The sequence below is a fragment of the Aulonocara sp. 'chitande type north' Nkhata Bay genome, linkage group LG12, assembly GCF_057382095.1.
Source record: "Aulonocara sp. 'chitande type north' Nkhata Bay isolate Kocher_YH1m ecotype deep benthic linkage group LG12, A_spYH_male_GT1.1, whole genome shotgun sequence".
Lineage (NCBI taxonomy): Eukaryota > Metazoa > Chordata > Actinopteri > Cichliformes > Cichlidae > Aulonocara > Aulonocara sp. 'chitande type north' Nkhata Bay.
The window spans coordinates 14,489,034-14,633,212 of NC_141355.1; the positions used below are offsets into that span (position 1 = coordinate 14,489,034).

General features: G+C 40.1%; 1 protein-coding gene and 1 long non-coding RNA gene across 9 annotated transcripts; one reads left to right on the forward strand and one right to left on the reverse strand.

The window, feature by feature from the left end:
* Window positions 1-19,379: 19,379 nt before the first annotated feature.
* pbx3b (pre-B-cell leukemia homeobox 3b) lies at window positions 19,380-75,876 on the reverse strand. Of its 7 annotated transcripts, none has more exons than XM_086313687.1 (11): window positions 74,285-75,876; window positions 73,616-73,695; window positions 31,314-31,555; window positions 30,191-30,381; window positions 29,045-29,180; window positions 28,193-28,222; window positions 24,454-24,619; window positions 23,789-23,866; window positions 23,243-23,355; window positions 22,253-22,342; window positions 19,380-20,643 (listed from the first exon to the last, which is right to left on the reverse strand). In XM_086313687.1, the coding sequence occupies exons 1-11, from the start codon at window positions 74,530-74,532 to the stop codon at window positions 20,551-20,553; spliced, it is 1,467 nt and encodes a 488-aa protein (XP_086169813.1). In that variant the 5' UTR covers window positions 74,533-75,876; the 3' UTR covers window positions 19,380-20,550. The 7 variants fall into 7 exon arrangements, with proteins under 7 accessions (XP_086169813.1, XP_086169814.1, XP_086169815.1 ...); XM_086313688.1 differs by having other exon boundaries at window positions 73,616-73,689; window positions 74,285-75,874; XM_086313689.1 differs by lacking the exon at window positions 28,193-28,222 and having other exon boundaries at window positions 74,285-75,875.
* Window positions 75,877-107,204: 31,328 nt separating this feature from the next.
* LOC147317068 (uncharacterized) lies at window positions 107,205-130,136 on the forward strand. 2 transcript variants are annotated; one of them, XR_015131663.1, is made up of 5 exons: window positions 107,205-107,572; window positions 108,253-108,356; window positions 124,591-124,637; window positions 127,442-127,458; window positions 127,547-130,136. It is a non-coding gene; the product is annotated as an uncharacterized LOC147317068 (long non-coding RNA). The 2 variants fall into 2 exon arrangements; XR_015131662.1 differs by having other exon boundaries at window positions 127,442-130,136.
* Window positions 130,137-144,179: the final 14,043 nt, after the last annotated feature.

Here is a 144,179-nt window from a genome sequence, read left to right on the forward strand (position 1 = left end):
GCCAATATAGTTTAGGGCCTCTCGTGATGGGGCACACACCCAATGACAGAAGCAGGTCATTTCCGCTCGCTAGCATCATAAATCCACCGTCTGGCCCCTGTCCGGCTGCTGATGCTGCAGAACACCACACACAGTGGACCTGTCGGAGCACCGTGAGCTACTGCGCTGTCCCCATGGCACACAAAAATACACACACATACACAACAAAAACTCGCGGTGGCCAACACACTGTCCCATCTACTCTTGTATGGCATCTTAGGTGAGTAAAGAAAGAAAAATATAAGTGTATCTTTTTGTTATAGCTTACAGAGCATCTTTGAGGATTTTTTTTCTCCCTTGTCAAGGAAGAAAGCAAAGCTGCTACACTGTGGTTCACCTGTCCTTTGTGTGGACCCTGACAGTTCATATTCTTGTCTGCAGTAAAGACTGCACTTAATATACAGAGGCATTGCAAGAATACAGTGCGAGCACGTCAGCTGGGAGATGAGGGATACTGCACCTAATATATTCATGTTTGCTTAAATCAGGCTCAAGGTTAAAACAACATCTATTTTTCTTGGCGTCACATCTCTTTGGCAGAACACAGAGTTTCGATGTGCCAAACATGACACCTCCACTCACTAATACAAGAGAAATAAAGGATGAATGATAAATAAGTCTGCGTTTTCACAACCTTCCACTATATACCCCACCCTCGTTTTCTTTTCAGCTCCTAGACAGAAATGCAAATAGGTCATCGAGCTTCATCCCCTATTGCCCTAACGTGCAATGACAGTCCTTAAATTCACATTTGAAGCAGGAAGCTGAAAAAAAAAGAAGAAAAGAAATATGGGAAACTTTCCTATTTAGCTTGAAGAGGTAGTAATATTTCCCTTTGTAAGGCTGAGGATCAAAATATGTGCTTTAGGGAAATCATGACCGCTTTCAGGAAGCCATGACCGAGGTTGAGTGGAATGCTAAATGCCATACATCCTCAAGGTTATCTCTGAAGACAGAGCCCTTTTGGAATCTGCTTCTGCTTTATTTTCTTGAATGCATGCATCAAGTCGGCTGAAAAGAAAAAGATGAAGGTGACTCCTGGAACGAGTCAAACGCTCTCTCTTTGTGCACCCTGCCTGGCGGTTGTAGGGTGTACACCTTGCTGTGTTTGCAATGAATGGTTGCAATTCAGGAAGCCAGCTCCCAGTCGCTCTCTGTGCATTTCTGTCTGCGAACTGGGATTAGGCAGAGGTACAGTAAGCCAGGGGCTAATACAAAGCATTTAAATGTGAAAAGTGTCATTTCCATCCCCAAGTCCCTGAATATTGAAATTAGGTCATCAGTGCAGTAGAGGCCAATTTTCACCCTCATATATCATGGCTGCCCCTGCACCCAAGGTCTCATTACACCATACATGGTCAATAAGCCATTAACATGCAGCAGACAATGTGTAATGTTCATACAAAGACAATGTATCTACTGTACAGTAAGACTAGTGAATCACTGTTTGTGCCGTAAAATAACTGAAGGGAGGGGAAATAAAATACATTTAAGATACGGAGAGATAGAACTAGCGAGCATCTTTTGAAGTATTTTGGAGGGTTTGGATGCTATTGGTCGTTCGGCATGGGAGAAGCTTTTTGTATGCAGTCCTTTTTTTCCCCCCAACATCAGTTTGCCAGAGTGATATTCATTTGTTGGAAGCTGTGCTGCATAAACAAACAACGCCCAAGGCTACCACTGGCTGGTTAAACAACCAGGGGCTGTTTTCTCTTTTCTCTACCATAGCACATTGTAAATTCCTTGTTGGACCACAACACGCTCATCTATGTTTATTTAACAAATAGCCGACATGTACTGACAATTTCACCTCGGAATATTTACGCCTTGCATCTCAAAAACCACCTTGTTTACAGTTTCTGTTCCGGGTTTGAGTAATTAATTAATTAAAGACGGTTAGCACAAAAATAACAGCTCGCCATGACAGCTGAATTGTTTTAGGAATGATCGAACGGTCTGCACCGCACATCCTCCCCAAGTTGCAATGATACAAACATTCTTTCGTTTGTCGGCATCCCTACATTTCTTCTTGCCATTACCCTGCAATAAACCGAGAGCATCAACATTCTTCTAACTAACCAAAGGCAGATTGAAGCTCCTGGCTGCCACTGCTGTAACAAATGGGGCAAATCATTGTCACAACCCATGTTTCTTTCTCCTTTAACGTGGTTACATGACTGTGCTGGGACATTTATGGACTGCCTGATCCAGTGCTGGCAGATTAAAGCAAAATCAACCCAAACCAGTTTAAACCTCTTCCCTGACGAGTCTCGCTGCATATTGTACAGCAAAAAACAAACATTTTATTAACAATAAAACATTGTTTTATTTCATTTTCTCGCTCTGATTCAATCTATTTCCCTCGACGTTTTTTTCAGGAGTACCTTCTTCCTGCTTGTGAAAATGGGGTTTGTATTGATGAGCTGGGCCCGATATTGATTTCCCATCATTCCTGGTGTGGACATTTTCTGGTCTATTATACTACAGTCGCAGCATATTCCCCTAGCAGCCGTAAAGTGGATATATGGGCAACCTGACCTTGGCAATATGGAGATAATGAAATATCCTTAATGACCCTTCCTGAAAGATTTTACAGGCTGGACTATAGACTGCCAACCCATGTACAATAATAGTTAGCAGAGGAGGATTTTAGAGGCCCAACTAAATCTAGAGCTCACTACACATATTAGTAGGCGTGTTGACTTGTTTATTTTACTAGGTTAATGTAACCATTAGGAGCACACATTTATATGATAGTAGCTAATATGAATGAAAGGTTTATATTCAAGGGCATTGTCAGCCATTACTCTATGACTCCCAGCATCATGGAGGGAAAAAAGGAAAACAGTATGTGTACAAATGATACAGATCTCTCTCTATATATATATAAATATAAATATTTGGACAGTGACACTTTTTGATCATTCTGATTTTAAGCCACCAAACAATAGAGATGACTGAATTTAACTCTAGGGGGTTTAACAATAATGAATCACACCACTATTTATTATTATATCATAATAAGAAGAAAATACTTCAACCTTGAGCATATTTCTTTACTCGTACCCTATTGATAATTGGAAAAAGAGTATGAAGGAAATGATTTAATTCTTTAGTGCTCACAAGAGCAAAGTGGGAGGGTGTGCTAAAACAATGTGCTCCTAATAATTTCCTCGAATTGTGTGAAACTGTAGCCAAAGACAGAAAGAAGAAAGGAAATGAATGCCTGAACTCAAGTAGTACTGTAGGTATTTAGGTGTCAGAGTTGGTTTGGCATCAGCAGGTAAAAAAGGGAGATCATTATTCACATGTCATGCTGACAGTTGTTTCAGAGATTCGTGCCGATAGCAGCTGATAATCATCCCCAGAGCGAAGCAACAATGAACTTGCCCTACCACTCCACTGTCTTCTGAACACTTCAAACATGCTCCACTTCAAACACAAAAGCAGCCATCTCCTTTGATGTCATTGTCAAAAAATGAGTTTTGTTCCATCGCATTTAAACTCCACCCCCTCCGCTGAAACCTTGACGGAGACGTGCGAGAAACAGATTTTGAACATGAAAAGAGCAGCTGTGTTGACTGATACAGCCCTCTATCCTCGGGCTGCCATACTTCTCCCTTTGCCTCACCAGAATAGGAAATAGTAAGAGCTGGGGAGTACATAACCTTTAAGGTTTTAGACGCCGCTGCTCGCGTTAATGTGATGTTTACAGAATATATGGCGCAGAATGTGTAATTATTTATAATTTCCTCTCCAGTTAAGTGACGACTACAACAATCCACGGAAGGCCAAGTAGTAGCTGAAATATCTAGTATTACATCTGCAGTTAGCTCTTTGTACAGCTCCTTTACTAAACGGGACCTGGTTGCAGAGGCAGCTGGCAGAGTATGTCTGCCCCTGATGAAATCGCACTACAGACACGGCTGCTTCATAATGACTATAATCACAGCAGATAAGCAACTAGTGCATGGGAAGGGTGGAGATCAGAGGGTGAAAGAAATAGAAGGAGAGAAAAAGTAATTGAATCTTTTGGAGGCACATTCAGATGAAAGCCATTGGCTGTGTGGGAGATGCTTTTCAGTGAATGACATTTAGATTACAGAGGTGCCCTGTTCACCATCACGGTCAATACCTCCTTCTTCACAATAGCACTCCTAAGTCTCAGCAACACTGCTCTCAGAATAAAGAACACATTTCAGCAGTGATGTGGATTTTGGGGATGCAGAGTTTTCTGTATGGATATTCTCCAGATTTAGGAGGCAAACACTGACGCTGCATTAAAGCATAAGAGACAGCATATTATCTGTTTAGACTGCAGTGTTCAAACATCGTTATCATCCCTGCTAGATAAATAAATTATAAGATTGAGATTTAATAATCTGATACATGGGCTGATATTTTTTTTTCTTTCTGATATCAAATAACAGATTTCCCTGTCATCTGTATAGTTACTCATGAATTTATTTCATTTCATTTATTCATTTATAAAGCACATTTAATAACAACAGGGCGTTGACCAAAGTGCTGTACAACATAACAATTAAACAGTGACATTAACAACAACAACTGATAAAAATTAAAAACAGATTAGGATAAAAGAATTGGTAACTCTCCTACAGTTTCGAAAGCCAGAGTAAAAAAATATGTTTTAAGATGCGATTTAAAATTTATACAAAGATACGACAGTCCGTGTTAAAAATAACTTCCTTTACTTCTTTATTCAGTTCTGTTCTTTTTGGTTTTATTTATGTAGCACCAAATCACAACAACAGTCACTTCAAGGCGCTTTTTATTTGAAACTAAAGACTCTACAGGAATGGAGAGTAAACCCCGACCTTCTGTGAGGAATCACTTGACGACAGTGGGAAGAAAAAACTCCCTTTTAAGAAGAAGAAACCTCCAGCAGCAGAGAGGGGCAGCCATCTGCTGTGAGCGACTGGGGTTGAGAGGACAGAGACGGGTCACTTGGTCTCTCCCAAACTCTGTTTGTATCTGCTGGTTGTTGTGTTTCAAACAGGGATGTTTCACTGTGCAATGTAACATGTTCAGGAGTATTTTCCATCTTTTTTGCCTTTAAATAAAAAGTATTTGTAGACACTAATTCGTCGACAAATAGCTAAACGGCTGGGCCGTAATACTGGCCAGTTAGCTATATGCTTATAATAATATCGTCCGGCCAGTATATCAGTCAGGCTCTAATAACTTCCACAACCAGAATAAGTGTTACATTCAAATATAAGGGTATTCAGTTTCTGCTGTGTATGGTCATTTTAAATATTCATTGAACCACCTTATCAAAATGTAACCGCTGGGGAAGTTTCTCCCCCAGCACCTCCACCTGCTTTTATCCCTTCTATCTCCAGTATTGACACGGACCAGCATATTCCTAATATTAGAGGAATGCCATATTCCCCCGGTGACACACTTCAAATGTATCTCAGATTAATGATATATCACGGTAAGGGATCTACAAAAACCATTAGTAAGCCTGACACTTTGACGTCAGATTTTAAAAAATTTCCAAGTAATCTTTTTGATTTATGAAAGTGTGTCCAGGTTCATCGGGAGTGATTCCAGATTTATCACATCCTGGTTAGAATTATTAATGATTTTCAATTTGTAAATCTGATGCTGCCATGTTCGCAGGAGCTTCGCAGAATCACCAACGGCTGATATCAGAGTCCGAGGTTTGCTCCTGAAGCATGATTACTTTATCAAAATATTGCTACCTATGACTTACATTTCACTTATTTTCCACTCTCGCAGTTCCTTTCCCATCGCCTTCATTTCTCTCTCCTCACGTACGAGTGCCACACACATTTTTCAAAAACGCCTTCTAAACACCAGAGCAGCCACAGCTTATGTCATTGCTTGGCTAATCTTCTGAAGTTAGACATTGCACTATTAGTTCCGAGCTCCTGACACATGCACTTTTAAGGACCCGCTGTGTCAACATGTCAAATGGGATGTAGCGCGCTGACGGCTGTACATTGCAATCTGCATCTGTTGATGAGAAGTACAGAGAAGATCATCATCACTTTCCAAAGATAGCCAGCTATGTGTAATGTTGAGGTTTGCTTTGATGTCATGTCAATGCATCAGTACAACTACTTTACCTCTACTTAGTCTGTATGCTCACAATGACTTGAATCCATTCTCTGTGAGGTGTCCTTTGTGCGGCATATGCCCACTCAGAGATGAATAAGAATGTCACTTTGCAAGTAAGCACTATGGAGACATAACAAGATGCACGGGTGTGACACCTTTTGCTGACATGTGCTTTTCAATTGAAGCCAGAACAAACACGATAATGATTTTAAAAAAGTTTAACATCCTCTCAGTCGGTCTTGTTTTCTAAGAGCACCTCAGTAATTATTTGAAATGCTTTATTCCAGAAATAATTAGGCCACAGGCAGCTGATATTGCCAACATTTCTTGCTATCGCTGTTCCCGTTCTTACACCTATATGGTGCATCTCACTTCAGAGGGAATCGGTGGATGTGTGAAACTGTTGATAACCCTCCCCTGTCCCTGTCCTGTTCTCAGATAAATACAGTCCTTCACCACATCCATGAGTCATTGCTGATAGTGCCAGCAGGAACGTGTTTGCAGTGCTGCCTCTTTACCTATTCAAAACTCTGCTGCATTGACTCCTGTTTTGAATATCACCGATATCGTGGGAAGTTGATACTTACAAGTCAACTTCAGTTAAGTTGTAACGTGTAAAAAAATCTTTGGTGAAGCATAAGAAAATTCCAGATCAAATATAACATTAGAGGAATATTATTGGAAAACTGTCATGTCTGCAAGGCAGCTAAATATAAATCCATACCCAGTAACTCATTATGACAAAGACTGGAACAGGAAACAGGCTGGCTCTGTCTAAAAATATGAAGAAATATGCCCACTCCAGCACCTTCCTCAAACTCATTTCGAGGTTCTTGGAGTTTCATAATCAACGTAAGGTCGGCAGGTCAAAAAGAGAAACTTCCTCAAGGCCAAGACCCTTCTTCCTTAACTTCACTTGACCTACAGTGTTCTTGTGCTGGGGCACCACCTTTGTCTGCTCTGCTACTTCTGATATGGATAATATCCCAGTAAGCATGATGCTGGCAGCTGGGCAACAAATGATAATACGTGCTTTTTAGCATCATCTTCTATCTCCCTTTAGTGCAGTTGTTGGTCCACCGATGTATGCCCCGATAAGCAACAATCTTCCACTCTGTCCTCCAGCAACCAACTAAGATGCTCTATTGATCACCTCAGTGGCTGAGGTAAAGGCCGACGGGAAGACGGGACAAGTGGATGTGATTCCTACTTCCAGATGTTGCCAGAATGCAGGTTGGTACAAGCCTGTTCTGGCACAGGAGAAATTTGCTCTTCTTCTGGTTTTGTTCAGTTTGTGCACTGAATTTTTTCAGGATAATCTAAACAAAATAAAGTTATAACTAAAAATGTTCTTCAGGAAAACACAGACTAATATTTTAAATGAATTTAACAATTGAAATTGCACAATGGAGCTAAAATTTCCTTCACCATGTGAACTAGTAAACAAAAAGCTTTAAATTTAGATGCCATAAGTATACAGTGTTTTCCCTGTGAGTACAACTAGGCCTCTGGTAATATTTAGTGTAAATCTGCCATTTACCTGCTGCCATCATTCAGCCTACTGTCTTGTCATTTCACAACAAGTCTTCTCAAACAGTTTTGTGAAATAAAGAAATTACCAAACGATGCGCTATTTATCAAATAATGTAAAACAATAATGTCACCACTGAACCAAGTTACTACATGTAACACTGAATTTATTGCTCCACAAATTATTTTACCCAAAGTAATAAATGTTTTTGTAAGATTTTGCAGATTGAGAGTGCCAAAATGTGTAGTGCTCTGTAAAAAATGAATCTCATTTCTCATTCTCTATTGTCTCTGCACTCAATTACCTAAATATAATAAAAGCAACCACAAAGAAACTGTATAAACTTGAAAAAAGAAACCAAAAAGGAGAAAAAAAACAGAGGTTGAGAGGTTGAAGTCTTTACAGAAATCCTGATTAATTGTCCTCTACACAATTTAGATTTGGTTTCATGCTTTAAGTAAGAAGCTTCAGATTACAAAGCTCTTGTGCAAAGAGAACACAGACGTTGTAAGAAAAGAGAGCACTGTTATATACTGTTACACCACTGCGTTTTGCAACTAATGAATTTAAAAATTCAAGCGTTACGCTCGCCATGAAGAAATACTTAAAACTCCACGGGAAATCTGCTTATTTGCTTTCTTGAGATTAAAGGTTAGATGACACCACTGATACTATTAATATGCCTCATGCAAGGCAGCTACGCTCACCACAAAGAGAGGAAACAGAGAAAAACATCTAGCCTGGTTTTGTTCAAAGTGGGAATTCATTTCTTCTACTGGTAGATATTTAATAAACATGCTCTAACGTTGTAATAAGAACACATTACTTGTTATAAATGACATCAACCAGTCAGGCACAACAGATGAAAATCAGCTTTAATCTGGCATATTAACATGATGGATTTCAGTTAATGAATTTTAATTAACGTGCATGAAGTTTAAAAACATTACAAAACTGAAAAACTTCTGTAATGCTGGAAGATTTCACAGCTGATTAGGTCAATTGTAAATTAGTAAATGTAAATGGGTGTAAAAAGAGCGTCCCAGGGAAGCTCAGGGAGCGTTTGCTGCTCCCTGAAAGACTGCAGCAAAGAGTTCAGCAATTTAAGAATAATGCATCTCTCTGTAAAATTGTTAAAATATTGAGGATTTCATCCTGTATGGTATATGATATAATTAAAACGTTTTGCAGTCTGGGGAAATCGCCACTTACAAGGGACAGGGCTGGAATCCAATATTAAGAGGCTGCGATCTGCAGGGCCTCGGGTGGCACTGCTTTAAAAACAGATGTGATTCTGTGCTGGATGTCACTGCACAGCCTCGGAAACATTTACAAAAACCATTGTCAGTGAACATAGTTTGCTTCTGCATCCACCAAGTTTAAATTCAACCTTGCAAAGAAGAAACCTTTATAAAGCAGAACCAGAAACACTGCTCCATTCTGCACTGAGCACGCCTCCTCGACTCTCCTCTGTTTCACTCCACACTACCGCATGTCATTAACTTTGTATCTTCCCTCTGCTGTGTTTTGTACTTTCGCCTCTCTCTCCCTGTACCTTACTGCAAATGCCTCCTCTTTCAGAGCCATATGTTCCTGATGCTCAGGTACCAACACCACCAACCTGCTGAGCATTTGATGTGATGTTGTTTGCTGTGTCTCTGTGCTGCTGCTGTTTCTCTCTTTGCTCTCCTCTCTCTTCAACCAGTCAAGATAGATAACTGCACCTCTGTCACCAAGAATCTTAAGGTTCTAATATTTAGAATAGTTTACCATACATTGTTAAATGGCAATGTTTTCAGCTGATGTTGTGTTGATAAAAGCAAAATAAGTGGGACATAATCCACTTACTTCATCTACTAATGGAGTGAGGCTGAAAACAGTAAGCCTGTTTGCTTAGCTGGCCTGCCTGCAGTGCAGACCTATCACACATTGAACACATTTGAGGCAATATGAAATTTTTTAAAAAGTCCTTATTTGTTGAGGAGCTGATGATGCAACATCTTAATAAACATGCTGATGTCCTAACTTTATTAACCATTTTGGTGCTGAAAGATTAAGAGTATTTCTTTTTCATCAAAAAGAAAATAAAAACAGTTTGTAAACTTTAACAGATTTGCAACAATTTTCACATGTTCCTTTCTTTGGGTTAGGTTTGCTTTTGGAAATGCGGTAGTGTCCGACTTCTCGTGAAAATGGGAAGGAAAATTGACTGAAACTGAACATTTATTTAACTGGAGGTTGAAAGTTATCAGAAAATAAAAACAAACAAACAAAAAAAATGTTACCAATAATGGCAAATGGATTTTCTGTTGAACTGGTTACTTTTATACTCGTTTCTTTTGCAATTGTTTACCAGTGGGTGAGTCGGTGTGAAACGATGTTTATTGCTTTTCGGTTAAGAGCCCAGGGGAATTTATGCATTGCTGTGGAAGTAATTAACAGAGATGGAGGGGTACAGCAAAGGAATTCCAAATGAAATGACAGCTCACTCCTCACTATCATACATTTACATTTTTCTTCTCTATTGCTCATTTTTGTGGCTCCTGCTAAATGTTGTCCTGGGGAGACGAGTATTTTATGGTCAATGCAACTCTTTTATTTCTATTACCTACAGCACCGACTGACACTTTCCCTAAAGGCTTGCCAAAAGAAAAGCCATCGTATGTGCTACCGTATGCTAATCTAAACATTCTTGAGACTTCTTAGGACTTTATATGTGCTCATTATTGCCCTGGGAAAGTCAGACACATAAGTCACTCTCAAACCTGTGTCTTTCTGTGACTAATATGTCCGGAGCCGTGTCCCGTTTGTAGTCTGCTTGTAGTCGAGTCCTACTAATTAATGGCTTTTGATCGCATGGCAATTAACAGTCCCTATGGAAACTTTTTAAAAAATGCTGGAATTTGCTGAAATCTATCCCAAGACTGTTAGCTATCGTCACTTTAGCTTTAACATTTATTTGCGTTCATAAATAAAAGTGCAAATTGAAAGTTTCACCCAGATACCTGCTGGCTACACCGATAGCACCAAATAAAAGGCTGAGTCAACAGAGTAGCTGAATTACTAATCACAATTCTTATACTGTGGTATCATTTTACGTCTGCAGCCCTTATTCAATTTTACTTGGCAGCGTCAAAATGAAATTTAATTTGAACTAAGATGCGTTGTAAAAGCCAGATGCTCTGAGATGAAACAGAGACACGTTGTTTCCTCCTGGGAACGAGAGATGGAAAAATTAAATGTCTTTTCACCACCGGTACATTTGTGTTTTTAATTTTTTTTTCTAAACAGAAACAGCATCATCTTGCAGTCTGGTATAGCATTTTATCTCTTGTTGTATAATATATAGTATGATGTCAGCCCCCTGTAAAAAGGCAGTCAGACAATCAGCACTCAAGAGGACCATAACTTACTTTCTAGTTCAAAAGCAAACATCGTTTTTTGTTTTTCGTTTTTTGTTTTTTGTTTTTTAAAGACATTCTAGGTAGGATCAGAGTCTGGAAATTGCCATGCTTTCTCCTTGCCAGTCTGTGCAGTCCTGACAGGCTTTGACAAAGGGAGCTGCAAGTTAACAGACTTGACAACAAGAGCCTGTGACAACCATACAAATTAAGGATGACTTATGATGAAGTATTGTGGTCTGAGAGGCAAGACAGAAAGTACCAGGACTTAATTTGTGTCAGACTAGCAATGATTGTAATGAATTCCTGTGGTTGGGTTGGACTCAGTGCCAAGGTCTTGAAAATTCATGCAGTGAAGATCTTGCATGTAGATTCCAAATATGCGGTGCAATCATTTATTGTTGAACCGCATCTTAAATGTATTCCTGTTGTTCTTTTAATGTGAATCATTTCTTCGATTATGTGTCCTTGTCAATTTGGTGGATAACTTGCTATTTTTGGTCATAGCTCTGACCACAATTTTCAAGTTCATTTTATGCTATAGGGCTCTCAGACAAGGCGGGCTGATCATTTTATCCATACAGTAAATGACCTTTTATTGAGGATGTCAATAGGAGGATCTGGTTACCTATGTTGAGGGAGAGGGAGGAACTTAATTGCTCCCAGTGAGTGCAGTCTGAGGACTTGATTAGACCTTGAACCCCTTCTCATGTTTTTCATTTGTGTGGTGACGACCTTCCTCCTGCCTGAAATCAGCCCGGGCTCATTGCATGTCCACCGCTCTCTGGAGATTCATGCCCCAGTGGCTCCAACTGACTGCTGGCTTCATTCTAGTAACTCTGAAAGAAAATCTGTTAACTATTTTTTTTTTAAAAAAGCATAGAGCTCATTATATTAATCCAGAAAACTGTCCTTCACAATTCATCTCATGACAATAATCTAAATGTAGCAACATAGGCCGGTGAAAAAGGAGTGATTATTTGCTCCTTCTTTTTTTAAAATCAATTATATTGTATATAAAACACCAGTTATAGTGTATCGCTTCCTTGACAATGGAAAGTAAATCTACTATTCTATACTATAAAATAACTACTGCGACCAAATCAGATGAAAGCGGGGAGAAAAAACAGAAATCACAATTACGGCGCTCAACTGACCCACCTGCCATTAGCAAGATGAATTAGCTGGGTCCATGCTAGTGACAACAGCTACAGAGGGAAAATGATCCTGGTGCCTCATAGACCTGGGCTCCCAGACACTACCAGGAAACAGACAGGGGCCACTTTGAGCCCAGAGACCCAGAGAGAGAGAGAGAGCGGGAGATAAACAAGATAAACACATTCACTAAAGCAGCAGCGGTGTAAAAGACTGATGGGGGTTTACATGTCCAGTAAAATGCTACACCATGCTACAACCATTGTGAGTAAAATCAGCAACTTTGTTTCCTATTAGAAATTGGAAACAGGGCCAGAATGGAGAGGACAATATTTGTATGGCTGACATCACTTTTTTAAGGGGTAAAAAAAAATTGTGATTCACGAGTAACAGTTCTTCAAGACAATCTTCCATGTCTATTGAATCCGATTTGACTGCCAGGGGTAACGGGATGACTGATTGCATGTTAAATATGACATCATGCCAATGGGCAACTTTTTCTGTGCGTTGCACCAGTGAGGTCACTGGTCTCCTAATGATTTCCTCGGGGTTCAGAACCAGCCTACTCGGCTACAGCCGCTCCTCTCGTGCTTTTTAATCAATAGTCGAAGATAGTTGCAGAATGTAAAGTATGTTGCAATTCAGAGTCAAAAGAACTGGAAAGTGCCCTTAGATGTGATCACATTATGAAGCAACAAGATGACAAACACATTATTTCATTTAGTCAAATGACTGCATGGCAGGCTGTGAATTTTAAAGAGAATTAAAATGATCAGCTATGAATATTTTTTCATGTTAACCTGTAACGAAGGTGGTGTAAAGGTTTCGAAAATCCCACTGAAGTGTCTGTGAGAGAAAACTGTGCGATGGTGTTTGCCACGGTTTCTGGACAAATATGTCCTCGGTATAACCGCCTCGCATCTGTATTTGTTCTGCTCTGAATCATAGGTGGCCCAAAGCTGTCTTGATAAATAGCTACTCCAGGCAAGTATGGTGTATGCTCTCTGACACTATAGGTCACATAACCTTGTTGTCGGGACTAAGACTAATGCAATGTGAAGTGTCAAGTTATTATACTTAAACTAGACTGTGGAGCAGAACCTGAGCCACTGTGGTGATAGCAAGTAGGTGAAACAAGGCAAGGTGAATGTAAAAAGGTCATAAAAGGAGAAGATACTGAGCAAATGAGAGGGGATGGAAGGGAAAAATATTCGACACTGAGCGGGTCTTGTCGGAGGTGAAAAGGGGCACCGAGGTTCTCGCTACTCAACGTACATCATAATTGGCTGCTCAGAGCTGGAGCGATGCAAAACACAATGCTGACTCGCTAGTCGTGCACGATGCCAGGAAGGGAATCTGTTTGTTTATTTCAGGAGAACTAAATAATGCAGTAATAATCCTCCTCACCATGTCTCCCGAGCAAATGCCTCAGCACCTGTCAAGAATTTGCAGTATGTTGTCTATTGAGAGAGTTGCAAGAAGAAAACATGCTATTATTACAAAGCCAAGTAAACTAAAGTAATTGTCTGCAGATGGCAAAAACAAGCCACAGCTGTTAATACAGTGTGAAACATAAGATATGAAATATAAATGTAGCAGCGAGGGACTGAGAACAAACTGCATCAGACCAAAAGCTAATGACTTCCCATTACACAATGTAGCCTATAGCCACACTGCAATACATAGCGAATGGAGGATGGAAAATGTGCTGTAAAGACTAGCTGTTATTCCAAGTAATTACCAGAATCAAAGTCGCTAGCTGGAGGATTTTAGGTTTGAATCGATTTCACTAAAATGAACATTTTGCCAGTTTATTATAAAATGCAATATGGTGTATGTATTTTTTTTTTTTTTTATAGAGTAGCGGCGCATTCTCTAAATGATTATAATTAACACAAATACATCTCATTAAAGCGTTGACACACAAAGTAGAATAATAAAGTCAGCAGGCAGCTTAGCATAGCTTAGCATTAAGACTGAAAATTGAGGGAACTTCAGCACATGAGCATTAAACCACAACTTTGTTTCAGAAATAGCCAGGATAGCTGTTTCTCTCTCTGTGTCTAATCCTTATGCCAAGTTTAACTAACTAACTAGTAGTCATTGGTGTAAAAAAAAACCTTGCAAAGAAAAAAAATAAAAGATTTTCCAAAATGCATCTATTATAAAACATGGCTTCCCAAAGCATCTCCAAGTGAACCAGCAGGTGGTTCACTTGGTTCACACAGGAAGCAATCACATGCATCTAATGAAGCAGTTTTTTTAATATGTGCAGGTGAGAAGAAGTGCAAAAAGTGATTTTGGTGCAGATGATTTCAGTCTTATTGCACTTAAATGGGTGCCACTCTGTCTTTGTAGATAAACATGTTGCCGGGACGGGGGGTTAACGGCTGTTTTTGCAGGAACAAAGGGCGAACACAATAAGGTTCATCCAGGTTGGAAACCTCACACGTAACCCTGACTGCAGAGCTTCTTTAGCAGCGTGACGGCATTCTGAATATTTGAAGAAGCTTTTGATAATCTTTCTCAGAATGGTGCCATCCTTCTTTTAAATCGTCTCACCTCCACCACATGAAAACGTAGCGAACGATATTTAACAGACCATTTAATGTATTAGGAGAAAAACATCAAAGGAATCTATCACAAACACCTTGTCACTTTAGGTAGACTTGTCACTTCTTACCTTTTTTAAAGCTTGCAAATGAATTTAGTCTGTTGTCTGGTATATTTATTCAGTGACCCACTTTCCTAATCTTAAATTAAAAAATAATAAAATAAAAAGAAATTGGTTCAGTTGCGTTATCTTTTTTTCAGAAGTTGACAACAGGCTTGTTTGTTTTTGCATGTCAGGGTATATGTTGAAGCAAAGAAGGCAAACAGAGACAAGAAAGGAGACAAAGCCTGAAAATATGGAATATTTACATGCTATAACTCTGAGCCCCTTGATGCCCAAAAATTATGAAGTTACTAGATACGATTAAAATATGTCTTTAATGTAATTTTGTTTTTGTTTCCAAGTCTTCAAGTGTCCCATGATCTAAGCCAAGCTGACAGCAGACAGGAGTGACACCCAGTGGGGTCTTCTGCTGCCTAAAAGTTCGATCCGTGCATTCAGAGATGCTCTTCTGCATACTTTGGTTGAGGTTATTTGAGTTAGTTTTGCCATCCTATCAGGTCAAAGCACTCTCCTCTGCCATCAACAAGATATTTTTTGCTTAGAGATCTGTGGCAAACTCGATTTTCTTTGTAAACCCTACACGTGGCTGTGTGGGAAATTCCTAGTAAATCATCAGTTTCTGAAATACACATATCAAATCAGCATTTTTCCCCCCATGCATTGAGTTTCTGGCCTGTGATTGGATGATTAGATATTTGCATTAAGGAAGGTGTGAACAGGTGCACCTACAGTAACAAAGTAGCCACTGAGCCTTTATACAGATGGAAACATCTGTACCGCTCTTACAGAACATAAAATTGAAATATGAACAGACTACTGTGGGATGTTTTCAAGCAGCATTGTTTTTTTATATAATATAATATAATATTTATACCTCTAAAACATTCTTTGTGCTTTTAATGCAATACATTTATTTCTTACTTGTAAGTATGAGGGAGTCAAAAATAAATAAATAAAAATAAAAATAAATATGAATCTCTTTTGTTTGTTTTTTTCTTGTTTGTATGATTGTTTGGGGGGTTTTTGTGACATGGTGTGAGTGTATTTGAGCAGCACGGAGGCAGCACTTTGTTACTCACACGCGTCTGCTAAGAGGCAGGGCAAACATCTGTCTCCTGTCATAGCCTTCACATATATGCTTTTGTCCAAGCAGCTATGATAAGCCACCTTCAGTTCAGAGGAGAGATTACGTGCCATCTTAAAGTAATCTTTCAGCACCAAAATGGCTGAATGGGTTGAAATGAAACTGAAAATGAACTTCTAAAGATGTAAAGAGAAGCCAGATCAAATGTTAATTAACTCCACTGTTTTAAGCTCAAAGGCCACTCAGGACTCATCTCTTAATATAAGTCACTGCGGCTGAAGAGATCAGTGCAGGCAGGCTATGGTCCATTATACATCTGCTCAGTGAATCAAACTCCTGCACACTACTCTCAGGCTACACTGCTCTCTTTATGAGCATCTTCCAAAGCAAAGTCTATCAAAATTATTGTCCAAGGGTGGCGATTAGCGAGTTAGCCAGACCCTTCTCATCCAAACATTCTGTGCTAAATAAGAGCTACGGCACCATGTCTTCAGTGTTTACATGTAGGTTACTGGACCGTGTGTGCTTTTAAAAGAAAGAAAGAAAGAAATATAGTTTAATTACATATTTAAATATCCTATTAAAATAACTAAAACGTGATTTCTTAATTATGGCTCTATGTTCAGAATAACAAATACATTTTTCCATGAAAAACAGATGTTCAAAGAGACACACGACTACTCTAATTTGCACTCTTCAGTCACTGTTAGGCTGAGGAGAATTGTTACGCTCGCATAGAAGTGTACACTTCTCAATATGATGATTTAGTAAAACACGGCTTTAATAGTCAAAAGAGAGATTTTATAATTGTGGATAAATGCAAAAAATGGAAATGTCCTTATGATTACATCACTATGATAGTGTCATAAAGCACTGATTAAAACTAAAAAAGCTAAAACAACAGAATATAAGTAAGAACTGAAGCCAGTCTTTCAGAGGACTTTTTTTGTCTTTGTTTTTGCCACTCTGCTGAACATATTAAACAATATAATGGCTGTAAGCTTCTTCCTCTTAAAATCTCTTCATTGGGTATTGGTATCATTTGCACTTGACACCACAGATGCTTTTAGATTTGAATGCTTTTGGAGTTTAACTGTTGATTATATTTTTTAATAGGATTTCCAAATTTTTTAAAAATGCATACACTGTTGTTTATTAACTCAGATTATCTTACACAGTGCTGTTCAAATCTTCAAATACAAATTCAGAAGATTTACATATACTTTCTGTTTTTTATCATATTGCTGCAATCTTTGATCGGCGATCAAAGCACCAACGTACACTTGTAATTATTCTCTGAAATCAGAAAGCATTGATTCCAGCATTATAGCGTTAATAAGGTTAACAACATAATGCTGTTTATGTTTTAGGGTGTTTGTGTGTACATTTTGAATATCAAGTCATATTGAAGAGAGGAACAATACGTTTGGCAGCTCATAAATTTCAGTTTGAACTTCCTACCAATTAAATCGAGCAAAAGTGTGATGCAATTACTTTTTTTTTTTTTTACATTTTAATATTAACAATCACTCTGTTGAAACACAGTATAACATGGGTCCATGAACCAAGCATTGCAAGGCATAAATCATAACGTGACAAAATTACATTTTATATTTAATCTAATACGAACTCTACCTTAATAATACAAATGATATCTTTCTCTAATTTAATTGGCGCTAGCTTGGTGCATATTGCTAATATAATTCAGGATTTCCATATTTAATGATGCATGCCTTTCATGGTGAGTTTTACTTAGAAAATGTCGTCTTTAATGAACCTTAGAAAAACCTCTAATAGGCATAATCTTAGAAAATGTAACTTCTTTATTTAAAAGGTTCTGAGAGCAATTTTGCTGAGTGCAGTACTTAAAATGTAATAGTTGAAGAATTGAGGAAGCAAATGCATTTGTAAAGCTAGAATAAGCAAATAGATTGCACTCTGAATGGCTGAGAAACACTGAACTGACCTCTGCATGCTTTCAAGGATCCTTAGAGGGGATCAGAAAAGGATCAGATGTAAAAAAGGGTAAAACTGGGATTTTAATTTAATCTTCTAAGAAAATGTGTGCATGTGCACAGAAATCTGTGACATGGGTGTGTAGTATTAGGACAAAGGCACGGTTTCCAGAGAAAGGTGTTCAGTGTTTTTGCCTGGATGAGTGGACAAATATGTTCTCCTAGAAATTGCCTGTGCATTGCACTTGAATCACTCTTGTGCTGTTACTTTTTTTTTTTTTTAACTGTGTGTATCAAAGAAAAAAAACAAACTTGTACATGTGCTTTGAACTTGCTGCTTGCTGGGGATGCTGGGAGTGTTTGTTGCAGCACTTTGTTGAAAATCTAGAGGGATCCATGACTGAAAGGGACAAACTCTGGACACGAGCTTAGTAGAAAGACAAGAATGAAGAACTATGCTAAGAAAATGAGAATAAATGGATGTCAATTTCCATGTGGAATTGGTAACCAATGATCCATTAAGCCAGCCTTTCCACAACAGACAGACAAAACAGCCTGAATAAGAAGTGCCTGACATTTCAGTTAATTGCACTTTGTCAGCTCTACAGTAGCTACAACCCAGGTCAAGTCCTCAGCGTCTACCCACAATATGTAAAGCTGGCAAATTCATACGTGATGAATAAATAACATGATTTTATCTCTAATTTGTATTTAATCTATCTAAAAACTAAACAGGAAATGTGTTTAAAAAATGAGAAGAAATGGCTTTTAATGACTCTGAAGTTTCGATTAATGAGCAGGAGCAGTCAGCTACCATTAAGTTGCATCCCTCGTTGAGAGTTTACAGAGATGGAGAAGAGAGCCGAGGTTCTACTTACCAGACAAGCGTTAAGGGAAAAACTAGAGACAACAAACACACCCCCTTGCTGTCATGAAAGCAAAAGGTTTATTCATGTTTGAAATTACACAACTACCACAAGGAAGACTTTTCAGTCCAGGGTGTAGTCTGGTTAGAAAGTAACACTAAACATCTTTAATACATTAGAATCACTGCCACAAATCATTTGTCATGACTTTTCAGTTTCAGAATCACATACAATAGAAAAAAGAGAAAAGAAGTCTTGAACCCTGTTGAACAGAGCTGGAAATGTACAGTTCTGAATACTGAAACCTCTATGCATTACACTTTTTATAGTGATTTTTTTTGTCTTTTTTCTCCGCATGATTTAGTAACAAGATGAGCAACATTCAAAATGTTCTTTTTTTTTTCCTCCCTTCATTATTTACAACAGTTTTAACTGTTTGGTGTTAATTTAACAACAATATTCGCCACACGTCCCCGCCCCTCCCGCGCGCCCACACCCCCCAGCCATATAAGCCACAGAGCAACAACATCTTCAGCCACCCAACCCCACCCCCTCCCATCCTCTCCCCGTCTATTTTCCATGGTATTAATATTGTTATTTCGTTGTTTTGTTTTGTTTTTATTTGTTATTTTAAGTTGCACAGCTGCAACATCATTTTATTAAAAGATTAAAATATACATTAGATTACATAGAGAATGAAGAGTTTACAGTGTTACAAGATGTGATCAAAATAACTACATAAAAACATTAAATAAGGGCCAAAGAAACTGTGGTGGTGATATGGTTTAGAGGTAGTAGGTGAGCGCTCTAAGCTACAGAAATGTTGGAAATTATTGGTTTCTATGAATGAGGTAATAAAGCTGGGTATTGATTGGTGGGGTGTATAATTACTCTTAAGCTATATTATGTACAACTTTTCCTGTGTAATGGGGGCCTGCTCCTGTGTGCCATGTTGTAATGATCTACTGTCCGTGTGTGTGTGTGTGCTGTCGAGGGGGGCTTCCATAAGCAGTACAAAAAAAAAGGTTTACATATGTACATACTAAACATCAAATTATAAAATATGCAGTGGTGTCATGTTATAGTCAAGCAATCAATTATGCTTCTTTATGTTCCAGAGTTTGAATAGTCATTTCCTTGTACTAATGTATACAGCTGTAAGGCAAAAATAAATCTTGAAAGTAACTACAAAGCTGCCATTGAGCTGTCAACAACAGCATTGTTGAGTTGCCGGACAAGACTGCGAGCACATTACAGTCAAAGAAACAGCTGCTTTAATCTCTATGTTGTAAGGACTCAATTATCAAAATGGAGAGTGGCAATTAAATCAAGAATCGAACAAATGGGCCTTTAAGGTGTCATAAAATGTCACGGAAAACACACAAGTGTCATCCCGTACTTTTGAGTGGAGATAATTATCCTGAAAGCTTACTCTTATTTTTGTTTGGAAATGTGCATGTGTTTACCTCTACAGTGAACCAACAAATTAAAAAGAAGAAGAAAAGCATGGTGTGTACACTTGATTGATTTATGAAGAAAGAACAAAACAGCTACCGGGAAACACTTGGTGTTCATAATGGAGGATGGAGTTTCAATGCGTGCAACACGGTCGTGATACATTTTAAGATACGTGAAAACCAATCTGCTGTGAAAGTTTATGTTTCAATATCCTCTTCAGGTGGTCAGCCAGTTAAAAAGTCCTGCTAGAGGCGAAGATGCATTAATAGCGGATCAATTCGAGGTATCGGAGTGCACACTTCCAGGTCCTTCTGTTGGAGATATTACAGAAGATGGAGTCGTTGCATCTTGCCATCCCCCATTAGCCTTGGACACAAATGGAAAAGGTTGAGATTACAATCAAACACTCAATGCAATATGAACCTGGTAAATTCTAGACACTCCAAAAACAGAATATGTAGATATATAGACTGATTGCCCTAATGTGTCAGTTGATATTAAAATGTTGCAGACGCAGTTAGTCTAGTCTCTGTGTTACAGTAGCATCAGCAAAGAGACTCTCAAAAACAAATTTGTCCTGTGTCCCGACCAATGGGAGCGATCCCTGAAATCAGTGTCTAAGCAGATTTCAGAAGCGACCGACAGCTTGTCGCTACATATTCTCCTGTCAGTCAAGAAGAGGGAGGGCTAGGGCTGCGTGAGGTGGGGAGAGCTGAGGGAAAGTGACAGGGCAGGGCCTCTCCAAGAGAGCCAGTCTTAGCCAGCCTGACTTTGCTTTGCTCCAGGCGTGACCTAGCCTTTACTGGATCCCTCTACGTCACCACCAACACAGCTAAAGGTCTATGTGAATATATCAATAGTGCATTTTCTGGGCTATGGCTAAAAATGGCTGCTTTTCCACAGCTTTCTGTTCAGAATATGTTTTTTACTTTATTACTCTTTGTGCTCCGATCCTCTCTTTTCATGTGTTAAGGTTATTCGACTATTAATATTTTAGTAGGGATCACACTGAGCTCTGCTGAGCCAGTAGGCACAGGTCTACACTGCACATGGAAGTGAGAAACCTTGTGAGAAAGAAAGAAACACTTGATCCTACAAGGAGTTGACATGTCTAAAGAGCTTATAGCAATAAGGCTACAGCAAAGCCAAAATGACACCAACAGCACAGAATTGTTGGCAACAGCCGCCACCGTTTGTTTATATTTAAAAAAAAAAAAGAAAAAGAAATAGATTTTTTAAAAACTAATTTAATACCTTATTTTCATGCTTAACTCTTACATACTATTAAGACTGTGAATATCTGTGCATTTCACCCAACAGGAATGCTAACACAAAGAGAGCAAATGCTGCAGTGTTGATACAGTGCCGAGAGAACGAGCTGTCTCCTCCTATTTCTCTCTCTTTCTCTCCTTCACTCTCCATCCTCCCTCATCAACGAAATTAATCTTTACTCTGATAGCTTCAGATTATGTGCTGCTTTACAAAAAGGCGCCATATCAAACCTCATCAGGGAAGAAGAAATTCATGTCTGGAAAAAGGCTGCGGGCGATCACGTGATCATATTTTATCATGAAGATAAGTCTACGGAAAATGCTGTGAAGCATTTCAAAGCAGCTGAAATGCAACAGATAGGGTGTGTTTTCCCCCCCCTCCAAATCTCATTCTTGGTTTGAGTCAAACAAAGTATTAAAAGCCGTTTATTAAAGTAAATCTGATTTTATTCACCTGCTGTGTAGCATATTTTTTTATTAAAAGCAGCTTTTATTTAGATCAGGTGACACAGTGATGTGACACACTGGCTAATATTTTATTGTGCAGGTTGTAAAGCAATGTAATGCACTGTAATTTCATTGAATAAAATTAAAGGATAACCATGCAGCACTTTTATTGAAAAAAAAAAAAAAAGTATCAATGAATTTCACACTCCCTTTGCCTCAACAAGCTCCACGTGTAAGCCAATAAAACCTTCACTTACATTTAGGCCATGTGGACTATACATCGTGTTTCCCCCCAGAGCATCATTGTATCCTGCCGTCTGACTGATAACATGGCGCAGGGTATCCACCTGAAGGGACAGACAAGGTGGACAAGCTGGTCAGCCGAGTGTCTCGCAGACTTCCAACACTAACTGTAAACATGCTTAGTAAAGCAAAAGATATTAACTGAAGTGAAATTAACAAAAAGGGACTTCTGAGACAGCAAATGTACTAACCAGAAAAAAACAGGGCAAAAAGATTTTCAAAATAAAATTAAAAACAAAGGATAGTGATGTTACGAGCATGCTCAGGTATACTACTTCATCTAAAGCAGTTGTGGATTGATACCAAATAAAAGCATAAGTAAAAGTAATGGAACACATAGACTTTAAAAAAAATCTTAAATTAGCTTTGATTTTTCTTTACCTTTATTATGAATGAGCATATATTTTTTCTGGTGTGGTAGTGAGTGTGTGCAGTGTGTCGGCTGTGTAGCTGCGTTAAACTCACAAAATGGAAGACATCAACAACAAACAATAACAAGATGAGACAGGAAGATAGCGATACAGAAGTACAGAAAAAAAGGGGATAACATTGTACCAAAAAACCCAAATACCAACCCAAGAGCTCAAGTCAAAGCCAAATGCATTCAGACAATGTTTTGAATAGTAACCAGGAAACTGCTTTGCGGCATGATTGCAGTGGGGTGGGATCATATTTTGGCGGCCAAAGCATTCCATCCAAAGCGAAATAGTCAGTAAACACTTCAGTCAATGGGCTGTTATTGGAGGCCTCACTTGGTAATTTGAACTGCCCGTGGATAGGCAGCATGTTTTTCTTATTTATGTTTTTTGGATTTTTTTTTTTTTTTTGCTTTTTTCAGTTTGTTGTGCTTCTTAGACTGCACTGTGGATGGCTCAGTACACAGGCAAGACAAGGACAGCTCTCTGCACTAGTCGTCAGGAACTGTCCCTGATTGTTGCTCCTACCTGTGACTGTACATTGGCTCCGACTTGTGCCCCTTGGTAAGAATCCCCATTCAGACTCTGCATGCTCATGAACATGTCCCCAGAGTTTGGGAGGTTAAAAGAACCTGAAGAACCTGGAAAGGGAAGATGTAAGTAGCTGAATACATGAGAGGGCTATAAAGGGAAAGCACAGGCACACACACAGACACGCACGCACACACGCGCACACACATTTATCTGTAAAAAACACACCCAGCTCAAGCAGACAAACACACAGAAGAAAGACTCCCATAAAGCAGGCAACTACAGGGGTGACGGAAGAAAAGGCAAGGAACCAAAACAGAGGAGGAGAAGGATGATGTGCAGAAGAACTGAAGATCTTTTTTTACAAATGCAGTGAGCACAAATTAAATGAAAATCACATGACAACAAGGGGACCGGTTCTATATGTGGTTGGTCGCTTAAGCTCCCAATTGTTCCACATCACCTACTTCCAGTCTAAATTAGCAGGGAGGTATCACATGGTAAATGACAAGGACAATAAGAAGCTTATGAAAAGACCAGTACCAGTAAACATGTTGCTTAAAAGAGTGTTTTTGCTCTCTGCAGAATCCAGCTGAAACTCTTCATCTTTCATCTGGAATCCTGGGTGCAAGAAAAAGGGACCACTTCATAAGCTTACCACATCCCGACGAAGCTCAAGCTAGTCCAAACTCAGCATTACATTACTCATCAAACTTGACTAAATATGCCCTTTCAGGCTCTTTGCTTTTATCTCTATTTTTATTCAGCATCAACTGCACATAATACCATTTTGATACTACTACTGCAGGTAAAATGCTCCCAGCAATTATGTTTCACTTTTTTGCAAAATGCCTTTACCATTCAGTGGGAATACATACCATTACATTAGAAATGACAAGAAGTTGACAGAAAGTCAAGGGAAAACAAATCCCACGGCATTATTTTGAAAAAATTTTTCTTATTTTGCCAAAAATACATGTGTTCTCGGTTCACAAGTCAGGAACGCTCTCTTTATGCATGAGTTTGCTTGGCATCAACTGTCTTATAGACAGGAGACACTGTGATCCCCAAGCTGGGAGCAGAGCCTGTCACTCTAGCCTGTGTGAATGGTGCATGAGAGAGTGAGGCAGGCAGGCAGCAGGTTAAGGACTGAGGTAGAAGGTAGATCTTTTCGTTTGTTTTATTTGTCTATATGCAGGAATGCCTACCGGAGTTGGGTGTGGTAGGGGAGTTGGCCTGGCTGTTCTGCACTGCAGCGGCTGCAGCGTGTGCCGCATTTACAGCAGTCTTGGCGGCATACAGGTTGGCTTCTTCCTGAAACTTGCCGATATTTTTCTTGTACCGGATCCTTTTGTTGCCAAACCAGTTGGATACCTGCGTGGGAGAGCAGAAGGAGGAGGAGCAGAGGAGTCAGATGTCAAGCAGGCACAGCACCATGCACTGAGCAGTGCGATTGTTTCAAGATGTCATGTTTGGGTCCATCAAGTACCCAATTCCCAGCCCCTGTGCTAATGTCCGCCGGGTACACAAGCTAATTAAGCCGTAATCAGGAGCCACTTGTGTCTTCTCATGGATGGGAGCATGACATGCTCTCAGATCTGTCTCCTGACAAAACTAAAACACAAGGGGCTCCTATTGCACAGACACTGAAGTCGGTACATATTTCTCATATGAGGACTGGTTGTTAAGGATACAAATTTTGACATTTCCCTCAGTGCAACATATGAATGTTCATATTTTATCCTCCACAGAATTCTCACTGGTTCCAGACGAGTGGGTCCAGGTGATTGACATTTTATAGAAATACAGTTGCTTAACGTATTGTAATAATTCATCATATGACGAGTACGTCCAATTTAGCATAACCACTGGAAAACATTACACAGCTTTTTGGGATTACTGGGTCTGGGTTGCTTTACTTTGGAAGATCATAAAACACTAAGGCAATGAAACATTTGTGCACGCTCAGTGATTTAGAGCGCCGTAGACATGAGAAGCAGTACAGGGATTATTGGGGCAGGCCTAGAGCTCTTAAGGCTCGAGAAAGACTCGAGATCAAACATGCACTAGAAACTGGGTACGTTCAGATTTAGAGCAGTCGGATATGTTAATTTTGTTGGACCGAAACGATGCCATTCAACATCAGACACTGAAAAGTTGTATGGTGTGAACCTTATGTGTGAATGCTGGCTCTGCAATAACAGTGGAATAATAATGAGATGATGCTTGTTTTTAATGGTCCTATAAATTAGAGTGTCTTGTCGCTGTGCTGCAGCCCCCCTCTCAGGCCCTGCAGCCCACGGCTGGACCAGCCAAAGAGCAGCTGCCCCTAATGACGCTTTATTTAATTTCCACCCATGTGCTTAAATTTTAATATCCCCAGCAGCCCGCCGATGCTGTGGCGTAAAAACTGACTGGATTTGCAGGACATCAGATCATTTCTATCCTCCACGTCTCTGTGCTCTAAATCTTTAATATCTAGGCAATTAAAATTAATGACCATTCGGGCGAGGCCCACTGTTGGCAGGGTTTCCTTGACATCAATTGTTTGATGGGTTTACCTAGAGGTTAAACTAACAAGCAAGGCTTAATTGGAAGCAATGAAAGCCCTGGCCATCATCCTTTTTACTTAACCTGCTTAGAGTGGATTGTAGAGCCTAAGACGATGCAATATTGTTGCTCTTTTGGACAGCTCGCAATGTGCCCACAAACCCCTGAAAAATCATATAAAATGTTTTGTAAAGCTCATCAGTCTGTTTAATTTAACAAAATGTTCATAAAAACAGTGCATTAAACAGATCTGCATTTATTAAAATGTCAGTTGTGGCCAGTTGTGGTGTTTGCACGTTCAGACCTATTTTTATCATTAAATTTGACTTAATGGATACAGACTATACACTAGTTTACTTTCATCGCATATTACTTTCATCAGAAAGGAGGCAAATCCTGCAATAAAATATGACTGATTACTTCATAAAATTAATAGATTTTTTTTTTTGAGTGTGTTATGACTGTAGTGCACACATTTATTGTGTTACAAGCCTCAGCAGTCTGGACAGACTCAGCCGCGGTGGCGTCACATCTTGTAGATGTTATACCACCCTTTTTTCTGCACACACATTTCTCTCCTGCCCGATGAACTCTGGCTTCAGTGATTCTCGGGTTCAGCTAAAATATTGAATAGATGCACAGCACAGCATCGTAGCAGACCATGCATTCAATTGACTCCTATGTTTGGTAAGAATTACCTGACACCACCCGCACTCAAAGGCAGCGATTGTGTCATGACAATGCAGACTTCCTGTGCAAAGCTATAATACAACTGGCTTCATTGTTGCACACTGTAGTTAAGAGTTTGGACTATTTCATTGTGTCTCAGACTGCTTTCTGATCAATATATGACCAATGCATGAGCCAAAAGTGAGCTTGCAATGCCCTACTGTAAGATCAAATACAAAAAATAAAGCATTCGCTGCTTTGAAATTATTATTATTTTTAAATAGCTGAAATATTGGAAAGGGTGTCATACATTTTGCATTATAACAGAACATATTAACCCTGTGGTGGAATCAGGTTTAACAGTTAACCAGTGTTATATTGACACATATTACATCAAAGGTGGCCTCTGAAGCATCCACACACCTCAACACAAACTACATCCATCATATCCCATGCCCTTAGCCCTTTCTGCAATGCACATGCAAATTAAATAATAATAATAATAATAATAATAAAATGAATAAAAAAGGAAATAAGACCTGGTATCGCACTAGGTAATATTACCACCTTAAATACATCATTGTGCATCAGTTCTGTGCTCAAGCAGTAATTGGACATGAAACAGACATCTGCAATTTTGTTAATTCAAGGGTATTTTAAGGGCATTAAAAGTAATAATAGAAAGGAAATGTGGCGTTTGGACTGCTGGAATCTGAGTGTGCGCTTGACTTGAAGATGACTTCATTTTCAATGATCCCTGTTAAAATGATGCAGGGTGTTTCATCAGCAAAGATGTATTGAGCAAAGCTGCAAAGCGATATTGGCATACCATTCACAACTGATGGTGTTTAGTTAATGAACTACTTGTGCAATCAAGAAAGCACCAAAAAAAAGGGGGTGTTAGTCCAGCCTGCAGCGTGACCACAGTAAGCCATATATGAATCTGAAAGGCTGGGCCACAGTGAGGGATAACATACTTATAGTGAACCCAGCATTATGTCAAGCCTCTCACTCTGTTACCCTCCTAAAATGAGCCAAAGCACTAAGAATAAGTCAATAATGATGTCTGCCATGGCCTCCGCTTATCGAGGAGTACACCACTAATGGGGCCCGGGATGAGTTCAGGTGAATTTTTAAAAGCCCTCTAATTTCTGCAAAGACTTATTTGTTCTCATGGGAACTGGTTCAGCGGACTGCTTTAGGAGACACTCAGACAACAATGCCCATTTCTTTAACTGCTGTAAATCACACAGTGATCATGAGGTGGGAGGGATATAAATAAACTCTAAGTGCAATTTTTTTTGTTCAAGATTTAAAAAGATCACACAATTATTCAATCTTCTACAAGAAAACAAAACAACAATAAAAGAAAAGAAAAAGAAAACAAATAAATCATGTCATAAACCATAGCCAGAAAGTAAAAATTACATGTGACACATTTGTACACACATAGTATGGTGATAATATGGGTGTAGTGTAAAGATGTCAAACATTAAAAATAGGCTGCAATCTCTTGTTAAAAGTGGGATGTAAATGCTGATATAGCTTAGCCACGCTTTTTTTTAAATGTAAATTTAAACTTTAAATTTGATATTATAGCATTAGCATGGATCCAATAGTGTAAGAGAGGGAGGGTCTGTGCACTGGACAACTGTGAGGCCATTACATACATGAACAAAGGAGGTACAAAAAAATGAAAACAGTGGATCAGGAGAAGTTATGACATACCTGTGATACTGTGATGGTGCTTCCCACCCCCTGAAGGCAAAAAAGAATGGGCTTTTACAGTATCTGACTCTTCATGACTACACTCAATATACCCCTCATCACCCCCTCCCCACACAGACAAAACACTGCAGATTATTGTATAGATTCATGTTTCTCTGATATTGTGTCTCAAGAGGACAACCATAGAACAATGGAGAATAAAAAAATCTAGATAGTAGTCACAATCATAGCAAAGGGGGGAGGAAAAAAAAGAGAAGACAGGGTAATAATACTTTGGATGTGGGGGTTAGGTGTGAGAGATATTGCCTTCAGGTTTACCCAATGAGGAGGCTATGATAGATATCAAATTGGAAAGTTGACTTTTTAAGTGTGAAATATAACAGAATTAGCAGACTCCTGCAAGGTCACTTGAAGAGCAAACATATGAGTAAATACCCAGGATCATCCAGTGTTTTTGAAGCACCGGAGTGACCGCTTTTCTTAAAGTAATGGATGATGCCTTTTTTTTTCTTTCCATATGACCTGAGCGACTGACCAGGCAAGAGAGAGAGAGCGCACATGGTGGATGGGAATGAGGGGGAAAAATGGCAGGGGACCCAGCGCTGGGGCGACTAAGGAAGGACAGCATAGTGCTTTGATTGAGGCTAAGATGATACAGGCCTCCCTTCCCTGTGGCCCTGCTCTGACTGACTGGGACCAGCCTTGACTGAAGGATCATTAGGAAGTCACAATGTCAAGGTTAGCAAAGGACATTGCGCCTTGGTGGTGCGACCTACGGTAACTATCCCTCAAGGCTTTTAGCCTTTCCCAACCTGATTACCCACCAGCTACTGTTAGACGAGCACTACCCACCTGGGAAACTGTGATGCTGCACTTCTTGGCCAGCTCCTCTTTTGCCTCCTCGCTCGGATACGGGTTGCTGAGGTGCGAGTAGAAATATTCGTTCAAAATTTCTGTTGCCTGCTTGCTGAAGTTTCTCCTTTTCCGCCTGAGTGGGGAGCAAAACGAGAGAAACACCGAGCAAGCCTATTAGTGAGACCAGCATTAACTCATCCACTTGGATTGCACAAATTGCACAATCAATCTCACACATAAATGGTGAAAATAATGAGGAATGGGCTCTAAGGGCCCTCAGGAGCAGGATATCGTGTCCTGCTCCAAGAGCCTCATCAACACACAAAAGACTACAACCAATAAACTGACAAGCACACAGAAAGACACACATACACATACCGTTGCAAAATACATACAATGTTTAATTTGGTGTGTTGGTCTCCAATCTCTAGTCCAAGCGTGTAATGTGTAGAGTTTAGTGCAGCGGATGGGTGGGCTTCATGATGGAGCGCAAAGCCCAGTCGGAGTGCATCTCGGTACATTATAGAAATCATGGCATGCACAGTTGAGCATTGTTCCTGAAGTGCCACAGCCCCAGGGATCTCAGTAGAAACAAGCAAACTCTAACTAGATCTGGGTCCCCTTCCCTCCCAGGGCACTACTTATCATGTTGTTGAGCATTTGCTTATTTTGCCTTGTTTACTGTGCTTCACACAGGCAGTGGGCAGCAAATGTGCTTCCACTTGGCTTGTTTGGCCCAAACTTGTGCTTCTCTCCGCAGAGCTTCTACAATGCACCATACTGTTAGTGATTAGAGTAATCCACAACACCTGCTGATGACCTCCCCTCCATCCATTACACATGACTCGGCCCCCATTTCATTTGGGTCCTAACTGCTCTCAGGTGTGAGGGCATGATTGTCTTGGAAATGGATAACGCATGGAACATGGGCATAATTAAAATCATGCATCTCTGCAGTGCTCACACTGTGTGCTGTGCCAGAAAAGTGAAAAGAAACTTCAGACCTGCGCACCGTCTAAAAATGACCTCGCCCACTGGATTTACTTATGTGGGTCACGCAGAAGCAATAAAAAAGTCGAAACTTTATACCTACACACACACACGCGCGCGCGCATTCGCACTAAGCACACACGATCAACTGACCTGGCATCAAGGAATCTGGAGCGCAGGATCATGACAGCCTCACAGGTGCTCTGCTTCAGTTGCATCTGGATGGAACTGAACTTACGGTGGATGATTCCCACCATGCGCTCAATCTCTTTGGGAGAAATGGGCCGCGTACGAGACTGTTCCCTCAGCAGGTTCATCACGTGGGTAGTGAATTCGTTACATGCCTGCCAAGCGAAAGAGTGACAAAAACAACCAACGTGAGGCGGGGTTTTTGTTGTTTGTTTGTTTTAGAACTTTAAAAAGCTCTTGACTGATGTTTTAAAGTTATATCCATTTTTCATGTATTAAATGAGTTAATATGCACGCTGTTCTTGATAAAAGCCTCCACGGAGTGCGGTGTTTGCATATAACTCTGACATAATAGGTGAAGTCATCTCAGAATAAATGCAGATCTGCAATTTGGCCTGGCCTTAATGCACTGAAGTTAAGCAGCTTTTCGTTAACACGGTAGTTCATACATGATTAATTAGAATAACTCATTTACGTAGTGCACACTTTAGCTCATTACTCTGAGTAAAATTTGTTAAGTATTTACATTTAGATAATTAAAACCTGGAAACACCCTTAAGAAAGATGCATTTACTCCAGGCGAAGTGTTGTGTGCCCCCGCATACCCACCTCCTCTCTCGGAGAGAGCACAAAGTAAATTACTCTAATTTACCTCACTGGCTTGCTGAGGCATCACAGTTTCACCTTCTATTTTCACCCATAATGCCCGTGTTTAATGGCAGGCTCAAAGTGCTGGGTGAAAGAGCTGATCATACTTTCATTTAACACAGATGACTGGGGCACTCCTTTGGATCTCTATAATCAACTACAACACAGTGAATAATACGGCAATTTCGCTTTTTCCCGAGCTGCTTTTTTCCCCACATCCTCCTCTATCGTACATATTCGCCACAGTTTGCAGTTGTGAAAGTACAACTCAGTGGCTTTTAAACATTTAAACACAAAGTGAAAATTTGAAAGCTGGTTGCCACATGGAATAATGCATAAAGAACATTTTGGAGGGTGTGTGCTATTTCCAATAAAAACTCATTCGGGAGGCATTTCTTGGGAGGATCTTAACCTTGGGGTTGTAAAGCTCCCTCCTTACCTGTTCGTATTTCTCCAGCTCTGTGTGGTAAATCTGTCTGATCTGGGTGAGTTTGGCTCTGTAGTCGGAATGTTCGATTGAGTTGTCGGCTGCCCCGCCCGAGGCAGCGGCGGCGGCGGCTGCGGCGGCAGATCCGCCACCTTTCTCTGGTCCCGCTACTCCCTCTGCCAACAGCATATTGTCTAAACGCATGAGCTGAGGGTCTGGGGGGTCCTCCTCCTGAGCGCCACGGATGCTGAGACCTGCAGAGACACAGAAACAGGGACAGGTTTCAGCAAATGCATTCAAGAGATGAATTAAGATGGGGAAATTAACATTATTAATAAGAGAATAAGTCAAAACTGCTGAAATCAGAAGCGTTGACTCTATATCGTTTGATACTGTGATGTTTCCCCGTCAGGTAGGAACTGAGCGCCTCCTGTGTATATGCTGTGTTCCTGTCGCCCATGTGTACGCCTGTTCTCTTTTATTTACACACTGCGCTGCACACTGTGTGTACGGGAAGGCTGACATGACAGCAACATCCATAAACTGACAAATGCTCAATGGTGAAGTGGCACTTCTACTCTGTGAAAGGATGCTAAACAGAAAACTATACCTCTAGTAAGTGTCTGTCTTTCACACAGTGAATGCTGGGAAATCCACAAAAGTAACTGCTGTTTTACTCGCGTCTATTTCCTTGTGAGTTTTGAATCTTCAATTCATTTAATTTAAGACGAATCTAGGCCATTATAAGACTGAGCTGTGAAATAATAATAATAATGATAAGGAAAAAATTGTGCAGTGAATTGCATGCAAAGCGCAAAGCCTGATTTCTGTGTTTGTTTTCAGATGGTGCTGTTTATTTCCTCTGGTCTTCTGTCTCGCCAGCCTGTCAGCAGGTCGTAATCACACAGCAGATAGCGCGGGCTACGTGCACACCTGGATGCGCTGGCAGTGAAACCACAATGTCAGGCTTTTCAGAAAACAAACACAAAAAAAAGCTCTCGCAGGTCAAAATTACACCAAAAACACGCTCGAGCAATCAGGTCTAGTAAGTGGATAAAAATGTGGCTCAATGGGCAGTAAATACTGAGTGGCTACTCAAACGTTATGATTACCAGAGTTGTTTCAATTCAATAATCCCTCCCGCAATTCAGGGATTTTCAAGCGCTCATTACAGCTTCATTAAGATATGGCTAGCCTTTGGATTCTAAATAAGAAGATTAGCGGCTCTATTGTGTCAGCCAGTAGGCATGCAATCAGAGAAGCCCTTTTTACCGTGCTTTGACCGACTGACCCTGCGAGCCGTTCACAAGAGTAAATACTAGAGAGAAAACACTCCTTTTCTTCTTAATATCTTTCTTATAAACACAATCGTAGGTTAAAAAAAGCCCACAGTGTAACCTCTTTTCTGATGTTTTCATCCCCGTTGGTGGTTTGTTCAACTGCAATGCCACTGAAAAACAAATTTTCCTCTATTTATAGGTCGGCTGGCTTTGAGTCTTTTAGGTGTAATGGTGTGAAAGGAGTGGATGAATGTGGCTATTTGTGCTGGAGACATTGAGATGCTGGACAAGGCTCCATCAGGCTTTGCAGAGCCAAGCCATCCATGTGGACAATATGCCGCTGCTCCACTAACCCTCATCCACATCACGCTGCATCTGCACAACTCCACCCAAAGCCATCATTCTGGACAGATTCGACTGTTTCCATTCCAGTTTGTGCTGCGTGAAACAAAACGGCACATGATTCAAATGTGACTGACCAGATGCCCGGCTCGGGATCTCAACATGCTCTAATAGCTGGTGGTTTGTCTGCCACGACGGTTCATATTTTCCCTAATTCAGTGTTTACACCCACTCTCTGAATCAACGCAAACTCAGCAGGCTGCACTTTTCTTTGTGCTGCGGGTGGTGGTAAGTAGGTAGCCACGTTTTTCATGTCAGGTATATTAAATATAACTCTGGGACGCGGCGTACATTTCCACACCAAACCTAGTTGTCACTTTCACTCCACTCACTCCATATCCAGGGGAAATGCAGCTGAGGGAATTTACAGGGCTTTTCAGCTAAATGGGCATAAATCACTGGTTTCATTCAAACTAAATAATCACAGGCCATAAAGAGCTACTTGTCTCTTACCATATATTACCACAAAGTTCCTGTGTGCAATACTGTGGCCATTCACAGCAAAGGAAAACAGAGCGAGGCATTAGAAAGTGACACGTAATCCTGTTAGTCCGCTGACATGTGGAGTGGCCGTGACATTTTTATCATACGTGTCCATTTCTATTTAGGAAATCAGCAGGATAAAAATGATTACTGCACTGCTCCAAGAAGGAGACCGCCCTGCAGGAGTCCACCAGGGTGTATTTGTGCCACGCCAGCTCTGGCTGGTCATTCATAACACATGTTATGGGAGGGATAGTGAGTTCATCTCAACCACATAAATACTGAAAATTAAAGAAAGAATAAGAGCGAAACGCATATCTCTGCCTCGCTGTCTCTTTTCCACGCACCTTTGTTGGAGGAGCTAAGCTCGGCGTCATCACACAACTTCCACAATATAAGCTCAAGCGAGATAATATCTTTAATTTGCTGTGTGGTTGACAAATCTGTATGGTAACTCGCAATTCCACAGTAACATTTTGCAATGCTGCTTTTCCTGCTCAAATCTTTATCCTGTTTTTGTCTGATGATATGGGTATTAAAACAAGTTTGGGCACCCGAGTTTAGCTTTAATCCACCTCCACAGTCAAAGTGGGATTAATCTCGGTGCGAGGGGAAAGTGCGGGAGTCATGTCACCTTGGTAAAGCCTCTAAGCAAAAGAAAAAGGAAAAAAGAAAAGAAGAAAAGGAATTTAAGAAAGAAAAATCCATATCTTCCAGTTATTACACATGGGCTTGATGATGATGCTCGCTCACTTAATTACCAGGGTGCATTTCATGATATAAAAGGGAAAAAAAAATGAGAAATTGTAATAATAATGTCACATGTCCTTAATCGGCCCCATTTGTCATTCAACAATACAGGTGGGGTAGCCGGGTAGAAAAAAAAAAAGCACTTGCATATATGATTGTTCCTCATTTCTCTTCTGTGGCTGAGACAAAAGGAGACGCTGTGATTAATCCTTCCCTATCAGTTAGGGGTGGCTCTTCTTTTCACTTTTTACAGGTTTCACTGTCATTATCTGATTCGTGGATGTAACAAATTTGACAGATAAAGGCAATGCAGGCCTTTTCTCTCATACACTCTCCCCTGTTCACTGTTTATAATCATTTCCGGTTCGGGGCCGTTGTCTCGTACATCATTCCCTGCTTGAAGCCCTGACAGCGATCTGAGCACTGCCTGGGGCTGCTCTCCTTTCCTCCCACCTCTTTTTCCCCCTTGTGCCCTCTTTTATTCTGTGGGCTTAGCTGACCTTTGCCCCGCTGCTTGTTTACTCTCATCACTGAAGTGTGAGCAGGAGAGCCATAAAGGAAGAGCCCCGCTGGGTTAATGTGGCCTGCTGAAGAGTGCAGGGGTGGCTCTGGGCTTCTCCACCTCATTCTGCCTCGCTCAGTGCACTGTCAGACACGAGATGATACACTGGAAGAGCGGCGCTTCTTGCAGATGAAGCCAGAGATTTTTATTTTTATTTTTTTGCGACACTTTTCTCTCAATACCTAAAGGACTTTTCAAGATTAAAAGTTCTGTGAAGCAGTAAAGTAACCTATGTTTAGATGATACGCGCTGTGACTCGGTTACTTCCACCACTGTTTCCAAAACATCCTGTTCATTACAAGTAACCCTGACCTCCTGCAGTCCTCTCCTACCCACTCCCTCTAGTGAACAGCTCCGGCCACATATCGACAGTCTGTTCATCTAATTGCATCGATCCGCAAAGGTCTCCCAAAGCCAACTAATCGAAACAGAATTTATTTTCTGTCAATATTTGCAAAGGTCATCTCTCTTAAAGCCGTGGAGTTGATGGTGTGAGGAGAGAATCGTCTGGAAGGAAGAGCGGGACCGTGGCTTCTAGCCTGTTACTGAAGCTCGTCCAAGGTGAGCTTTAACTTAAGCTTGGCACTCGGGATCCGGGGCTTCTAATCCACCGTGTTATTAAAACCCGCTGCCAAAGCAAAACACTAGAGACTACAGAGGGCTTAGAGTATCCATTTCACAAAGAGGCCAGTGTCACTACAGCCGCGTTCCACGTCTCCTTTGACTTCATATCATCTCCTTTGTCGTGGCGCCTGGATCGGTAACCTTCAGCTCGAGAGGCGGGGAGCTGGATCAAATTACCATTGAAAATCTTTTGTTCTGTCAAATGAAACATAAGAATCCTCTTTCATCGACGTTCTTAAAGGCTTTTTTTTTTTTAAAGATTGGCCTACATCCACATGGCACAAAGAATCTGAGAGAATGCCTGTGGGCTCTCTCTCTCTAACATGTACAGTAATTAACATGCCATTAACACATTAATACACATTAACTATTCCCAATGTTAATGGCAGGGTAATTATCATACCTGATACCACTCTGTGGGGAAGCCAAAGCACATTTGCCACTTTGTGTTTCACTTTCTTTGTTGAGTGAGCTGAAAAGAATAATTTGGGAAGATGGCTCGGGCTGCTTTCCTCCACATGAACAATATCTGTGTCAGTGCAAATGGATATATTGTCTGTCTCCAGCTCAAACGCTAAGAAGGGCGTCCGTGTGAATAATGCAGCTGTTCTGATTTTACTATAAAAACACCGGAAAGGAAGAAAGCGCCCATTGTGAGGCGCTAAGGACTGTTTTTTGTTTTTTTTAGAGGTGAGGCTGAAACACTGGAAGGGACAAAGAGTGTGGTGATTAAATGCCGAGCAGTAGAAGACAGGGAATGGGCCCTAAACTGGGGAATCCCTGTCTGGAATGATGATGTATTTCCTCCCAGTGCAGTGAGTGATAAGCTAATCAGCCGCGCTGACAGTGAAGTGTTACAGCCCCCCAGTGCTGGGTCAAGACTTCTCCCATCATACACCACCAGCACACACTAAACAGACAACGCATGGAGATGGTGGCGCTGGGGAGTGACAAAAAGTGGCTCTGGTCAGAAAAGAAGATCTCTGTCAGTTCAGGTAGCCTTTGTCCTTTGGTGATGATGAGGCACTCCTCCCCCCCCAAAAAAAGCTGTGACAGCATTGGGGTGGGGGGTGGAGGGGGGCATGCCACTCTCGACCCACAACTCCAAGACATGCGAGGAGCGGGGGTGGGCAAAGGGGGTGGGAAAAGACAACCCAAACAGACATCTTGAAGACATTTTGCCAGGCACACCAAAATTAATCACTGTCCCACGGTGGCACTGACATTTGTGGGAAGTGACACACAACATGACAGACTAGAGGGAGAGGATGAAAGGAGAGCGAGGGAGGGTGGGAGGGCTGAGTAAACAAGAGCCACTGTCACTCGCTGTGATCATGTGTGTGCGCGCACCCCTGTGTGTGTGTGTATGTGCATTTGTGTGTTTATATGTGGATATGTGAGTGCCCACTTTGTTTCCTGCCCTCTAAGACTCAAATGTGGGCAAACAGCCAAGTGGTTCAGTGATGGCTGACCAGGCCTGGTGGTGGCGGACACACGCGGCGGTCGGGGGAGACTGGCCAAATGAGCGGACAGGACCTCCGCTACAGATCAGCACACTGACTGACCCTACAGGACACGTACAGCATGGGGCTCCAACATAGGGCTGACGTGGTTCACATGGTCCGCTAGTCACAGAATGAGCAACAAACACAGAGACATCCGTGTGGTACTCAGGCAGCCGTACCAAAACCTAGGACAAACATAGCATACGCTCAATAAACAAAATGGGAACAAATGACAGGAAAATCTTCCACAGCAGCTTCAGTGTGCCTTGGTTTTGGTTTTATAAATCTTTGGGATTCTGCTGGAGGATTGAGCACCATTCACCCAGCTGATCTTCATTTATTTGTTATTTGAAACAAATAAAGTGGTCAAAAAACACTGTCATCTTGGGAGAAACCACTCCCATCAAGACAGGAATGTTTCACCCTAAAGATCCGCAGTGACACTTCCCTCTACAGGGGACAAGTGGACACAAACCACATGAGAAACCCCTCCACCCCCACATATTCGAACTGCCTCACTAGGCTCTCAGTAGGTGACATGCATTCAGACCTTCACCCTCTGTTGGTGTTGGTAAGGGATGAATCATCCGACAATGTCCCCCTTTTTTTCCTGCATCTCTAAACCAGTGATAGTTTTTAAACTTCTGAACCTTCAAATTTGCATCTATCTTTGTAGGGATCAGTTTAAGGACTGCAATACTGCTGTAATATCCCTCTCTATGTAACTGTCAACAGTCTACTGTTGCCGAGACTGATCACATGCTGCATTGGCATTCTCAAGTCAGCTAGGGAAGAGTTGCTCTTTTGTTTTTCCCTGAATGTTGCTCTAGTGCACAAGCATCACGGGCCAATAGCAGTTTCTGACCATCTTTCCCACAGATCTCAATGCAGACGTCACTTAAGTCACTGTTCTTACTGAAGCACTAGCGGAGCAGTCTTTGTGACCGAAGCCCCTACCATCTGTGTCCCAACAATGAAACCACTCTTTCACCAGTGAAGAGAAATATGGGTGAGGGGGACTGAGAGTTTTACTGTCCAAGAATCAGACCCACTGCTTCACAAGATGTCTTTGCATGATCGAATGCCAGCTGCTTAACTCCTGTGTACCTGTAGTCACTGTAATTTTCCACTCATTTCTTTATGCCTTCCCTTTAATTTGTCCCCCACCCTTATTAGTCAAATAATATCTGTAAGCCTCATCTAGACTAGCACGTGGAGCGTAGATCACTTTGAGACCGTTATTGCATCTCATGTTTCAATATTTCATTTTATTGCCCCCTATATTGTGTTAGCATGTTTTGCTTATTTCTTTTCTTCAGTTTCATTTTATATTTCATGTATTGATGGTCTTTAGCTGCTAGCCTCAATTTGCTGGAAAGGTAGGCTGATTTGTTATTCAGACCCCAAGCAAATAATGCAAATGTGGCACTGAAAGCCACTTATGAAATACCCAACGGCAACTAATCACTCCTCCTCTCGTTCCAGCCTTTCTACAGCCTCCTAATTAGAAGATGGAGATTGCATGAAACCAGGTCACACAGCAGGTCTTGTACACACCGATAACCAGGCAAATACGCAGGCAAAACTTTGCCCAGACACTAAGCCAAGCATGCATTATTTTAAAGGCTAGAGGTGAAAAATAATGCTATTCAGGTTATTAATCCCATATATTTCACTGTATGCTTCCAAAGAAAGGATTTGGGCTGGAAGCATTTTGTCTGTGTGTGTTTATGTGTTCTGTATTTGTGTGTATCTGTGCATGTGCATACGTCCATGTCTGCATGTGTGCGTGCAAAGGCTAGATGCTCACATAAACAAAGAAAAGGCATTGGTAGCATACAGCCAACCATGATCCACTGCCAGAGAGATTATTCTTTGCAGTGCCATTTCTGCAAGAGAGTTGACAGTCCATCATTTAGATTTTGCAGTGTATCCACGAAAAGGCTGCATTGCCTGAAGCAGAAGGAGCTGCTCTTTCCTTCAGTGTCTTTTATAGAAGAGAATTCAGCTCCAAATTGTAAAGCCAGAATGTTTTGCTAGCCGTGCTAGCGTGTAAGGACTCTGCTACGAGGCAAGCGGGGTTATGACATCGGAATAAAACTGCACTTGACGTGCTGATTCTCGGTGGGGACTGATAAAGCTCACAAAAACAAATCCACCTCCAGTATCTGAGGCTGAATGCACCCAGGACGACAGCGCTTTTTCTGGAAGCATCCTGAGTATGAGCCATGTTGCAGGTTACTGCTAGGTCTGCAGAGTGCAGTGCAAGGAGTGGCTGGGCAGATCAGGTCCAGGCCAAACAACAGCTTGTGACAGAAGCAGGCCAAAGAGGATGTTGAGACACGCAGAGATTTAACAGGCAGCCGGCCTGCCATCCACTCTTTTTCAGCTCTCCTTATACTCAGCCCATCACTTCGGATCCATCGCAAGCGACTCTCAAAGAACACAGCAAGAATATAGTTTTGCATTGCTATGAGAAAGGGACAAAATAATAGTTGCACGTTTGTGGAAAATGAGGAAAATATCATTTTTCTCATTTTATTTTGATTGTATTACACACCTGCCGAGGATACTCCACTTTTTTTAATGACACCCTGAAAGCAAGATAGCAAAAAAAAGAGGTTATTTGGTGCTAATTATTCCCAGCATGTACTTTACACAACATTTAATGAGTTAGACTGGAGGTGTGGCCATTGGCTGTGACTTGCTCGCCCAGTTACCGAAGATGAACCATGCAATCTCCCTCACGTCACCCCTGTCATGTGTACCACGTCCCCCTCCGCATCCAATTCCCCGCTAAGGCTTCAGTGGAGCAGAGACGAGGCGCCACTGAAGCAACACAACAGCTCCCGTAGCGTCTCCACACACCGGCTAGGGAGGGGTTGAAGGGGGGTAGAGCTGGGAGCTCACTCCCATAATTACAATAATTAACAGTTGCAGATTTAATTGGAAGGGAAGGCATTAACAGGAGGAACATTGTGGTGGCGCATGCAGAGGGAACCTTTGCTGCGAGAAGCTTTTGTCTTCTTTGTACCTAATGGTGCCTTGGCTGTGGTTGGCGAGTGCTGACACAACACAACACAACCGAGCTGAGGGTTCAGACGGTAGAGCTTGTCAGGACTCAGACTGGAGGCAGATAATTAGGTGCCAGGTTAATGAGAGCACAGGCTCTTGATGGCATTTGGTTACTGTATGTGGGCAATTAATGACTTTGTTTTTGTGTTTTTATTGCCCACTTGAGTGGAAAACATAATACATTATTCACCTCAGGCCCGGCGTGTGGTGTTTGATGGAGTAGCAGTGACTCTGGACTAAAGAATCAGTTTCATTCACCGTGGCGAATTCAAAACAATACATAGTATACGGAGTTGTGAAATGCAATCTCGGCTCACTCACGGCTACTGCGCCGTCTGACCTTTTCAGAGTGCATTACCTCATGTCGTCAGCAATGATGTTAAAAACTCCAAATATGTCAAGCAAACGATGAAGTCACTGGTCAGGCGGAGGACAACGTAGCCCACAAAACACACCAGAACAAAGAAAGCAAACCCGAGCGTTGGCTTAATTCTCCGTGTCGCGTTTCATAATGTATTTACGAAATTCCACACCCCGTGGAAAAGCCCCGCTTTCATTCCAGAGGATTTATTGGCAATGAATCCACTGAGAGGTCTTTAGACATCCTCTTCTTTAGCCCAACCGCTCGACGCCTCCTATTTTGGAGTTAGTTGTTCTCTAGCCTGTGGTGGCCAATTAGAGTGCTATAAGATAAATGGGCACCCGCAACTTTGATGTCCATCTTTTTAATAAGCTTTGGTTAAGATGACATCTGTGTGAAAGAGTTCAATATCTTCACAGTGGGAGAGAAAAGAGGTTTATTCTAAAATGAAATATCATGTAAATACTGCTGGAGGTTTAGGCTGGGTGGGGTGGGGTGTTGGGGGATCACAGTGTCTGCTGTGACTCTGGTGTTGGCATTCATTATCTTCCACTGCAGTCGCGCAGATTAGTCAGCGAAAGATGATTTTTAGAGCCTTGTGAAATCTAGGCTTTTATATACACCGAATACTGAATCAGCTTTAGCAGGATTCAAATAAGGAGAACGTATCACATCTGAAAAACAGTGTCTATTTTATATATGTATATATACAGAAAAGTCAAAAAGAACATAGTAGAGCAGTAATAGGATAAAAGGTGCAGTGTAACAATATCTAAAATGGTGGGGTAATAAAATGGTGCATGAGTCTGTATGAATGTAGGAGAGAAGGAGAGGTGGAAAAAGCATATATCTAACCTAGCCTGCGGACTTGCTCCTTTATATGTGCGTGTAACTCAGTCAGGAATAATGTAAATGTCTGGAGAGTCTTAAGACTGAGCAGGCCCGTATAAAAGCACCCTGTTTCGGGCTAGTAAAACAAGTCAATAAATACAGCGGAGAAGTCAGTGCTGTCTGCTGCACTCTCGTGAATGAAAACAGAGGTGAACTGCTTATTTTCAGTCTGGCACCAGAGGTTGACAGCGGCATTATGGGCGCTCATACATTCTGACTATCACTCGTCACAAGCTATATCTGTCAACATTACACTCAAGTGCATTTTAGATGTAAAACAAGCCTTCGCCTTGCTGGTGGGGTGGGGGGCAGTATTTATGACTCGGCGTGGTCAGCTGCTAAATGAACTAAACAGCGGTGGCTGACCGCGGTTGCGACGTCCTCGAACTACTTTTCCGTCTCGCCCACTTGGCCTGTTTGTCTTGTTTGCAGATTCTCACGGGCAGAACAAACACAGAAGCGCTACATGCGAAGCCTCTGCAGGCTGGCACTTACTGTGGGAGAAAGCGCATCTAAATGGGAAGCCAATGGCACAGACTCGCACAAGATGGAAACACCATTAGGTAGGCAAACACTTTACCGAGATAACTGCTACCTGATTACAAGAGGGAAGCGTAGTCATGGTTCTCCTTTTTTTTTCATACTGTATCAACACTTTGGGAAAGCAAATATTTCAGTGACTACCCTCGCCGCGCTTTAATCCATATGGCGCATTCCGCGTGTCACCACGGATGTTACACTCCCCGGATGGGTTTTCAGAATAGGAAGAACTGCTCTCTATAAGCAGTGCTCACCTGCTCCGTGCTACACAATGAATATACAGAGGTCACACACCATATCACACCAGGGCCAGCATCAATCCTTTATTAAATTACCCAGCTATCTTATTTTCTGTCACCACGCTGATATGAGGGTTATCTTTTTCATTTATGTAGCGGATTTTCAGGGGATTATGCATTAAAGATTAGGGGTGTGTATACCTCAGCACAACAAAATGCAATACCTCAGACAGCGCATGGCTGATGTGTGTTAAGGAAAAGGAGGTGCTATAAAACAAATCTTCAGCAGCCAGAACCGGACAGGGTTTATTCTCCTCAGACAATACAAGCTGTGACTATACAGAATGCTTCAACCCTAAAATACTGTGGTAAGCAATACAAATCCCTTGGACAAAATGAAATGTATTAAACATGTGGATTTCATAAATCTCCCCTTCCTCGGTCTGGGTCAGAGGTATATTCACTGTAGAGCTCAGCAGGCATTTTTTTTTTCTTTCCCCAGCATTGTTACACCGAGTCGCAAGTGCTCCGAGTGGTTTCAAAATGAATGTCAGCAAAAGCTGCATGTGTACGGCAAACAGCAGATCTTCACACTAAAATGGTTCAAATCACTTACCCCTGCTACTTTATAAGAGTACAACACTGGTGAAGGGATTTAGAGGTGTGCTAGAGGAACGCTGCAGCTGAAATAGTGAAGCGGGATCTACATTGTAAATGTGAAATCGTCTAAGATGAACAGTTCCGGATACTTCTCTAAGCTCACACTCTACAGTACAGACAGTTTGAAAAAAAAAAATGCCATTCAGATCCGAGCACAACACTGTTAAACACCCAACTGGGATCCCTTTAACCTTGAGTAACATACCAAAGGTAGAAGCAGCCTGGGGCTATGGGGGTGACTGGCTAGCACAACTCCCAGTGCCATGCTGGTCCACAGTGGGGGCCCGACATGGCCAGATTGCCAGAGCGGCCAGGAGAGGTGGTACTACAGAGTTAGTGGGGACTGATCATTCATCTGCCACAACATTCATTTAAGTTGCTTCATTATCTGTTTGTTTTGTTTTCCAAACGATTCTGTGCTGGTAACCTCGCTGAGGAGAAATAGCACCAATGTTCACCTTGTGACTGATAAAGCATCTGTTGGCGGTTCGTTTGTGAGACGTTCCTGCTAATTATTTAGCTAGCTTGATGGATAATATGTGATCATTAAAGACCAGTGCTAAGAAAAGGGAGTAATTAGCACTGCTTTGTGGTTCTTGCTAGGACTTGAAGTAGCACAGATACACAATTAAATATTTGCACTTTTTGGACATACCAACAGGCTATACAATTTGGATGTCAAACTAAAAGCGTATTAATGATCTATGGATGTTATATATAGTCGTGCTTCGTGCGTCTGTGTGTGCGAGGGTTGGGGGTGTCGGGAGGGTGCAGGAGATGAATAAAGATGGAAGATAAATTAGTGTGTGTGAAAGAGGATTTTCTTTCCCTCAAGCTCACGTTACAGCTGAAGCAAAAACAAATAATGAAGCCTACAACCTACGAGTCACTTCAGTCCCATTGTACGATTCAATCATTTTTGTGACAGCTGACGATTACTTCATCATCACATAGAGACAGATTAAAAAGTTGTCAAATTAAATATTAAAGAGGGACTGCAGGCAGTAGTGAATTTTTAAAGGAATAACACAGATTGGAGATGAAACGAGGCACCTATATGCATATTTCATGCCATAGGGAACAAATGCATATTTTTTTCCTCTAGGCCACCTACTTTGTAATAAAGAATAGTGAGCGTATAGATGTGGCAATGCAAGTACAGCAGAAATGATATGAAAGAGAAATTGGTTCTACATAATGATGTCAAAAGGAATACGGCTCTGCATGGTCATGCAGAATAAAGATAAGATTCTCTTTCTCCGTCAGTGAATATTTTGCTAATGGTTTCTTCATTTCCTTAAAGAATAAAGAAGTCAGCTTTGTATGAACCTTGAATGAGGTTTCTATTGAATGAAGTTAACATTTATCTTTCAATGGCAGAAGAGATCTGTTGAAAATACCCATGTGTGGAGCAGAATGCTGAATATAAAAGCTTTGTCATCTGTTGAAATAAAGATAAAGTGACAAGTGACAGTAAATGCTATCACATTTTCAGCAGAAGGGAGGTTTGAAGAGGAGAACAAAGCCACGAAATGCAATGCAGAGAGGGTTAAATCCCTGCAAAGAACAGAGAAGAGGCTGCATTTCACTAAGTCAGCATCGATTGGAGTAAACAATGACTGATCAATACGCATATAAAGGGCTCCTCCTAACAAAGACTTACATGCAGATTTCATATATTATATCTCACAGAGAGCGTTTTCTCAAGCCTGTTGAATTAGCAGCGTCGCACCTTTTTTTTTCTCCTCTGAGCAGTTTTCTATTCGGTGCTGCTACATAGACGCACTCTTGTGTCCATACACACTTACTCATGCAATAAGCATCACTGTCACAGAGGCTTCCTTTCCAAATGGTTCAGCCTCCACCATCTGCAGGCGTTCCCAGACACACCGCTTTGAGTCTGCCATAATGATGCATGACTAAGTACAGTTAAAGTGTTGCAGTCTGTTGGCAAAAAGCAGTCAAGCACTTTGCTATAGTGTCACTCCGGATAAACCATACAGCTGAAGGTTGACGATGGATAAAAGGCGGTGACAGGCCTAGTGATGTGACTCTGTGTGCATGTGTGTGTGTGTGTGTGGATTCACACGTGTATGAGAGGTTAGAAACCATGGCACAGCAGATTTGTAAGTGTACTTAACTAGGATGTGAAATAGGGTTGGACACAGTGAAATAAAATGCTGCGCTGGAGTCTGTTGAAACTGGGACACGGTTTAAAAGTTATTCCTTCTGCCAATAAACACGCGGCCTCCCTCTAGAATTAAGGGGTTCACAAGAAACGCAGACTCATGGGTTTGGAAATATGTTTCGTTACACACATTTCTGAAAGACTGTTGTTGGCATAACATTGTCAAATTGCAATTCCGGGATGTTATTTTAACTGCTGACCTTGATCCACTTGGACCGTCTTTAAAAAATTGTTTTGCATTGGAATTATTTTGTGTAGAAATGATCATTACTTGCGGTCCATGTTTTTGCCAGGCTTATTTGGTCCTGTGCAGCCTAGTGGTTCACTGAATTTAGCAATAAGGGCAGCAATAAGCCTTCCTCTCAGCTCCAGTCCAGTCATTCTCCCCTTTTTTACTGTCTCCTACAGTACGCTTCAGAGTAGATATTCAGCGTACAGTGAATACAGAGAAGACAAAGAACTCTCCATTATACTGTACTCTGTTTGCCAAAGTCTTTAGTGTCAAAATGCTCCGCAGACTTTGTTGCTGCTTTGTCGAGTTCACCGCTGCAGCCGCTTTCATGTAAATGATCCTGAATGTTATTTTCTAAAGAATGCATTTTAAAGAGAAATTCTCATTTCTGCCTCTGCGTCTTGTCACGAACCCTTTTCTCTTCTATCTCCTCCCCCCTCTCTCTCTCCCCCCCTACTCGTCTCCCTCCTGCCGCAGCCGTAGACTGCATAATTGATGCAAATACTGTCACTTGTGTCAGGAGTGGAGGCTCTTCTAGTTTACTTCTGTGCTACACTTTATCGGAGAACATTAAGTGGAGAAAGCGGTCTCATGCCAGGGGTGGAAAATCAGCTTGTCAGTGGTCTCATTCACAAAGCCATTTCTTCGGGATTGTTTCATCAAGGTGATTGAGAACAAAAAGAACGGCAGCAAATTCCAGCTTATGTTTCGGAGCCCTGCCACATACATTATTTATATTTGTTGCCCACCCCGGTCTCCCTAGCCATCTGAATACATCATTGCCTAATTCTCAAATATTTCTTCAGATTTGCTCTTATTTGTGCAATATCCTTTCCACATCAGCCACGCCAAACCATTAGGCTTGTAAAGCATGCCTTTTGTGTGTGACACTGACATGAAATTATAGATAGCTACTTTAAAGGAGTGCTAGGGCATGATGAGAAAGCTGTAATGGCTGTTGAGTGACTGGGGTGCAGTCACAGACAGAAACAGGATTTCATTTGCAACAACGATACAGGAGGAATTATGTAAAATGGTAACATTCCATGCCATTTAATGAGCCATATTCACTAATGTCGAAGTCTATGGTCTAGCAGTAATAAAACGCACCGCCTGCCAGAGCTCTGCCGCTACACTGTTTCTGTCTATTTCCAGCTACGTATGAAACAATGGTGCATAGCAGAACAGCCAGACATTTGCAGTTCTTTACCCCGCGTACTGAATGCTTTGCCTTCAGAGTGAGGCGCTTGTCTGCTACCCTTTCCCCTCCTCCTCATCCTTCTCCTCCCTTTCACCCCCCCTCCTTCCATGCTCTCCCTGTCCTCGTTTTTCTGGCCCTACTCTGTGCCACAGATTAAGTGACTTGATCCTGCAAACATCTGAAGAATTCAGCTCCACAAAGAGGTCAGACAAAGGCCAGGGGATAGCCTTACAGGTCCTCCTCTATTAGCAGATCCACAGAGGTGTCATCAAGAGGAGCAACAAAGTCGACTCAAAATGAGCAGACGGCCAGCTGATGTTTATCGCGGCGCTTGTTATTAAAACTTTCACAGGCCGCGTTTGCTTGGACGCATGCCGTCGGAAATTAACGGGATAAATCGATTAGCCTCGGACTGCGCGGATGTTGTGTGATGAGCTGCGTCAGAAAAGAATATATTTTCGGACTTGTAAATGGAATCTTTGCTCTTTGTCGTATCTTTACAGTTTTTATTTTTATTTCTTCACAAAACAATTTTTTTCTTTTTTGGCACAAACAAGTTCTCACTTGTGCACTGAAATACTCACACCGAGTGAGCCGCAAGTGCTGACTGTCTCTTTGTTTACATGCCACTTGATATAGATAAACAAAAAAATACCCCCATATTTTCCCAGCAATAGCGTTCACAAAGAATATCTGGGGCTCTTAGAAAAACATTTCAACTGTAATAAGCTTTCTCCATGAGAGTCTGAAACATTTCAGAGCGCCTCTTTGAAGCACTCACTGTGTTGACTGTTCATACAGACAGTGCTTGGAAAGTCTGAGCGCCATATTGCTGTAACCTCTCACTGCTTCTGCATTAATAATTAATAGCCAATGTGAGTAAACACCACTGTAGATACAAGAATGTCCTTAACAACGCAATCTCTGCTCTGCTCCCACTTAAAGCTGTATGCTCAACAAATTTAGTCGAGCTTGCAGATGCATGCTAATGCATGTATGTAGCGCCAATTCCAGCGGTGCCTTCTGTGTATATATTCGTGTGCAACTGAGCGCTGTTTGGCATATTTACCTAAACTGATTTGCTCAGTTGTGCAAAACCTTCACACTGGAGACGGATTCAAGCAGGTGGCTTTATCTTTCATGCCACAGACTCCCATGTGCGGTGAGACCTGCTCAGGAGGAGATTTGGAGGTGCTGCTCCTGCGCAGTTACCCTTTTGCTTACAGGCAACACGCTGTGAGTTTACAGCTAACACGGCCTCATTTATATTACTTATAGTGAGCAATGTATGTGCAGGGCCTGTAGAACATGCTGACCTTGTCACTGTTAGCGGCATCTCTCCGTGCTAGTGAGGAGCCTGTTCAGGTATTGTTATCCAACCACTCTGTGGCTTCCTGCTCGTGTTAAAGGAGAAGTTAATGGGAGTAGTACAGTTGCTTATTGAATGGCTGAACAACATAACATGCCCACTGAGCTCTGATTAAAAGATTTTATTACACATACAGCACAAGCTCATATCACAGCACTGCATAATATCTGGTTTTGAAAACCCCAGCTTGCTTCTGAATATAAGAGAAATGAGATGCTTTATAATATATAATATAATGCATACACTAATCATATTGCAATGGCTGTGCAAGCATCACCAGTGAGCCTTATTTAGCTTTTGGTGACGGAATATGAGCAGCTATTCAAAATTCAGGAGTTAGGAGAGCGTCTTTTATCTAACTATATATCCTCATTATTTCTAATAGCACTTCTGAAGGCTAAAGAGTAGAGCAGAGCATGTTCTCTTTATTCTTCAGTCACTGACAGACATTGCCAAGCACTATGGGTTAATGTAATATCACAGTTGGATGCCTCCTCAACTCACTTACATTCCCTGTTAGCTTAAAAGTCTGTCCATGAAAAAAAGAGGGGGGGATGCAATGCATGAAAGGATGTGACGATTGTGGGAGCTCGTAATGGCAGAGGGCCCACAAATTACACCATAAAAACAATCTTTCAAGGACCCCTTAAGAAAATAAGTTTAGTGGGATAAAAGCATATTATTATTTTTTTATTCTAAATAAAGAAATGCATCATTATAATGTTTTCGCATAAAATCAAAGGGAAACAAGAGATCAAAAAAATTCACATGTGTGATAGCTACAGTCCCGCTTTGTCGTGGGGAATTGCCGGTCTAAGAATAGAAAAACTGACTGTAAAAAGTCCATGGTTCATCTACTGAGACTGGCATATCAATTAGGATTCTGAATAAGAGTGTAATTGAAAGCAACAGGAGCAGAAAGAAGCGGAAATTCATCAAGGCAAGCATGGAAAAGCACAAATGAGTTCCGAGCGAGACACAGAGAGCCTTGTCCCTATTCTCCTGCTCTGTCTTTGCCCAGAACAGATCCACCTAATCTCTCCCGCCATTACCAAACAATGAAATTAGCAACCAAACAACTCCGCCCGCTGTAGTTTCCTTTAATAATTCCAAGCGGCCTAATTGTTTTACTAGAGGTACAAATAAATATTTCTCAGAGAGTCTCCCTTTCCAGCCACAGTAGATTCATAAACTTTGCGTTAACGGCGCACTGGGCGCTCAAGTCTGCAGCCTAAGGGGCCCCAATAAGTGGTAAATCTAGTTTTATAAAAGCAAGCGAAAAAAAGGAGCTCACTGTGAAGCATTAACCAATTACTGTTAGCTCATCAGTCACAACCTGTTGCAGTGGTTCATCGCCTTCACGCAATTTTGAGCAAACTAAGAAATAAAAGTGCTGCCGGGGTCAAAGGTCACCTTGCTGGGAGTTTTATAGGTAGGTTTTATTGGGTGCGCCGGAGCTCTGAGCTTGTGATTGCTTTGCGGGGTCTGGTTTGCCGGACGGTTGCGTCTGGGTGTTCCTACAGCCCTCATCTCTGCTGGTAAGCGTGCACGCTGGTGCAGGACTGCCACACAATCATTGTACCATGGCTCCACTGTCACTAAATGGCACGTTCTCTGAGCCCCAGTCCTCCCTTTCCTAGGCACGGGCTTCTCCAGCTGCAGCCTAATTTCCTGTGACTTGCCTAATTACTGTAATTAAGGATTAATTGCCATTAATTATTCACACATAAGCTCATCGCAAATCATGGGGTAAATGTCTTGTGAAAGCTGCCATACAAGCCATGTATAAACACACTAGGATGCTACAGGCTGCTGAATCGATCACTCAGCCCTCTAGCAAATACTCCACGCCACACTTAGAAAAACAGCGATAACTCTCCCAAAAATCAACAGCCTATTCAGGTGATGGAGGGATCAATTCACATGCTTTATTCATCTCCGCTAAATTCTGTTGCTTCCAAACAGCGCTTCCAGGATTTCCAAGGCATCAAACAGAGGGAGCTGTCTGCGAAATATTCCGTAAACACTAACTTTTGATTTTAAAAAAAGGGGAAAAAAGCGTCTCGACAGAGAAGAAAATGTACGTGAAATAGATAAGTTGAGGCTAATTCTGCTCTAATCTGCTTCTGTCATCTTCCGCTTGATGTCAGCAGCATAAGAATCAGTCCATTAAATCTGCTATCTCAGCAAAGAGGTGAGGAACGCGAAGCTCTAGCAGAAATTGTCAATGATTGAGGTCATTCACTGACAACCCTAAGGAAATTTATTCATGTGCTACTTTACTTTTCATTGTCTCTCTAAATTTTATGCTCAGTTGTTTGGGGGGGGTTCCAGGAACACGGTGTGATGGTTTTGCGACTGCGATGTTGCGGGACCTTCTGGTTCTGGGTGGAGGGGGAAAGTTGGACAAAATTCGGACAATTCCCAAGCAGCTTTTTTTTGGAAAATACTTTTTTTTTTTTTTTTTTTACATTAAGCATCATAAAACCTTAATAGCCTATAATGTAAATCTGCTGAGCAGGAAATGTCTTCCAGGGACCTGCATGCAAACAGTATTTAAAGTGAGACATTTTTACAAGGCTTTAAATCAGCAGCGGAGCCATGTGTTGATAGAGAGAAAGAGAGAGAGAAGAAAAAAAAGGAGAAGTAAACTGTGTGGTGCGTCACACCGGTCCCACCACATATCAGCTCCTCTGTGCTTTTTTTTTTTCCTTTTGGATAAACACTGGCCACTGAGTGGGAGGTGGATGGAATGAGAAGGGACTAATTGCTGGACCAAAGGCAGATGTGGCAGATTAATGCAGGAAACAGCTTCATTTTGGGCGCATAAGTTTGTGTGTTTGATTTAAACATTTATGTTAATGGGCCTTCTGGCAGCTCTTTAATGCTCTACACTCTCTTGCAAACAGCCACTTTGCAAATCCATCATTGGACCATCTTGAAAAAAAAAAAGAAGAAAAAATCAAGCTGCACAAGGAGAGGGGAAAAGATAACACTGATCCAGATCAAGACAAGGGGATAACAAGGCTTGGGATGTACAGAGGCAGCTTGAGCCAATGCCGGCAAAATTTCTCCAGATCAGCATTATCGCAGCCAGAGTTTAATTTATAGAACTGAGCCAGTCCTGTTTTATGCGTTTGTTAGATTAATGTGCCGAGCCATAGTTTTTTACTGCTATAGCCTTTGATCAAGTTCAATTTACTGGGCTTAACCTGCGGTTCAAGCGTAGTCTAAGATCCATTTCGAGTCATTATGTGAAGCCTCTACTTTCTTCATCCGCCACTGGGCTTCAAGTCCCCGTAATTAAACACAAGTTCAGAATATCAAATCTGTCCCCCAGTGTTGATGCTTCTTCCATGACCCTTTGCCGTAGCGTATTCGTTTCCTTTTATTTCGAGCCAACTTTTATACCTTTGTCGCCTGCCCCTCAAATTAGCATGTGTTAATTGTTACTTTATGAGGAGTGCAGTGCTGTGATAAATACCACTTTTCACTGAGACACAAGAGACAAGTGCGCACTTGCAGCTCGGTGTTAATATGGAGATATGTTGTACAATCAACGTGTCACCGCTCTGTGCGACTGCACGTGAGTTACAAGATCCCACAACCTGCGCTTTCTGCGGACCCTGCTGCCCCCACACATTTCATACTCCTACCCCCCGTCCCCCGCGTGACACCTCCCAGCATACGCATGCATCATCGCGTCATTGATGCCTAATTGATACTTCCCTATTTATTGTCACCTACCCTCTCTGTCAGCTGACTTGGCTCTCCGTGTCGCTTTGCATTTATGGACTCCCAGTTCGCTTGATCTCAGTAATTAGAGTTTATGTGCTAATTGGTGTAAATACAAAGATGGGAGTTGCAGGCGAACACTTCACACCGCGGCTATAAATTGTGGCTCTGATAAGTGTGGGTTGTAGTGCTGAAGGGATAGCAGGAGTGTCTCTAGGAAACTGATATTTCAATCACCAACCCCCGTCTTTTTTTTTACACAAAGTGCTGCAAAGCGTGAATAATATTTAGATAGCTTAAGACATCTTCACATCTTCAGCCTTTGAAAGTCTCATTCACCTTTTGATGTCAGGTGTCACACTTCTACTGTCCGGACCAGGCTGTCAACTTAATTGCGACGACACGACAGTGTTTTATAGATATGGAGAGATGGTTAACCATTTCTAACAGAGCCGCAGCTTCTCCATTCTAGTGAGAGTAATGTTCAGTCAAAGGCAGTATAACGTATATAGTACCCACACTTTTTGGTTTCTGGTGCCTTCAGGAGAAAGAGGGTGATGGTTTGGCTTTTTACACTACTGTACGGTTACAGCAAACTCCACTTTCAGAATATTCATTTTTAAACTGACTGTGGTGTTGCTGAGGGGGAAGGCTGAAAAATAACAACTGGTTTGCAGGTCCACGGCAGAAAACATGTTAGTTTCACTGGAGAGGTGCTGCAGTTTCTTTACACTTTTTTTTCCCTCTTTGCCTGTCCTCATGTCTCTTTCTGAGAAAATAGCACAATACAGTGACTTATTTTGCACTAAGAGTCCAATGAATGTCGGCCTTTTTTTGTTGTTTTTCTTTCACATAAATAATTTGACAGTCACACGATGATGAGGTAAGCCCAGAAAGGTTAAAAAACCATAACTGACATTGTACAATTTTTAGATGGTGTTGTGAAAAAACTTACACATTTTGATGTTATAAAATCTAACAGGGTATTAAAGATGAAGAGAAAAAAAAATAGCTTTGGGGGCTATAAATTAGACTTTTTATCGTCATACAATAAGTTTTAAGTGTAAACAGAAGATGAAGTTAATCCTCATTAATCATCCTAAAAGTATAATAACCCTGACATCAGTGCAACAGAGGGCTTTACTTCAGAGGGCCGTAAACAGAGATAGGAGTGGATCACTGTTGTAGCTGCTATGGAAAGAACTATCAGTGAGATGCGATTTTAATCTGTAAAACTCAAACCAACCTGTTTTTAATATGTGCCGATGAGATCATTTATAACGTCTGCTCAAAGCTACAACATATATTTCCTTTCTCGAGCCAGGCGCTTCCAAAAATGCTCAAATCTGAAATTATACGACAGTTGTGCAGATATCAAATAGCAAACTTTCACGCTTGTTAAAATCGTGGTTTAACCACATGCTTTTCACATGCAAACACGCAGATGCATGTTCCTTTATCCCCGTTTCATTTTCAACTCGGTTCCTTTTAAACTCTGTGTTGTCAGCAGATGTCCTTCTAACGGAGACAAAGAAAATGAGAGGGGGCTGGATATCATCAGCATAGAAATGAGCCTCCTCCGTGGCCCTTCTAAGGCACAGCCACAGTGCCGCTCCAGCCACTACACTACCTTTTCAACTTGCAAATGACAGTGTCACCAAATGCTATCCTTCCATCAATCAAGTCAGGGGGGTCATGAATATACAAAAGGCAAAGCGGAGACTGGCTGCCTCCCGCAGCTCTACTTGGCCCAATTATACAGGCTCAGCTTTCTCCTGTGAGCTTCCACTTTTTGTTTCAGTCTAAAGGGTACAGTCCAAGGCAGCCCCGGGCTTAATCAAGGTAGGTCACGCATACTGGACCTCTCAAGTGGACTGCAAATGCAAGTTAAATGTGGACACCAATCATCTTTCTTTTACATCATTACTGCTAGGGGGCAAAGACAGCAGGGGTCAGCTGCGCACCCCTTTTTCTGTGCACACTCCCATGAACTGAAGTCATCCTCTTTACCCAAACACAAGACCCTACCACTAAGCCGTTGCAGCTCCCTCCTCTGCTTCTCTCTGCCGCAGCCTGCTTGCCCCTTTCTTTACCCCAGCTGTCAGATCATAGTAGTGAATTAGCATTCTAACAGATTCGCCTCAACCCAGGGATGAATTAGCACACAGGAGTAACTAATGACCTCCCTGCTGAAAGTGGACCTTATAGTCGATGGCACAGCTGATCAATACCACAGCTTCAGCTCAGTTTACCTGCTCTTCTCTCTTTTTAGTGCTTTTGCAGCCATGGAAAAAGCTTTCAAAGACACTTTAATTCAAAACATTACTTGGGGAATTGCAAAAGCTATTTGCATTCATGTCTGTCTGAAGAAGAAAATGGCACAAAATTCATCGATGCAGCTGAATGGCGACTGCTCTGCGCAAAGTCCGCTGGTCAATAACGTCTCATTGTTACGTATTCATTATGATACCAAATGTAAACAAGATAAATCCACGCAGTAGTGTAAGTAATGGTAATGTGACCAGATAGCATCAATCACTGAATGCAGCGTTTGTGTTCTTGCTCTGTGTTGACAAAGTGTTGCGAGAGCTGACCAATCAATCATCTCATTAAAAGCCATGATTCTAATAGTTTTTGATGAGTGTAACACTGACGCAAAGGTTAGACCATTTTGTTTCAGTGAAAGGCGTCTGACTGAACGAACGCGTTATAAATTTGTCAAGAGTGACACTGATGAAGCAGGAGTGGACTTTCTTACCAAAACACTTAACGATGATTTCGTTCTGAAGAAAGTATCTCTCCACGTAATCACACGTTTTCTACCTAAGCGAGACGAGCCACTGACATGCCGTGCACAAACATGAAAGGATGTAGGCTGTCAATGTTGTTAATCGGAGCTCCAAGCCCTTTGAAAAACACATTCGAAAATAAAGAGTGTCAAAAAGAAATCCGAAAACAAGGAGCCCGAAATGAGCTTTGATCAGCTGTTTTGATGTGCCGGTGAAAGAGAAGCGGTCGGCCTACGATGACAAGTCTCAGAGGACTACGAGAAAGCAAAGGGTTAATGTGGCTGGTAAAATAAATTACTCTAAATATGTAAGTGGACGTTGGAAGGGGCCCCTGCAAGAGCAGAATGGGTTTGGGTAAACCAACAGTCTGTCTGCAATAATTTATAGACAGCTATGATAAATACTATTTGTCCATGACAGTCACATGAAATAATAAACCATGGCTGGCTATAAACATTACTAAATCCTGACACTATTGATTTATAATGTCTAACAGTGACATCAAACCAAACAACTGACAGAAACAATGCCAGGGCTTTAGGAGCAGTTTGTCAACTATTAATTCTGTCAAAGGGGGTTTTGCTCTAAGCCGAGGGAGCTTGTCTTGCAGTTGTCAATCCCTTTGCTGGAAATGACTGCAGCACGTCTGCGGGTAAGGGCCCTAGGCGCTGCTCCGTTAGCCCTAATTACCCCCATCCCTGCCTTGGCAACGACAAGACCAGCCTCTATTTAAAATGCATGTTAATTATGCAAATTATTAATTGGGCTGGTGCTTGAGGATTTGTGTTTATGCCCGGATTAGAGTTAATAACTGTATCAAGCTACGTTTTAAGCCTGACCTATGACAAGTTATGCTGAGGTGCTGAAAGGGATATTTTCCAATACATTACCCTCTCTTCTCTTCCAAGTCCGTTCCCCATTACGGGAGGTTGAATAAACGGCACACAAATTCTCTTACCTCGCAGCAACACCCAGTTTGGATCTACACAGTGTGCTATCGTTGACACTGCTGCACCATAGGGCGCTTATACAAGATCTTTTCAGGGTACAGCAATCTGTATTTGCTGGTAACCACTATGATGCACATGTAAGCATGTTTTTAAAAAAAAAGAAAAATCACACGAGCATAGTCACATAAAGATTAGAGGGTCTTATTTCATGGTGATCCAGGAGTAGCTGTCAGGCTAATTGCACACACCTGTGATGGGGGACCACACATGCTCTGCCACCACCTGCCATGGGCAACAGTCAACGAAAGCCTTAACTCTCCTCACCCAGTTCTCAAGTTCAAGCAAAGATCATGAGGCAAACCTAAAATGTCTCGTAGTTTGTTCCAGTCGTACGTGGAGGTTTCATTATTTTGACTTTCGAATAAATAATTCTGGTTATCTCATTTTATGTATGTCACCATTGAATGGCATACATCAGGGTGGCATATAAGAAACAGGAACATTTTAGGAAAATCTCTAGCACTTTAAAGTTAAACAGTAAACAGACTACATGGGGTGTCAGCCAGTCAGCAGTCTTTCTACTTTCTGCCATGACTGAAATGGTTAAGGGCGCATTAAGCTGTTTTGCTCAATGGCCCTTGACCAATATAAAGAAGTACTGAGATAGCATGTTCTGATTTATGCCCTGTGAAGACATTATCAATGCATCCAAGCACATGCATAAAGAACAACACACAGGGTGCAGGAAAAAAAATCAGTAGATAGATAGATAGATAGATAGATAGATAGATAGATAGATAGATAGATAGATAGATAGATAGATAGATAGATAGATAGATAGATAGATAGATAGATAGATAGATAGATAGATAGATAGATAGATAGATAGATAGATAGATAGATAGATAGATAGATAGATAGATAGATAGATAGATAGATAGATAGATAGATAGATAGATAGATAAAAACTACTACAGCACAATCTGCACAACAACAAAAGACTAAATAAGCCCAATAAAAGAGAAAAACCTATAAAATTGCAAATAGACTTTCCATTTATTTTCTAGGGAACCTTTTGTTTGTTGGATCTAAATTATAGCTTGATTAAAGTCTAACAGAGGGCTACAGTAAATCCTGTGTGAATGTTTGCTGCAGTTCCTCTAAAATGGGAAATATTGATCAGTATGATTTCCCTGGGTACTAGAGAGCTGTAGAGGAAGAGTGAGAGACATTATTTAAGGGACATGGAGCCTAAGTTGGGGGGTTGAAGAAAAAAAAGTGACATTATTGTATATGCCTTGAAACATGACTTAGTCTGAGTGGCCTTTGATGGTAAGGCAAAAAGGTAGTTCATCATCGTCTGCATGGGAACCAGGGGGGTGGTTGTCTTGTGTTGATTTTACATTATTAATTTGAAGCGCACAAGGTCATCTGGGCCCGTATAGTCATGAGAACCGGTTGTTATCTTAACACAGCTGTCGAGCTGCATCTGCATTGACTGATTATGCCATTGATTGGTAACAGTGTGAGAAGGAAGCCTTTAGGATGTTGCTGTAAAATCAGGGTATTTTCAGTACCACGACAGCTTCCTCGCTACCAAAAGCCTCGACTCCAAACAGGCCTTGTTATTTGTATGTACTAAATTTTCCAGCACAGTAGCTCCAGGAGTATTGTAAAAACCATGCCTCAGACACCTTCAATCTGCTGTAAGCAAATCAAATGTAAATGTCAAATTATTGTAAACATATGCTAATGCAGAAAAAAAATCCATGGGGGGGAAGGTGGTAGTGGGGGAGGGGGGCTAAATAGAAAATAAACATTACAAAAACTGTGAAATCTTAAACAAAAGGGGGTTGAATCCTGAGCAGCTGGCAGGGAATGAACTCTTCTGGAGAGGGAATGCCAGTTTCAGAGCGCCCCGAGCATCGATTTGGAGCCAAGGCAGTAAACAGCTTTTATCAGCAATAATGATGGCATAATCCCAGCTAAAGAGGAAAGTAGCATATGGTGCAAAGCTTACAACTGCAATCCCAACAAAGTAGGGGGGATTTTCATCACTTTGTCCACTTGAAAGACACTCTGCCAATTCTTTTTTTTTTCAAGGATGATAATCCAAACAGTAAAACTAAAAGGGATTTGTTTCCTCTCATCTGTTGACTGTAAACCAGTGTTATTTATACATCTCCACCATGCAAAGTTATACTGAAAAGGCTATAAGCACACCTATGTGCTTTAAATTACAGCCACACATCAAATTATGGATATGGATAAAAATCTCTAAAATGAATTGCAAACAACGCATTAGCTTCGACCTACACAAAAGTCAGACAATCTTTGCTCCAGCGTCCTTATTTCAGCTGTCATCTTTATCGTATCCTCCATCATTAAAACGATCAAGTTCTCCTTTTGATCAGACAACCAGGGCCAGAAGACAGCTCTTTCCCAGGAACAGTGTAACGCTGCCAAGTAGCACTCTAGACTGGCTTCAACCTCTGTCATTGATTTTCCTCCAAGCTGTGACCATTCATTGTTTGTGACATTCTCCTGTCGGCTCTTTAACACCCGTCAACCAAATCAATTTCATATTTTTGTCAATGCCTTGCAACTGGATGAGCCAGATGGGAAGGGATGTCACATGATTTAAGATGTCGATTCCTGGCAACAGTTTTATCTGCAGTTTTTGCAAGACATGGAAAGCTGGCACAATGTTTTTTTTTAAAGATGCATAAGAACAGGAGAACATAAAAAAAGCTAGCATGCATCGCTGATCACTAATTAGTAATTAATTGATTACTTGATGAGTGTGGCCTTACTGTAGCTTCTAACATTCATTCATTCATTCATTTTATTTTGATTTTATAGTTCAGCCTATTTGCAGATTTTGGATGTAAAACAAAAACAGACTTTTGCAGCACAGCGTTATCTTCTGAAAACTCCAGCTCCAAAGAAATATAATCAACAGAATGTAAGTTAACATAAGTTAATATAAAGTTCATGTAATCTGATGTTAAGTTAAGCGGTAGGAGTCATCAAAGGGAAACCAAACAACAAACCAATTTGCTCAACTCACAACAAGTCACTAAATCTATTCTTTGTCTCTTTGTAAGCCTAGCAGACCATATGGCATTGCCCTCCATTATAGTCTCAATATCACGCACTAACAATGACAACAATAATAGAAGGGGTGACCTTGACTTCCCGTCTGGACTCTAAGAATAATATTTGATAGCAATATTAAGTGTAACAATAATGAGATGAATATTCCCCATTTAGTGCAGACAGCTTTAGGACAAATTCTGAAGGGAGAGCTGCCTGCTGCAGCTACATGCTGGTCACTCTTAGTTGTCAAGGCTGATTTATTGCCTCCTAGCTGTTCAATTTCACATTTTGTCCTCGTCATATCCCCGACTCATGATCATTCTGCACTGACCCTTGTAGGGCAGGCAGGGAATATTGATAAAACAATTATCTGCTTGCCGTTCATTTGATTTTCCATTTCAATTACGGATTGGAGGAGGCAAAAAGAAAAGATTGCAGCATCGATTTTTTTTCCCTACCTTACAACAGGAAGGAGGCGAGCTTTGATGGGATGCTTTAGTGACATGGAACACGGGAAAGAGAAGTGCCTACCAGCTTTGGGAGTTCTACTTCTCTTTGGATGATGTCATGGCTTCAAGCACTACAGACTGAATTTGGCATATTCGACACAGCCAATTAATAGTTGTTTCAAAGCTAAAATAACGCCCAGATTCTGTATTTTTAAATTTTTTTAAACATATTTTGGAACTATGCGTCCAGTTGACTAAAGATTATCTGACCAATTATTGGTGTTGATGATTCGGTGCGATGAGCGCAATAGGCTTTTTCTCCATGGGGGAGCAACATGTTCATGCTGCTGCTGACCTGCAGTAAACACTGTATGTGCCTTGCACTCTGGAGGCCAAAGGACCCCAAAGGTCATAGCAGTTTGTCAGCGATACCATTCCACTCTCTTCCCCTTTCTGATGGTCTGCCACTGTCTATTTGTCAATCTAAAATGACAACACAGTTGCATCATCCTTGTTTTTCCTGCAGCACTGACACAATGCTCCACCACCTCTGCATTGTGCAATATTGCACTGTGACGGAGAGCATACTGTGGGAATGATTTGGGGCATATTCAGAGACAGTGACAGATAAAAATCAAACCAAATATACAAAATACAGTAAATGATTCATTCATGCATGTTAAAAGAAGAGTTTCATTAAGAATAGGCTTGGCAAATGAATTCATTACGACATAAAATAAATAGATTCTTCTGTAAATGACTTGGAACATTGGTAATGGGTAAAGATCTAATGGGAATCCTGGTAAAATAGCCTTCGGGGAGCCTGGGAAAATCTGCCTCAGTGAAGTGGCCGGCTCTTGGCCAAAACCCTGTGTAGATGGGGAAAGGGGAGGGGGGAGGGAAGGGGATACACAGACTTCACAGAGATGACAGAGAGCGAGGGGGAGAAAAAGACAGACAGAGAAGGATAAGAGTGCGAGTGAGAACGCACTCTCAAGGAATCTCCAGCCGTGGATGGTTTTAAGTTCCACTGTTGAGCATAATCGTGTAAAAATGCTGAAGACTTGAAAGGGCTGATGATAATGCTATTGCTGTCCAGTGATCCAGCACGGTCACCGGCAGCAGCAGCAAGCCACAGCGCTGTACTACTTCCTATATCGCAGTCCGCTTCGGCGCACACTGCAGCTCCCAGGAGATTTCACATGGCTGACCTTAAATAAGTTTGGCTTTGATCAAAGTTTAGCTTTAGCATGATCAGTCTGCTTACTGCAGATCAGGGGATCAGGGAGATGAGACCCGGGGTAGGAAGCCCTGGCAAAGACTCCTTCCCAAAGCTCCAATGCACCCTTCCAACACCGGATTATGTTGAGCAATTAAGGTAATGAACTGGCTAACGTAACAGCACATAATGATCCTTTTTATCCTTGTTCTCTAAGGTGCCTCTTGTATTTTATCTGACACATCTTTCTCTGTATTGCACAAAAAAAAAAAAAAATCAATTTTGTACCCTGATGGTTGATGCTCCCAATGCAGGAATTGATATCACAAGTAATATAAGGCAAAAGAAAACCTCCACTGGGCATGCCTGTGGGTAATACAGGCAGTGTTCAGAAGCAGAGTGCTAACAGAGGGCCTCTTGTTCGCAGTTTGGGCAGAAAGTAGAGGCCAAAAGGAGAAAGAGTGCAAAAGTACCTGTGCAGACATGTGCACTTGCCTGCACTGGTGTACATTGGAGTGAACGGTCAGGCCTAATGTCTCTCTGTGTGGCAGTGAAAGCCTGCATTCCAGTTCCCCCAATCAACCTCCCACCCCATCAGTGCACGACTTGTCTGCCTGCTCCCTTTTCATTTGAACACATTTTCTAGCCAAAAATTTCACTTCAATCTCACCTCATCTCTCCATACTACATTAACCCCTGGCAATTGCCTTCCAAATGACCCCATTAAGCTGTAATTGCCTCAGCAGGCCTGCTCCCTCGCTTGTAATTCTGTGCAGCGAACCCACCAGACGTTCCCCCGGCATTGTTTCATGTTCTGGCTCCCATCAGCCAGTTCAGATACTGACCCCCACCCCCACCTTACCCACCCACCAACCGCTACTCCCCACCTCTTCTCTGTCGTGGCCAGTGCGCTGTTGGTGCTCACTGCTAGCAATGCCACTCTCAGGCTCTCCTCATCTCCGCAGTGGGCTCACAGAAGGGGTAGCATGCCCTCACTACTTCCTCCTTAACAGCCAAACTCGTCGTCACTTACACAAGTACATTTACTAGAAGAACCGCCAAATAAAATAAGCTCCACCTGGCTTTTTATCATGTCTTTCCCTCCATTTTATGACAATATTTGTTGTAACTTGGGAAAAGTATCAGGATGAAAGCAACGTGTTTGGCTTTGCCGTTCACAATCTCCCTTCACGTGCCCATCACACAATTAATATGGCATAACAGTTACATGTTAAAGCATCATTTCTCTCTTCAGTAGTCATTACGGTGCTGTTAGGTGCAGCGAGTACAGCCAGCGATGACACCCGCCGCGGCAACTCCCAGCACAACTTCACCTTTTCGGTTCCCACAAGGGAGCTGATGTCAGGACTGCTCAACTTTTTGACGAAGGCCTCCGCGGATAACTAACGTGCAAATGCGGATGGGTGGAGAAAGTGATCCTGACAGTGATGTATTGCAACTAGTTGCAGGTGTCAAAAAAGAAGATGCTCTGCCAGCCACTGGCGTGCGTGCAATATATACAGCGTGTGCATGCATGAACACATCTGGGGCCCCTGTGCGTGTTTCCTCAACATGTGTCCCTCTGCGCGTCACGTACGCGTTTATATTTGTGTGCGCACTCACAGACGTTCGATGTGCACGCACGTGACTGTTGATGGCTCTGAGCCTCTATGGGTGATCTCGCGTGAGGAGACTCGGACTAATAATCTATTCAGTGTTTCATAAAGGGCATTTCTTCTTCTTACTCCCACTCTAGATTGGTTAGCTAATATAGGCTTTCTTTCACACGCTGCTACACAAACAATCAACTTAACACCATCTTAAACACCCTCCACCTACTATATATTTCATTTGTTTAAAAAACTTTAATTTTTTTTAAGACTGCTGAACGTCATTACCAAAACACTTCAGCTACACTGATTTCCATTTTGTACACTGCAGCGCTTTACTGTGATTTGAAAAGTGGCTGCTAAATTAATTCTAAGCCAGAGATACACGAGCTTTCTCTGAGCACAGAAACCTTCAGAAATGCTTTAGATCATTTCATTCTCTCGTTGCCCGTTTATTTAAATTCATTCTTTTTCCTAAGCAAATGTTCCCAGGAATATCAAGGTGTTTTTGTTGCAAAGCTCTAACTGATCCAGGGGGATTTGCTTCCAACAGCCTGTCTCTCCCTCGCCTTTCAACACAAAACTCTGCGCTCCAATCAAAATGAACCACCAGGGACCCCCGCCGCACGCCCCCCCCCCCCCTCCCCACCCGCCCCCCTGAGCTACGCCTGCATCGAGTGCTGTGATAGCAGCCTCTCTGCCATTGATCGCGGAGTTTAGCACGGAGCATGTACGCCACTGTTAGCAGAAAACAAAGACCTCTCTCCCTTTAATAGCGGCGCGCACGGCTAATGCGCCGTCCTCCGCTTCCCCATGCCCCGAAGAATGAATGAAAGAAAGCAGATAACAATTAAAAGGGTTAACAAGGGTCCACGTCTAGTCACAAGTCATCTTTTTCACACAAATCTTTTTACCTCATAAACAGATTGATATCTTTTGGGAGCGCACATTCACTTGCCACCAGAGATAAAAACATGCATTCATGTCTTACTTCTAATTGTGTTCCACGTCGCAAATCTAATTGTAGACACTGAATTCAAAAAGGAAACACAGCTTTATTGATCCACCTAACACAGACCAGGAGGATCTCATGAATTAGGAATGAGATAAATCACCATTAACCCCAGAGAACCCAGCTTGTGGTCGACCACTGACACACTGCGCTGATCTTTTTTTTTTTTTTTTAATATTTGGGATAATTCTGCCTCGCAACGTATAAATATAACTCTTCAGTGAATACAGCATGTGTCTGTTTATTAAATCAGGGGCTGATTTAATTGTGACAGAGAATAAATTCTTCTATTTTCTGCCTCTATAAAATTGCCATCATTTTTAATTAATTCTTAATTAAAATATATTACACCACAGCTTCTACCCATCTCTCTTGATATTCTAACATAATCAATTCAGAACCATTTACGTATCATTAATTAAAAGCTTTCCTCTCTCATCCTTAAAATCATAATGAGGGCCGATTCCTCATTAGTAACCTATAAGGGAGAAAATAACAATACAGTAGAGAATGGATGGCACATTGCACAGTGAGTCCTTTGTCTCGGAGATTCGAAAAAAGCACATTTTTAATGCTTCTCAATTGGATTTAAGAATTACTGAGTCAATTTTGGAGACTCAATGAGAATAAGTGAAGCAACGCAGACTCTCTTAGTATTAATTTGTGCCTCCATGCTGCGTGCAGCGGTGAAACTAAGTCAATCAGGATCATCAGTCAGGTTGATTTTTGCACTAAATTCTATTTAAGCTGCAAAGAACTAAAAAGCAGAATTACTCAAGAGCGTTAAACATTATAAAAGCCTAATGTAAATATTTAAGAACGTGTGTGTGTGTGTGTGTGTGTGTGTGTGTGTGTGTGTGTGTTGTGCATTTGATTGCATCTGTGAATGCTGATGCTAGACCAGTAAATTAAATTTTCAAACACTAGCACTTTTTATATTGAACCTTCAGACAAAAAAAAAAATACGACCATTTTCTCAGAGTAATAAACAATTCTGCATGAATGTAAAAGCCATTTTAATACTTGTTGAAAAGCCATCAGCCTTCATAATTCCACTTAACCATAAATTCTTCTTTGGGGGTGGGCGTCTAAATAAACAGCGGCCAAAGATCATTTATTATCCAGACTTTAAAAGAAGCCAACGCGTTGAGACTATCTTTCCATCTTGAGCTCTCTCTTAAAGAAGAGTAATAATATCAAGTAATGATAGGTATTGTTATGCCGAGGATCAGGCGTATCCTGATTTTTATCGCTCGTCTCTCACAGGTGCTCCGGCGTTACTTGTCAGGACTGCATGTCTGGGTCTTCCACATGTCAGATAAAAATCGCTGCACTTGGTGTTTCGGCAGCCTGACAGCAATTTATTTGAATGTTTTGTCACACTGGTGTTGGTGCATTTTGTGTGGGCTGCTCACTGGAATGGCAACAGCTCGTAGCTTCCTGACACTCTCCAGCACTCACACACACACACACACACACACACACACACACACACACACACACACACACACACACACACATGTTGTGCAGCATAAAATCACAGATGTACATGTCTACTCTGGGTAATTAAACCCGCTGTATGTTAGAAAATATATATATACAAATAGCTGCTGATGAACTTCATATCTAACAACCCATGAAGTAAGTGACACTACATGATGAGCACTATCCTTTTCAAAACTGTACTTTTTTTGCTCGCTGTGACCACGCACACACACTCAGACACACACACGCACGCACAAAACCCACTATGAAACCCAAATAAAATGTCAAACCAACTGAGGTCAACTACAGCCAGGGAGATATGGAGTCTATATTTACATGCAAACCCACTGCTATTTGCTCCTCCTATTAATTAAATAGCATCTAGGTAAGTAACCCACTTGATTCAGAGGATGTTAAACACAAACCTCACTGCAATCTTGTGATCCTCCGAGCTGACATGGAATATTGAGTAAGTTAATGAAATCCTCTCAAAGACAGGAACTCTATTTTTACACCACGATAATTAAAGTAGGGTACAGTTATAATTTACAGCTCTCGCTTAATTGCATAGGAAAAGTAAAATGGGAAGCCTACAGTATGAGATTAAATGTGTGTCTTTGTGTTTCTGTGTGTGTGTGTGTGTGCCTCTTCACTCAAGAAGAGCGAATATAAAAAGAGCTTCCTGTGCAGCTACACAACGGGACTGTATCTTTTAGCATCGTGGAACGTATCAAAGATTAGGTAATGAAATATACACTCTTCTATTTTTCTGCTACCAGGCCCTTTGACAAATCGAGTACAATCCAAAATCTCCATAAATCACTATTAAAGACAAGTATATCATCACCGGCGCATATATCTTCCCCAGCCTGACCTGTAGACTAATGAGAAAAGGCCCAGACTATCTTGTCTGATTAATTAATTCAAAATGTCGGCTGTTATTCAAATGTGAGGCTGGTGTTATTTGAATAACACTTGACAGCGACGCCTGAAGAAATAATTTCTGGTTTGTGAGGCTGCAGCGGCATTACTGATGATGGCTCGTGGAAATGTTAGAAGCCGCCGAGTGTTTTCCCCCCTCTTTGCTTTCCCTCCCTCACCTTCTCAGTTATGATAGCTCCAAGAAGTATTTCATTACTTCAGCCGCCCCTTCCTCACAATTATGGCTCTTGCCATTTTTTTTTTCCAACTGTCCCTCTCTCCGTGTTTGTATTCCCTCCCACAGCCAGCCCAGATCTACAGGGCAGTGCTTTGGCTCTGCAAGAGACATGCTGGCAAAGAGGAAGGTCATGGTTTTTACAACTGCAGCTCCCCAATGCTGACAGCCCGTGCTGCCAAAGTGACACGCTCTGTTTGGCTTTCCCACGTTCATGGAGCTCCACAGCACTTCGTCTTTATCACGGAGCACGCCACACACACACACACGCACACACACACACGAACACGCACATTTAATCAGGCTCAGAGCTGCATTTCCTGCCAGTGTGCAACAAAACGATCACATGTACGGACATAATCACGAAATATCGTGACGGACACAAGCGGTTATTATCCTACTTGGTGGTGCACTTTTCCCTTTTATGTCTTTCTTTTTTTATTGCAAAACCCAGTGGATTGGGAGGGGGGGGGGGGAATAGGCACTGGAGAAAGAAAACCGTGAATGTACGTGCTAGGGCCTAGGGGCAGCGCACTCCCCTCTATCGCTTCCCTCATCAAGCATGGATTCTAATCAGGGCTGGGGAGATATAAGACGCTCAGTCATTAAATAAATTAACTCTGCCACTCCATGCTCTCCTTCAGCACCCGTGCGAGGCCCGCCGTGCTCTGCATACTTACAGAGGCTCACCTTCACGCCATAACCTAGCATGCCTGCCAACACACACACACACACACTCACACACACACACAGATGCACGTTAAGAACTAAACTTGAATATTTAGAGAAGGAGAGGAACCACACCTCCTGTCCCTCATCAACTGATGTTCCCTTTCCCATTGAAAGCTTTTACATTATTGGATTTCATTAAAAAAAAAAATTTTTTTAAAGTCCTGTGGACATTTTAGGTATGTCCCACAGTTTAGCATTACAAAATAAAAAGAATTGGAAAAAAATCCAAGTGTACACATAAGAGATAAAAAAATCTCTGAGATCCAAGGTTGATTCAGAGGGCTGGTGAGACAGCACAGACACGAGGTTTTTTTTGAGGATCTGTGCAGTGCGCTGCCATTCATCAACAGGAAGCAAGTGCAGTGACGAACAGTAAAAGAGCTCAGTGTCGGCTCGGATCACTGACACAAACAATCAAAGCTGACACAGTCTTCGTATAGCACCTGCCACTCCGCCAACACAAATAGATCAATATGAGGGGGAACTCATTCGCTGTTTAAAACTTATATGCGCGCACCCACATTATCTCCCAAAGCGGCGTGATGTAAAAAGCGCACGCTTAATACATATCAATCACTTTGACAGAGGAAATGCTTATTTGAGGAGCCAACGTGAAGCAAATACACGGTGTCAGCAGAATGTCCGTTGTCAAAACTTGCCATTTGAATTTTCAGCCGCATTGTGCTGAGACAAATGTCCTTAGAAATCCCTTACATTGCAATTTAGATCATTTTAATGCACGCTTTAATTCTCCATTACTTAGAGAGGAAGTACCTGGGAGGGTGGAAACGCATTAGAGAAAGTAAGAAATGAACAGAAGGGTCTGGGGAATCTCTCGAGCAGACACAATTAAATATTCATGCGTCTCCTCCTAGGACACAACAGATACAGATCATTATCATGGCAACAGCACACCACCATTTTGTTCACACCTTTGGCTTGGAATCAATGGGCGTGCGTAAAATTCTATACGAAAAGAAGCCATCGTCAGGTCATCTCTTATTAACTCTTATTAAAATTACATTTGCTAATTTTTTTTAGCGATTACAGATAACATTAGATATCAGATTCTTAACTAGAGTTATGACCAGTGGTTGAGCAGCTTTGCAAAAGGATCCATGTATTTGTGAGGATTTTGCAACGGGACAATATAGTAGGTCACAATGTTACTGAATGGTTCCAAAATTCATTACCAGTGCTCGGTATTTTCCTGCCTCTTGCTTGAGGATAAAGTAAGAAAAAAAAAAGAATAGCAGTGTGTAATGTACTTCCTCCACTTTCTAAAGAGAGGAGAAACCAGCCTTTTTTCCCTCCTTCTTTTTGGTTTTCAATCCCCCATCAAAGAGGAGCAAAAGGAGGGACAGCATTTCCCTGCTCGCCGTCATTAATCATAGCTTTCTGGGAGCAAGTGCATATTAATTTCTGTCATCCCAAACATCATTTGGTATTGTTATGCCACGGCTTAGTCCTCATTCACCAGCAGACGTCGGCCGTTCCTCCTGGTTTGAGGGAAGACAGGGCCTGTGTGGCTGTGTTTCAGAGCAAGAGGCCTTTATCCCTGGGGCTCTGACACCAATTAAGCCATTTCACCGAGAAACGAAAACAGGTCCCACCGTTTCTCTGTAACATGAGCCAGCACCTAGCTGCTGGCCCCTCGCCATCTCTCCATTACTTCAGACGCAAAAATGAACTTCAAGGACTAAAGAAAATAAAAAGACAGTTAGCCCGGCAAATGGTTGCACTTAACTGACTGCTGACAAAATTACAAAGAAAGCTACTTAAGTCTTTGTCCACTGATCACCAGGAGTGCCAGCCCAGTTTCTCCATCATTAGCTCCAGTGACACATTTAGTTAAAATGATTTTAAACAGATATTTGAATTCACGGACGATATCAAAACAGTGTGATATTTATGCCAAAACTGATAAGAAAAATGCTGGGTGTGCACTTCCTTTAACACCCCCTCCACTCCTCCATCGTTGCCTTTTAGCAGGCAGCAGAGTGGAGCTTGTCTTAGGGCAAGAGCAGAATAATGCAAGGTTTGTTATGAATTAAATATTAGAAATCTTAACACAGCAGCCAATAAGAATTATTTGCCTTATTAAAGCAGCAGAAGACGCTGATTAAAATTTCATTGCATTGCAGTCTTTTTCCCATTTCTGCCTTCAATATATCATTCTAATGTATGAAACGTAGAACAATGGCATCTGGAACAATGGGGAGAGGGGCTACATTTTCAAGCTCGCAAATGTAGCAGAGGCAGCAAAGAGCCCCTTTTTTTCCTTCCCCCGTTTTTGGAAAACAATCGTGTGTAAAGAGAAGAAAGGTGACGATTGTGTATCACGTCGCTTTTGTCACACAACAAGCCGCAAACCGCCACGGTGTCGAGATATTACAAATGTGTGCATTTAGTGACTGGTGGCTTTAACTCCTTCATCATTTTAGCAAGAGAACCGCATCACCTGTAACACCTTCACACACACACACACACACACATACACACACACACACACACACACACACACACACGCACACACACACATCCCCTCCAAAAAAAGTCCATCTATTAAAAAAGATTAAACACAGGCACAAAAAAAGCTAAATTAGGAGGAAATTCAAGAGCGCTGTCCATGTTCTTGCACTCACAGATGATGGGTCACTTAGTTGTCCACATGTAATGTGTACAAGAGTAAATGAACATCATGGTGTCTATTGTCCCATGAGGAAGACTCTTCCCTGAAACACTAGGGCTAATGAAATAGGGACCTATAAATAGCAGAGTCATTACTGAGAGAGGACTTGCTTTGCGCCAGTCTTTCACTGTAACGCTTTTTACACTAATAACCAGCTCTATGGCATTACATACACTTGGCCATCGGGTGACACAGTAATGAACATCATGACACAAGAGACTTGGAGAGTAATTTTAAAATAAAGTCTCTTTGTGACTTTATTTACTTACTTGTAAATAAACTCCAGCTATAGCTTGAAATCATATAGAATCACTACGAGTGTAAAGGAAGAAAAACGCATAATGAAATGTGTTTTCATAATCAGAAACGCATTAAAAGGGGTTTTAGATTTTGCAACAATTTTTTTTTCGTCAATACATTTTAGCCTATGAATAAATAAATAAATACAGATGGATATTTTATTTTGTTTTTCCCTGCTACATTTAACTTTAACATTTAAAAAAAATGCAAAAATAAAAAGTGGAATAAATAAGTTATAAAATTGTTTACAGTCCAGCTGCAGTGACATAAAAAAATAAAAATTAAAAACAACAGCAGGACGAGTATTTCTTCAAACAGCCAAAAAAAAAAAAAGCGCAATATTTCTACAGGTGTCAAAACGTGACCCACCTTCTTCACGTTTGCGTCTGCCTCGTGCTTTTTGCATTCAGCAACAAACAGATGCCACAAAAAGCAAGAGGGGCATGCAAAGAGTCTCCAGCAGGCACGCTCCTACTGCTGTAAACTAATTTCAATCAATCCTTCCTTTTTGCATCCAAAGCAGCCTCTGCTGGCTGCCACCGCCTGAAGATAACTATTTCACCACCTCTGTCATGCCTAATTAACAACTCAGATGTACAATTCAGAAATTTCGCAATTAACCTACTAAAATATTGTTGGAGGATGCTAATTGTTATGCCAGTTGCCATAAAGGCTCATTTGCATAACGTATGTGCAAAAAACAATTATGAGCTGTTGATCGCGCAGGAGCCCGCAGAAAACGCTTGAAGCGATTCGAGGGGGAGAGAGGGAGATGTGTGCAAGAAGATGGGTGCGTGCGTAGATGGAAGGACAGCACTAGATCACCCCCCCCCCCCCCCCAAAAAATAAATAATAAATAAATAAATAAAGATTTGAGGTTCTGTACGTGCAGATACCAGCCACTACAGCTGCAGAGACATCTATCGCCACAACACAAAAGCATTTACCCTTCCAAATGAAACCAATATGTATACTCTGTTTTTTTCCTCTTTGTCTGGCTCTCCTTCTTTTCATCTTTGATGATGGGGAAATGGAGGGTATTTGGGAGCTACTTAGATAATAGCCACATCTTCCTCGGTCCCCCTTGTGCTTTAGAAGGGGAAGCACTAGTGGCCCTGACACTGAGCCAGTCAAGAACCCAGCTGTGCGCAAGCCATTCGGCACAACACTATCTAGTCAGTGCAGCCGCATCACTGGGGCTCTCTGAGACAAAAAGCAGCCAAAGTCAATTGTGTCTGCTGCTGAATAGCTTTCTGTTCTCTGTCATGCATTTACTGGAGCCTTTTCAGGATGAAGAAAAACCCATGAGGTAGAACCAAAAAAAAAAGAAAAGAAAAGAATTGACTAAAATAACATATATTTTTGTTCCCTAGCTCCTTAATTTTGAGGGGAAAAAAATTGTAATAAAAATATAATCATAATAATAATAATACAATTAGAACTAGTTTCCTCATTAACTTTGGCAGCACTAAAATTCATGCTCCCTACAGAATTCAGAAATGCTTACCCACTCAGTCCTAACTCTATTTACTTCAGGTAACACTTTTAGTCCGGCTTGCATGTGGTTAATTACAGGCTCATCCTGAACTGTATTTAGTGAGCACAGTCTTTCTCAGTCGAGCACCGAACACAGCGTGGACAGACCCAAATGCACACGTGAAAGCACGTTCAGCTCTTTCAGAAGCCATATCAAAAACGTGCACAAAAAAAAACACCAAACGGCGACACCGCCTCGACCTGTGAGTGCAGTACCCTCCCTAATCCACTGCCTCTGACACAGGATCGCAGCATTCATCAGCCTGAATCTCTGCCACATTCCCTCCCTCCTTCCCCTACCTCTCCAGACCCCCTATTTCTGAACCTGATGAGTCAAAGGTCACGAAAACAACAAGTCAATACGCAGCCAAAGAAGCGCCACGCAGCTGAGAGAGCTGTGGAGAGGGCTAAGCCTCTCTGTAGTACTCCATGATTTAGCCTGTAATAGTTTTCTGTAATCTCTTTCTATTGATTAAACCTCACATCAAAGAGGAGTCTTGCTACAGAACCTCTCTTTTCCTGGTCAGAAATACCATATGGAGGTAATCTTTCACCTTTGTTATTCTTGCCGCTCCCGCTGCTCCTGCTGCTGTGAGCCTCTCTTCCAAGCAAGAGAGCAAGACAAGGGAGTAGCCAGCAGGATAAAACAAACCCAGCACAGAGGAATAACTGCAAAACTCATCTGAATCGCAGGCAATTTTCACTCAATGCATTCATTGTCTCCTCATGAAGCCTAGGGGGGGGGAAAAGGTACAGCGTGAATGTATCCTTTGTCCTAAAACAGTTAGAGACATGAAAGATTTTGATTTGTTTGTCTTTTTTTATGTATCAACCTAAAGGGGAAAAAAAAGATCACACACATGAAAGCACAAAGAACAACACTTGCCAACCAAATCTCACATTCAGCTTATCTAAATGCAAAACCAAGAAATTTTGGAGGAAAAAGCCTTCCTGCTAAAACACTCAATTTAGTGACAGGCAAATGACTTCATGCTGCCACTTAATCTCATTTCTTGCATAATGCTCTCTAATTAGCATATCAAAGTGAATTAATACTTCGAGGGCATTAGCAATGCAGAAATGTGCCCGTAGCTCTACAATAACAGTTAAAAGAGTGCCATAAACTTCCAAACACCTTGGAAAAAAACGCTTTGAAGTGTCTTGCTATTACTAGAAAATGCATTTTCTTAACCTTTCCGTTCCAAAACGCAATCATTTCAAAATGCAACTGAGTCTCGCCATCTTCGTCACAAAATAATACGAAAGCCAGACCTTAGTCTTACTAATCACCTGCACACCATGCAATAAGCCCTGATAACATGATACATGTGTGCAGTAATTACACTGATGATTCTTGGACCACTTTCAAATTTATTATTAAAAGCCATTTTCAGGCAGCGGTGGGCTCCATGGCTAAAAGACAGCGGCCCCATGTGCCATCTCAACAGACATGAAAGGGCCAAGGAAGCCTTGTGAATGATGCTGTAGGAGCCAGTGAAAGGCTTACTGTGAGCTGGAAAAGCAGACCGGTCAACAAGGCCACCAGACCAGCTGAGTTCTGTCAATGGCTAAGAGGGGGAGGCTGTGACTCTAAACCACAGGTTAACCATGCACACATACATACACACATGCACGCACGCAGGCTTGTGCTCACTCTCCTCCTCTGTCTCGTCTCTTTTTCACACTCACTTCTTACCAGGATCTCGATCAAACGTGCACGTGGACACACCAAATGATGTTGCTTTAAATAATTTCCATGCTAACTTGAATGACTCGAGTTCACACAGCTTAAACATTCAAACAGGAGCCATTATAACTTCAAACAAACAAACAAGTAAAACTGATGTGGGAAAGTGGTTTGGGTCTGAAGCTAAAAATCACTTCTAATACTTGTTTTTTTCAGTGAGCTCCACATTCTACAATCGCAGCAACACTTCCGCCTCAAAGCTGGCATTGTGTTTGATCTGCATCTATTCTTTTTTTATTATTGCTCCGTCTCTTTCATTGCCTGAAATCAACAGGCTCACAAACATAGCAGAGCAGCTCGGCTAGACTGTGGACCCTCGGCCTGCCCCTGTGGACGCCACCTGTGTTGAGGAAGTTCATAAACTTTTATGACCTCCTTCAAGCTAATTTCCTCATAAACCGCACAAAGGTCACAAATCTGACAAAACACCAGGTTTACTCCTTTTTTTTCTAGTAGAGTCAAATTCGTTCATCATTTTAAAAATACATATTACTAGAAAAATAAATAGCTAACATATAGGAGAGTAGATATTTGAAGCACCTGTTCAATAAGCATTGTCTGCAAAAAAATTGTCATCAAAAAGCCAGCGTCCTTATTTAAGAAAATAGACCATAAGGTGTAAAACCAATAATCTCATGGGATACAGGTTTGGACTTGAAATAAAAAAAAAACACAAAGTTTAAGCTATAAAAAAATGAACGCTTGTAATTACAACTCTCAATAATATATGAATGAAGTGTGTGTGCATGCTAAAGGTTTTCAATCCTAGTCCTAAAAAACAGAAATAACAGTTTATGCTCATATAAATATATAAAAAGAGGATTTTTTTATTATTATTTCACAATCCTTTTCTCTAACTAAGCTTCCAGGAGATGTGTTGTTTGCATTTTTCAAGATTAACCATCCACCTTTGCAGGAAGGCTTTCATACAACTGCAGTCGAATTATTAATTCTGCGAGCCCATCGTATGATTTGACTAATAAAAAAATCTCTTATAAGTTGATGGCAAAACGTTGTCAGGTTTTCCAGCATGGATTCTGTGTGATCTAGGATATGTAGAGCATATGCTACGGGACTTCCCCAGCCTCTTCACTGGCAGGGTGGTGAGTGTGAAATCTGGAGCGCACTTTATGTTCAAATCCAAGCAAACCAGTGCTTTAAAGCACACTTGCAGAAGAAAAAAAAAGAGCATCTTCAGTGGAAGAAGACTCTGCCTATTGTTCCGTGACAACGGGAGTTTCTGCGTGGTACGGTGACATATTTTTAAAAAGTGACTGATTCATTCGGTCAGAGGTCACCTATAACCTGGATGCAGGCTGTCATCAGCTCACTGAGAGGTAAAAAAAAATGCCTGTGTTTTTATTGATTCTCCAATTGCATGTATCACTGTAACGATGGAGTTTATAGTTTGATATTACAGTATTTTAGACAAAGATCTTACCTGTCTTTTCTTTGATTTCACAGAGAACGCTGAAGAGTGCTGGTTTCATTCTGTGACAGTTCAGTCCGTGTTTCCTGTTTCAGTATAAGAGAAAATAAAATACTGAAATAAGTTCACTGATAGTTCACATGTCTGACACAAACAGTTAATAGGGTTGGACATGCTTTTAAGTTTAGTTGCCACTTTAATAATGCCTTCCAATGTTCCAAGCCTCTTCTTCAGAAAGTTAGCATTTTCTTCTAAAATGTATACTGTGTCATAGTATTTTTATTTTTTTTTAAAACACCAAATAACACCAAGCCCTAATGTAAATATTAGTCTCAGTGGCAATTCCCTGCATAACATGAGCCCACTGGCATTAATTGTGTTTCAACACCACGTAGACTTTTGTAGATGAATGAACATTTATAAAACACGTGCTCACTAGGACAGTTTAACTAAAATGCTGTGCTTCCCTCAGTGGCAACTTTCACTGTGTTAAAGCTTTGCGAGGCAATAAATACACCTCAGAGTGAGATTATCATTAAAGCCACTCCAGCCTATTGTTGTGCATTAGGGAGTTAAGTTAAACGGGCCACATCTCAATAATGATGCGTTCGGCGTTTTGTTTTGTTTTTTCTTTTCTTTTTTTGGTGTGGCGAAGTTAATAAAACATATAAATCAACCAACTTTGCTTGCGCCTCGTCCAGACTTTGATCAGTTATGGTCATTATTTGATGCAGAATGTCACCAATGTCTTGTTTTCTTCCGTCTCCGTCTGTCCCATCGTGTCCATGTGGAGGCGGCAGTGCCATGCCTCCTTGTACCGAGTGGCCAGCCAGACTGACACCGCCGATCGACTGCATGATCCGGGCTTGATCGTCCATAGTAGCCGCTAAAGAGTCTGTGCACTGAGCCACACAAATTGAAAAACTCATATACGAAATCGGCTACAACATATGCCGCAGACTGGAAGGTTGTACGGTTGTGTGATTCTTCGGGGTTAGGCAGCACACACGCGTCTTTTGTTAAAAAATATGCAGCAGTTTTTATTAATACTATTTTTTAGCGTAAATCTTCTGTCCAAGTTGTCGTCGCTTTACGCGCGGTCCAAAGTGCCAAAACGCTGATTTCGGCTGTGTTTGTAGAAAATCGCATGAATATTTTTTTCTCTTCTTCTTTAAAACTTGTTTGTCAAAATTGACGGTCCATCACATCCCGCACGGATCCTCATAGCAATCAGTCTTTTCTCTGGGTTTTGACGGGCGGTAGAGACAGAAACGGTCCTTGGTGGTCTCTCATTTATTAGCGCTCTTCGTGGGATTCCGGCGCATTTCCTTTCGAAAATGTCCAAATCCTCCTCATGAAGCACCGGCAACAAAATAAAAAAAAAAAAAAAAAGATATCCGCTGTGAAAACGTGTAAACAAATAAAAAAAACAATCTTAGGCTCGCAGGTGTCAGCTATAAATGTGCAGAAATTATCCCCGCGACAACTGACAGTATTTAAAAAAAATACACAATCTGCAGCAAGGTTTCCAAATGTGACTACAAAAAATATGAAATGTACAAAAAGTTGGGAGATTTCTGCTTAGAAAAAAAAGCAACGGCGAGAGGAAATTAATTAGGAGACAACGCTGTATTAAGGCGATGCGCAAAAAAATATCTTGCCCTTCTGAAATTTATGAGCTCCAGCCTCTGCCTGTGTGTGTTTTATGTTGTTTGATGGCAGCAGTAGTGAGCGATTGACAGTGTGCCAATGCCACTCACTCAGTGCAGACGTGTCAGAGCAGGGAAGAGGGCAGGAAAAAAAATAATCACAAAAAAAAAAAATACAAAATACGAAATGAAAATGCACGCTCCGCCCTGCAGAGGAGGGGTCTATATTCTTGTCACTTCTCGCCTGAACACCGAAAAACAAAATGTTAAGCGCTAGTACTTAAGATGGTGATTATAATGATGAAAGCACGGCTGAGTCCCCTCTCTTTCTTGCAACAGCGGCAGCAGGGTATCCTCGTTTCCTCACGCGTGCACGTGCAGCTATGTGCATATTCTCTTGCAATAACAAAGATTTAGCTCTGTAGCAATACAAGCAAACACATAATGAGAGTTTTTATACAGTTTGATGTAGAACTGCACAGTCCCTTGTAAGCCTCGGTTCAAGCCAGGCAAGCAGTAGACATGTTTATATTATTGGAAAGTAAAGCTCCTCGACCAATCCCGGGCGAGAATGACGAAGACTGACGAGCTCCGCGTCCTATGCTGGCAGATGCATGATGCCGAAAGCCCACCCACTTCATCCCTCCATCTTCACCACAGCGCTTGCAAAAGGATGGGAACTTCTGATTGGTCGTTGCTACGAGTGACATCCACTGCACAAGCAGGCGGCGCTGCTCTGTGCTCTTTCGCAGTTGCTATGGCAGCAGACAAGTTGTTGAGCCGGAGGAATGGCAGCAAATATACAGTGCACCTCTACTATAAGCATCGAGATCAGAAAAAAAAATAGGGGCTTTCCCTTCAGTTAAAATGAATTCAGCGATAACGTGTAGGAATAAAGGATGTGGACAGAGTTTTATACGAAGAAACCACAAAAGAGGGCTTGTGTTGTGCAAAGACGTTAATGGTGAACTTTTGATAGATAGGCTTTGCTTGGTTCTGATTACTCTGCAATGAAGTGACAAAGTCACATAAACAATATTTAAGCACGGCCGTGTTGCTAAATATATGGACTTGTTTGCTCAAGTGAGTTGTTAAGTTGTCCACCAGCCACTTTTCTTCCACCCTGACATCACTGAATAAATGACGTGTAAGTAGTTTAAAGCGGCCCATCCAGTGTATCACCGGACCTCTGAAAAAACAGAAAAGCTGCCTAAAATGCTATTTATTACTTCTGAAGTAAAGCGCTATGTCCAGTTGGTAACTGTGTGCAAAGGTGAATGTGAAGCCATCAATAATAGAAGTGGGAGTTTCAGCAGGCAGCATGGTGGTTCAGCGGTTAGCACGTCTGCCTCACAGCCAGACTCCTTGGTTCAAACTTGGGCAGAGCCCCTCTGTGAGTACGCTCTTCCTTTACGTTATGCATGATTTCTCATAATAAAATAATAATAATAAAAACTAGTAGTTGGTGACCAACCAGCCTGCTGATTTGTACCGTGGACGCAAAGTATACCAGGATGTAGCATGATTTTTTTTTATAAGCACCTTTTAGCACACCGAGTGAACATGTGCATTTAAAATATCTATTTATTTAATTATTTTTGCACAGTTAATTTAATCAAAATACAAATAGAATGTTCTATACAGTCAACATCTGCCTGTAATTTTGACTATGTTGCATGTGTAGATATTTATCAGATTTGGAATTAGCTTAATTCATGAAATCTGAAATGTAGAGAAAAAAAATACTGTAACATTTTTAAAAAACAAAAAGCATATTTCATTTGTTTTTGTCATATATGTGTATGGTTTTGTTTATTTGAAAGGTTTATGTTGACCTTCCCTACATCTACAGATGTAAACTAGCAGTTTCTCTAGAATGTGACATCTTTGCATTTTAAACATGTCATGTATATTTGACAAATATACATGTTTTGTGTATTGATGTTCATTAAACTGTGTTGACCCTTGAGCTCATTCATTTTATGGAAAATGTAAGTCTGAATTTGATGAACAACAGAAGTTACTCTGACATGGAAAGTTGGCATTATGTTCAACTTGTGAGTCTGTCAGTGCGTCATCATGAAAAACTGTTTTCCTGGAGACAACTACTGTAGCGGAAACTACCACAAAAGCACTTCTGAGTGTTTTGGCAGGTGTTTGTATGTCTGTCTGTGTACAGATTTCGTCAACACAGCAGTGTCGCAGTCGTACAGTATAAAGCTTCAAAGATTTACAGATGTGATGCTGAGCTCAAAACGAAGGCAGGAATTAAAGATGTGTGTTGTTTGACCAATAGAGGGACTGCCGGGGGCTATGACAGCTTCACAAAATACCACCTTCTTCTTAAGCTTGAATATGTTTGTAGCTCCCTGATTAAGTGTCTTTTATATGAAAGTTTGATATCTACTAGTAACAGCTGATGTTGTTTTAACCTTGCTCTATCTGTCTTTGTGTGTACGTCTACGTGTGTGTGTGTGTGTGTGTGTCACTGTGACAAAATGTGGTCGTCAAGACAATGTTGCAGAAACCACCACAAAGGCATTTTTTAGTGCTTCGCCAGGTGTTCGTCTGTGTGTCTGTTGACAGATTTTGTCAAAATGATAGTCACAACTCTGCAATATGCAGTTGCAAAATTTTATAGGTGTGTAACTGACACTGGAATAAAGTAAGAGATTGACTATGGGTTTGAGACTGTGGCTGTGGACTGTAGAAATCTCGCTGGTGTGATCCAGTGTGTGGTCTTCACTTTATATGGCAAATATTTAAAATCAGTGTGCTATAACAGTGATGTGACGCATAGCTAACACATTTTAAGCTCTGATGACACCTGTGAAAGTCACCTGTCTCATATAGATGGTAAAGATGGATATGATGTGGCATGACCATATTTTACATCACTGCATTATCTGTTATTAGAATCATCTTATTACTTCAGGAAGTGCTCCTTTTTGAATATTTCCCTGGCAGCTGTCAGGGGTCCACGTAATGCTGTATTAAAATAGTGAATAGTTTTAGCGAATGATTCATCTTCATGAGTCAGAACTCAGGGAGTGGATCGATCTTGTGAAAAGGGAGCAACTTTTACTGAAAGAAATTTGTTTGAAGTCATGATAAGGTGAGTCATTACTTAAAATAACCTTTCAGCTTCTGATTTCCTTACTAGAGTAGGTAAGAAAATCTTACCTATAAATGAATATATAATTGTTTCACAATAAAATCGTCTGACGTGGTCAATTTAAAAGAAATCACTGATGCTAAAAGTTTGCATTAGTGTATCTACCAAATTCCAAAGTTTGAAATGTTCACATCACAATCAATTTCAACATGTGAAGAAGAAAAAAAATCTAATTTGTCTTTAGTGGTCTGTGTGGTTTTGCTCATTCATTTGACCTTGAAGTATGGGAGCAATGCACTCTCGAGTTTAGTGAATGGGAGTCCCAGGACTACTGCATTTATCATTGAAATACTGAGCTGTCAAGTCACACTGCATACCTGTCAAGAGGGGCTCAAAGGTACGGCTCCGACTCCTCTCCTCTGTTGCAGTGCATGATTCTTCATTGCATTGCATAGCAAGCCTATTCGCCGTTGTTTTCAGCCATATGTCAACATAATCCATTTCCGTATGTGACAGCTCCTTACAGTAAGACACTGTGGGTCTACTAGTTGACAAAACCATCTTTACATAACCGAGGGGTTGTGCTAACCACTGCTGCTGGTGTGAAAACAGTGCAGGTCAGTTTATCTGAGGAGAAATAATTTAGACGTAATTTGACATGTTGTTTCCACAAGTACTGCAGATTAGGTTAAATAAAATGACAATATTTTTACAAATGTGCTTAGCGAGGCATAGGAATAAGCACCTATGAGTGCAGAGACAACACTTTGTCATCATGCTTCTCATTGTGACATCTGAAAAGACCCACAGGTGCTGTGGAAAGTGACTGTGTTGTCATATTTCATTTAGGCATCCTTCTGCAAAGCTGTAATTGCCTAATTAGCTTGTTAATTAGGAGATTAGCATTTACTGATAGAGTGGCTTGCTCTGTTGTGATGAGAGTAATACAGATTAAGTGAGAAGTTATGGGTGCATGAGTTCACAGTTTCACTGTCCACAAAAAGGGTCAGAAATCATTAAAAGATTTGTGAAATCACCGGGTGTTGTGCAAGTGAAGATGTCTTTTCTCCCGGCTTCCTTGTATTTGAACTGGTGTTGAAGAAGGTGAGAGAATGCAAGAAGTCAGCCTGTCACGGAGCGGCGAGACACTTCCTGTTCTGAGTGTCGCCTGTATGATCCCCTGTTGCTCAGGGAGATTGAAGGAAATGACCGAGCAGACGGTGCCAGGGATATTACTAACCCAATTATAAACAGCCTTTCATCTGGTTTGGATATATTATTTATTTCTTGATATTTGTCGCTGCTGTGCATGCAATTCGTCTTCATTGTGCTTGTAAATGTTAGAGTGGATAGAAGTAGCATGAATATTGGTTTAATCTGCAGGAAGCGGTGCCATGAAAAATTTTGACGTTTATGCCTCAGATGCAGGTGCAAGTCGGGTAGAGTCAGGTTACTTTTATTCATATAACACATGCTTCGACAATACAAATACACGCGAATATCCAGGATGGGTAATACACGAAACATAAACACAATGAAAAACTAAAGTAGAATCAAAAAGTATTTATGGAGAAAGTATTCACATCCTTAATTAAATTAAAAATCCTGCTTTCCAAAGCATTGTCAGCAAAATGTACTTATAGCACCAACATTAAAAGTACTCATTATGCAGGACTGTGGCTGTCGTTAATTGCATTCTCATGAAGCACTTTTATGTTGAAGCTCATCGAGGAGGAGTTGATTTTAATTGCTTTATGTACTGTTGAGTGTAAAAATAAAGCTTCTTACGTGTTTTGGACATAAAGTCTTCTTCTGCAAAGAAACCAGTAGAGGCTTTAAAGTGAACTTGAAAAATACAAATGCAAAAAAAAAAAATAGAAAGCAAACTGAACACAGTCTCAAACAGAAAATACAGATACAAAAGTACTAGTAAATAGTGAATATGGGTTGACAGTTTACAGGAAATACTGTATGTGAGGTTAAACTAATAAAACGTGATACCTCTCAACCATGTTTCTGGCACATGACAGAATGTTGCTACTAATAATAAGATCATTTCTTTGAGGTTTAAAAATCTGGGTGATAAATAAACAGATGAAGACTAACAAAGTAGGCTTCATTAGACTTAAACTGATCAAGCACACACATCCATACATATGCAATAATACTAAGTGCAATAATCCTTTCTGTCATCGTTGTATTTTTACTCAGTTGTATATAGTATTTGTATTTGTATTCTATTTTTATCTTATTGTATATTTATTTTATTTTATTCTACTGTATATAGTATTTTATTTTATTCTATTCTGTACAGTTGTGTACTGTATTTATTCTTATTGTATTCTAATTTTTGCCTCATAACTTTTGCACTGTCCACTTCCTGCTGTGACAAAACAAATTTCCCACGTGTGGGACTAATAAAGGTTATCTTATCTTATCTTATCTTATCTTATCTTATCTTCATTACAACACAGCACCTACTACAGCAGCTACTCAGTGCCTCACTCTGTCCACCTCATTCATGTGCATAACTGAAACCAAAAAGTAAACCAGTCAATAAAGTTTTAATCCCAAGAGTTTTAAGTCTAAGGAATTTGTTTCTTGAGAAAGTCAAGACAGATGTGAGAGATCAGGAGCAGGCACTAATCTGGGAGGGGGGGGGGGGGGGTGTAAGAAATACACAGCTATACTGCTCAGCGCGATCAATCATAGTACACTTGTCCTCCCTCGACTCTCTCGCTGTTACTGTCTCCACTGAATGCTCTTCTCTCTTTGCTTAAAATTATTACACAGACCATAAACCCAGAGAGGTGAGTGTCCTGTTAATGTGGGTACATGTAGTGGATGCAGTAACCTTTAAGACTGGCCAGCGAGCAGTGGTGGCTTGGACACAGGCCATATATTCTGGTCAATACCAAAGGCATGGACTGAGCTCAGCAGGCATTTTAAAGCCTTACATTTTAATTGTCATTCAGGCTACAGCCCAAATTGATTCTCAGGAGAGGAACAACATCAGACCTTTGTTACAATGCTTTTATTGCAAAAATTCTGATACATTTGTTGGATTTCTCAAATTTTGGGGGTGGAAAGAAAAGCTGGAGTGAAAGCTCTGCCACTGTAACATTTGTTTGGCTCAGTAGCCAGAAACTTGATGATGGACTGATGTAAAATTCTATCATATGACTCATAAAAATTGGTTAATGTTCACGTTAATCACTTTTTAGCCCAGGTTTTCTTGATATTGTAGAGTCAATTTTTAATTTAAGCTAGGCTGTGTTTCTCTTCATAAAACAGCAGAAGCCCTCTACACAACCAACTTCGGACTTCATTTCATCTACTTTATCTCCATCCTATGTCTAATTATAAAGATTAAAACATAAAATTTTATATTTTTCACTGCTTTCATCATCAATTTATCTGGTAATGAAGAGGAAATCTCAGAAGAGGTCAGAGTGTAGCATGTCTAAATCACTGCGGCCAGACTGCCCTCAACTCAGCTTGAGTATTGACATTATGCCAGCTATGACACCATAACTCAGCCCACTGCGATGGTCATTTGATAAATGGTATCATAAATTGTTGACAAAACAATTTGTGATGTATTATGTTACCGATGGGTTGTACTGCTTATCAAATCAAGTAATCTGGCAGGGCTCTCCATTCATCAGCATAATGCAAGCTCTAGCTGTAGATAGTGATGGCTTTGTTGCTTTGTCAACATAAAGTTCAAATGTAGTGTTGCTAGAAACAGGGAGACCGGTGAGTTTCATTATTTTTATGAGGCTCTTATGGGGTTGCAGTGTTACTGTCTTTCTTTTTTTTCTCTCACTTGAAAGAACGAGAGCAAGGCGAGTATATTGTGTAATTTTCAGCTCATCATTATGAAATAGTCATTATATTGAAATTCGCCGGTGCATGAAAGAATAGTAGTGTGCAAACAAACATCACAGATGTTTTATCATTAATGAAAAGTAATGAAGCATCAGGAAAAGGAGTCAAAATGCACAACTGCATGCATGTTAAACCAGTCCAAAGTTTAAATTAGACATTTTGGCAAAATATTTGCTTAGTTCTGAATAGGCAGCCTTTTTCCTTATGCTGAGCTAACATGACCGATGACCCAGTTAAATAAACAGCGAGAGATTTGTTTTTTTGAAATGGAAGTCTTAGAGTTAACATATCAAGACATATTTAAAAGAAATTAACTAGTGCTTACTAGGTCTGAAAATCAGGTGAGTGGAACCCAGATGAACAAGAATACATGACACATAACACTTTGTGATTATTTATTTAACCAAATTTAAGAGTACCCTCCATGATTCAGTAGCTTGTAGAATGACCTTTAGCAGAAATAGCTTAAAAAAAACATTATTGTGATGGAATTTTGGCTCACACTTCTTGCAGAGTTGTTTAATTTCATTGAGGTTTGTTGGCATTTGTTTATGGCTCTGCCATAATATATCATGTGGGTTGAGGTTTAGACATGGGATCACTGTCCTGTTGACTGAGCCAATTTAAACCAAACTGGACAAAAAACTTCCCATTAGACCCCGGGCCACATACTGGTACCGGCCCGTGAGTCATATGGTGCCGGGCTGCGAGAGTTGAGGCTCTGATGTGAAATTTATGGTTTTCAGGGTTTTTATCGTTATCTCGGTTTCCCTGGGTCTTTTCCCGAGTTGTGTTTCTTATTTTGAAAGAACTATTTACACGTTACCATAGCGACCAGAGAGAATTAAGGGGCAGAGAAGAGGAGGTTACTCTCAATGTTGTTGGCACATTTCAGGAGGACGCTGCTAATAAAGTTACACAATTAGACAGTGAATTTGCGTTTTTTATTATATTTACAAAATACCACAAGTTTTGTCTTGATCGTAGTATTTTATTTTGTTGTATTCATCTGTGACACCTTAAAGGCTGGTCCGTGAAAATAAAGTCTGACATTAAACCGGTCAATGGTGCAAAAAAGGTTGGGGACCGCTGCTCTAGAATACTTTGGTTTACAGGGAAGTTCACGGTCACCTCTATGACTACAAGGTCCTGCCCAGGTTCTGTGGCTGCAAAACAAGCTGAAATAATTACCCCTCTCTACAACCGTGCTTTACAGTTGGTACGAGGTGTTTGTGCTGATATGCTGTGTCTGGTTTTCACCAAACACGGTGCTGTGCATCATGGTCAGACATCTCCACTGTGGTCTTGTATGTTCAAAGGAACTTGTTCCAGAAATCTTTTGGTTTAATGATGCACTGATGCAACTTTGCAAACCCAAGTTATGCTGTCGTGGTCTTTTTAGAGAGAAGAGGCTTTTTCCTGAAAACCCTTCCAACCAAGCCACACTTATTCAGTCTTTTTCCAGTTGTATTGTCATGAACTTTAACATTTAATATGTTAACTGAGGCCTGTAGCGTTTGATATGGAACTCTTGGCTTGAACACGTCTTTGGTTTGTTTTAATTAGGGATGGGTATCGTTTAGGTTTTATCTGATACCGGTGCCAAACCGGTACTTTTGAAACGGTGCCGGTGCTTAAACGGTGCTCAAACTGGTGCTTAAAGAATGGAGAACACAAAATTGGTCCAAAAACCTCTCATGTTCAGCTGTTTTTTTGTAAAAAGATAACAATGTGTGCCTTTTCTGCAGCTATGGGGCATATATGGTATCACTCTTGGCTGGAAGCAGTGCTTAAACAATGGAAAAAACACAAACTTTGTCCAAAAACCTCTCATGTTTAACTGTTTTCCACTTTTTCTTTGGTAATTTTAGCCTTATTGGCCAGGGTGAAGGGAGTATCTGCCATCAAACAAGAAGACAGCCGCATGTAGCTATGATGATGGTTGCTAGTTCACCTTACATGCATTAATTTAATGACGTGGTTAGCCTACTCAACGTAAATTACACACGAACAACATTAAGCTACTCACGCAGAGAAGAACGGCTGCTGCTGCATCATCATCCGTCATCATTTCTGCTACACTGGCAGGGCTAGGGGCCAGGACTCTACTCTTTGTGTTTTTGCTTTCTGCTCTTTGTATGTTGCTAAATCCGGGTCCGATAACAGGCAACCCACCCGCAGTAGATGTGCTCAGTGTGAGGTCTCGCAGCAAGCTATCAAATACGGTGCATTTCTCGGCTTTAAAAAAAAAAAACGCTATGCGTCGCCAGGTATTTCATCGGATTTGAGGTGTTACCTCCTTTGACAGTATCACAGTATCAGCTTAAAGCACTTCTTGCAGGCTGCTGAGTTTGCATCTTTTGCTGTGAAGTACAGCCAGACTTTTGACCGCTTTGCCTTGGGCATTTTTAAGCTGCAGCTCTGCTCTAAAAGAACGTACGTACCTGGCCCCGCCCACTATCCTCGGAAACGTAAAATGATTGGCTAGAATCTAAAGTGTATCACAGCTCAGGAAAAAAAAAGCACCGAAATAAAGCACAGAAATGTGCGCTGGTGTGATGGCACCGGACACCGGTACCCATCCCTAGTTTTAATGTGATTTTTTTTAGTCCAGACATCAAAGGGTTGATTTTGTTACATTCTGTTGTTCTCAACAAATTACACAGCATTCATCAGTAAAGATTTTAATAGATTAAGATCCACACTGATTCAGTATGATTTAGTAGAAAATTGACTTTTTTGTTGCTTTTTACACTGACTTTCTATGATGCATATTTATAAGTAAAAGGTTAAATGTGTTTGCTAGTTTTGGCAAGTTTCTTTACTCCAATTTTATCCCAGAATAAGTGGCTACTATTGTATTTTTCCCTACAGTTTCTATCAAATTCTGCACTGTTAAATATCTTCCATTGATTTCAATTAAAGATCAATTAAAATAGCCTGTTTCACAGCTATTTCACATTCATATGCACTCCTGGTATCTAAGCTTGATTTTACTTTCACGCTTTACAAATTAAATTAATTTGACACACATGTCAGTATTTAAGACAGTTGTTTTTCTCCTTTACAAACATTTGTCATCCTTTATGTCCCTTAAAAACATGGCAGATAGAAAATATTCCTCTTGCACCAAACAGCTCAAGAGTGAGTTCATTAATGTTGGGTTACTGACAAGCGGTGGTGTGAATGTGACCGCGCTCACCAACAGCTGTCTTTTTTTTTCTCTTAAGTGTCCTGCATAGAGCGCTCAAAGAAAATAAAAAGCAAAACAGCAGCCTGCCTAGGTGGTGTAATTAGGAGGCATTTTAATAAATGCTAAAAGCATAAAAAGAAAAAAAAACTCCTTATTTTTGCCTTCTGTGAAGTCACACGATTACACTTTTAATTGTCAGTTTGCTTCAAACACCTTCAGGGGACTGTGTCCCATTTTTCTTTTTTTTGGCATTCATGTGAAACATACAGTACAATATTTATGAAGTGCACCGCCATACAGCCTGCACTACAGCCAATTTTCAGCTGAAATATTTGATCTTAAAAGCCACAAGCCGCGTGCTCTTGATCAAGAAACAATGTTGCATCTTTTCATCTCGCTCTTCTTTGCTGGAAGTCGCCTGTCCATTCTTTCTCTGACAGTGCCATTTCTGTTTGGCTGGCAGTAAGCAACCCCTGGGCTTCAAAGATACATTGAAGTTCTGCAAATAATCTGTCAAGCATGGAGACCAATGACTATAACAGCATCTGTCCACCACATCTCAGCAAACCTATTCATGAATGCACCGTTTGTTGTTGACATGATGGAATGCGTTTGTTGTCATCAGAGTATTTTAGCACAGTGAGGCCCTCCAACGCAGTCATTGCTCACTTCTTATCATTGTCTTAATGCTGTTTGTTGAGGAAAAGGGATTTGATGACCTACTGGTTTGTGACATTTAGTATCCACTATCTCTCCGTGGAGGTGATGGGATTTATGAAATGGGTCACACACACGCACATGAGTCTTACTTAAGCTTCCCGTTAAGGCCGCATGACCTTAAGAGAGAGAGAAACATATCACTGGAAAATGCTAATGTGGTACATTTGGTGCACATTAATTCTGTGCATGAATAAGACACATATTTCACTACAGGAAAAACACAAATGTAGCATTAGAGTGATGTATTCTCTCATCATCCTTAAAAATTAAGGGAATCTGCTCTTTAGCAATTAGTGGTAGTATTTGTAATTTGTAAATGGTGATATTGCAGCTGTTACTGGGTTTTCTTGTGATAATATTGAACTGAGTGATTTGTTTTGAGGGAAAGCATTTTAAAATACATGTAGACTGTGTGGATGTACAACCTGGAGTCAGTAAAAGTGGAATGCATTCATTTAACTTTGTACTTTTTTATATCCGTATTTGTTTATTTTTATTTATGACGGTGAGACCTGGATGACAAAACTTTCCAGGGAGGCTGGAAAAAGGGGGAGGGGCTGTGATCAAACAGTTAAGCAATATCAGAACGATACCTAATTTAAACATCTGGATAAAAACTCTGATCACAGTGTTCAGAGCAGGATTCACTCTATGTAAACAAAAATAATTATACAGCAGGATCCAGATGTTGTTTTTGAAAATCGTGGATTCCGAATTGTTTGGACTGAAGAGGAGACGGATCGTTTCGGCTGTTACCAAATCCAAAAGTCAGCATCTGTGATGATATGGAAAATGTTTAGTACAGAATTCATCATTGAAGGATTGATGGCACAATTCATTTGGAAAAACATATAAAGGTTTTATTAACGTCAAACTTTGTTTTCTTTGGAGGAAAAGTCTTTCTTTTCTATGCAAGACGATGTCAAATCACATTCTGCATATATTCCAACGTGGCTCTGTTGTAATCAGACCTGGCAAGAAAAAAAACATTTTGTGGTCTATGATGCCATGTAAAACACAACAAAGGAAGCCCCACTAAATTAAGAATTAAGCTCCTTGGTGCCTCAAACAGTTACAGGGTGTTTTGAAAGATGAGGTGATGATGCATAGTGGGAAACGCCGCTGTTTTTGCTGACATCACATTCAAAATGAACTTTTTTCCAAACCCTAACATTTACATCTTTATTTAGACTTTATTTGCAACATTGTGCCCTGAACTATGTCCCAGTCTCTAACAGTCAAAACTGGACAGTTGTTGAGCATGAGAGGAGACAGTTGCTATGGTTTTCCTGTCCAGTGGAAACACCTGACTGTCTGGGTTTTGGTCAATTTTGCTCCACGTTTCAACTTCAATTTCTCCCAGAACTGCAGCACTAACTCCTATGAAAAGATGAAGTGCTCTACAATGTAGGGTTCATGATAGCCCTTACTGGTCTGCATTGGTGCATCATATCTTTATTCTCTTCCCCCTCCTGCCCCCCCCCCCCTTTCTTAAATAGATAACTATCATATCTGATATCATATCTCACAGTACAATAATATTGAATGGGTTGCATTGTTGTATTTTGTCATGTTTCTCAGGTCTTTGTCTGAATTTCTACAAACATTATTGCTAAGGATTGTCTTATTGCATTGGAGTCACACTGGGTTAAATATGTACACTTGGGTTTTAAGGGGTATTTATTATTTTCTTCTTTTTTTTTTTTTTTTTTTTTTGGGTTGTATGGAAGCCCCAAACGCAATTTCATTGTTCTTGACAATGACAACAAATAAATAAATACTAATACTAAATACTCCTGGTGTTCTGTGGAGATCACAGCAATTAGGCTTTTCACTTGTGAATTTTAAACAGTTTGAAATTGAAGAGGTCAGTTGTCGTTATCAACTGTGTGCCCTCAAAAAGGAAGACAACACAGAGGTCAAGCGCGTCGCATTACAGGGCTAAGATGATAGCGAAATCTAAGCAATGAAAAATTGGGGTTCATTTTGGATTTTCATTCTTTTTCTTGGAAATATCTGAACACCTCTGGCGGCTCATGTTGGCCTAGCATTTAGTAATAATTTGGGGCCTCGTGCAACACAAGCTCCAAGTGAGCCACAAGTTAATTTGTTTACCAGGAGACAGAAATTTGTGTGAGAAAAGTTTTGGGCTGAAAATCAAACCAGTCATTAAAAGTCAGGCAGCACTACCACCCCCTTCCATATTTAAAGAGTGTTGCGAGTTAACAGAGAAAGGCTATCTGTGTGACCAAAATACTCAGTGACTTCTATTGACTCAGAAAGGTTTTTTATGCTTTTACAAGCTGAATATACAAAAATAAAAAATAATAATCAGCACTGTGCTACACGCCAGTGTGTATGCATATCTACATTCAATTTGCAGGTATCAAGATTTGAAATTTATGCAGTATCAGCTAGAGATGGACCGATCCGATATTACGTATCGGTATCGGTCCGATACTGACCTAAATTACTGGATCGGATATCGGAGAAAAATAAAAAATGTAATCCGATCCATTAAATATCATGAAAGCACCTCACAAAACTTGCAACACCCGTAACTCACCTCAGAACGTTAGCACGTCGGAGCAGTATGCATCATGTGATAGAGCGGCTGTGGCATGCAGGACCTGTTGGTGGTCTGGATAGCATTTGGAGCTTCGCTAGCAACCCGGCATTTCATCTCCGACAAAGTTATCCCCGAGAGAAGTAAAGCAAGTGTGTAAGTCCATCTCTGAATGTTTGTAAAGCATTCCTGCGTTAAGCTTAACAAGCGACTGCCTCTTCTTGATGCTACTTCAATCATGAAACTGCTTAATGATCAGCTGATCGGCTTTTCTGTCGCGAGTCCGTCTCTCTTGTTTGTTTTTGGCCCACTTTGCACCAGAAAGAGGAAAAGAGTGGATAAACAACAGCAGCACGTTTAAGCTTGATAAGCTGTTGTTAGAATTTATTTATTATTACTTTCTACTCGAGGATCTTTTTCTACGTAGCTGACGGCTGGTAACTGTGCAGGGGCGGATCTAGCAAAGTTTAGCCAGGGGGGCCGATAGGGCATTAACAGGGAAAAGGGGGCACAAAGACATACTTTTCTTTCTTATTCTAATTTAAAATGTCTAGCTTTTAATAAATAATTATCTGACACCCAAAGTTTTAATTTGATGTAAAATGAATAGAAGTCAATTACTGTATATAGTAACTATTAAGTCTAATATATACCCTAGTAAGCTATAGTACTTTTTCCTTTGGGGAGGTACCATCTGTGCAGTCTGCAATTTTGTTGAAGAAAGATGTTGAATCTATTTAATATTTCTTGAAAAATAATTGATTTCTGTGCATTTTTTTTCACACTGCATCAAATTAAGGTTGATTACGTTGATTAAGCATCATGAGGTGGAGTGTGAGGGGTGGTTCCCTATTTTTTATTTATTTATTTTTGTTGCTGGGAGTTGGAACCCTATTAGTTAGGTTGCTTAATATATATGCTAAGTACTTACTTAAGTTTATTAGATTGATCAGTATTGCTGAACTATGAAATGTTTTTTTTTGCATACAGGTATGACAGAATAGCTTTAGTGTAGTTGTTGTTTTAAACTTGAGTATGAACTTATACAAAATGCAGCAAGATATTTAAAAAAAAACAGTTTTGTTGATTAAAAAACACTATATCGGATTCATATCGGTATCGGCAGATATCCAAATTTATGATATCGGTATCGGTATCGGACATAAAAAAGTGGTATCGTGCCACCTCTAGTATCAGCACAGAGATAACAATTACTTCTTCTTTCCTTTCTTCTTCTGAAAACAAAAGTTGCGTGTTTGAACAAGAAATCAAACCATAGAGCGGTTACCGACTCCGGCATAATGTTAGAAAAAGTGATTAACGAAGACAACGTTAACAAGATTGTCTTCAATTGCAATTAACCGCACTAACCATGTGACTATTGGTGCTCTGAGAAAACGGTGCACGTTGTGGTTCGATGTATTGGAAGACTGCCGTGAAGCTGAGGATGGAGAGACGCTGCCTGTGTGAGCAGAGATAGCACAAATACTTGTGTTGATTGGGAACAATTTTTTGCCATTTCATTGTACTGTGACATATCTTTCATTAAGGTTTAAGCATTAGATTAAACTAGAACCAGTATCCAATAGTAATTAACTTGAGTATATCGGGAGGCCATTATTCACATTAAAGTAACCTTTTAATAGCTGAGCCTTTAACTCCACTGCAGGTAATGACTTTAAAGAGTGCTTATTAAAAGAGAAATGGTAATGAGCTTTAATAAAGCAGAACAACTTTGAAATGAAGAGGGCTTTTCAATAGAAAAGGATGGAGGGATTGGACCTGTGATTCCATTAACGAGACTAATGATTCTTTATCAGCCCTCTTATGTGTACATGGAGTTAACATTAACAGTGATTGAAGATGGGTTTCAGTAAAAAGATGGGCCCTTTCATTACCCTTTAAAAGATCAGATAAGAGAAAAAGAACTTTAGCAATTTAAATCATTGAGAATTGATAACACAAGTCGTGCGACCTCAAAGTCAGCGACCACAGCCAAAATCTCCTTCAGCACTTATGGGCTGTAACAATGCAGTACATCTGTAATTATAAAATCTGTCTCATTATGTGCGAAAATGAACCGAATGAAAGGAAGCAGATTAAGTGATACAAGTGTCAAAATTTGGCTTGGAAAATGCAAGTTATCTAGTAGATTTAATTTTACACTCTTTGTGCAGCTTTATAATGTTAAAAGACGCTTCAGATTTGCATGAAATCCAATAACGGTCATTTGAATATATACGACGCATTGTTTTGGCCACAATAGACCTTTGGGTTTTCAGAGAGAAGCCAAAAGGCAACAAGGTAGAGAAGACAAAGAATTAAAGAAATGCAGGGACAGAGGGAATGGAAATAATTAAATCAATCTTTGGCGAGCAGCTGGAGCAGGACTCCAGCTGACAACAGCACCTGGGTGTGCAGCAGAGTCTGCCTGGGGCTGTGCTGCCTCCCCTCCGCCTCCTCGGCACCCCACCTCTTTCCAAAGCCCCCTAATGGCCCCCGGCCCCTGCTGGAGCTCTGGCTGGTACACCCACCCCCGTCTCCGTGTTTTCAGACAGAGGCAGCGTCGTCACACTGACGCTCGCCGACTAATTAAAGGGATGATTTGTGAAACGCCACCTTTTTATTCAATTAATCACCAACACATAGCCATAAACCCCATCAGCTAAAAATATTCTTGTTGGTTTGCTGTATAACTGATAGAGGAGAGTGCATTAAAGAAGCAGCGGGTTTTAAAAGAGGCACCAAAAAAGGTTGGTCGACCTTTTTTTTAAAGACCCGTCAATCCATTTTATTGTGGCAGCATCACGGCAACAATACAAACGATTCCCTTTCACTATTAGTGACAACAGCTTGCTCTGTGTTCGTACATCACTCTGGATTCTTTAAACAGAAGCCAAACATACATGTCTAAATGAATGACTGTGCAGTTCTCAAACAAATGCTTCCCTTCTTCCGTGTTCCTCCTCATTTCAACATGTTTTAATTAGTAGTGAAAAATGAGTTCATTTGGATGATAAATAACGGGAGCTGTGCATGCTTTTGGTTGGCAGGGCTAAACACGAGTGTTTTTCACCCCATTCTCATACAGAAGGAGTCAGAGACGGTCTGAACAGCTTACAGAGCCATTTAAAAGAAATGCTGATGGCTTGAAATTTTTTACATTGGCTAAAGGCTGCATGCTACAAAAATGTTAGCTTTTACCAAAATGGTTAGCTGAATATTGTTGGAGAGTAAAGCTACTACTTTGCAAATACTAGAGTAAAGTTTATAGGTAGACAGACATTCCGTTCAAAGCCCTACAAGAGGAAAATGTACTAATGCCGTTATTCACGTACTCTACACTGGAGATACTAAGAAAGCAGTTTTATTGTCATCATACTGTCCAACACCAAGTGCGGTGACGCTTTAATGGGTTTCCTTTCATCATACCATCGCTAAAGTTTTCCACCTTGAAGAGCCAGCCCGAGTTCTTGCACACTCTTCTTTGTCTTTGTTCAAACGGCCAAAATTTTGTGTCAAAAGTTGTCTCGTTTCATCTTTATTTTCTCAAACGACTTCACTAGTGCAGAAGAAATCACACATATCATCAATAAATATTTATTCAGTGTTTGTGGTGAGCAATTGGTGCGAACTCAGGTGTAATTTGGTTTCAGCCTATCGAGATTAATTTTGTCAGGAACATGATGAATGCAATGCAGGGCAACGCTCCGATGCATCAGTGTCATTCCAGATGAGATTTTTCACAGGAGTTGAGAGTTTCTAAGATTAAGTGCAGTATTAGTCAATGTTTTTGGGATAAGACTTCACACTAATTTAGTGAAGAGCAACAACCTGCAGAGGAGGCTCCATTAGCAATGACAATGAACTACAGCTCTGGAGGGGAAAATCTGATTAACGCCGCTCACTGGAATTGTAAAGTTTCTTCAGTGGCTCGGCGATAATTCCACATTTGCAGGAATACCAGCTCGTAAAGTGCTTTTGTCCATGTCAAAGTCTCTCTTTGCTGATGTATTGTCATATTTCCCAAGGCCCCAGAAGACAATAAATTTATAGACCTATCAAGAAAAGTACCGTGCAATAACGTATCTCAAAAACTGCTACAGCAGACAGGTATTTGTCTATGAATTTGGGAATATGCTAAATCTCATTTGTGCAGCAGTGCTTTAAACAAAAGCAAGAACATGCCCGAGGCGATATGAAATGTAAAGTGTGTAAAGGCATGCTGGTAGGATCAGCGTGTTTTCTTGAAAAATCTATCCTCATCAGGACACTGAACACTTACAGCACAGTGCAATCTCTCCCGCTTCCTGTTTTAACTTTATTCGGGATGTAGGACTGGCCTTTTACCACCAAATATCTCTTCATTATCCCCCAGCCCCCCGCCCACCCCCCGCTGTTTTTTCTCAAGGAAATTTCTCTATTGAGATCAGATATTCTGAATATATAACAGTGACAAGCTGCTGTCAGCACTGATTTCCATTTCTCCTGGAAATATGGTGTTGAAATCCTCTCCAGGCAGATAAGTATCTTTACACATGACTGCCAGATTTGATTGCCTTCTGTAAAAGAGGCTGTATTGGAGTCACTCTCAGTGCTTGCCACAGTACATTGTATTCTTCTTCTGTTATGCCATACTATGCCCCTTGCAGAGCCCTCATCTAAATAAGAATATTTCTTCCATGCTTGGCTGTCCTCAGAGGGATTGGTGTGCAGCAGGGCTGAGTTGTCGGGTTGGGCGGGAGGAGGATGGAGGGGGTGCAGGGATTCCACTCTCTGCTCACTGTAATGGAACATGTGACCTTACCAAACTAGAGATGTCGGCTTGAATTGGTGTAAGAAGTGTTCCTTTTATATGCTGTGTACTTAGGATGTCTGTTTTACCTCGCAATATGAGAAGCCACCCTGCACGAGAACCAGATCATGAATTACGACGGTGAAACTTTAAAATCAGCTGCAGCGATTACACTTTTAGTTGAATGTAAGTTTGCTTATTTATCATCTGTGTAGTTCTTTATTCATTTGCTGACTTTGAATGAGTTCTTAGGAAAATCCATTTTATTTTATGAGCATTTTGTTTTCATCCAGTTTGTAGCTACTTTACTTTATACTGGAAAACACTGAAATGTCATTCACTGTAAGATTTAACAGTCTTGTGCTAGAACTTTAAAACTTTAAAATGAAAGTAACCTACACGTTAGCCAAAAGTAATAATTTTAAATGTAATATTTAACTCCTCAAGCATCATGAAGTCTTTTTTTTTGTTTTTAATTACCAAAGTTCCAGATAGCTTAGCATGTCATGCTCTGTTCTAAATATAATAAATTTCTCTTGCTTGAATGAATGAATATGGGAGTGACTAAGACACTAATACTGAGGCTTCAAAATATGATTCTGAATGTGAGTCCATCCTTTATATACAGTCTATGTAATCATAACATGACATTATACAACACTTTCAGTAGCAGAATTGCACTTGAAATGGAGCATACTTTTTTTTAAATCTGGTATGTAGAGAATATGTTTATGTTCTCTAGTAATTAAATATCCTGATTATGAATCTTGAATCATGTGTATAATATGACTTTTAAACTCATCTAATCTTTTCACAGAACACAGTTTTCACAGAAAGAAATGATAATTGTGCATACATTAATGTCTCTTCAGTATTAAATACCTTTACATTGCACCTTTTCATCAATACTGTCTCTGGCTCCCAAATGCATTTTTCCTGATGCGCTTTAAACAGTTTAACGTTACGTGTTAAGTACAGCAACAAAGTACTGAAGATAATCCACAAATAGCAGAAGTGTGAAGTGCGTCTAAAGTGTGATTTCAGTTTGAATTTTGTAATCATTGCTATTAATTTTATTCACATGTTGGCAATGAAATTGAGAACCAAAAGCATGATCGGAATTTCATAGAGGGAGAAAGAGAGAGAGAGCACAGCAATTGTGGTGTGCTGTGATGAGGGACACTAGGTTTGATGGTTGCTGCTTCACACGGTGCAATAATAAATTTGGGGCTATGGGGGTCTGACATTGTCTGCGCTCAGTATAATTAAGCGGTGCATTAGAAAGAGGGCTGGAATAAAACATGAGTATGTAAATTCAGCCTGGAGCTGATGTTCTAGTGATTATTACAATGCAGATAAAGCATTTCTCACAACTGCCTGTGTCTACTGAAGCCTCCAAAAACATCTGGACCTTTTAATTGAAAAATGGCATGGTGTTTCGCTGTGCTGCTTTGTGCTAAGTGAAGTCAACAATTAAGACGAAAATGTAATTGATAAGAATTGCATTGCTTCATTATTTGGTGTTCTAGTCAAGAAAATTGATTTATCAATTATTTACAGGTCACAGAGCAGAGGCCATGCATTTCTGTTTTCATTGCATCATCATCTGAGAACATACAGCACGGAGCTGAGAGCATCTCTGGAGTTCTTCCATTTGAAATCAATCATAACATGCATACTATGTTCAAAACTAATTACTTTTTTGTGCTGGTATTACATGCTGAAATGGGATGCATGATTTGGTTCCTTACTCGTGTAGCTGTTTAATTACAGCTTGTGTTAAGTCTGAAATGATGAGAGAAAGGAGCGATATAATACGCTGAGGTTCTCAGGAGATATAAGTGTACAGTAAGCACCACTGATGGTTTCTTGAGGTTAATATTTAAAAAGAAAACTTGAATTATTAGCAACAAGAGTGACATGATTTCTCACGTCATGCATGTCTGCTGGGCCGCACTGGTGACATGTAACTAAGTACATTTACTTGAGTACTGAACTAAAGGTTCATTTGCATCTGAGCACAGACAACAATACTAGTAAGCTGTATTTACTCCAGCACTGAAACCTTGTAGATTGTATTGATCACTATCTTTTATTTCATTATCCTAACTGGAGCAATAGGCTTGTTAGAATTATGTATGTGTGAGCTGCATGTTGCATGTGTGGTTCAATAGCAGATTCTGAGCACGTTTCAGGTAGTGCACCTGAATTTTGATGTATAGGCCCAACATAGCGCAACTAAAGGTATCTTATCTTAATTTTTCACTTCAGTCTTTCTTTTCTTTGTTGTTCTGAATTTCTCTCAGAAGCAACTGTACTTCTTCCTTATTCCTTTATTCTTGCTACTTTTTTAAAGTAAAAAGTAGCAATTTCTTGGCATTTTCTGATTTCTTCATAACAGTTGAGAAGAAAATAGTCAGCACATAACTCCATAATAATATAATGACATCACAGTTTGAAACAGGTTTCACCTGAACCAGATAATTCACTAAACATTGTGTTTTTACACTGAAATATGTGCATTAATAATAATAATAATTAGTGTAAAAGTCACAGAGGGGTATTTTTCTGTATCAAGAAGATTAGCTCTCCTAAACCACAACTGTCCTGATCATGCATAGACTACAACCTAAACACTCACCTGACATATGCAAATACTCAGCTATCATGCAAAAGGTTTTTTTTTAAATATCTGCATTGCTGTTCTAATACATGATTTCTATTGCATATTTACATATTTCTTTAAAAGACAATCACAGAGCATTTTAAATCAAGGCCAGAATGTCGAGTGTTTCATTAAAATTATAAGGACTACCCCAGTTATTGTCCCCCTCAACACTGTTTTCAGTGCTCGGTGAACATTCCTTCATCCTCCCTGTCTGAAGTCTCTAGATTAGTGGGCCTGGGGCAGAGGCTGTTCATCTGCCAATATGGCACCAGCCTGAGTGATGGGCATGTGGCGATGTCACTAATGATCAGACCATAATGATTCGCTGACAGGGGTGGAGAGCAATAGATTGTCACTGGGGGTTGAGTTAAAGAGGGATCCTAATGATCTGCCTGCAAACACTGCCAGAGCACCTCCTATATCACTCCATCTCTTTACTATACCACTCATCAGGTTCCTCTCCAATGGAGGGAGCCACTGTGTTGTGTCTCAATGCCATCTCACGACCCACTGTAAACATCTGTCACCCCCGTATCTATATTTCATGCTATTACCTTTTAGGCCTTGGGCTGCGTGCTGTAAGCCTCGGGGTACTTGATTTCTACCGGCATGAGCTTTCAGTGGAAAAGGATCAAGTTGTAATCATGGTGGTGCACGGTGGTGTTTTAACAGCAGGCGTCCTATATACCAGCGTCCCAAGTGGTTCCAAATCTGGAGTAGTCAGCAAAATGAAGAATACCTTGTGACCTCTATTTTTATCAGACGCTCTATTACACCCGTCTTCATTTTCTGTGTCTTCTGTAGTGCTTAACCTGCAATAAGAATAAAGCTGACAGGTTAAAATTATGCAATGTTTATGGTGATAATGATTAAAGTCCCTACTCTTTCTTTTAGCATATTATATTGACACAGAAGCAAAATACTCTCCTTTACGGTTTTGTAAGTTTACAAAAACTGTAGAAGACCGGAGATACACTTGAATATCATCACAAGTAGGATAAACATCAATGCTGTTTTTAATCATTATATCAGTTTGCAGTCTGTAAAGGTATCAAGCTGTCAAGCAGGTAAATCCAGAATGTTAATGATGATATTGCTAACAAGGATTGAGTAGAATTTAATCATAAACAGGTGTTAAGAAGTCTAATTCATGACATGGGATTTTGCAGTGCGTACAGGCTGTAGTTTAAAGAAAAACATTATTATTTTTTATTTTGTTCTCAGTTTTCATCAAAACTGAGTTAAACACATTCCTCTTTTCCATATAACATCTCTTTATCAGAGAGATGGTGTCCCCCTGCTTTCTAAATGGGTCAGGTCGCATATGAATGACTTTGTCTCACTGTTAATCGTCATATTGCGCATTATTATGGCAGCTCGGTCTGCAAGTGAGCAGCAGAGTTTGGGTGTGTCTCATTCTTCTAAATCAGAGAAGAAGCTGTAAAGATTTCAGTGAAGGGCTGCCTCGTTTATGTATTCGTTATGATGCTCAAGCGAAATAATTCACGTTCTCCGGGCTGATCCATTACCCTGATGAAACCAGAATTATTAATGACATGGTTTGATTTAAGTAAAACCTCAGCAAAAGATTCTGCCGTGATGTTTACTTAAATTGTTTATTGATTATGAGGCTGTTGTGAGCCAATAAGTTGTGTCATTGCCACCGAAAACCTGACAGATTATTTTTTTAGATTGAAGTTCAGCACCAGGCCATCTGTAAACTTCAAAATTCTGATAAATCCTGATAATTCTGCATTTTGCTTTTCTCTCCAGGTGAACGGTCATGTATATGTAGAAGACCTATTCCCAATAAATAAATCTCCAATTTAAAAACCAAACAAAACAGGTTATAAGAAAGAAAGAAAAGTGCGTTACATCCTTGTTTGAAGCTTGTCAGACACTTTAAGTCTGATTCGTCACACTCCCACAGACTGTGGTGTGAACTGACACCGGAGTGATTTTAACACACGGCAACATTTTTAAACACCACCAGCACTGCAGACCACTTTCACCCCATCAGCGTATTTAATTACGGTTGGACTTGATTCAGTGCTCATCCTCTCAGTATTATTTTATCTCATTTAAGGGAAAAAAATGAAAGGTGGGGGAGGGGGCGGCAAGTACTTTCGTAATTTAAGAGAGTGTTAATGAGTGGCTGTTCACCTTTCTCAGTTATCCATCATCCAGCTAATGGAGGCAAGGATCCCTTTTCCAATCTGCTTTATTAAAAACTTTTTATTAAATCTAAATATGACGCCACGTACTGCGGAAATTAATTGTTTCTGAATGTCTAATTCATCCTTATGGCGCTAAAATCCTCCTTGAACATTTTATCCGCATTGATTTTGTATTATTTAAGAAGACAGAGGTCTTTAAAACCATGTCTGAACGATAAAATGCTCTACCAGAATTACCTGAGACCACTGCTGCATCACTGCCACTGAATTTATCATAGCTGCTATATATCACAGTAGATTGTTTGGAAGTTAGTCACTTGATGGCGAGGGTTTATGGCGGAGAGAAAAACAAACTAAAGTAAATTTTGAACTCTTGCAGGAATGGACTTATGGCCTGAGGTTAGAGGGAGGCAGTACTGTATAGGGTTTATGGCTCAAATAAACTCTTGATCATTGCATATTACAGTATTTATGTGTGCCGAACCGGCACGCAGTTACACGAGCCAAACACTTTTTAGTCATTCGTCTGAGAAGTGCTGTTGTTTTTTGTAACCTATTTATCTGAGGTGAAAGATATGCAAGTAAAAACAGCAACAGCACAATGTGAAAAGTGTTATAAAATAAGTCCAATATATTGAACAGCCCCTCTCAGTGTGTTCTTTTTCAATTAATATGATAAAAAATTGTCTGTAAACAATTAGACAATTTATACCCATATTCATTTACAATGAAAGGCAGTTTGGCATTTCTCCATGTGTGTGAAATACACAATAGCGTAAGTATTTACACAATAACAGACAAATTTACATTTACATAAGAAAGATATGTACAAGTTATACATACACCTGCAAACATACGAATACAGCCATGCATTCAAACATACACGCACATACATATATGTAGAGCTGGGCGATAGAACGATAACGATATGTATCGCGATATAACTTTTACTCGATAGAGAAATTAAGCTATCGCGATAGACCTCGTCGCTCTTGTCCTCTTAAAAAAAAAAAAAAAAAAAAAAGATCAGCCAATCCAAATTAAGTAGCGCAGAGCCGAACCAATCACAGCCGCAGCGTCACGTCGCGTGACTTGTTACGTACAGCACAAGTGCCAAGCCGCACGTGTGTTTGTTTGGGAAGCAGCCAGCGGGTAATGGAGGAAATGAGTGTGCCGACTAGAAAAATCAACCGAGCGTGACCGAAGAGAAAACAGATGATGGTTCCAACGCCGGAGAGATTGTCGAACGGAAGAGCCATAGAAGTTCCGTAGTGTGAAGGTATTTCGGCTATTTCAAGTCTGACAAAAATAGAGTAGCGTGCACTGTAAATTGTGCCGAAAGCAAGTCTGGAAATACAATAAACTGGTGCATGCGTCACACTGCGCCACGTTATTGTTTCGGTGAAATGAATTTCTACAAGACTGTTACTGTTAATTCTACTCTCTGCAGTGTTTACTGTCCCTCCACACATACGACTCGGTTCTGCTTCTATGCCCCAGCTTTGTTTACTTTTTCCCACCGAGGCTTCTAGACTTCTGATTGGCCAACATTTCTGCACGGTTAGGAATCTAGCGCCACCTGCTGCTTTGGCATGTTCATAGCAGCGTTTTCCTTCATTTCTGCCTTTATGTGTGGACGAGATTATTTTTTAAAACGAAAACGGAAAATCTCCGTTTTCAAAAATACCCGTGTACGTGTGGACGTAGCCTCAGTCTCTGACTGGAAGCGCTAATTCGTCATTCGGCTTTTGTCAGACTAAAGTAACTGTTAAAACTGTTTGAAAAGCTCAGCTATACAACAAGGAGAGATTGAGAATTTCCTTTTAGTTCTCAGTTTATTTGATATTGACAAAAGTTAGTCAGTTTTGTCTGTTCTTCTGTAAAACAAACTAAGATTTATTTTTAGAATTAATATTTTGTTTCTAAGTGGAATTGACAATTTAGTCTGTTTCGTTTGTTCTATTTTGAAACTTAAACGCTTTAGCGGCTGCCTTTTGTGTAGTTTGTAATATTTGCCTTTATTTATCTGAAAAAGTCTCATGTTCCTTAAGTACATCTACCCTGTTGAACTTATTATGGGAAATAAATATTTAAATAAAAACAAGCTGCTGATTATTTCACATTTTACTTGTGAGCAACGGCACATTTAAATCTTACAAATATAGTTATTTGGCTTATATCGTGATAGATATCGTTATCGCCTGAAATGAAAAAAACATATCGTGATATGAAAAAATCTCATATCGCCCAGCTCTACATATATGTATATATACATATATGCATCCGTACATACATACCCACACATCAACTAAGTCAGCAGTCCCCAACCTTTTTTGGGCCACGGACCGATTTATGTCCGATAATATTTTCACGGACTGGCCTTTAAGGTGTCACGGATAAATACAACAAAATAAAACCAGTACTGGTACCAAAAAATTAAGATTTATTCATAACACACGGGAAAAGACCCAGGGAAACCAAGTTAATGATAAAAATGATAAAACAATAACGATAAATACCCTGAAAACCATAAATTTCACACCCGAGCCTCAACTCTCGTGGCCTGGTAGTAAACGTCTCACGGACCACAGTAACGGTCCGTGGCCCGGGGTTTGGGGACCACTGAACTAAATGTTCCTGCTTTATCTGGATAAACATTGGCACATAACGTGCTTGTGAGAGGTCATTGATACTATTGATATTGACTGTTTTCTCTCTCTCGTGTTTTTCACCCTCATTATTGATCAGGTTGCATCCAGCACTCTCGAAATATTTCACTCAGTCGGGTTGTCATAAAACTTTCAGTTCACAGGAAACCTAAACGCAGCAGTGTTTCCTTCTCTGAATGATGGTTGATTTGAATGTCCACAGTGTCTCTATGTGAGACAATAACCTTAAAAATATCCATTTTCTGTTAGCTATGTACTTTAGAAAGTCCATAGAAGTTATAAAATACTTGACAGCAAACTGTGTTGGGCTGTTAATCGTCATGGATACTACTCCCTCTTTTGCTTCTTCATATTTCCATTTTCCCATTCCCACTTATTTCCTTAAAATGGTTGTTGGCATGGAAAAGGTCTGGCTATATCCCCAAACCAGATGTGTGCAGTTGCTCTGTCAATCCAATACCCCTAAACTCCTGTTGGACAATATGGAAAAGTGCAAGAGGGCAAATGGTGAAGTCAGAGATTCCCCCCTCCCTTTTCTTGTCATAAATCATGCTTGGCAGCACAGAATAAGCTAGTTCTAGAGACATTGCTACTGGCACTATACCCATTGCCATTCATCACCTCCGAGGAACTACAAAAAGCTTGAAAAAAAATCACCACAAGCTACCCACGTAACCTCTGGACCAACACCGCCAACATTAGCAGAAGTGCATTCCTCTCCCGGAGACGAGAGAATGTTTGCCACCTGTACAATCAGTCCTTTTTATTGCCACTGTGGCCTTTTGGAGAATTTAACAGAGCTAATTGCTCTTCATTTACTCGCAGGGATGGATATAATGTAATGAGGCATCTGAAAGAGGAAAAAAAATGAATTTCGCTCATGGAACAATTTTTCCAGAGGTAAATCTCCTCTCAAGAGCTGAGTGGAGGACACTTTTACTCGGGTAGATTTTTCTCTCTGTCTCCTATTAGTAAATTTTGTTCCATGAACTCATGCTGACACCCTTTTAAGCCTTTGTGCGTCCTATATAAAATCAAATCCCAAGGCATTTGTTAAAAGTCTGATACTAAATAAAGAGGCATTTTATGAAATTTCAAGTCTACTTTTGCTACATTATGCACTGAGCGACAGTGAATATACCAGCGTACAAGGAGGGATGTGCCAGACTCCATCTACATGAACTAACCTTTAACCTGCGCCTTAAAATGACTGCTGTTTTTCATTTCCTCGAAGAGATCTGACGGGCATGGCAGTAATGGTACTGATGAATGCCAGAATAAACAGACGGTGGGAGACAAGACGAAGAAGAAGATGAATGTGTCTGAAAGGTAGGATTTTTGGCAGTACTGAATTTAGAGAAAACCTGGGTTTCATTTTTGAATTTTATCTGTTTGTACCATGAGGAGTTTGTCCTGACAAACACGCACGTTTGTGTGCTTTATATATAGAATTTTTGGCCTTGGATCACAGCGGTTTAGCGAAACTGGCCCAATCGATTTTTCCAAAAAAATAAATGAATTTCAAGGTTTCTCTACCTCGCACATTTTAAATGGTCAGAATATTTTATTTTCTTGCCAGCTTAGACATGAGAGTCACACAGCTTAATTACAATGGGAATGAAGCATCATTTTGCCCAATTAAAGAAGAGATTTTTTTATATGTAGTGTATGGAAAGTCTTCTGATTTAGTGATTATTTTAAATTACCAGTAAAAAAAAACAAAAGGATTATTTAGTCATGCTTCACATAAGAGGCTTGTCTCTTGGTCTCTGCATCCTGTCATCAAACTTTGCCTCTGCTCCCCATCCAGATCCACAGCAGAGAGTGACTGCAGACGCTTGAAGTCCATTATTTATTTCAAAGTGTTTTGCTGAAGCTCAATACCATAAATTACCATTGCTATCAATCTAGGGCTGGGCTTAGCCAGCTAGATTGGACCACTGATTTATTTATTACCCACAGTATCTATTTAAAACATTTACATCTGTGTACATTAGCAAAGAGTATCATCTGTGAACCATTTATTGATGCCTACTCAACTAAAGGAAAGGAAGCCCATTCCTAAAAGAGGGACAGCTTCACTTCATCTTAACACACCTCAGACGGTTTCTTTTTTCTTACATTACTTACGAGTAAGTTAATAAATGATAAGTTCTGTATAAGTTCCAGCACATTGCTTTCAAGAGTTGGTATCAAATTATAGTTTTTTGACATGTTTTTTTTGCAAATGGCAGTGAAACTTGGAGTTATCACATTCACATGAGAGGTAGCAGTATACAAAACCTTAGCTTGTGTAATACATTTCTCTGTCTATTTGTTTCTATTCAAATGTATCATTTTTATTTGAATAAAAAAATCATGAATAGCATACAGTGTAGCCAATAAACTGTTGTATGATCGGACCTAGCCTTTATCTGATGCTAGACGATGTCGCTGTGTCACTACTGTACACTCTAATTTTAATGCTAATCTTAAAGTCAAACCACAAATACAAAACACAGGAACAGAAAAAATCATTTCTTATTTTTTGTATTTTTTAAATTTTTTGTTGGAAAATCAAAGAAATCTAAATTAATACATATAATATAATACTATAATGATAATACATATATTATACAATGTAAATATTAGATTAAAATTAAAAACAGGATTGGGAGAGTTCTATTTTTTTTAATATATTAAAATAGATTTTGTTTGTAATTATGGAATTTACACCAAAGCAAACGTTTTGGTGTAAAAACGTTTGTTTTTGGTGTAAAAACGTTTGTTTTTGATACTTTATTTTTAATCAAGTCACAAAAAAAATCACTGCTTATAATGGATGGGAATTGATAAGAATTTAGAGATTCTGAGCCCATTGTCAATATCACTTATTGATTGAATTGCTTATTGATTCTCATTCTGTTCTCACTGGCACCAAATCAAAGAAATTACATTCCTGCAAATTCACTGCTGATGTCTGGTTAAATGTTTGTGCATGTTGGAGGTATTTCCGCTCTTTGTTGTAGAGATCAGTGCTGTGGTCATTACTCAAAAAAGGTAATGTAGTACATAAATTACAAAGAACACAGTAATCCAGTATGTTGCATTACTTTTGCTCTTCTCCATATAATAGGACCTGAAACACACTGTCTCATAATTACCATTTAACAACATAAACCTTGAGGCTGCTGGCGCCAACACCAACACAAATCTCTATCCTGATGACATTATCCCAATATTATCCTAATTATGAACACAACGCTGAAAAGACAAAGCAAAGATGAAAACCAGCACAAAGAGCCACAATTATTCTACTTTAGAAACATGAACAGGTAGAAATGAAGGCTGCAGCCTGACTGCTCATCAGGTTGTTACCTGTTGAAGTTTAGGGTCTGGCCGCTGGGCTCCAATTGGCATTCACGTAGCTAAAGTTAATCTGGCTTCTTGGCTAGTTTAGCATTAGCATGCTATTTGTGGAGGTGCTTGCAGAGAGTTGAAGTGTTTGCAACATAATATAGTTGCTTCTGTCCTGGATGCAGTTTGCACTTTACCATCTCATCCTCTTGTGCAATAAAAATAAAAATAGTGTCCATGTCACACTGTAAACTGCACCACTGTTTTCCTCCTCTGGCATAGGAAGTGAAAGTAGCAGACTGTAGTGCAATCAGTGCATCAGGTTATCATGGACCTTGGAAAACATCCCTACACATCTACACACACCCCACTCTAACCTCTGACAGGCCAGTTGTTTTGGTTTCCATAATGCCATACTTCCCAACATTCCTGTATGTCCTTCAGTGCTCTAGAAATGGTAACTTACACGTGGAATGTAGCGTAGCATTAAATGCAGGAATAGTTTTGGTGTCAATAAATGATTTATAGAGCATGTCTGCATTGTATCCTAAAATGGCAGGTATTAATCTTTAATTCCAGGGAAAAAATTTCCATTCACTTTTTTAAATGTATTTTTGTTTCTTCTCATTGAAACAAAGAGATATCATATTGACAGCTATTTCCTAAAACTGCATTTCACATCCCAAGATAATTCACCTGTAGCTTGTAGAGAAAATGACATTCATCTCAGACACTTGACCTTACTGAGGACTTCCACTTTAATTTGCATTAGAAATGTGAAATATAGATACAATGAAAAATGTTCTTGGATTGGTTTCTGCAGCACAATATGAAAATTTACAGTGCATTAATATTAATGCATCATTATTGGCTGTCTGATTTCATAAATAACTACAGCAGTGTCAGGTCTGGTATAGATCACTTGGATAGGGGCAGACTTTGCAAAACCACACCTAAAAGAGCTTTGTGAATTTAATTGGGAAAATTGCAAATCAGGTAGTCAGCCGTATAACTCATTGTCACATTTAATCAATAAACTTTGTAAATCAACTCATTTCATTTATAAATGATCTTATATAGATCAGGCAACCAATTAAACAATTAGCATATATTTAGCAATTAATTAATTTAATCGTTAATCACACCATTACCGTTCAAATTTTAAGCCAACAAATTTGGGAGCAGACGTGCAGGCTGGCGTTGGAGCCGTACATCATGCCTGGGGAGTGCAGATTGTGACACAGCTAGATTTACTGTGCTAAAAATCAATGCAATTAGGAGAGAGGCTGGAGGCTGGCCTGGGGTCCAGCATGGTCTTTAGGAAATTTTTGACACATACACACAGACACACACACATACTGCCAAATGTATTTCCTCCTTTTTTAATTGTAGGCATACTAAGGTGATAATAACTTTAGCTTTGTGCATGCATTGCATTTTTGGACATCAATATGTCATTGTCAAATTAATTGTGACATCTTGGCATAATTACTTCAAACAAATGAGACAATGGCTCAGATGATTTGTTGCCCCTGTCTCACACCACCTTTATTAATGTTAGTGTTTATCCAAATTAGAGCCACATTCTCCATAAACCGTTATGCTTACATCTATGCTAGTCCAGTGCTGATGAAGGCAACCTCATCATGTTTAGTGCTCCAAAGAGGGCCAGACAGTACTTTCTATTGAAGGCGTAAACTGTCCCAGTTTTTAGTTCACAAAGATTTAAAAAGCTAAAATGTGTATATATCGTGAATGCAAGCTACAATAAAGCTGCATCACAAACACATTATTGACATTTGATCACCTAATTTAATTAGTGTGGATAATGTGCTAGCAAACAGTTGCCTATTTTTACACAGATCAACATTAGTCTTTATGTAGAGCTGTCAGACAAATTAACAAATTACATGTTTGCCATTTATACAAACTACTGAGGCATATACCTGGATAAACTGGCAAATTCTGCAATATGTGGCAACTACCTACTCGTGGGAGCTCCCTGCATCCCTGGGAAATCCTCTCAGTTTACCTTTAAGCATTTTTTTCTGTTTTAAACTGTTAATAGAAATCTTGATGTATCACAGTAGTTGATTGGTATTTAAGTCAAAAATGCTTTGTATTCTCTTTTTTACGTACAAGCTAGTTAAAGTCCAGAAATCAGTGTCAACAGTTTGTTCAATTTCACAGCTAATGTTTTACCAACATTTACTTTTTTTGCTGAATATCAGTGCCACTTGTGGATTTTTGTGTTTGTTGGTCATGCCAGTGTGTCACCACCCAATATGCAATTCAATTCAGATTCATTTATATAGCATCAAATCACACAACAGTTACCCCAAGCTGCTTTCTTTGTGAGGTAAAGACCCTACAATTATCACTGAATCAATCATATGAACGATTTTCAGTCTTCATTTTATTGCAGGACAATTAGCATGCAGTTTGAATATAACTGTTTTTTCCCCCTGCTTATAAACAGCTGCAAGCCAGAGCTTTGTGAGAGAGAAAACCAAAACAGTAATTTTAAGGGCCTGAACACTAAATCATTTAGCTAAAATATGTTTATGCACTTCATACAGCCGAGGGGAAAATATGTGTTTGTCACTATTAAACGATTGCTTTTAAATAATTTGTATCTGCAAGTTAAGAGAAGGGTACATCACATACCTTTCAACTTTTGAAATACTCAAGAACAGCCATGACCTCATCTCCTCACTTCAGCAAAGAGAAGGGTGAGATCAGGTTTGAGATGTTGTGGACGAGCTGCCCTCAAACACAGGATGCAGGCAGGGTTGAAGTGCTGTCCAGGCCTTGGGTTGCTGATTGTCTCATCTGTCTTGGCTAAGTCAGCAGGATGTGACAGCCGCCCTCTCTCTGTTACCCGCTGACCACTGGGCTTGGCATTCTCTCCACTCACCTGCCCTATCACCGCCTCCACCATATCTCTATCCTCGCCTCACTCTCACCTCAAAGTCTTCGTAGCGAGAATGAGGATCAACGCCTTAGTGTCAAAGAAGAGGAATGTAGGCTAACAATTCCTGGCTGCGGGCTTGCAAGTATCGGTTCCGGGTGCTGACTTTGGTTTGTTGGTTTTTGATAGAGGCTGACAAAGTGACAAACCTTGACTTCAAGTGTAACTGACTAAACAGACATAACTTACTTTATTTCAGAGATCTCGCTCAAGGAGAAGGTAAGAGCTTGTTTTTGGTATTTTTAATTGCATTTTGAGATTATGTGCATTGCATAGTTAAACAATGAGTCCCACACAAACGAGGCAGCTCTTTCTGGCTTACCAAGCTACTACTTAATTCAGTTGTTCTGAATATATATATACAGGAGGTGGGGCGTGCTTATCTGTACTGAGCTGCAAATCCACATTGTCACAATGATTGTGTCTCCGGATGCCGACTGCGTCATCTTGTCTCTATGGCCGGCACTCCTAAAGAAGCTGTATGTCAGATACCTGCCTTCCTGAGTCACTGTTGTCTTTTTTAGTGCAGGATGTCAAAATATTATTATGGTATGTCACGAATTATTACAGAACACCAGAAAGCATCTTTTTGGGGGGGTTACTTTGTCAGACAGCTGTATGTGTCACCTGAGTTTAAAGTCCGTTTGATTTTATCTGCATGTGGTCTATCAAATTTGACAAAAACATACAGCAGCTGGTTCCTGCTGTGTTTTCCCAGTTCGGCTTTGTCACCAGGTTTATGTTTATGAGCTGAATTGTATTTCACCTCTCAAAAGCAAAAAACAAAAAAGGAGTGGGGGGGTGTAGGGGATGGGGTTGATATTTTCATCTTAAGAGCTGAAGTTGTGATTTTTTGGGTTGTTTGTTTGTTAATTTTATTTTTGTGCGTTTCATTACAGCTCCTTTTTACTCGCCACTCACTACAGTCCTGATCTCAGACGTGAAGCAGCGACAAAAGCTGGCTCGTCAGGGATAACAGATGAGCGCAGATGAACAGTGTCAGGTAAAGTGCTGTGAAAGACATTTAATGTGTTTTATATCAGTGTGTCTGAATTGTCCAGGAACACTTGAATCACTCAGTGTCAGCCAAATACGGCATAATGAGACTCGCCTTCTCTCATCTGAAGACACATGTCTCACTGCTGTCACTCAGGCTAACGGGGGGGAAAGGGCTTTTCGAGCCTTTTGAAGCACACAATTGTGTATGATAGTAGCCCGCTTTAGCATCGGGGATTGCTCGTGCGGGATTATTTCATTAGGAGGCTCCCGGAGAGAGGACAGAGGTCACAGTTTGGAGCTCATTCAAACATCTGGAGTTCGGGAACATAAATTATTAAATGAGGCGGCAGTTTGGATTGAGACTCCTTACGGTTTTTCACAATGAACTTAGAAGTATTCAATTTTAAAAAGCCTGAAAAAACAACATTTCTTCACTATTTTTTCTTACTTTTTTGGGGTCTGCCAAGCTTGAGTTGTTTGGAGTGGGATATTAGTGTTGACTATTAAATACTTCTGGAGTTCTTCTGTCTATGTTATTGTTGGGCTTCTTTTACTGCTGTGTCACAATCTGGCCAGACAAAAGATGGTTTGTTGTGGAGCTTTTTTTCCCCCTCAATTTTTCTTGGTGTCTGTTTGGAGATCTCAGAGTTTCCTCCATTTACGCCAACACAAACTGTTGGTAGGTACGGTGCACTGGTGTGACAAGCGGTAAGGGAGAAGAACATCAGTATGATGTTGGAGTCAAGAGGTTGATGATGGGAGTGGCTCCACCTTGCGCCATAGCCTCGTTTTAGCTGTCACAACCAGCACAAAAAAAGCAAGTTTGACTGGAAGATAGAAATCTCTAATTATCCCCACCTGTGTCCGTCTACAATGGGAGGGTCGAGATGAAGCCATTAGCTGTCTCTCCACTGGCACCACCAAGAGTTTGTATACATCTGTGTCTTATTTTCTTTTCTGGCACAATGAGTCCAGCAAGCTAAGCAGGCATGACCAGATTTGGCAAGTTCCAATGACTTTGGCAAAGTTAGACAAGGAGGAAGCGGTGAGATGCAGAGAGGGGGATGAGCTGGCATGGACTCTGTGTTTGCCTTCTCCCATGCCTGTTACTTGAGCTGGGTGTGTGGCTTGGAAAGAGGTGCTGGGTCGGTCAGAACAATTCACAGAATACCGAAGGAGACCGCTACAGCAGGGAAAGTTGCAGGGAGAAAAAAGCAGTGGAAGAAAAAGGTGACTGAGTTGGTTTACAGTTGTGTAGATCACAGGCAGCAGAATCCTCCCAGCTTTTTTCAACTCGTGTGTGCATAAGTGTGCTGTTTAAGCTTATTGGGGTACTTAAGCTCATCTCCCATTTGACTCATAGCACTTGATAGAAAAAGGCTCAATGTGATTTCAATATTGTCAGTTTTGATTAGCTGAATCAAGCCTTTGTCTGGCCCAGCAAGTGTGCATGTTGTCAAAGCTATTTACAAGCAATGGCCAGATATGAAGCCCAGACTATTGCGGTCATGTAAACAGCCACATCTGTTTGAACCCACCTGCTCCCTTGTGTTTACTGGGCTCTGTAAATAATGAAATAAGTCCTTCTGAATAAAAATATTACAGTGGCATGGACTTTTGCTTTAGAATGACACAATAATTAATCAACGCTATAAACAAAAAGCTGCCAGGAATTGCAAATTTATAAATAAAAGTAATTTAAAAAAATGTCCATGCATCCATGGTGTGTGTGTTGGTTTTTTTTGTTTTGCTTTGTTTGTTTTTTTCTGGCGCGCCTAGACACATTCATTCATTCAGACTCTCATTCATTCATTTCTGCTCTAATTTATTTATATATGAGTGTTTGTTTTCACTTTAGTCCCTTGAACCTTGCCACCCTGTTTGTGACACCCGGGCTGTGAGTGAAGACGGAGAGGCAGGCTGGTTCAGAATGATCACTATCATTAACATTCATGGGGGGTTCACTTATCATCCCTGACTGGAGGGACATGGCAGCCATTATGAGACGTCCGCAGGTGGAGTGCCATGATACATATTGCATCTTGCCACAATGGATTTATGTATTCAGTAGCAAAAGAAAAGTCTAATGAAAAAATACAGAAGGCAATCCTTTATTTCTCGCTCGGCTTCAAGTGAGGCCACCATGTCCTGCGATGAAGAGCGCAGGGGAATTCCAGGGCTGTACGCGGACCTGTCACTCATGCTGCGCGCATGCCACACCACTATACTTCACATTATGGACAACTTTTACTGGTAATACATTTGTGCTCCTAACCCTAAACATAACTCTTTAGGACAAGGTCTTATGTGTTAAGCATAGAGATGAATCATATAAAATGACGTTTTTCTTAAATATTGGTCAAACACAATAGAGATTTACTATGTTTCCAGTTTATGAAGGTTGCTATTCCAGAAAAAGTAGTTAGCTTTTTATAGGGCCTCAAGAGGAATGCTTTTGTGCACAAATATGTGCACAAAACTGCTTTTAAAGTAGCATGACAACATTTTGTTTCCTTTCGTAGATAGCATTAGCTGTCTAAAATAAGAGCAACATGGCTGCCGCGTAACAACACGATTCCAGACTGGACAAATAAGATTAAGAAAGCTCACGATTTAGGTAAAAAAAAATTTAAAAAAATTACACCTTTTCACAACCTTCTTTCACCTGCAACAAAAACTACTCTTCCATTTTCCTGCTGCATCTTCCAGGCCGTCAGATACTGCCTTTTTGGGTTGGGTCAGATGGATGATCTGATATCCTCGTGTTGGTGTTGTTCCCAGACCATCATGAAAATGTTGTTCCAGGTTCAACATTGCAAGTGACCAATCACATTGTTGTGACGTTATTCTTTTGCCCGCCAAGCCATTCGTGCATTTATGAAATTCCAATGTTGCAAGGACAATATCAATTCTGCTTACTGTTTATTAAAGGGTTACGGTTAGGGTCAGGGTCCGTTGATCGGGGGACAGAGGCGGTTTCACGCAGCTTTAGTACAGTTCTTTGTTTTACGACGGTTTTTCCCGAAGTCGCAAAAGTATGACGTCACAACAATGTGATTGGTCACTTGCAATGTTGATCCTGGAACAACATTTAGTATGATGATCTGGGAACAACACCAACACGAGGATATCAGATCAACTGGGTCAGACATGTCTGTCACTCCCAACTTGGCACATATGGACACTTAAGAACCCCTTTGTATCCCATTTAAATGTTCAAGCATCATTTATCAATACCATCAAAACCTGCCCAACAAGCGGTTGGACCTGCAACACTTTGTAAAAATCTTTATTCTGTATTTAGTTGTGAATTAACTAAAATTCCAGGGGAACACAAGTTTTGGTGACCGCCGAGTTACGAACAACAACAATGGTTAAATCTAATGTGTGAAAAAATTGAATGTGATATAGCATTCACATAATGATAATGCATGAATAACAATGTAAGAACATAATGTCTACAAAATCAAAAAGAATTGGGATTTATAATAATTCTTGTAGAAAACAATACAGATGTCAATAATTGCTGTATGTGTGACGATTTTTGTGCAAAGCTTTGTTCAGTTTGGCCCATCTCTGAAGGAGAAGATGGGATAAATACAGACATTTATGAATATATATATATATAAACGCTTTTAATATTACATAAATATTTTAGCCTACAATCTGCCCTGAACAAAATTTAATTTAAATATTTTTAGCATCTAAACCTAACTTTAAATTTACTGGTTGAGCATCATTTATCAATACTAGCAAAAACTTGACCTACAGGTTCTTCCTAGTATTGATAAAGTGGCCATAATGTGGCTTTTCCCAGGCCTGAGGTGCTTTTTCAAATTCTTCCTTCTATATTTACTCATGAGTTGTATGCATGATGGAATTTTATTCAACTTTTGGCTACCATTAAGTTACGTACATTGAACATAACACATGAAAGGAAGGCAAAGGGATAATGTAACATGAGATGATAAATGAAAATAACATATACCAAAATAAAAAATAAAAAAATGGGCCATTTACAATAAATCTTACATTACATGAAAATTTTAGTCCATGGGTTTTTTTGTTTTGTTTTGGGGTTGTTGTTTTTTTGGGGGGGGGGGGACATATAGACACCTAAGACTAACCTTAAATTTACCGGTTAACCATCATTTATCAGTACTAACAAAAACCTGTAGGTCAGATTTTCCTGAACCTACCCAAGTATTTCATTAATTTGTGCATCAAAACCTAACCAGAGTGTAACAGCAAACATAAAACAAGCATGTGGAAATGAAACGACTCAGAGACTGAAAACTAATCAGACTGGACACGAATCACAGTCCACTCAGCGATGAGCATGTGACTTATTTAACCCTTCTGGCATCCTAATGCAGACTCTGCTGTTTAAAAGATGACTGTCAGCTCATGCTGTATTGCCTCAGACAGTACATCAAGGCCGGCCATTTATGCCAAAGGACAACTTGTGAGTAATTTAGAGATGCTAGCGGTATCTGACAGAATGGCAGCATTTGATGAGAAATTGTTGGGAGAGTCCCGCTGGGTAATGATACCAGCAGAGCACATTTGGCTGTACTCTTGTGTTTTGCTACGTAGTGAGCACACCAGCAATTTTCTGTGTTGGAACCAAATTTTGACACCGACATATACAGTAATTTAAATGTCTGTTTGTTTAAAATATATAAAATTGCCCAACCTAACAAACAGTTTTTTTCTTTATTATTCCCAGTTTGCCCCAGTATTCACCCAGCAGTGATGTTTTAGCAAGAAAATCTAAAACAAACAGTGTCTGAACTATTTATGGTCAGTAGTATATGTGCTTCTGATGTTTATCCTGAATTTAAAAAAAGGTCATTTCACATAAACAAATTACAACATCCCATTTTGAGTAAACAAAACAGCAGGGACAGAGAACTATTCCATGATAGATTTCTTTATGCTTGATTAAAGACACAATTCCTATCCTGATATTTCCTTGAGTAAAAAGGCTCCCAGACCAGTAATAACCTAATTGGAGAGAAACCTCTAACTAGTGTTGCTCCTCTGTGTCCCTGTGTATAAATAGAGTCCATAATGGACCAAGGTGCGATGCCATCATTCATCTCTGCTCAGAAACACTTCAGGTTCGGGTCTTAGCTCATTTTCCTAATGATGCTCTTGTTTTAGGTATGTTTTCACTTTAAGGTTTGTAAGATTCCAGCTTAATGGACACTATTCATCATGGACTCAGACCAGTTCACCCAGCAAACTTATTTGACATAACAAATTGCCAAAATGAAAGGATGCTCAAGCAGGTGGATATTTCAGACCAATAGGTAAATTTGTTCTTATTGTAAAAATAATAATAACAATAAAATAAAAAGCCAGTTTCCTGCAAGGATTTTGCTTCTCTTGTATGACAATTGCAACATTGCTGCCAAACAAATCTGTCATTTCATAATGTGCTTAACGCGGCTACGTGAAGTGCTTTTTAATTTTAAATGTTAATTGACTAAAAGAGGACTTCCAATTCCACTGGCACCATGTAATAGGAGGTTTCCCCAAAAAAACATGGAGTCTTCTGGGAAGCATATCCCACATGATAGCCCCCGGTTATGCCATGCTTTTATGTGGTAGATTACTCCCTGGCTCTGTCCCAAAAAAGGCTGCTTTTTAACCACTGCTTCTCCCATTTGCCTCGGGATACTCATGGGCTGGCAGGTTGCACAACACATTACCATCCTGCAGCATCTCTTAAAACACATTTTAGCCCTGAAACACAGCTGGCATTTTGGCCGGCTTTGCTGCGCTGGGCACGGAAGGACCGAACATCAGGATGTTACAGAGAAATTAAAATGGAACCTAGTTGTAATGATGTGAGCAGATCCGCAATATGCTGTGATGTCAGTGCACTTCTCATTCCCGACACATCCTTTGTCAGAACTCAAGAGCAAGAGCGGGCTTCGGTTATTGCAAGCTAATTTAGAAGATATTATACATTTGTGAAAGAGCGGGCTCAATGTACTGCAGGGCGTGAGAGAGTCTTCACATGCATGGTCGACCCTGTGAGGATGAGTGTGTACTACCCCATGCCAAATTCAGGGTCTGTGCGTAGAGTTATGTGTTGCTAAACATCACTAAGATCCAACAGCCCAGTGTGATGCCTTTGGTTTCCAATCTCATGCTTCACGCCTGCTGCCCCTCTATCATGGATTCTTATTTACAGGCAGGACCCTCACTGAATCCCCTGAGGAGCAGATGATGTGCAGGTCTAGGTAGGGACCCTATCCCACGAATACTGTCCGTATCACTATGAATGCAAGTCAAGAATTCCAGTAGGCGATCCGACCAACTTCTTTATGTCCAGAGCTGTCAACCATGAAATATTTTACAGAGAATTAGGTTATCTTAGGGTAGATGTGCATTGTCCATTGCAGTCATAATCTAACCAATGGCATGCACTAATTCTATTTCAATTTCCTATCTGCTGTGTTTTTACTCTAACTCCAGTCCCCATTCCTTCTCTTTTAAAAGCATTATAAATTATGTGCTATCTTTAAACATGCCCAAAATAAAATGTGCAGGACAATGAGGCAGGAAATATGAGCTGTCCGGCTCATATCCATGTCATCAAGATGACTAAATTCAAAAGCCGCAGGGAAAGCTAATTGTGCATTGCTGGTCCAGAAATACAATCTTCTTCCATTTTTCTTATTTTTCCCCCCGTTTCAAAAGACTATATAGCCTGCACTCTCCAGAAAAAGATAGGTTAATCCTTAGAAGTTAATGCACAGGCTCTCAGGCATTTGTCTTCCTGAACCATAAAAGGGTGAGTGAGGCTGGCACTGCACAAATGTAGTGGAGATGCATACTGAAGTCCTCCACTTTTCCAATGGCACACAGAGTATTCAGCATTCAGATGGATGTAGGAAGTTTGTGGAAGTAACCTGATGCAGTGGGCTAAAGGTGGATATCCTACTATGCTGCAGCCCGCCACCTCCCATTGTCTTGATAGGGGAGCAAGAGATGTACAGCGGCCTCAAATGGAGGTGGCATCTGGTGCCCAATTTGTCATGCCTGAATTACCTAGGAGCTGATAAAGGCTGAAGTTTTAATAAAAGTTGGGAGCAGCAGATAGCAAGGTGAAGGACACTGATGAAGTGTCTTGGGGCCTATTTCCAGCTAGAGATAAGAACCTACAGAGAGAGGTGGGTCGAGGGTCTAGCACGGTGTGATAATACGCTGATGCTGTGGAAACAAAAAAAAATAAAAAGTGCTGTTGAAATGCAACACAGCACACATAATGGAAAAAATAATAAATAAGCAAATAAATAATGATGATGATCTAAACGAGGAGAAGCCAGGGTGGAGGCTGTGGAGTCCTGAAGCGTCTCTGCCTGTAATTTGGCCACCCGCCAGCAGCCATTGCTCACCCTCAGCTGCGACGGCAAGCTCCAGATGTGCCAACGGCACGTTTTGGATTTTGCCAGCTGACTGCACCGTTTGATAGCCCGCTCTCTGGATGCCCATCACCGGCCGCAGAGATAGAATTAAATGATGATGATCTTCCCACAAGTTGGGTGAGGAAACAACGCATATAAATCTTGATTTCATCTCAGCGTGAGAAGTCTTTATCCATCATCACTCTTAATGAACAAGTCATTAGCTGCGATGAATGGCGCTCTGGGCTCCTGCTCGCCACTGCTGCTTTTGTTTGCAGCTTTCAGGGGCAACTTCCTGTGCCCTTTGAGAGGGTCAAACTCATTTCTCCAGATGTGGGGTAACCTCTCTGCTCCTGGGGTGGCTGCGCATCCATGTACTAAACAGGGCTGGGAAAAATGAGCATATACTGAGAGTTTTTATGATTTTTTTTTTTTTGCCATATTGTCAGTTCCTCAGCAAGTCTCTGCATGCCCTCTCATCAAGAGAAGCACATTAGCAAACTCGGTGGCCGCCTATTATGGTAATTTTATGTGCACAATCCACGACTTGATGCAAGCTTGCTATGTAAACAGAAAAAGGCTTTTTCATTGTACGGTAATAGAAAGCTACCGAGGAGATGTAAAAACATGCTGGGCTGCGCTGCTACACCGTAACACAAATATATACCAGCAACAGCGTGACGCCGCCACATTTTTTTTTTCTGCTTCTGTATCTGCAAACTCGATCAGTCTTTCATGTGAACTGATAATTCCTCCGTTTGAAATGAACGAGCTGTTTGGTGAACAAGAGTTGTTGAAGACAAACATTTCCCGGGAGCCTTCATTTTTATTTACAATCACCGCGCCGCTAAAGAATTTAACAGTGTGAACCGTACCCCCTCGGGCTACCAGAATCTAAAACACTTCCATAAAAGTTGGATGAAATTGTTGTGATCTTCTCCTCCGCCTTCTCCTCTGAAGTACAACAGTGCTTGAAATATGAAAAAAGGGGAGGCATCAATCAGGCTGTACGGCAGTAAATGTGAAGAGATAAAGGTTGACACGCGATAATTGAAAATATCTGCCGCTAATACACCAGAGTCTGTGTTTGTATTTGAACATAAAGGGGAAGAGTGGCATGTGACTTTCCTTGTTAGTGACAGCTGCCATGTTCCCCGGTCTACGGGGACGTAGCACACTGGAAGAGTCATCTGACTTCTACAGTATGTCTGAAGTTCCTCAAATCCCCCGAGACACCTCTTTACATGTTTGATGATGTTCCTGAAGAGGTTCCAGCTGAATCTTGTTCAGAAGTTTTGCGCCTTGAATTCCCTGAACATTTAAGTCCCAGAAACAAGAGAGAGCAAACACGGAGTGATTGTGAATTTGTGTTACGGTTTTACTCATGGGATTATTTCTGCTCTTTTAAGGCAACGTTACAATTTCTGTTTCTCTAGCGATCCCAACAAGCAATGTGGTTTTCTAGTGATGACTCTAATGTCGTCAGTTGACGAAATATAAATTTACTGATGTTGTGGATGCGCCCTGTATTTATCTATGTTTCCAGTTTCAACGCACGCTCGCAGTATAGGTAGGAAGTGAAATACCCATTACTGCATGTGTCAGTGTCATAAACAATAGCGTCGACTCCTCGGAAGGAGGCAGGGCGATAATGGAGGCAGTGCATCAATGTTCAGCACAAGGTCTGCAATTCACACGAGGAGAACACTCACCTGAGCACCGGGAATGCTGGTTGTAGACGGAATTAACAGTAGCAGATGTGTAGTGGAGGACCACTTTCTAAAATGAGCTCTGTGCGCGCACTGGTTAAAGGGTCAGTTCACCTGAAGTGTAAAAAAAAAGTACCTAATGGTATTAGAGCAAGTAGATTCACAATTGCTGAGTTTTTCATTTTCAACAGCTTCTGAAAAATTACCCGTCACATCAATATAATATTAGCTCCAGGGCTCAAGTATAAATGGACAATTGACCAGAAAGCAGTTTCATACCCAGTGAGGCCTGTTCCCACATTATTCCATGAAAAATTAAGCAGATAGAACATTTGCAGTTGAATCCAAGTGTTGAACTTGAAGTTGGTAGCAGTTCACTGGACCTAGCAATATGAAGCCCAAAGAGATGGTGATGCAAGGAGGCCATCAGGAGGCTGACAAAACCAAAATAAGCATCATCAGACAGATAGCAAATATTTGTGAGTGGTCAAATTCTTAAAAAGATGAGTCCACCAACAATTTAATAACACCAAAGGCTGAGAGACCATCAAGGACAACTGAAGGAGATGATCGCAGGATTCTTTGCTTGGTTAAGAAAACACTCTTGAAAAGTAAGAAATATGATTGTCAAACTCTGCAATCAAGGTACATTTATTTTTTAAATCCTTATAAGTAAAATTGTTTTAGTTTGTTTGAGCCAGTGAAATGGGAGACTGTGTAAAAATGGCTGTATTTCCTAAACAGTTACTGCAGTTCTTTTGGAAAACATCTTGAGTTAAAGTCCACACTTTAATCACAACTTGATTGCTTAATTTGAAATCCACTGTGATGACGTACATGCTGTTATTACTGTTTGTGGAGTGACTCTGGTTGAACCCTTATATAGAAGCTTAAATTTGGGGAAAATACTCCAAAATGTGTATCAGATGCATCACACTGGTCCTGACAGTCAGAGTCTGGATGGCTCAAGAGGGAAACGAGGTTGGATACAAACGAGCTGCTTGTAAACCACTATTTATTTTTAAATAATGGTGAAAGTGCAGTTTGTGGTTTTACAAATTACATTTCTGATTCATCAAAGGGAGGCTTAATGCTGATTTGTTGTATCTCTTTTAGTAAATATATCTTAAAGAATGAATCCATGACATCGCCAAGCAGCTAATATTTGTAAGATGGGCTGGAGGAAAACATTTAAACAATGTATTATGAAACTATCAAAGGCTTAACAGCATGTACATTGTTGGGGAGATTGCATTTGTTTTGATCCACCATTACTCTCAGCATAAGTGCATCCAAACTCAGTTTGCCCATTTGATAATAAATAACAGAAACAGAAAACTGTCTACCACATGCTTAAGTATAAAAAGTAGTTATATAGGTCTTTCATTTCCTATGATGTGATGGTCCTTTAGGCAGAAAGAGCAATTACTTGAAAAAAATGTATAAATAAAAAAATTGCAGAGGGGCTTTGCAATCTAAAGGCAAGCACATGTTGTAGTTTCATGTGTGAAAGGATTCCTGCATGAGACCGTGTATGCGTGCGTGCATGTGTGTGTTTCTGAGTTGACTAGTCTAAAAGAATTGAATCACTTAGGCCTGGAAAAAATTACTTCTCTATCATTATGAGTCTGTTAATAAAACCAGTTTGGCTACATTTGAACTCCTTCCTCACTCACAGAGAGGAAATCATACAGATAACATGTAAGACAGTAACAAGGAGGTACTCATGTGATATAAGCTGGACTCGCCTTTGTAATTTTTTTTGTACTTAAGCTCAAAGCAATCAGATACGGGGAGGTAGGTAAACATGTGATTAATGTGCGTGGCATACTCTTGCAAAAATTGCTTTCTCACACTGTTTTTATGAAGAGCAAATGACCCAGAAGAACCCTAAGGTGCAGCTTTTAACATAGCGGGTTAAATTATGACAACTGCCAAAACAAAATATCCCAGAATGCATCTTTATGATTCAGTGAAAAACTGTTTTTAGAAAGTTCGACAGCATTATCAATGAGCAAAGATAGTGCTGCCTGCTCAGGGTGTCTCTTCACTTTGACCCCCATGTCGCTCTTCCACCTCATTGGTCATATTGTCAACCATTTCGTAGTGCACTTGGTGTCCTTGAGTTTTGTTTGGTAGTGAGGAGAAATTCCCAAAGGACTTCTGTTCTTCTGCCCCTGAGACCAGTGTCCCAGGTGTGGTTGCTAAATATTTTACTATGTGTTGACTAGTTACAGGTCATGCTGGTGTTACTACCAGAAATTACTGAGCTCATTCTACTGACGCCAAACACATAAGGCGCAACTTTGGCAAACTTCTACAATGTTGCCATCTCTTAACTGGGAACTAAAATATATATATATATATATATGTTTATACATAACCATATATTGTCTAAAGTATATACACACATACACACACACGTACACATTTTAAGAAATAAATGTTTTTTGGCCATCTGGGGCAGCAAAACAAGAAAAATTGTTCAACCGATGTGTTTTTTAGCACAACATGTGACAAATGCCCACTATCCTCCCTGTCCACATATTTGGTTTGAGAGAAACATGGATCATAAGCAGCTAAATGTTTGTTTTGTTTTTTTTACCAGAGTAAAATACAACCAACAGAATGAAATACGTACAAAAGATCCTCAGCTTAACTGAGTTAAGTAGCTTGTCATGCTTTCTTGTCCTTTGTCATCTGCTATATAATCATTCTTTCTAACCATGTGGATTCTGATTTCGATACAAAATGATGTAATAGCTCATCTGGCTAATGAACCATCACAGTTCCCAGGTTACTGTAAAAAAGGAAGTAGTGAAAGAAATTCTTTTCACATTTTTTTTCTGTATTGCAAAAGCTAACGAAAATTAAAATCCATTAAAAAAAGACAAACGTAACCCTGACCATTAGCACAGTTGGGCTGAAGACTCATTAGCCAATCATTGCGTGTAACCTTCGTTCAGTTCAGGGGCGGAGCGTGGGGGTGGCTTACTGGGCTTAAGCCCGGGTTGTTTTGTCAGAAGCCCGGGGTCTTTTGGAGTGTAATTTTTTCATAGCTAGATGCCTGGCTGACAACTGTATAAAACAAAAAGTACACACAATATTCGAAGCACATAGTGCACACTGTGGGAATTTACGACTGTGCGTGAATCCCCCCTAATATTGGTATGATCCGAGCTCAGGCACTAAGCGACTGAGCGAGGGGGCGGGGCAGCTGCTGCCTGTGAGTGCGCTGTTGGAGAAACGGAGCCAGCCATACTAAGGAGAGCTTAAGTTTGACCAGGTACCAAAGCAAATCATTCGTACTGTACAAATAATGTAAATATGACGGTGTATCACAAAAGATTGATATCAAACTGATCACTTGACCAATATTACGTTACTTGCTCTTCAAGTGAATCAACAAATGGCGAAATGAAAAGCCGAACAAATGCTATTTTTTTTAAGAGTCTTAGCTTAAGTGTGTTTATTTCATATTTTCAGTTTAAAAAAGTGTTTGTGTTTTGATCTGAAGAGTACATAAATATGTGGTTTCAACTGTATATTTGATGATTGTCAGCACAAAGAGGGAGAGAGAGGAGAATGAGGACAGAACAGAGATGGAACAAGAGCAGGTGAGACACACATGTTAGTCAAATGGTTGTTTACCAAAAGTATCACCGTATCATAGGTCCTCATGTATCTCGTACCTAGTGTTTCTTTTTAGGTTTGCTATTTTTCAAATTCTACATTTATTAAGTTATACAAGGCTAAATAATTATATAAACTTTTCTCAATCTAAATAGTGGACATTGGTAGAATTAAAAAAATAAGTGTAATACAGGTCTATGATGATTTTTAGTGCTACTATCATCTAGTTCTGATTCTGGTTCTGTCTTGGTTAAATCCTAAGTAGTCCTGATTTTGAACTGTTGTAGTCCTGTTTTAATTCCGGATCAGTTTTGGGTCTGGTTGAATTGGGGTTTAGTCCTCGTGTCTTGATACAGCCCTGACCTTGTTCTGCCTTGCTGCTTAATTAAAAAACTAGTTTAAGGTGTCCTGCACATGTGATATATATTTTTCCCTATATGAAGTCATTCTTTTTTGAACAAAACTCAAAACAGAGCCTATTAATCTTTCAGTCATTTCTACCCCCCCCCCCCCCCCCCCCCCCAAAAAAAAAAAAAAAATCCCACATGCATACTACCCTTTAGGGCTAAGCCCCGGGTGTTTCAAATGTCTGGCTCCGCCTCTGGTTCAGTTCTGATAAATACTGTAGGAGAAGTTGTGAACTGTGACTGAATGAATGAGCCTATCAGTCTTTTGACAAGATGAGCTAGAAAAAAAGGAGCACAGCTTCCATGGCTTCTGTTTGGTTCTCCACCAAAGCTGTAAAGTCAATGCAGAAATACCCTAAACCTTCATTCTTCAAAGTAGCCATCAAAGCTCCTTTGGTTACAAAAGCAAGTCCAATTGTATAGAAGTGCAAGTAAAAATGACACTAATTCTCATTCAACCTTTAACACTTTGCTAATGAGTTTATGTTCCAAGTCGCTGGTTTTAAGTTGGAGTCATTACAACATGATGTTTTTAACAATGGTCAAAAACGTTGGTTTTAGGGTGGGCCGACCTTGTGATTTACAAACCGCTTATTAACTTGTCAACATGACATGAAAGGTTTTGAAACACCAAGATGACAATAGCCAGAAAGTCTCAGACTAACCAGTCTGTGATGTCATGTTCCTTATGTCCATCTTTTATATACAGTCTATGGGAAAACTGTATGCTTTTACTGAGAGTTTGATGGCACAATGGCCCCAAGCTGCAGGTTCGCCCAACCCACACAGTTATTCCCTTTGTTTAGGTGAATGTAATGCAGCTGGTGTGGGTGTTGTGGGAGAGAAAGGCAGAGCGTCACGGTGATGACTGTGGTCTTGTCAGTAATTCAGGAGATCAGATGACACTTCAATAGAAAAGCCAGAGTGTGGGGTGGAATTTGAAAATTGAGTTGACAACACCAACCATAAAGGCGTTATGGTCTCTGGTATTGGTCTCTAAATGGCTGTTGATTCTGTTGTTGAACAATGTGCTCGAGAAAGATTGCTGCATGAAACTGCAATATTACCTCTTGCACTTAAAACTTTTTGGCTTTAATGTTTTGTATGTGTGTGTGCATGTGTGTGTAATTGAATAACAGAAGTCTCAGCAGATGTGAATATAGTCTAAATGTTTCTCTTCAGCTCGGCCTCTGTAGCTTGATAAATGCTCATATTAGGTTTTCCGTAAGTCCTCAAAAAATAAGTCAGAAAATGGCATTTTTATTCTTTAAGACCATCAAAGAGCAAAATTGCATGCAGCTTACAAACCCGCCGTGATGCAATATTTTTAGGAGTTGTGAATGAGCTGGATTTAAACAAAAGCAGCTGTGGTTTAATGTTAACATTGTACTGTCCTGTCACTATTTCTGTTTAAAGCGTTATTTTTCACCCTCACAGTTCCGTCTGATTTAAAATGGTTTAGAGAAACAGTCTGCAAATCCCTCTTGAGAGGATTATAGTTGAGGTTGGAAAACTTGGGGCAGTTTCACGCGCTTGCTAAATTGCATAGAGATCAGTGAGTCAGAAGTATATAATACTTTAAAAAGGGTTGGGGGTTTTTTTTTTCTTCTTTAAAGCATGGCTGTAACTTTGTTGCTTCACTTTACTGAATTTTTTAGGTTCTAAAACATATCGTCTCCTTATAATAAGCATTTGCAATGAATAGCAAACATATATTTTTTAGGTATACATATATATATATTTGTATTGTTTGTAGATAGATATGCTTAAAATCCCAGATCTGGAATAACAGAGCTGTGAGAATGTACTGTGAGGTGTGATTTTCTAAAGAAATTGCGTCAGCATCTGAAGAATGCCTTTGTGTTTCCAAACCTGGCTCTTTAACACACATTTCAGAGGAGGGCTGTCAGCTTATGGCATATTAGCTGGATGGGTTCGTTTCCCATGGGACATGAGAGGCTAGCTTGGAGGGATCCCAGGGTAGAAATGGAAGACACACTATGTGAATAGCTTTACTCTGTCATTCCAATTCGGCACAATAAAAATCAAAAGCAGCTTGGCCACAGACCGTGGCTTCACCTGGAGCTTTCTACAGTACAGTACCAGCCTCAGACACAATGAAAAAAATACTGCTGTCAAGACTCATTTTATACTTTATAAAAGGAGCTATAATTGAAAAACAATCACTTCCTGCATGACAATTCCTCATAACTCACACACTGCATTTATGGCAATCCAGAGCACAGTGGTGTTTGCAGATATATGCTATCTCAAACAGCACATTATAATTCTGATGGCTTGTGTATTGAAATCACTTCATGTGCATAACGTAACCAATTTAATATTGCTTAAGTCTAAATAAATGCCCTTCATAGTATGTGCTAATGTGTAGTAAAAGTGCGACATGTCCTTTTGTTGTTTTTCTGGAAGCCGTACTTTTTAGCAGCTGCTGTTTTCTACATTGCTGACTGACTTCAGTAAAACAACCTCCGCCACGCTACTTGCCCTTATGGACCCAGAAAAACATGAAATCAATACTGTATGCATTTCAAGCAGGAAAATTCTTTTATTGAGTATACTGCTTTATAATGGTTTCCATTATTGACATCTGTGAGTTATGAAATAAAACCTAATGCAATGAGGATGAGGAAAATAGCATTTGAGGCTTTTTATTGGATCAATTTAAAGTCAGCACACTGCATTCTGATGACAATAAAATGCTAATCCTGACCAGTATTTACAACATCAAAAAGTGCTGTGTTTTCAAAAAAATGCTAAAACAAGAGAATTTGAGCCATAATGAAAGAGTCTGCAGGTCTGTCTGTCTCGATTTTTCTGGAAGGAATTTTGACTGAATTTTGCGAGATGATGTGGCCGGCCGATTTTTACCAAACAGAGATCAATGTAGGACGTTTCACAAAATGGTTTTGGGGTAGAGGACATGATCATATAATCATATTACTTCTTGGACACAACCAAACCAACATCTTGTAACTTTTAACACAGTTTTCATATATGCTCTTTTTTGTATCTATTAATGTTTATATATATTCCTATTTTTATTTCAGATTTTGGCCCTGATTGGCATTTTGTGACCAAACCTCAAAATCATATTGTGAGTATTACTGTTCGTTTATAATTAAACATAATAATTATGTATTTTTACACACATGCATTCAATTATTTTATTTATTTATTTATTTACTAAGCAATAATCCCAGAATTAGAAAAAAAATGTGTGCTATTGATGCAGTCATCTGAATCTGGCTGATCTCAGATGACCCTTCCTCTTTACTCCACCACAGCCACCCCCACCCCCCTTCGCCCCTTCTCCCCTTTCTTATCCATTACATGGGAGCTGAATGATGGTGATTTGGTTGAGGCCCAGTGAGTGCCTGTAGAAAATTGGTTGGTTGATAAAAACCCTCCTATCAAAGGGGGCTACTTTCTCATTTACATTTAGATGAGTATTGATTATTTATTTACTCAGTGGAGTGGGATTCTTTTCCAATCTTATCTCTCGTCTGTGCCTGTCACCTGGAAAAAAAAGAGATAGAGTTCTTGACACCGCGCTAAGATAACGGCATTTTGTAGAAGCAGATAAAACTTGGAATGGTGGTCTCTGCTTCTTACGTTCCTCCTTTTCCTCCTACCCGATTTTGACGGAAAAGGGAAAGTTTGGAAAATTAAAACTGATAGCCCTTGTTCAAAACATTGGGGGGCAGGCAGTGAAGGAATCTCTATTTGCAGGGGGAATAAGTCAAATTGGCTGTACAGATATGGTCAGGCTGCTTCCACGGGGAGAAATCTTATTCGAGTTGTCTTAGTAGTTTAGTATTTCTATCACACATAATATAATGTTGTTTCATAATTGTAACAGTAAACAATACTGTACATTTTATCCAACAGTGTGTTTAATAAGAATCTATTACACAGTGCGGGAGTTACATGTGATCCCAGCGTTTGCAGGCTGTGTGGAAATGAAGCCCCTGGACGTGTCTGTCATGTTCTAAGTGCTAAACTCTGGTGATGTTTGGGTGGTTGAGCTGGGGATTGGTCATGCATTGCCAATGAGTCTGGAGGCTTGTGGCAGGGTGAGGAGCTTTGTGAGACTGACTAAAGGTGTTTAGGGTGGGAGGTGCAGCATGTGGGTGCTCTGTAGGAATTGGGAACCCCTGACAGACCCTGCCTCTTCTTCTCAGCTCTTTGATGGAGAGTGAAGAGTCTCTTGAGGTGGCCTCTGTCAGCTCTACTCCTCCTCAAAGCAGACACGCGGCTTCGGCACAACACTACCGCGCCTTTCTCACCCTTCACCCCCCGGGCCACTCCCAACCTCTCATGGTCACTTTTCATCTCCTCCGTCTCTGCACAGAGGATCTTGCCACATGTAAATGGACTTGTAAGCACTCTATTTTGAGACCACCTAATAGGAAGCTTGCATATTTGTTGACCCCAGAGTATATCAAGGTTGGCAGTACGCTGTAGTTTGGCACAGTAAGCAAAGCTACACTGCCAATGACTCTTCACTGCTGCCTCACTGAAGGTGACTTATTATGCTGCTCAAGGATTATACCCCATTTTTCTTTGTTAGCCAGTCAGTCATTAGCCTAGTTACACATCTGGATCCCCACAGCAATTTAAGAATATGGAAGGTTCCTCTAAAAAAAAAACTAATTAGTCCAACTGGAAAGGAACATCTTGTTTTCCTGCACCCCTAATGGATTGGACCAAGGTCTTTTGAAATGCAAACCCATCAAGGAGATGCCTGAAAACAGCCCCTAACCCTGCCCTGACTGTCTCACGATGAACATACTGCTAACATGCTACTAGGAGTGAATGCAGCCACTTTATAAGAAAATACATTACAAGTAATAGTAATACTAGTTACATTATACAGAATTTTTACAGTGTTGTTGCGCAGTCACTTGAAATACAACAATAACCCTTCAGTTGATTCTTCTAAATTAAAAACATTCATGTATAAAGCAATAAACAGTTGTGGTAGCAGACAACTTTAATAGTAATAGTAATAGTAGTAGTTAGTAGTAGCAGTAAAATTGTTGCGACAAGCACAATATAATAACTGTAATAATAATGTTACTATAATACACCAAATCTCAGTGTGTCTGTCCATTTGTCAAATTAAGTCCAGCAGCTACCCACAAATATCTTATACCCCTGAAGGTTCTTATCTATATCAGAGATTTTGACATCATTATGTTGCCTAGCAACATCTTACAACCTAAATTGATAAATGTTTAGCATTTATGTGCTTATAACCCCTTTAAAAGCACTGCATTGTTTTAATTTCACTGACGTAATTAAGCCATTATCTAATTAAGAACATGTTATGTAACAAATTATATGTTATTATCGCCTTACCTGACAACCACCTAATGGCAAAATGAAATTTATATAGTAGAGTAGGGCTGAGCATTGCAGAGGACCCACAAAATGAAGTAATTTTTCCCACACAGAATTTATTAAAAGGTTAAAAAAAAAGGATTCATTATTATATTATTATTTACATCCTGTAAGAATAAAGCAAGGTGTTTAAACTTGTTTGCCCCCAATTTTTATTTACTTTTTTCTTTTAGTAAGTAAAGAAAAAAGTCACCGCAAATACTTTTGGATAATAATCCAGTTTCTAATGGATGAAAGTCTGCGTATATATCTAGCGTTGCAACACTGAAAAAGAAGGAAGACAAAGATGCTTTATAATGTTAACTTATTAAACCTTTTTTGCTTCTTGATATTGCACATATAGGTTATACTATCACATAAATGAGACATTGTAGAGCATTGTTGTGGTTTGCATAAAGTCCACAGCTGGCTGTAGTAATGTTGCTGTCTAACAAATCGGGAGGATATTGATGTATAAACCTTGAAACTACTCCTTTTTACATGCACTGCCCACAGGAGAAGCAGCATCAGAAGTGAGTAACATGAACATACATATAACATCCTGATTATCACGGTAAAGCGTCTTCTCATCATTTTATTTTATTTTGTGTATAAATGCAGCTATAAATCAGTCACAACCTTTAAAAAACATGGCTGTATGCATTCAGCACACTAACTCATCCCGATCTCTTGGACTGAGTGTGTGCCTTGGCATTGTTACCGAAACTCTCAAGGAAGGGAAGTGAATTGGTCTATCAGATTTCCAACAACAACATCGAGTGAATGGCAAGGTAAGTACAGCTCAGACTTGGTTAGCTCGCTGATTAGATGACAAGCTGTAAGGTTCGGTCAATCAAGTACGCTTCAGAACTGCTCATTTAAGGCTCTCGGTTTGAAATGACGTTTTCAGCTATCCCCACAGGAGAGAACAAATCCAAGAAGAGATCTCATGTTTCTATTTTTTCCTTGAGCTTGTTGGTACGAGAAAGATGGGGCCAGGGAGTTTTCTCCTACATTTCAAATTCAGCAGAAGACAAGGACCACAAAGTTTACCTAACAACACCTATACACAAACTTAAGACTTTTAAAGACAGTAGTGTTTTCTAAAGAGGTCTGCTGTATCCAGTATCCATTCTTATTTTGACATTGTTGATTCTACTATAATTAAATGTTCTTTTTTATTGAAGTTTCATCTCCAGCATTCATCTTTTTCTCCACATCTGCTCACTTTTCTTTAATTGCATGTTACTTTTTTGGTAATAACTCCCTTCAAGGCTATTTGTGTGACTACACTTTTGACAGGTAGCACTACAGACTTGGATTCTTGCTGCCAAAGTTTTCACGATCCAAAAAAACCTCACCTTTTTTTCATGACTCCCACAGCTCTTTCTCTTTCTGCAGAGGAACAGGGCCAGAGGTTGAGAGGAGGACCTGTCTAAGGTCTGGCTACATCTGCCAGAGCTTCCTCCCACCTGTCTGATGCTGCTGAGATTTATGTGGCTGTATAGGAGGAGGGCCAATCCAGTGTGCCAGGCCATGTGTAGGCTTCCTTTTACGCTGACAGTTGTGTGTATGATACTGTAGCTGGTTTCCAGTGAGGCTTGGCCCAGTGTATCTGGAATCTGTCATAAATGATAGCTTGAAAAGGTTAGGACAGTTCAGGGAAGATAAATGGTGAACTGGGAGGACAGCTGATGTAGGAGCACAAACACTTCAAGACGATGGAGTGGACTGAGGCCAATCTCCCTATCCCGCTCGGCTGTGGTAGTTCCTCTGCTGCGACTGCGGCAGATGGAGGAAATCATCCATTGTTTGCTCCACTAACAGAAGTTTCTACAGACCATTCATATGAGCCACTCTATTACTTTCATCAAAACAAATGATAAAGAATGGTTATTAGGTTCTCACAATGTCTTTTGTGTAATAAAGCTTGTTAACTGCATTGTGCAAAACAAATGGGCAGAATAATCAGTATACTTATTGACATTGTGTCATTTCTAGTTAGAGCTGGAAAAGGACTCTCACTATGGCTCCGGGCTTTGCCTTCTATCTCTCAAGAGGAAGAGCGCTAATGGCTTCTGAAAGCTGGGATCGAAGGAACTCATAAAGCTCTGTAGAACGACACAAAAGGAGGAAGAACATTATTAATCCTTTATTTTTTTATATCGGAATTCATGATGTTCTGTGCAATATAGCATGCAAGCCTGAGACCAGTATTATGCTGCATCAAAATAAATGATTGCACAGGGCTGTTGGCGTAAAGTTTAAAAGTGAAAATAAACTTTTGTCTGGTTTAGCTCCCAGAAACAGGAGCATCATTGTGACGGGAATAATTAAGTTACCGGCGCTCCAGCATGGGTCGGGCCCTCCCGACGCTTGGAAATAAAACACTGTTTTTATTGTAATTTTTAGAAATGTTATAATAACTATTACTGTTGGATGATAAAATGGGTGTTGACAGACTACTTTATTTCACCGAGCTTGTATATATTAATATGAACCATCAGAGTTTCTGATTTAATATCGGAAACATGGTAGCTGTATTATCATTTAACCCCTTAACACCTAGTGTGTCATGTTTGATACATGGGGTTTTTGTGAGTTTCTGAGACTTCAGGGGGTGTTTAGTGTGAATAATGATTTTTAATGAATCCAGGACATTAACACAGTGTCATTTATAATGACTTTTTCATTGCACGCTAATGTTCAGTCCCAAATATCATCTCTCTTTGTCTAATATTTGAATTTTTTTTTTTTCACGTTTCAGCATTGATGGCCAAACTGATGCAAACGCTCGAGCGCAGATAAATGAGCTAAAACCACTTTGTCACAATGGAAAATGAAACTTGGCGCTGCATCTGGCCAATTATTGATGCAACAATGTGTCATTTTTATACCAAGGTTCTTATGCAGATGTAACAGACTATTTATAAAGTGCTAATTAGTGAACTTCAGAGTATCTGATGTGGTCAGTTAAGTTGTTAAACTGCTTGCCGTACCTTCACATTTAACAGAAAGACGTGCGGGTGGTAGAAATAGCCTCAGCTAACTCTCAGTGAGCAAGAATGCATAAGCAGTTAAAATGTCAAACTATTTCTGGAAGATTGTGGTTGTGTTCAAGCTCACATAGTAGAATTATTTAATGTTTTTGGTGGTCAAATCCTGTTTTAAAACATCCTTCCTGTTTAACAGTCTCCTATTTTACATTTTCCAATAAAAGCTGATTGATAAATTTGTGAAGTGTCAGCGTGTGTGTGTGTGTGTGTGTGTGTGTTTGGGCTTTACAGGTCAAACCCACAGCATGTGAGCTGCTTTGTTTCCTCTGTTATTAAGAAATGATTGGCAGCTGTCATGTCTTCATCACTGCAGAGTGATATTTGTCAGAAGCCATCCCTTTGACAGAGGATCTGAGGGTCTTCTCAGCCAAGAGATGGCTTACTGCTTCAGTGCACTGCAAAGCATCACCTACAGGAGAGCGATGCCTGTAATCAGCCTTTGTCTTTGTCTGTGCTCATTCATATTAGATTCAGTCATATCAAGGAGCAATATACCTTGAGTTTTATTATTATTATTACGCAAGGCTCTTCATTGTATCATTTGCCCACGCTTTTATTGCTGCAAGAGCAACGTAGCATGTACCCACATGGATTTTCAGTGATGATTATTAACTTGAATAGATTATTTGCGAGGAAGACAATATACATACCTGTAATCGGCTCCTGCGTCAAGCTGTTGTCTGATTTTTAATGACACATGCTTTATAATTTATTTAAAAGTCTATCTTTCACCACTTGGCTCTGCTAGGTGTTTATCATCATTTATCATCTGCGTCAATCCGCTCTCGGCTGTAAAGAACCATGCTGGGAGAACGAGTCTCTGCTGTAACTGTTGTTTTGTACTGGCTGCCTTAACAACCCAATCAGCTGGCCCCGCTCTCACTTCCTTCATCAATGCAGGCTCCGTAATGTATGATAGAGCTATGATTTATAATCCACGCTCAAAATTAAGCAGCATAAATTACTCTTATTTACTCTGCAGGTGATAAAGATCCCGTCAAATAATGTCACTTGAGCATAATTTTTATAGAACAGATGAAATTTGTTATCTGGGAAAAGCAGGTCAAGTTCATCAATTAAATGTCTGCTCTTTTTATTTTTTCCTCCCTTCGCTATAAACGGTCCGGTGCTATTTAAAATGATTGATTTTATTATTTCTTCATTTATTAAAGTACTTTGTGAAGCTGCGGCATGAGTAATCAGGACAACAGAAACTGACTCAGCATGAACGTCTTAAATTGGCATTTAGGCATCTTCGACTCTTGTCTCCTTTGTGAGTGTTTTAATCACATCCATTAGGTAATAGTGTTTTTGTTGTTTTTTGGGGGGTAAAAGTCATAAAAAGGGGCATTAACTCAAAGCAAAGCACAGATTTCAGGTGCTTTTATTTCTGTTAAGCCTTTGGGAAATGACTTGGTGAATAATATATGGAGCAGAGAGGAGGAGAATGATTTTAATAAATGTCTTGTCACTGCATCACGTCATTCCACAAATGGGACAAATCCACTTTTAACGTAATGCGCTTTTAAATTTTTTATTGTGTTTTATCTATGTATTCAAAAGTGACCCGCTGCGATGGAGACCTTAAGGGGTTAAAATATGTGCGACTTGGAGTGTGTTCCCCAGAAAAGGAATGAGGTCCCCGGGAATGTTTTACAGATAAAATAAAAAGAATCAGGAGAATGAGAGAAAGAAGAGAAGTTGAATATATATTTCATGTGATAAGAGAAAGATGAAGCGCGAGAAAAAAGATTCCATTACAGCTGCGACAGTTACAAAACTGCTGCTGTGCAGAGTAGCCTCTGTTGAAAAGATTGATGCAATAAGGACTGACCTTGGCTTGGAGCAGGAGTCTGTGATGTATGTATGAGCATCTCCCTGCTAAATGGACCCAGATTTGTAGCACTAATATACATGGAAGCCCAGTACCAAACTCGCCACAGCTATAAATCAACAGCCACTTTGGGTGTCATTTCTGGTTTATATTCTACCATTGTTCTGTGCTTTTAATTCGTGTCACTGCCATCTGTTCATTTGATGCAGTTTCATACTGTATGATTTGGCTGCGAAGATACTGTGCAGACAATCCCTGTTAGACCATCAGGGTGGATTAACTGCACTGGTAAATCCCCACTGAAGCTAGCTCAGAGTAGCATGTAAATACAATCTGAATTGAGTGGACTCTTACAAATTGGCTCATTGTAGGGGAAAAAAGAAATTTCAAATAAAAGCTTTTAAGGATTTTCCCAGAACTCGGCAGACGAGAGCATCAATATATAGATAATAAGAAAAACTCCTTTTAAAGTTCCAGTTAAAATGCTTTAATGGTTAATAAGTGCAGGTTTTCCTGAAAGCTGAACCTAAATGAAAATATATGGCCAGTTCACCTTAATGCCCAGACATGACTTTCTGCAGTTTGTGTGCATCGTCTCTTTTTAAGGTTTTCCTTTATTTGAACTGAAATGCTTCAGTTTTCTGTGCATTTACTTTACGGGTTTGTGAAACATACACCTAAGAAGCAAAAAAAGGAAATAGGTACAAATGGTACCTTTGTAACTGTTCCGTCTATTTTTGCAAACTGTTCACGATTGTGATTTTGAACTGATAAAAGGCCCACCAGTGAAAACAAATATTTATCTATGTATGGGCTGATGGGTGCTAGGATGTGAACTACAGTAAAATCACAAGGATTTATGGCTTTTTAGTTTTTGATTGTTTACAGCCAGACTTTTTAAATGACTCTACCCTCCTGAAATACAATATTTAGATTTCTCGCAACTGGAAATCTCCCCCAGCCAAGTTAGAATAGAATAGAATAGAATAGAATAGAATAGAATAGAATAGAACTTTATTGTCCACAATAATTGTCTTTGGAAAATTGTCTTCAGTTTACCAAGTCACAAATCAATCAATCACTTTACAATAAAAGTATTGACAGTTGTCAGCCCTCATTCAAACATACACATATATAAAGCTTTGATACAGCTACAGAAATACACCACAGCATCTTATTATTCAGTTTACTCATTGCTTTTGGCACAAATGATCCCGTGTACACCTTTTTTGCTAGCTAGAAGCATCCTATAACGTTGTCCTGGGGGCATTCATTCAAAGTCAGAATAAAGAGGGTGTTTACAGTCAGCAACAATACATTAGTATGGTCATTTCCATATTTTCTCTCCTTTGTCAAACGTGCAAACTCAGTATGTTGTTAAATGCGTTTTTACCTCGATGCCAGTCAAGAGAAAAACATAAAATATTTTGTGGAAGAAAAAAAAAAGATTAATTGGGTACAGTTTCAAACAATGCTGGGGGGGGGGGGGGGTCGTCTATAGAATTTATAGAGGTCTTTTCAAAACAATGTCATTTTCCTTTTACAGGTGCTCAGATATTAAGCAAAGGGAGGTCGTTTTTGAGAGGTGCATTAAAAGAACAACATGACTGATTAAAAGTCATTACCAAGGTAGATTAGATCATCATCTCCAACTATGAAATGCCAGGAATCTGCCACTGAGGTGAGATATTAGGGTTTGATTTTAGTGGAGTTTCCAGCATTTAAGAAATGCGCCCTGTGTTGCACACTAGAGCTTTGACACATAATCTTGAGGTTAATTTGAGAAAACATTGTTGACAAGTCAACAAGACTCTGAAAATTAGAGCTTAACATATTATGACACTGTGGAGTACTCTACAAAAACTTTGAAAATGGTCTTAACCTTGGATTTCTTTTCATTCCCAGCATATATAGGATAATATTTCTCCTCCTTCCTGGGTGTGTAGGGGGAAGCACAATGACAGAGGTCAAAATAGCCATTTTTGTTTTCTCTTTTAAGTCCCTTGGCAATGTTGCAAGACATTGTGTCTTAAATTGTGTACATCACCCTAAACCTAAAACCATCCTCCACTGCCTTTAATAAAGCCCCCGATAAGCCCCCTTTCATCCTGTGGCCGCTTCAATTTTAGTGTGCCACGGAAGTTATTTAATCAGTTCTGCAGTCTCCCATTCACAGCGTATTACCAATTCTGTCTGCGATCTTTATCAGCGCAGTGATGTATGTATGAGGCAGATGTTCCAAGAGGCAAAGGAAACAGAGGCCATGAATGAATGAATTATTGGACTCATGAAAAGGAGCTATAGATACAGAATTTTGAGCCCTGTAATATGTTTGCTTTCTCTCTCTTATCTTGCCAGACAAAAATATACCTTATCGCCGACTGCTAGGGTCTGCTTGAATGTGGAGTCTCTCCAGATCGTCCTCTTGTTCCATTTCGTTGTGTTGCATTCGGATAGGTTGTTGCTGCTCTTGTTATTTTGTTGTTGTGCTGCTCCTCCGCGTGTAACAGGAAGGGATCTTCTGCTGTGTTTTGCTGCTGTCAGGGGAGCTGAGGGGGAACTACTTTTGATACCGAGTGAACTCAACTTTATGCAGGCGAAACACAATCGCCGATCCGAACACGAGCTCACACGTGACTCTCTCCCCCAGCCGGCCTGACACCCCCCCTACCCTCCCCCCGCTCAAGATGCCAAATGTTTTTACCCATGTTTAGTGTTAGGCGAATTTGCAGTGAGTGTGTGCAGAAAGGAAAGGGCATCTGCACTCACACACTCACACGTACACGCATGCATACAGCTGCGAGCCAGAAATACACTGGGCTGCCGGATAATGAGGGTGGACAAGGCGGAATTATCACTTCACATCACAATAATATTATCCTTCTCACAACTCCCGCAGCATCTTCCATGACGGTGTGACATTTCCATTTTACTTGAGTTTAATCTTGGTCCTCTAAATAAAACCATAGCCTACAGGCTCTTCCCAAACTGACCCAGTCCTATTTTAATCACATGGAATTAAATAACTACGGTTTAACACTGCACTTGTTCTGACAGCAGTCATGACAAGTGGTTTGCACAGCAAACTTCCCCTCTAGTCAAATAAAGAATAAAAACAAAGTAAATGGAGGCGAAAGATGACAAGAGTGATACTTACTATTTCCGAGGACTATAGTAGAAAACATTTTTTTGGTGAGTCAGGGGTTATTTAGATGTACCGCAGTTTTGTTTTTTTAATAAGTACACTATATAGTACCCAGTCTACAGCTTAGCTAAAAAAATCTGATTACATATCCTGTAAAGCAGGGGTGTCAAACATAAGGCCCCGGGAGCAGAATCAGTCCTCCAAAGACTCCAATCTGGCCCGCTGGATGGCTTTGGAAAATGTGAAGGAGGACATACACTGACAAGTTTACCGAGTCTTACTCGTCCGACCCACTTAGATCAAAGTGTGGTCCAATGAAAAATGAGTTTGACATCCCTGCTGTAAAATATGTTACGCTTTCATGAAAAGGTGAGTTGAATGAACTCTAATTTCAGCTGATTAGTTGCAAAAAGCTTACTCGTGGTTAGCATTGTTTCATGCTGTCATAAACCAGCAAGGCATAAGTGAAACTTTAAAAGTCACGACTGTTCAATTTGATCTGAAAACTACAACTTTAAAGTTATTTTAAAGTAGCTTGACACTATCAGGCATTTGCAATATATTCATGGTAAAAGTGTTCACACCACAAGCCGCTGTCTGTTACCTCTTTGCTTTCCTAACAGCTAGTCCATTTGTTAAATCCTATGCAAGCTGTCCAGCTTGGCACAAATGCAAGAACGGGGGAGACGGCAATGCAATCTTTCACTACACAAAGAGCGTCTGTGATTTTTACATTTTGTTGCAGTTGCTGCACGAGGTTCCCCTAATCTTTACTTCAACAATGTGATGTCAAATGTGAATGTCAAACTACTGTGTAAGCCGTATGATTTACTGGAAGGGATTGGCATGAATACACGCTCACATGATATTTTTATTGACACCTTTGAGTTTTTCTGCAGGCTAAATAGCACCTTAAGAAATTTCATTTTGCATCTGCTGTCAGTTCAAACGCTGTGCATCTTTCCCTGCAAGCCAGCTCTCCCCCTCCATCTCATTCCCTGTTGCACTGGGGCTGAACACTATGTTAACCTAGTAATTGGCACTGGGCCTTCCCCATTATATGGCTTTCTATTGAGCCGTTCTACATGACTAGTTAAAGAAGATGGCATGAAGATTAATGAAGTCCAGTTAATACAGGAGGGGGGTACCTCTCCAACACTTCCACTGAGGAGATAGCAGAAACTAACAACAGTCTGCCCCCAGCTCAGCCGTTTCTCTCCATCTTTTTTTCCCCCTTTTTTTTATATTGCCTGTTTTAACCCGTGAACTCTGGACCTTCCACTTGTAAAGCAAAGCCACCGCAGCGTCCTCGTTTGATTGATGTTGCTACAGCAGTCAGTCTTTTCGCTCTGAATTGAAAAGCCCAGCTCTCCAAAATAGATTTTCCAGCACAATTCACACTGGCTGCCAGTAGATAGAATGGCAGGGCAGCCATTTATGCAGTTTCATTTAAAACCTCGAAGTAGCTGACGTGTTCATTCACTTTTGGCAAATGCCCCTTTGGATAAGGTCTACAGTTTCACTTTCATATTGTCTTGAGAGGGTTTCGTAGCTGATGTTAAGCCACCAGCGAGAGTGAAATGATAAGGCAAATGTGAACTCTGGGTAAAAACAAAACAGGTGAACTGCACTTTTAAGCCTGACAGAATTACCTCTGATTCAAATGTTAAAATTTCATCTGCAGTTTTGCACATAGTAAGGACAGAAAATGTTATTTGTTTGAGTGTTTTTACCTATAGATTTCCTACAGATACCACTAATTTATCCTTATATGTGTACATTTTGAGTGAAGCATTTTAAACTGTCATTAGGATATTTGGCCAGCAAGAAGAGGCTGTAAACAAAAAGCTGATATTTCATCATCTTCTAGTTACACATTTGGCAGTCATGGAAACCATTAGCATTAATTTGGAGGTGTATTTCAGTTCCCTTTTGAAATGTAAACTCTGTTTCGGTCTACACCACCTCCTGTAGTAAATAACTGGCTTTTTAACTCCTGAATCCTTATCCGTGTTCACTGGAGTCTCCATTGTCTCTTTGGAGCATAGACGCATTATTCATATACAACTGTAGACCTTTAAATAAGCCTCTACAACATAGAGGTAATTAGCCCCCACAAAAAGTATGTATTATACCTTTTGTTAGTTATAAAGAAACCCTGTGATCATCCTGCACTGATGTTAGCATTTCCCTGAACCTCAGAAGTGCTTAGATGCAACACATGTGAAAGGTTCTCTGCAGTTTGTTCGTTGGGTGCTCTTGTAATCAGATAAATTAACCAAAGCTATCAAAAGATTGCAATAACACTCAGCGCTGCCATAAACCTAAGAGCTGCAACTGTGGCGGGAGCTTTATGACAGACGTCACTAAAGCACGCTGATTTATTTGCACGCCGCTGTCCTATCGATCTTTCGTACTGGGGCCTAACTCTGCCTCTCAAGAGAGACCTCGCGAGCCAGGTTCTCACCGGCAACCATCAAAATCAACTCCAAAGCACCGGGATATTGAATATGTGTGTGTGTGTGTGTCAGTCCTTTTACGACTTCAGACATGTGACAGTGAGTGGTTGTTTCTTTTCTTTTTTTTCCCCCTTTTTTTAAGCATGCACGTATTCCTCTGGTGTTTGTGTAACATTAGTACATCAGGAAAGAACGCCACTAATGAAATTGAATAGAAAGCATGTGTGGGTAGCAAAGTGACCCGTATCCCGTTTGTGCATGTAATCAATATTATAGCTTGGCCTCTCTCAGTTGTTACTTTAATCAAGAACAAGCTGTACCTCTCTTAATCGCTCGGTCCCAAGATGAATGTTTCACAAATGCTGCTGAACATATGCTTTGATATATGCGCCTGATTGGTGCATGTAATATACAGGGGCTTTCTTTTTCAAGCAGTTCCAAGAAATTGTACAATTTGGATGGCAAATTTCATTAATTATTCTTATGTACTAGTGCCTTTAAGAATCTCTCGTTTTTCAAAAAGACACCTTTTTGCCGTTTTAATCATTAATGAAAAGTATGACACATAAGGGCACCCAATCATATGGTACACATTGCTTCATCCTTTTAACAAATATGTTTCATAGCCCTATTAAAAGGGGTCTTCATCTGTCCTGTCAAAAGGCAGCCTAGCAGGGTTTTTTAGTTTAATTACACTATCCAATTAAAAAAAAAACTCAACCGCATTCTGATCCGCCTCTCCTTGGGTTTGAGTGGATATGACATTTACAAGGCTCGCCTTTCAAGCAGACAATGGCGTGATTGATGAGGTGCAGACGCTATGAAGGAGGCGATTGCCATGTGGAAGCAGTGCTTAGTGCACTTTGATTTATTTATCATCTGTTTCTAAAGCAAGGCTGGTTGCTCCAGGTTCGAGCACTGCTAGGTGAGGCTGTAGGTGAACTGCAGCCTTGATGCTGTGCGCGCCGGGTGCGACAGGACACTTTAACATGAGCACTACCCCTGGAGGAGTCTGCGTGGCAATGCCTTAAGGGGTATCAGAACAGAATTATTGTCCTCATTGTGTGGTGGTGTTGAGTCCACTAAATATTGCTGTTATTGACACTGACATGCTGTGGTCAACCAGCAGGGGCCTCTTGTTAGCTGACTCTTGCTGTTTTGTGTGTTTATGGAATGATTAATTCATTCAGTAGGGGAATAGCTGGATTCAGTCCACACACAGATGCTGACAAGTAAAAAGGAAACGCTCTCAGCACAAGTATATACATAGCCTTTATATCAGAAGTCTTAGATGCAGTATTTAAAATGAGACTTTTTTTCTGCCTGATTTTGAAATGCTGTTAATTGCAATTGATTGGATTTTCAAAGTCATGCCCCAGAGGACAGAAAAAAAAAATCAGCAAACATCTTGGTAGAGTCAGCTTTGTAGGACTTTTGCATCACATTTGAATAGTATGAAATCCTTTGTCCTGAATGCCACTATGAAGACTTTTTAGCACAAATTCAGGGTTTTGTATCCTGTTATAAACCTCACTTCTCTAAAGGAGAAGGTAACGTCTTGATTGGAACATCTTGAAAAGCGCAGCTGCATTGGAACCCAGTGAGGCGTGCTCACTCGCTGCCGCAGCAGCAACCTCATCAGAATCCACTGATGAACTTCTGACATCTCTCTTGTCTTCAGTTGTACAGTGATGGAGTCGGAATAATTTAAGAGGAGACACCACAGATGAATACGGTAAAATAATTTAACTAATAATAGCTCCCTGACATTTCGCCACATGATTATTTAAATAAGGTTATTTCTACTACAAGTTTTCTTATATATTATGTTTAATTACTAAAGCCATTATCTATCTGTGCCCATTTGTGTATTTTTTTCACAACAGAAATCTGAATATTGGATAAAGAAAAGATCAAAGTTCTTGCCATGTTTTTGAAATACAATGTTTCGTGGTTTTTAATAAAAATATTCAGAATATAAATGAGAACAAAAATTGTGGCTGTAAGATTTCACCTCATTTTTTTTTAGCATTTTACTTTTTTTTAAGTTGCTGTTACTTTGAGAAGTTACTAAAGCCCAGCCATTAAATTGTCTGATTCAGTGATAGGTAAGCATTTTGGATCAATATTAGCTATTTGCTAATATTGGCTATTATCTATAAGTATTGGCAATGGCAATTTCATTTATCTAGCACATTTCAATATATGTGAACTCAGTGTGCTTATCTCAGATGATAAAAATAATATAATAATGACCAGTAAAGTCATATTTAAAAAGTAACGAAGAGAGGAGAAACACCCTTCAAACAACTTGAGTCTTGATTTTCCATAGTTTGTCCAGCAGAGGGCACTCTGCAACTTCAGAATATTGGATTTTTAAACAATCAAGTATCTGTCTCAACAATCTTACAAATCCTTTCTTCAGCAGTAGAAACATATTATATGAAACTTTTTTGAGGGACACAAAAAGTAAAGCTGTGAGTGAACAAAATTAACAAGAACCTTTAAGCACTGGGGAGAAATATGTAAGACAAAAATTCTGAAACCTCAACATGATCGCCGTCATCTCAGTCAGACTCAGCAGTGATGGGTGGTGCTGTTAACTCAGCATGATGACGGTCAGCCCTTGAAGAGGGAGCAAGGGTGAGCCACCTTTGTTGTTTATGTGCTGCCTCCCTGGCAGCCTCCTCCATACACAGACTGAAGGGGGGAGTCAGGAGACAGATGCTTAACGACTCCCTCAAGGCCACGGCTCCGGCCCTTATCTCATCCCCCAGTTTGTGCAGGTTGCCATAGTAACTGACCTGAACACTTGCAGGGATGAGTAACACTACAGTGTATATTGGCCCACAAGCAAACAGAAGAATTTATTGAACACGTGTCCCCAAAAAAGCCTAAAGTGATGTTGGCTAATGCAGTTTTTTAATGTTCACTATTTAAAATTATTGTTTGAACAAGTATAAATGCATAGTATTTTTTTCTCGGCTGAAACATAAATACAGCACGGGCATAAATGTGGAATTAAATTTATGTTATATGTTTTTAGGTGTATCAGTCAAAACAGTGTAATCTCAGTGAATATGAGCATGCTGTCTATTCTCATAATAACTGAACAATTGAATAATTTAACAGTTTGTTTCCTTTTGTTTCCGGGCTTTCTTTATACTTTCTTCTAATTTTACTTTAGGTCCTTCATTTCATCCATCCACGCCTCTACAAACCCAAATTGTTTTCACAGTTACACGTCAGTGCAATGTTAAAGCTGGGATGGATTACATTTCAGAAGTATGTAATCCATTCAAGGTACGTTTTCATTTCATGAAGTTAATACTTTTTTGATGAAAAAAGACATTGTCAGCAAAAAAGCATGGTTTAGTCTTGCAAGCTATATTTTAATTTGCTCATTATATTTACTTTTTAAATGTCATCTGGTTGCCGTTACATTTCCTGACAAGTGTATTTGTTTTTGCTGTTTAGTTTTCCAAAAGCACAGTTAACTTTGTGTCACGAGACCTATAAATGTAATGTGACATGAAAATAAACCTTTTGCGGCACATTTGTGAACGTCTTTGTTAGTTATGTACAACTTCATGTTCAATAAGATTAGAACAATATAGCTTGAAGCCTTGTCAGCTTGTGTCTTTCACTCAGTCCGAATGTACAGTATATGCATCATTCCTAATGTGTATGTATCAAAAAATTTGAAATCTACTCATAACCACTGCAGGTAAAATATGGTTAGCTGTTAAATATCAACGAATCATTTTAATTCTAAGCAAAAACCAAGCCTGTTCTTACTTAGGCTATTATTATTTAGCATGCTAAAGTTAGCTTAATTCACATCTTGTACGTAAATAAACTAAGACAAGAGATTTGTGCATATATGCTTTATGTATTCACAGGGCTGTTTATATAAGAATAGCAGTGTCTTTGTCAGCAGAGGTGCTCATGTGTAGTCACAGACTTGTGCTAAAAGAGCAAACTGTACTAACAAGGACTGCTTGCACTGTTGCTGGTTGCACCAGCATGTGCACCATGGTGATCAGACAGGTGTTTTGACATCTCCCTCTCTCCTCTCAGAGAAACATCTGGCACTGCTGCCAGGCCTAATTGTAACAGTATTTTGCAGGCTGTCAGTAACCTGGACACTAACAACCAAAACAAAATTATAATAATGATGCAAGTAAAGCCTTTTTCTCTAGGCCTATACTGAATATTTCTGGAAGTAGTAAAATGTATTTCCCTTGTCATTATCTATTTCTTGTATGGCTTCCCATAACCACCTTGAATTATCTGTGTAATATCTGCTTATTGCCGGTATAACTGAACACCATGTAACTGGATGTTTTTCACACAATGCTTTTTCAACCCACATTTCCCTAACACTTAGCATAACAGCAGCCTGACTCACTGCAGCGAATGAATGCTATTCACCACTTTTTGTAATCTCTCACATACAATCCCACTTTTGCAAGTCTACCTACTCATTTTACGGTTCTGCTGCTATAGCGTCAAAGGATAAATATCTGAGCCTTTCATAAATGATGCAGTAAATCATTTGAAATTCCAATTGTAATTTTATTGCAATCCTAAAATGCCATTGCATCTATTTTTCATTCATTTTCTTAATCGGTAACCAGCCAATCCCAGCTGTCATACTGCAAAATGTGGGCTATACCCTGCACAGGTCACCAGTTTATAATAAATAGTTAACTTAACATGCATTTTGGGGGGTCTGTCGGAGGAAGCCTGAGTACCTGCCATTAGTTCTTTTGTGTATTTTGGGGTCACTCATGACTAGACAAAGCTGTAAGTAGGACAACAGCATCAGTTGTTTTAGGATGTGCCCCAAAACAGCACGTTTACATTCAAACAACAGACCATCAGGGGTATATAGTAAATATGACAAGACAAAAGAAAATGAAGTTAGTCAATTTCAGTATACAGTTAAGGTATGTGCAGCAAGCACAATTGGGGTGGATGGTCAGGAAAGGATGAAACTTTTTTCTTGTTGTTCTTGTTTATTATTAGAATGATTTCTCAAACCAAATATTTAACTTAGATATTACGGAAAAGTACATGAACTCAAACTATGATCTTTCCCTGAACCTACTGAGCCTCAACAACGTCATAAAGATGCTCCATTCATTTTGTTTTGACACCAGAGGCCCTTTTTTATGCAATCCTGACCGTGGCATCAAACCTGTAGAGGTTTTACTCATTATACGAGGATGTAAACCACTACAAAATTGCAAGCAGTGTTGATCGAGTTACTTGCAAATAGTAATTAGTTACTAATTACTGAATACTTCTACAAGAAAGCAATCCCATTACTCTACTGATTACCTTTTTTCAAAGGTAATTAGTTACCTTATTATTTAGTTTTAAAAACATGATGCACGACCTGAATACACACTAAAGCAGTAGACCTTTCAGCCTAATTCTATTTTTTCCGCATAATCCATCATATAAAATTGGATCAAATGAAAAAGTCTCTGTTTAAAAATTGTTTTATTAGTTTTAATCTTTTAACTTTATACACATTGCATCGTTGAGCTACACTCATCTGTTGCTGCCAAGGACGTTGCACGCTCGTACGTCATTGTCATGAGACACTCAGAAACAAAATCACAGTTTAGTAACGCAGCATGCTTATGGGTAGGTAGCAGTAATCTAATTACTTTTTTGCAATAGTAATCTCTTACTTTACTCGTTAGTTGAAAAAGTAATCGGATTACATCACGAAAACCAGAAAATGCACTGAGAAAATTCGATTCTGTCCATTTATTGTTATGAGTTTTGCGAAATCATAATATTAAAAAGGGTTAGAAGACTTTTTAAATGCTTTTTTTAAAATAATGATCATTAAATGGTTTCAGCTATGTTTTGCATCATTACGAAGGCTGAGTGAACGTCGGCCCAGATACAGTAAATCAAACATTGTCAGTTTATCGATATGATATCATGCTGTATAGCTATTACCATATACTGCAGAAATAGCATGTCAGTCAACAGGTATTTATAGCAGACTGTAAACAAAGCTCCACTTTTGATTGACACTGCACTCTGTATGACTTTCGATTATGTCGTAATATTACCAACGATGTGTGCGTGCGTGTGGGTTTCTGTTCGGTGACAAATAGAGGATGAACAGTTTTATAAATGTAGACAAAGGGTGTTAAGTAGAACCGTGGCAAAGAAATTAAATGAGTACAATAAAAATGGTATGAGCCATTTTACGAGTGACAAAAGATGCTTACTTTTACAGCGTCCAGAGGACAAATTCCTGTGGCAGTTGTAAGGAACAATTACTTAAATAATTGGGCTTTCAAAGAAAAGATTGATTGTCTAAAAGCTGTTTTCTGTGGAGAATCCATTAGGGGAAACCATTTTTTCTGGCTCCTTGACATAGTGTTTTTATTAATTTCTACCCGCAAAGATGCATGATTCTTTGGTTTTTTGCTGCTCTGTCACTGGTCTCTATGATGAACTATGCAGCGTGGGGAAAAGTCATCAGATGAACAATTTAGATTCAGCCTCTGATTTACGGAGGCTATGTACATATACGTATATTTCTCCGGCATATTTTTCCTTTCAGTTTACAGATACGCTGTTATAAGTGAGCTGTGATGTCTTGACGTAAGAAAAAGTTCTGTACATTAAGTCTGTGTGTTTGTGTGTGTGTGTTTTTCCTTTTCATGGCTGCAACAGTATGGTATCTTCTTTATATTCACAAAGCTTAATTAGCACCTATTCACTA

Coding starts and splice junctions, on each gene's coding strand:
- pbx3b (XM_086313687.1), bottom strand. CDS start 74,532: ATGAGTTTTTCAATTTGTGTGGCTCAGTGCACAGACTCTTTAGCGGCT. Junction 30,382..31,313: donor AGCTGGAGAAATACGAACAG/GTAAGGAGGGAG, acceptor TTCGCTTGGCAG/GCATGTAACGAATTCACTAC. Junction 20,644..22,252: donor ATAGTCCACATGGCCTAAAT/GTAAGTGAAGGT, acceptor TTTGTGTCCAAG/GCTAATGGGGGATGGCAAGA.